Consider the following 144179-nt stretch of genomic DNA (forward strand, 5'->3'; position numbering starts at 1 on the left):
TGTGAGCAGGAAAGGGCAAAATACAAAGCTTTTTACCTGCTATGTTTTCCAGTACTCCTATTGTTTTACAACACTTGAAAATAAAGGCTATATTATTAAACAGTGTGGATTTTTTTCAGTTGACATCTATATTTTTACTGGTATACCAACTCTTTGAAGAGGTTATTTTGATTGAAAAGATTTTATCTGATTTTGTTTCATGTCAGTTTTTCAAAATTGTATTGACTTGTGTGGGCTGGAACTGCACTGCATGGGGGTTTTTCACTTTTCTCAACAGTAGTGTTACGAGGTAATTGTTTTACATAAATTAGAGGGAGTATCTTAAAGTAAAAGTATAGCTAAAGCAGCTCTCAAATGGAGATGCAACAGACAACTACCAAACAACTAAGGCCATGGCTAATTCACCCTCCTGCAAAGAGATTTGGAGACATGCAGACTAGAAAAGCCAACAAACCAAGAAATGGCTAATTTGCCATAAAATTAAATAAATGTTTTAAAAGTGGTCAAAACAGTAGTGATCACTAAATAAAGTATGCACAAGTGCAGTTAATGAAGAAAATATTCTTCACTTTAGCTTATATGGCTCTGGATACAGTTGCAACACTGGGAAAGCATTGCAGAGTTCTCTGTAAGTGAACAAAGAACCTTGTAACTTGCCTGATTCATAACAGAGAAAAAAACTTATAAAGTGACACCTATGCCTTCTAGACAATAAACAACCACACTTTGAGTTTTCTTCAGTGCTTCCCAACTCAGGAGCCCAGATAAACACCTTCTGCCACAAGATGTAAGACCTGGTATATGTTAATGTAAAATCAGAGCAAAAGCTGCTCTTGGGCGCAGATTAAAGAAAAAACAAGAACTAACAGTGCTTCCCAACTCAGAGAGACCAAGTAAACACCTTCTCCCACAAAATGTCTGATCCAAAAATTTCTTAATGTAAAAGCACATCAAAAGCAGCTCAAGAATAGATTAAACAACAAACAACTACCACATAACTAGGTCCCTGACTAATTCACTCTTCTGTAAAGAGATTTGGAAGCAAAGAGACTAGAAAAGTCAACAAACGGAGAAATGAATATTTTTCCACAAAATTAAATAAATGTTTTAAAATGCTCAAAAACAGTAGTGATCACTGTATAAAGCAAGCACAAGTGCAGTTAATCAAGAAAATATTCTTATCTGACAAAGTCTCTCTGTGTGCTTAATTATCAGAAGAATGAGAAGCAGAGTTGTCTTCTACTTGATAGCTCAATTTGTGTTGGACAGTGAAGTTTGTCCAAAGGTATGTTAATTGAAAGGGCAGACCATGAGTATGTTCCAAATCTGGCCAAGAAAAAGCAGCCAGTATATGTATTTGTAAACATGCAAACCTACCAGCAGAAGAGTTGATCATGATAACTTGTGGCAAATGGGCAAAGTATTACAAGTTGGAGATAGTATATTGTGGAAGATATTTATTCATTGTACACCAGGCAGAATAGACACAAATGTATTACATCAATCAAGGAATGTTGAGTGGCAGGTGTGAGATTCAAGCTGCTGTAGTCTTCAGAATTTTTTTTTCCTGGAGAATCAAAGTAATTTTTAATGTGGAACAGGCTAAGGGGGAAAGGAAATACAAACCTTTGTCAAACAAGACATGATTAACAAGGCAGAAGGAGACCCAGCTTCTCATTCTTCTGGTAATAAAGCACACAAAGATCCTTTGCAAGTGAAACCTGTTCCACTGTTCCAAAGAAAAATGTTTGAGAAACAGAGAAAAGCACAAACGTTGATGAGAAGACTTGGGACTACCCTGGAACTGAACCAGAAGCTGGAGTTGGAGATGATCATGAAGAAGGCCAGCAACATGGAAATTAGCAAATAAATGTGAAACTGAAAAGCATCAATCACATTTATAAAATATGTCTGTATAAGAAAAAGTGAAAAGAGTGGACTTTTGTTTACTTTGTTAAACATGTTGGAAACTGAAAGATATTTCCCTCACTTCATGTTATTAATGTTTTGAAGGATACTTAGGGGTTGGGAAAAAAGAAGGAAAAAGGTAACTAATAAGCAAAACAATTTCTGTTCTTAATAGTATTTCTATAAAACGTTTACCGATATAAATTGCATGTTTTATAGTAAAGCAGGTTTAGTTGTTCTTGCATGTGATAAAGATATTAAAGTAAATAGATGCATGTTTCTTTTTCTTCTTTTATAATATTAAAAATGTAGACTTAATGCAAAAAAAGAAAAAATGGTGGACAAAAGCAGGCAATAATTTTGAGTTCTTGATGTGGAGAATGGGGTGCAAAAGTACACATATCACAGTAAATGTAAAGCTGATATGTTTTATCTTACTTTTGCATAGCTGAATATCTGGATTAAGACTCTTGGCTTAATCTAATACATGTTTATAGTGGAAACTACTAAATAAGGGAACACTGAATATAATGAAAAGTTTTCCTTTAGCAGCAAATGTTTCATCTTGTCTTTGGAAGCCTGCAACTGAGGACAACATTTTTTATCTTACACGTCCAAGCTGATAATAGGGCAATAAAAAACAGAACACTGGTCTCTTCAAGGTTAAAAATTAATGTTTTCTGAAAGCATACAAGTGTTTATTTCAATCAGGGAGAGGAATAAAGATAAAAAAGAAGTGACACCAATTACTGTAAGTAGAATCACAAGCAATAACGTGTGTTAGCACAGATAACCTCAAGTTTTGTTTTTAAGGCTTGTGTTTGTCTATTTGGAACAATGGTTTCTGCTGAGTGGGTTAAACTTCATTATCTGAACATGTACATAGTTTTGTGTGTTTGTATCATGTTAACAGGTTATGGGACTGTTCTGGGGTGGGTATTTTTTGGGGGGTCAGTAGATAAAAAAATTGTAAAATGTGACATAGATTCCAATGTTAATGATAAAAAAACTGTATAAGGGTTACTCTGTCAAATATTAGTGGGAGCAATTAATCACAAAAGCTGGAAACAGACTTTTAAAAAAGCTGTCATAAATAATAAAGGGATAATGTCTTTTTATCACAATGGCAGCACTTCCCATATTATCTTGGAATGCGAATGGTCTCACTAGTATAGACAGAAAGGAAATCATATTTACTTATATCTAGAAATACAGATTGCAAATAACAATGCTACAGGAAAACATTTGGAAAGAACTCAGCCTGTGAATATGATAAAGGAACAATTTCAGGATGGATATTCAGCAGAATATCAGGGACAAAGGAAAAGAGCCATATCTCTCAACTGTCAAGATTTTTTTCAGAATGTCCAGATTTTTGCCTAATATTTTTATTTTGCTTATTATAAAATTTGTAGTTTTCTGGCAAATTACTGAAGTCACTAAATAATGACTGGCATTAGAGTTTATGACTTTATGTCCTTCAGAAAATGCATGCCAACATATATCCCTTTATTCCAGCAACTTTCTAAGTTTATGGGCAATATTTAAAAGCTGCCCCTATTTTTAGACCTTTCTCCCTCTATTGCTTTAGGCTTGCCCAGATTTCTTGCACAAAGAGGTTGAGAGGCATGAAAAGAAAAGTACTTATATTAATTACTAGAGGAGCTCCAACATTCATAGAAAAGGAAAAAAATAATAATGGCAAATTTATGGTAGTAAGGAGCTACTGGCAAGGGACGAGGATTATGGTGGCATGTATGCATATTAAGCCTAAAACTGCTATTTTTTTATTATTATTATAATAAGCCTAAAGGTTTGGGAGAAATAATCAGCTGTCAGCAGGGAATATTATTTATAGATGGGGAGTGGAATTTGATTTGCAACAATAAGGATGTATCTGGGGGTCTAGAAGGGAAAATATAACAAAACAAGTAGATTTCTGATGAAATTTCTGAACATATTTGGTATTGAAGGCATGAATTCAGTAGAATGTATTCAAACAATTTACATGTTATTCTTCAATATACAATAACTGATCTAGACTAGACAGAAATTATATTTCACAGGAAGGAGACACTTAATCAATAGTTTTCCTGCTCAAAAAGATTGCATCCTCCAGCTACAACCTTAACAGGATTTCTACACTAAACAGAGGTAAACCCAATATTGTCCACAGGCTGACCAAGCTGCTCAATCAAGTTCCCTCTCCTGCTAAAAAAGACTGCATCCTCCAGCTACAACCCTCACAGGATTCCTGCACTAAACAGAGCTAAAGTATGCTTGCCTAAGGATTCATTCCCTAACTGTTATATCCTGTTGTAAACAACATTAACCTGTGCATTTCTCTGTATAGTGTGTACACTGCCAAGGGTCTGAATTACATCATGGTGTCACCATCTCTCTACCTTTTATTTCCTTTCTACAAATTAATAGTATATTCTGCTTCCACTGCTCAACTTGCAACAACATTTAACACTATCTGCTTGTCTTCTCTTTATATTGTGTAGCAAGTCACTCTGTGCCTTAGATCCCTGTTTCTTCCCGATATTTGTCTTTTAACTCTTTTCTCTCCTTTACAACCCAGTCTAACCTGCCTGCCTTCCATCCTCAGTGCCTTTCTATCCCCTTCCTCTACTTGAACCTTCAATGTACTGAAGCTTTTTCCTTTCTTTTTACAACTATTGTGAAAGCTCTCCCTAAATGGTGCTGTAAATACATTTTTTTTATTTATCCTGGCTAGTACAGACTGCAGTGTAGCTGTAACATTACCTATACAGATTGTTTTTTTTCTTATTTTGATACTTCTGTGGTCCAGCCCCCCCATTTGCCCTTGCTCTGCTGGGTCTCACGTCACGACCCTATACTACCCCAAATACCACCCACCCGCCCACCCTGACTACTCCTAAACATAAATCCCATAACTCCACTACTTCAGACAAGCCAATCATATCCTAGTAGTACAACTTACACACCTAACCACTGGCAGTTGCACTGTTTTTTTTTCAAATGTCTCCCTCTAGTTCACATTTACTTTGCTACATTATTACTCATGTTACATTATTGCTAGTTCTACTACATCTTTCTTCACTCAAATCTACCCTATGTATAACAAAGCTAACAACCGTAACAATTTTCCTACCAACTCTGTCTGAAAGCTATTCAGAAATATCTCCCTATTTCTATCAAATAACTCCAATACTCCTCTCCAAAGTAACAATTCTCCCAACAATCATTTCTAATCATTATATCCCATTAATGCACTCTACCCACTCTGGTCTATTCTACATTGACAGTTCAATGAGAAAGCAACATCAATTTCTCCACTCTTCCATATTCTCAGTTTTATCCCTTTGCTGAGATATACACCCCAATACAAGTCCTACTTCCTCTACCCTTCCTATACTATCCATCTATTTTAATTCCTGTAAATCCCTACATATTGCAATGCTAAACTTACAAAGTATTTGAAAAACTATGGAACTTCTTGTCTGGATAGCTCTCAATAAACCTGAAATCATTGATGCCACTGAGTTTTGGCTCAAAACAAATATAACAGATTCCGAAATCATCCCACCAGGCTGCAATACAATAAGCATTGGTAGACTCCATAAAAATGGAGGTGGTGTAACAATCCTTTATCCTAACATCTGCAATATATTCCTATACATCATCCCACAATTTTCTAATCCCGAAATTCTGGTCTCCTTCCTAAAAATAAATAAGTAAAAAAATGTATGTATCATAGTCCTTTACATTCTCCCAGCAGTACACATGTGTAGTACACATCCTCAACATAGTTTTGTATTTCAGATCTTGCAAGTGGTAAATCCTAATAGAAGAGAAGGTGATCATATGAACACTTTGGAAACATTTGAACTTAGGTGGATTTTGAGATTAAAAGCTCATATACCACCTGGACTAAATACTATGATCAGCATTCGACCTGCCCTATTAGGTCTTGCATGAGCTATCACATTACAATACCCTTGTTGGCATGGTTCTTGTCCCGTTCTATATTTAGCCTATTATTAGCTATTTTTAACTATGATCTGGCTCCTTGTTTTTCGTTTGGATAATGTGTTTATTTCTTTGGATTTGTCACACACTCCATGAATATATTTTGCTACCTTGTAATATAACACCTCCTAAACACTTAAAGCGTTGAGATTTATTTACTGACACGTAGTGTTTTTAGAGATATATCCTATATGATTAGCTTATATACTTATTGGAAAAGTCTCTTTAGAACTATATCACCTTATTCAATGTAAGACTTGTGACGTGCTTTTAGAAATAAATATAATATAGATTATGAATCTTACATATTCTGCATTATTCTAATGGCGAGATCTAGTCTATATTTCAAACTTGAATTATTCTAGAAGAAAGAAAGAAAAAAAGAAAGAAGAAATAACATTCATGTTAATTAATTACATAAATAGGGAACTATTGAGATATATAAATATGTGGAATAAATTGAAACTTGTATAACATAATAACATCTTTTGTGATGTACAATTTTCTATAATTACCTCTACTGTGATGTTAGTAAATGGCTATATATAAGGGGTGATGGAACTTTCTTCTATCTCGTCTTTCATCTTGTTTTTAATCTGTTTCAGTTAATAAATTGTGTTAAAAATATACATCTTTAAAATAAATGTAAAGTTAAAATTTGCTATGTCATTGCCACCACAACGGAACTTTTTATATATGTATTTTATGTCCATATTTGTATTTGTTATATGACATATTTAATAATATCTTTAAAACATATATTATTTAAGAAATTAATTATGATAAATCTGAGTTGCCTAGAGACTGATGATTTTGTTAGACACAGAGATTAGTAGAATAGTGATGTATAACTCTTGTGCCTATATATGTATTTATCAGCTCTTCTAGCTTTTTAGTTTTAGCTTCGGCTTTTATTGGGTGAAATATAATTAATTTTTTGGTATGGACTTCTAGTGGAAGAATATTTTATGAATTCACAATATGTTATGTTTTTAATGTTATAGTGTCATATGGGCTATATAGTTCTATGACTGACATGAAAAACGGGAAAGCGTATATTTTGCTTTGTCTTTTCGTTGAATTTAAAATGCTATGTGCAATGACAAGCTACTTAAAAGGGATTTCTTCCCAAATATGGGCATAACTTCCTTGAGAACTATAAGTAGGAGTTTGATTATATCAATTATAGGCATAATGCATACTATTGACCCATATGAATATATATGATTTTATATAATGAAAATTATCTGTACTTCAAAAGTATTTTAACTTGTATATACAGGTTTTCATCACTGAATGTATGCACATCAGCATTATTTTGATAAACTATCTTAATTGCATTTGATTTATTTGCTAATTGATTGAATAATTGGAAATGTTTTCTTCACTATAAAAATAGCTGAAATTTTAGTAAAATTTGTAACCTGATGAAGCGCATCTTGTTGCGTGAAAGCGCTTGTTTTTATTAATAAAAAGATTTAAATTTTGCTCCTCGTGGTGGTTTCAAGCAAAAACTTGATCTTCAACATTCTCCCAGCAAAAACATACCAACACTGGAAGAAATACTATATTGGGTCTTTAGCACTACTAAAAATGAAACCATCATTCTGGGTGATGTAAACATTAACTGGTTAAATTTTTGTTCTAAATTTCCATCCTCAAGTATAAACCTATTTCATTTTCCTTAACTTATCACCTCTCCAACAAGATATAATAGTAGTACTAAACAGGGATACATCCTAGACTGGCGAGGTTTCTGTCCTCGCTAAAATTTCTTCAGCCAGTACTCTCCAAAATGCTATAAGGGACCTCATCCCAGCATTTGTTCATCAACCACTACCCACCCTCCATATGCAACATCATTACAAACATGTTAGGAAGCTTAGCAATTTTAACCACAGACATTCACCAATACAATAAAAAATAAAATAAAAATTGGACTAACTTAAAATATCTTCCTGTAGGTGATGCACTGGAGTACTTGAACACAACCTTTTTAGAAATATTCAACAGTCTTGCACTCCCCCTAGAGTAAAAAGGGTGAAAACCAACCAAGCTCCATGGCTAACCAGATCTAATAAGAACTAATACTAACTAGAGATAAAACATGGAAACAGTGGCAAAAACATAAAAAAAACAGATCTATTGAGATTCAACTGGCTCCAAAACCAAGTAAAAGACTTGTATCCAAAGACAAAAAACACCATTTAAAACTTCAAACAAACCATAAGCAGAGTCTCAAAAAAATTCTGGAGATCTATAGGATCACTTCTCAACTGTGGCACAAAAGCAATCCGTGTCTATACCCAGACAAAACACCAGAACAAATAGCCAGTCTATTCAAATCACACTTCATAAATTATATAGCTAACACCACTGCTTATTTTCCACAACTCCACTCTAGTACAAATTATACTGGATTAGCCGCACTGTCCCATCCCTCTCAGTCCCCCTCCTCTGCTATCAAATTTCCAGATGAATCAACAATGAATGCTTTACCCGCATTCTCACTTACTACATTCCCAATGTCTACTACAAAAAGGCTAGTTCTTAAGCTGAAACACAGCTCTACCACAGCAGACAAACTTCCCACTGAATATCTAAAACTTGCTGCATAAGCCATTGCCTACCCTGTTAGTATACTAATCAACAGCCCCATCCAAGAGTCATATGTCCCAAAACTTTGGAAAAGAGCTTTTATTCTATCCCTTCACAAGGGAGGCAACTTGACTGATATCTCAAACTACTGACCCATAGCCATTTTATCTCCTATCTCTAAGCTCCCTGAAAAATGCATACACATGCAACTCCTGCATTTTCTCCTTAAGAATCAAATATTATCATCTACTCAACGTGGATTCATGTCAGGTCATAGAATTACAACTGCCTTAATATCCTTCATGCTTACAGCCAATAAGGCCGGAGACTCAGGAAAAATCAAATCATATCCACCCTATTTCTTGATTTATCAAAACCCTTTGATACAGTATCTCACTTACTTCTTCTAACCCATATCTCAATTATTGGTCTAGCAACCCCTCTCTTCACTGGTTTTCTAGTTATTTATCAGACAGAGAGCAGGCAGTTAGATGGCAAAACTCTTTATCGTCATTTCACACCTGTATTGGTGTTCCCCAAGGCTCTACATTAGGGCCACTCCTGTTAAGTATCTTTAGTAATCATTTTCACTCTTCATTCAGTCAGGGATTTTTCATACAATATGCAGATGACTCTACCATTATATGTTCTGCAGACACTACATCAGGTCTACAACAAATTACTCAATTGGCATTTACTTCCATAGAAACCTCATTATACAATAACCATTTTTCTCTTAATCCCAACAAAACCAAACTTTATTCACCCCTGAGAAAAATACTTCCAGAAATAAATCTCGGTTCACTATACTTTCCCAGAGTAACACAAAACTTGAAGTAGTTAACCCACTAAATTGCTAGGCATAATAATTGAAAGCCTAAAATATGACCTGCACATACAACACAACATCAACAAAACACATCAAAACTATATATTCTTTACAGGTATAACATTTCCCTTCTCCTGCCTTTAAACAAGTACTTGCTATGACTTATTTGCTTCCTTCTCTTATCTATGGAGCCCCCTAGTTTAATACCCTCCTGTCCTCCTTAAAAACTAAATTCAAAACATGTTATAACAAGATCTCCAAGTTCACAACAAATGCTAGACATTCTACCCACCACTGCACATTCCTACATTCTCTGAACTAGATTAAACACCCACACTATCTCACCAATCTGCAATTAACTAGAGCTCGCAAAATAATGTTGAAACCCTCAGATTGCCCTACTCTAAGCTCTTTATTTACTCACTATCTTCCCAATAGAGTCATTAGATCTGAAAAACAGCATCTTTTGCAAGTCCACAAGCCCAGCCTACCTGCAGGCCAACTACTTTACTCTTGTGTTGTAGCCAGAGTTTGGAATGCCCTTCCATTAGTAATTTGTACCATTCAGAGTCATGCTTCTTTCAAAATGTTATTGCATGAACACCTCTCTACTAATTAGATATGTACTTGTACTAAACCTTCTCCCTTTATAACCTGACTGAAATCTTCCTCTCATATATATGCATATCTCAAATTTCTGTATCAATAAAGTGTCTTTAGATAATTTAACTACAATTACAAATATAATTTATTGCATACTATGCCCTTTTCACTTTATTTTAACTTTTTGTAATCTTAAGAATGCATTACTAATGTTTGTCTTTGCTTTTATTGTTTCATGTAAATGTTATATTGTCTGCATAATGTTATATTTTTGTGTAAATTTTCACATTGTTAATACTGCTAAATGTCCTATGTTTTATGGAGTTTATTTCCCCAGGCCTCCACTGAAAATGGGCGCTTATTGGCCCAGTGGGCCATCCCAGTAAACAAATGCTAATAAATAAATAAATAAAACATGTGCATTTATTTGTGACCTTTGACACATATGCAATAACTATTTCAGATCATGCACCAATAATTACCAAGATAAAAATGCAAAATAATGACGTAAAGATGAGACACAGTGACACTTCCCCCACCTGCATGTTATAAAAAAAAGAATGGGTAGTGGAAATTATTCAGAAGTTATTAGGGAAGACAGAAAGTACTACAGAAGCTATAGCTAGTGAATGGGACAAAAACAAAAGTGGAGTTTAAAAATAGGGTAGAAATAAAGAAAAGAGATATGATTAAGAAGTAACAAGAATAATTTAGAAGTGCTGACAAAGGTTAAAGTATTACTGAATGCAAGGAATCTCACAGAACAAGAAGTGGCACAGTAAGGGAGTAGCTGGATAATAAGCATGAGTTTAGAAACATTGCTGTTAAGCAACTGTATTTTGATAATAACTCCAGAGCATAAAAAAATTTGGCACAACAGCTTAGGCAACAGGAAGTAGAAAGGGTTGTTGCCAGACTTAGGGAGCCTACAACAAGAAAAAAATAACCAGAGATCCTGTAAAGGAATCAGAGATATTTTGGAAATTTTATGAATATTTCTATAAAGCCGAGAAGTGGGGAACTCAAGAAAAGCACAAATGTAAATATTTATGAAAGACTTAGATATACCAAGGTTAGATGTAGACGAGGCTTAACAATTAACAGTTAAGACAGGAGGAGATGAGATAAAATGGTGATGTATAGTCAGTCTGCAGGAAAGTCTCCAGGAATAGATGGTAATCCGGTAGAATTTTGGAAGTTAGGAGGGAAGACAGTGATAAAGCTCTGGAAGGTTTTGTTTAACAGTATTTTTATTTTTTTATTTTTTTTATTTTACATTTGTTGACCGGGCTAGTCCAACTGGATACATGTCCTTTTTCAGTGGAGGCCCGAGGAGAAAAGCTCCAAGTACACAAAACATTTAATATCACAAGTTTGTTAGATTTACAGTACAATAATGTATCACAATACATTATGAAAAATAAGATTGGTACATAGCACAATGGGAATTAATTATATTCAAATGATAAGAAGGAAAATACTAGAGAGGAGGTAGGGAAATTAAGGATAGAAGAGACATCATTCAGGATAAGACAAGACTTGTAAGGATAGTTGGGTAGGTGGGTTAGGTTGTGAAGCTAAAGAGTAAAGAGGACAGTGAGTAAAGCAGTTCTAAGAAATAGGTTTTAAATTAAAAGTATGAAGGAAAACAGGGTAGTACATAGGAAAAGCAAGAGAGGAGAGATTAGTCAGGGTTATTACAAGAACATAACCAGTGGTTGGAGAGGAAATGTTTAAGGTTAGATTTGAATAGAGGGAGAGATGTAATAGCTGTAAGGTCAGTAGGTAAGTGGTTCCATATTTTCCCAACAAAGTTAGAAAAGAGAGAGTCTCCTGCAGAGTTATAAGAGAAAGATGTTTGCATCTGCATTTTATTAGTAGAGCGTAACTTTTTTAGGTTGGAATATGGTGTTATGAGTGTGGAGAGAATTGGGGTGTTATTGGGTTGATGAAGGACTTTATGGGCAATAATAAGTTGGTTGAATTGTAAAAGGTGAGGTAACTCTAGCCAACCTAGTTGTTTAAGGTTCTGACAGTGATGTGTCCTATATGGTGAGTTAGTGGCAAACCTGGCAATGTTATTATATGATTTGGCTAGTTTCTTAAGATTGTTTTGAGACAAGTTGGTGTAAATGGGGGAGGCATATAATAGGGTAGAGATTAAGTGAGTTGTTGCAATTGTAGTTCTGGCTAGTGGAGTAAGAAATTGTTTGATTCTGTACAGGGATCCTAGTTTTTTGTTAGTAGATTGTATTGCAGTGTGTATGTGAGTGTTGAATTTTAATTGGTTATCTATTGTGATACCAAGAAGTTTGGTGGTAGTCTCAGGAGATATAATGGTACCATTATTAGATTTCAAGGTAAACTGAAGAGGGGGAGATGAGTGTGAGGGTGTAAAGAGTAATAATTTGTTTTTTTTTTGGGTTGAGGAGAAGACAATGGTTTAAGAACCATTTTTCTATAGCTGTGAATGATTTTTGCGTCAGAGAAAGAAGTTCAGTTTGGGAAGACGCTGAGCAAATGATTGTGGAGTCGTCAGCATATTGTATGCAGGTGGAGAAGGGAACAGAGAGATGTAGATCATTGATAAAAATGGAGAATAGTAGTGGACCTAAGATAGAGCCCTGTGGGACTCCTAGGGATGTAGGAAGAAGTTCAGAAAGATTATTCTGCCAGAGTACAGCTTGTTTTCGGTTATCCAGGTAGGATGTGAACCAGTTCAGGGCAGAATTATCGAGAGATAGGGACTTTAGAAGGTGAAGTAGAAGTTTATGGTTGACCATGTCGATGGCCTTAGAAAGGTCTACAAAGAGTGCTGACGACAGGGAGTTATTGTTGCGATTTTTGTTGATACAGTTGGTAAAGGAAAGAAGGGCAGTGGTAGTACTGTGGAAAGGGCGAAAGCCATGCTGACAGTTGGATAAGAGATTATGGTGGATAAGGTGGGAAATTAATTGTTTATGGATACATTTTTCCATAATTTTGGCCAGTGGAGATAGTAAAGCTATGGGACGGTAGTTTGAGTAATCAGCAGAATCACCTCCTTTGTGAATAGGAATAATATGTGAGATTTTCCAGATAGATGGAATAGTACTTTCTTTAATTGTTCTATTAATAAGTATAGAGATGGGGTAGGCAATAGCTGTGGCACCTAGTTGGAGGTATTCCCTGGTAAATTGTCAGCTGAGGGGTAGAAGGTTTAAGTTTTTGAAGTAAGGAAGAGATATAGGAGGTGGATATTGGTTCTAGGTGGAATGGAGGGGTGTGGGGTTGGTAGCGGGCAAGTTGGCAGTATCTGGATTTTGTTGATTAGCTAAATTTTGTACAGCTGAAGTAAAGAAAGTATTAAAAGCATTTGCTGTTTGTGTAGGGTCATTAGTGTTGGAGCCAAGTGGATGTGGTGTGTCTAGTTTACCTGGGGATATGAGCCTGTTAATAGAAGTCCAGAACTTCTGAGGTTGTTGAAGGGAAGATTTTTGTAGTTGGATGTAGAAGTTCTTTTTGTCCTGTAAGATAGCTTTTTTTGTTATGTTTCTTTGTTGCCTGAAATGTTGATGATCAGTTATGTGTTTCGAGGTGCGCCATTTTGCCCAGGATTTATTCCTGGATAGGATAAGTTTTTTAGTCTGGCTTGTGAGCCATACTGCTGGTTTATTTTTCACTCTGATGTTACGGATAGGGGCATGATGGTCAAGGATTGTAAGGAAGGTATTATTGAAATAGGATACTGCTTCATTTATTGGAAGGGACTTGAGAGGTTCCCAGTTACAGTGTTTAAGTTCATTTAGGAACAGTTCCTGGTCAAAGTGTTTTTTACTGCGTGCAGTTCTAACTGGGGGGGGAATATTAACATTTGTTTTATGTCTAATTATGTATATTAGAGAGTGGTCGCTAAGGTCATCAGGTAGGGTTCCTGTTATATAATTATCCTGTGGACGATTTGTTAGTATCCAGTCCAGGATACTTTCTTTGTTATTAGATTTGTTGATTCTAGTTCCAGAATTAATGAGTTGTGTAAAACCATGCAAGCTGATCAGAGACGATTGATTGGCATTATTGCATAGGTTCCAATCAGTGTTAATGTCTCCTAGTAGTAAGGTTTCTTGTGGGTAATTGAGGGAAAGACAACTTAGTAGGTCTTCTAAGTTATTTTGATTGTTACCTGGTGGGAGATAAGTGCAAATGATGTTAACTGATTTCTGGTTGTTTAGTTGTAGTTTTGAAATAATTATTTCTGCATTGTTATCAGAATGTAATTTATGGTTTATTTTGTTGATTTGTAATCCTGCTTTATAAAGTATTGCTACCCCCCCACCTTTTTTCTTAATGCGGTCCTGTCGAATGATATTGTAGCCCGGGGGAATAATTTCCGTATCTAGTATTGTTGGTTTAAGCCATGTTTCAGTTAAGCATAGGATGTCGAAATGGTGAACTTCTAGGAGAGCATGGACTTGAGTAATTTTGTTGCAGATACTACGAATATTAAGATGGGCAATTAAGAGTGATTTAGAGGATTGGGCTGATAAACAGGGGGTTGAATGAGACTGTTTACTGTTAGAATAGGATAAGTGAAACTTAGGGCCTGGGTTAGGATGAATGTCTCCATCTATTAGGGAGTGGAATAGAGTAAAAGTGTGATATTGGATAGTTTTAGAGTAATAGTTAAGTAACTTTCGATTGTTAAGAATAGAATATTTAATATGGGTAAGTCAATGGTATTTAGCTTGGGTGTAGCAGGGGTTGGAGGTGGAATTAGAGAAGCTTATGTGAGAGACAGGAAGAGATATAGTAGTACCTTTGGATGGGATGAACAGAGTGTTGAGAAGGGGATGTTCATAGAAAGTAAGGAAGTAGGTTGTGGTAAAAGAAGTCAGCAATGAGAATGCTAGTACATATTGGGATAGGTTAGGCATGATAAGAAGAGGTAGAAATAAGTATAGGTAGAGATGGGAGGAAAAAGGGGCTATTACCTGTGAGAAGGAGATGAGATAATAGGGGGCGGAGCTATATCTAGTGGATGTGGAGATATGAGAAAGGTGTGGCTAGTAGCAAGTAAGTGGTTGGTTGGAAAATAGAGGGGGAGTGGTTAAGAGGGTATAAAGGTAGACGTACTGGGGGCGGGTGGGAAATGGGGGCAGGGTAGGGGAGCGGAGTGAGCCCGAAGGGCGAACGGAGCGGGAAGATACCAGAAGGTGGAGTACAGCAGGAAACAATCAGTGAATGGGAAGAATTAACAGGTAAGTCAGTGGGTTAGAGAGATAGTGTGAGGTAGCTAATGTGTAGATATATAATATGTAGAAATACTGGTGTCTAAGGTAACAAGGTAAGGTAGGAGAGGGTAGGTTGAAAAGCAGATCTGGGTGAAGTTAGAGTTAAAGGACAAATGGGAGAGGATGAGGGATTCAAAAGATAAGCATATGAGTGGAGAAAAGAGGAGTAGCAGCAGAAGAAATGATAAGGGTGCCACCTTGTGGCCAGTTATGTAATTGCAGAGGACAGTCACCAGATCAGGGGGCTCGACACAGATGGGGAGAAGAGGATTAATTGTGATGTGCAGGCGAACAGAAAATGATTGAGGAATAAATATGTATAAGAAATAAATAGTGGTATATATGGGGGGTGGGGATTTGTTGGCTGCTGGTAGTTCAGGAGGGATGCTTAACTAAAGATACAAAAGTAAATATAGTCTTGTCAAATAAGGAAACAGGACATACTTAAAATATCTTATTAACTAGGTTTCACTGGGTGGTGAAGGGTATGACCACAGTAGGTGAAGTTCCGGAAATTCCAGGAGGTTGGTAGGCAGGAAAAACTTTGCTTCAGTTTATCAATTGACCTCTCTATTATAAGGTAAAGAGAGAGAGAGTGATAGTGAGTGAAATAGAGCAAGGACTGAAAGCAAAAATAGGTTACAATGTACCAAAAATCTTTAGTAACATCAGCGTTTCATTCTTGATACAAATCATTCAAGCAATAGGGCAGAGAAACACCTCAAGAACATATAATACTTAACAAAACAGATAGATTAATATAGATAGCTAAACATTCTTTTACACTATTATACTCACAAGTATAGGATAGAAACATAAAATCATTGTTGAAGTGAGAAGCTAGTAATAGTTGTCCACTAGTGTGACCAAACATCCCACATTGCCAAGTAAACTTATCAGAGGGGGCTCTAATTATAGTATTAGGAAGGCTAATTACAATGGATACCCACGTAGAATACACTAGAGTATCCAATATCTGTATATGAGAAGTACAACGGGATATCACTCCCAGCACCTGGCGTTGTACATAAATCAGTAAAGAATCCAGGTAGGACTCAACATATAACCCTAGTGGTAAAAGAAATAACTATTGTTTTTTCCAGCAATTAGGGATCAGAGATGGGACTCAGGTAATTCCAGAAGAGAATACTAGGTGTTACCAGATAATTTCAGATTTGAGGAGAAGGGGTTGACCGTTAAATCGAGTCACCAGAGCTCAGTATACTCAAATAGGGTATAGTTGGGGCTCTACGCTTAGGCAGCCACACTCGCGTGATACAAATCCAGCGATGTTATAAGTTTAGCACACCCCTATGCTGACGCTACTTGGGTCCATAAGGAATTAAAACGCTTGTTAGTAATAGTAAAAATTTCAGGGTCAGTTGAATGCGACAATGAGGAGATGCATTAAGCGCATAGCGTAACTAATAAACTGAAATAGTTTAAGAATCAGGTTAGGGTTCAACTTAATACTCACAGCAGAGTGTAATACGAGAACAGTACATTAGTATTAGGTAGCGTAAGCGTCTTGATAGTCTAAGGGAGTAGAGATGGAATTGTGAACTAAATAGATAATAAGAACGCAATTAGCTACGTTAGTATTAAATAAATGTATACACTATAACCCGCTATGGAAACTCAGCGTTCCATCAGTAGTTAAGGTGGGGATATGAGTTTAAGCCGCCAGACCCTTTTTAAAAGGAAAGGAAGTACCGACATCTTGAGAAAAAAGCTGGGGGTGGCTGTAATAGTTAAAAACAGTAAAGACCCATCAGACCCAGCTTCCTATAGGGCCATTTCAATTTTAAACCATGATTATAATGTGTTTATGTCTAATCATAGCTGAAAGAAGGGCCAAGGTTTTGCCAAAATTAATAGATCTGGATCAATTTGATTTTGTGGAGGGGGCAAACCACTGACAGCATCAACAGAGCAGATTTGATCCACAGAAAAGCAGAATGTGAGGAAATACTGCTGTTATTGGGAGGTCTTGATGCAGAGAAAGCATTCAGCAGAGTAAGCTGTGATTTTATGAGTAGAGCAATGGAAGCATTTGTATTTTCTGATGCAATATTAAGGTTAATTAGGAGAATATGGATCAGAGGCAAAAATAAAAGTGGAAGTGTTCCTCTCTCATAAAATTGTACCTGGACAGAGGAACCAGACAGGAGTGTCTTCTTACTCCTTGTTATTTGTGTTATATTTAGAACCACTGGCACAGAAAATAAGGAACTCAGAAATTCAAGTATATAATTTTGCATGGTATTCAATAAACGTTGGCTTTATTCACAGATGATATTATGTTGTACAAAACAGAACTAGAAAAGGACATCTCAGTGGTGTGGAACATTTTGAGACAGTTCAGGATTTTTTCATGAAATAAAATTAATGAAGATAAAACAAAGGCTACAGCTGTAAACTATGCACCCACACATGAATTGTCTTGGCAACACCTACATTTATGGAGACATGATAACGCAAAGTATTTAGGAGTATGGTTAAAAAGGATTCTGTTATGGCAGCTAAGGCTATATGGGAAGAAACTAAACAAAAGATAATACAAAAACTGAGAAACTGGAAGCTCTTGCCTATGGATAAGGATAGCAAGATACAAACAGTAAAAATGTTTTTACTTCCTTTAGTTTTATACACAGGTCAGGCATATTTTTATCAACCAGAGGAGAAGTTATGGCTAGTAATCAATAAACAGTTGAATGATTTTATCTAGGAGGAGAACAGAGCAAGAGTCAGGTGGGATAAGTTGACCCTTCTAATAGAACAAGGATTTAGGCTTACCTGGTTTGAATTAGAGTTACACTGTTAAGGCTGTTATACATAACACAATCAGAAAGCTACAAGTCAAAGTAGAAAGGGATGATGATGAAGCGCGGGGGGGGGGGGTAATTCAAGAAGTAATGAAAGAGTGGGATTTTGGGTGCAGATCCTTATAACAACAGCCATACAGAATGTTATATTCACAAATTAGCAGAAAGTAAATTAAGAACTATGTCAACATGGGAATGGAGAAAGGAGATTCTGCTAATTATGGGTATAGAGAATAGGCAAGAGGAAGCTGAAATTTATTGGAAGAAGTTGGCAATGGCACCAAGGTTATGCAAACAAAGAATTAGAGAGGGAAAGGTCATAGAATGGAAAGAGGCCAAGAAGTCATTTAGACTCCAGGCTAGAGACTGCCTTCCTATCAGGGACTGAAATCAGAGTACAACAAAAGAAAAAGGGATAGGGGAATCCTAAATGAAATACCTGCACTGGTTGAGTTTTTAGTTGAATCTAGAATAGAACTTGCTGTTAAAAGGGATAATTAGTAGGGCATATAAAATATTGTATGATAACTATGGGAATCAATTTGAGGAGGTCACTACATATTGGGAAGAGAGATTAGATAAGCAACTCACAAAGAAACAATGGGAGGACATAAGTATGGCTTCTAAATAAGCAACAAAATCTAGAAGATTTAGGATTTTTGCTTGGAAGTGTTTGCATAGGTACTTTTATAGCCCAAGCAAACTCCAAAGATTTTTTTCCTCAGGTAAATGGAAAATGTTGGAGGTGTAATGGGGAAGAAAGAGGTACCTGGAAGCATATGTTCTTGGCGTGTAATAAGTTTGCACACTAAAAAAATCCCTACAGAGTACTCTTTCAGGTATATTGGTTGAACAAATGAGTGTAACTACAGAAATTATTTTTTCAGCTGGGATACAAGATCTGAATTTCCTAGACATAGAAAGGCCTTAAGTTTAATTATGATGGCTACCAAACAAGCAATTTCTAGAAAATGGAAATCAAAGTCCAAACCAACCATACTTAAAGTAGTGAATATTGTAACAGAGGGAAAAGAACAGGAAGTGGGATCTCTAGAAAAGGGTATGAGTAAATTATATGGAAAATGGAAATTCTGGGAACAATACATGCAGAAAAATGGTTTAGAGGAGGAATAAGGATTAAGAGAATACAGGAACTGAACAGTTTATGTAATGTTGGTTTGATTATATTATATTATATTATATTATATTATATTATATTATATTATATTATATTATATTATATTATATTGAACAATATATGTGATGTATAGCCTTTATAAATTTGAACTTGTTAATACGGTTTGATTACTTTCATATAATTGTATATTTGCCTGTGTCACACATCGTTATTCAATAGAGAGAGTAAAAAAAAAAGATTTACCAGTTGCTTATGTCCATTAAAGACAGGTGCAGGATCAGGGGTGTATTTCTTATTTCCCATCCACTGTTACAGGAATCTCTTGAATAGAGTTAGGGAATAGCTCTATTTCACATGGATGGGAGGCATGGTCCAGAGAAGGGGAATTCTCTGGGACACATACCTGTCCCTCCTCCAAGTCCTATTTATTTCACAAGCAAAGTTTAAATCCCTAGATTGAGAGTTTCTGATGCTAATCATTTTGTGGATATGTAAAAGGTCCGTAAGAGTGGTATCCAAGGATGACTTGTATGCCAGGCATAGATCACCTCCCAAAAGTCTGTAGGAACTAGAGTATAGAGATTAGGCTTTGAGGTGATCTGCATAGGACATGCTGTTTATGCCCTGTATTCTTTTTGTGAGGACCCTCTGTGAGCATTCCAGATGTTGCATGTCCCTGGCCAGCTGCATACTGAAGGGGTCATTGTACTTGATGATGGGACTGATGAGAGCCAAATATAGTGGAATGATGACTTCCTTGGACCCAGATGCCATGCCTTTACTTATATGTTGACCAAAATAGAATGAATTCCTTACTTTTTTAAACACATGTTGGTTGAAGTCCCTAACTACGTTTTCCTACTCTTAGGATTGTGATATACATGAGGTAATTTCCTATGGTGGCTAACTCTCCAAAGGATACTATAATGCATTTCTTGGCATTGAGTTTTAAGCTGTGGCTTCCAGACACAGCTAAAGAAAGCCACAGTTGCCCTTTGCTTGGGAGTCTATCTTTCCCTCAAAAATGACTTTAATATAGTCACTTTACCCTCTTAGTTGATTGTTTATATTGATGAGAGTTTTTTATCATTCTGGGCATAGTACTTCTTATATTTAGCCTTAATGTTTTTTTTTTGTTTGTTTTTTTACAGCCTGTTTGTGTTTTGGTTCTGTCAGAAGGGTTGATTTTTTGAGTTAGCAGTCTCTATGGATTTGTTGACATGATTGCACAGGGTTGCTGTGAAGAATTCCACACAGGCAACTTTGTTTTCAGGGTTGGGGTGGGCTGAAATTTTGACAGGTTGCCACTTAATAGTAAGACGTTTGGCTTAGAATAGTTTATAAGTGTTATGGTATTAGCCAGCATCATATAACTGATTTATATTATGAAGGAGACAGCTTTATGGTCTGACATTACCAGACAGCATGCTACGCTTGGGGAGGGTATGCTTTCTCCTCTAGTGGGCCTATGGACTATCTGGTCCAAGGTATTTATGTTTGCAAAGTCCAGAAATCTCTGGGTCTGTAGATATGGAATAGTGTAAGCATCCCAGTTTACAGTAGGGCAGTTGAAGTCTCTTATGACTATAGCATTGAATGGAATGCTAAGAGTATTCAGTATGTCCAAGTACGACTTACGAGTTTCTTGGGTCATAGAGGGTAACCTGTATCTTGCAAGGATGTGATATGAGACTTTGCCTATGGAAATGTAGAAATGAAGAAGCTCAAGCACATCATCCTGTCTGACTAGACTTGAGGTGAGTTTGTTGTTGATGTAGATTGGGAGAGTTCCACATTTGGTCCCTGCCTGTGCAGTATCTGACCTAAATATGTGGAAGACACTGTAGCCCTACACAAGCAGAGTGCCCTCCATTGCTTTAAACCATGTCTCAGTAGCTGCATAGATGTTCACATTCTCCAGAGTGAGGAGAGCCTAGAGGGAGTGGAGTTTGTTGTTTAGGCTCCTGTAACTAAGCAGTAACACCTTTAGATTCCCTTGGGTTGGTTTTGGTATGTTGAAAGGTTTTTCAGTTTGGCATTGCATAAAAAAGGCACCATGGGGGAGGACAGTGTTTTAGCCAATATTCAAAAGCCTAGAAGGAAGAGGTGCAGACCATCCTTGGCAAAGCAATATGGTCTGTTGACCATATCCTTCCATGCTGAAAAATATTGTACCCCCTCAGAATGACACCCAAAACTAAGCCAATCATTGAAGTCAATCATCTTTTGTTCATATTGTGCCATTGTCCTTAGTGGCAGTAGAATGGGCAGAATGGTGCTCAATGCTAGGCACATGCAAGCCTTGGACATATAGTCCAAGAGTCCAGAATGTCTGTCTTCATATTGTCAAGGGAGATATGTCTTAGGTCATTTACAACTGTATGGACTATGACTAAGTCACACTGGTACTTGTGGTCTAATGACTTGAGTGTGTTTGCATGTGTGATTTGGCAGATCCTGTCCCCTGATAAACAACTGACTGTGATTTTCTCCTTATTCAGCATGTTGATTGGGCCATTTGTATGACTCACAATGAAATCTCTTATGACTAAAATATTGGATAGTGTGTTGGCTTGCTTATGGGCTTTGTAGAAGATGTTCCAAATGGTGTTGTTGCATATGCTGTGTTGGGTGTTGTTTTGGTTGAGTACTTTTCGGATTGCTGAGGACTGTTTTTTGTAGCATGAATGTTTAGGAGGTCTTTGGGTGTTTAGGAAGGTTGCTTTTAAGTGCCTCAGCATATGTTGGTCTATGTATTGGGTTAGTACTATGTGTGGTGGGTATAATGCTTATGTCACTGACAACGTAATTATTACTTTGACTGCTTTTTTGTGAGAATTGTGTCTCCAATGGCATTATGTAATTACATCTTTCACAAACTTTATCTGTTTCACTGAGGATAAGATGGTTGCCATTGAATGTGATACAATTCCTACATTATCTCAGGATGCCAATATCTATAAAGACAGTGAAAGAGAAATTAAAAAAGTACCTATCCATGGTGTCAAGTCTTTTTTGGTGAACTACAAAAGGGTGGTACAGCAGGGAATTAAGCAGGCTAACTTGGATGTTTGTGTGGCAGTGTTTCTCAACATGCAAACACACTGCTCTTTGAAACTAAATTTTCCAAATAAACTTCCCTTGTAATTTTACCTAGTACTCATCTGTACAAAGTGTCTGCATCTATACAAACCACTGATAAATACTGCTATGCAATGAGCAGCAGAATTTATAAACTCAAAGAAAAGTGACTAATCCAGCTAAAAAGCCCTCTGGCCAAGGAAATGATCTCACTTTAAGCTTCACTGTCTGTTTCTGATATCAGACAGACCAGTCTAACTTTTCATTGACACTAGAATTGCAGTCTTAGTCTTCTTAATGTAAAAACATACTTTAGTTAACCAAAAGTAAAAAGGTAAACTAGCTTCAAGAGGTTATTACAAGGATACCTCTCCACTGTCCAGATTTTTGCTGAAAGTCCAGATTTTTGTCTAATATTTTTAGTCTGTTCCTCATACAATTTGTGGTTCTGTGCAAATCATTGAGGATTTAAGTCAATAAATGACAGACATTGAGTTTTTAGACTTCATACACTTCAGAAAATGTGTACTAATGAAAAACCTGTCATTACAGCAACTTTCTAAGTTTATATGAGCAATATTTTAAATCTGTCCATATTTTTGGGCATTTGTCCCTGATTATTTTTGGCTTTGTCCAAGCTTCTTATGCTAAGAGGTTGAGAGGTATGATTTACAAGGCAATTCTAAGGTAGACAAGCAAACAATGAATGTGCTTTTAAAGCATACCAGCAGCAGCAGCTAGACCATGAAAAAGCAAATACACCTTACAATGATGACATGAAGAAAAATGTAATAAATTAAAAAATACAGCATCAGTCTTCAGAAATAATTTAGAAAGCTACAATATTTCATTTCTACCACTGTTGGTATACAGTGTACCCTTACCTGTATGTGACAGGTAGAGATGTGCAGCTTTTAAAACAGGCTTTCATTGAAGGCGCTCCCAACATTTTATACCTAAAAAGCTGGCATAAATTTCTCCCCACCAAAAGTGCTCTGCCAAACAGCTTGATTACATAAGCAGGTGAGCACTAAGTGGCATCCATCAACAAGCCTTTTCTTCTACCCAGGGTTATGCCATCCCTATGCTGTTAACAGCATAGGTGATGTTACACCTCTTTCATCTAGTCTAGCAGACTCTGGTGCACACTCCTTAGCCTCCGTGGAAGAAAAGGCCCCCAATACCCTGCAGATGCCACAAATGAGTTGTGCACCAACTCTGTGTGAATTCCAGCACTTGTAAGATTCTTGTGCCTATTGCCTTACATATCCTGGCAACAGTCAGTCCACATTAACCCTTATCCTATTGCCACAACAAACCAAGTTTCCTACCTCCTCTTGAACCAACCTTATTAGTGATTAGTGTCCTTGCCTAGACATTCTGTCATCCCAGTATCAATTGTGCTTTCTGCCTTTCCAACCTTTCCAGACAGATGGTGGTTTGCAGTTCTTAATGGCATATTATTTACGGGTCCTACAACTACTTTCCTACAACTTTCTAGAGATCACACTCACCTCGCACATCACACCAGCAGGCTAATAACAGACCCCCTGATATAGTATCCAGGAGCAGTCCACATTGCATGTTGACAACTAAGTCATTTCTCTCCCACTCCCAATTCATGAAATACATGCACTATAGTATTTTAGTCCTCTTGTGCCAGACCACACAGCCATGATCTACTACCTCCATTTTAAATAGGCTCATAATGATTCTGTTCAAGAACTGCAGAATATTAATACTGAATTGAGTATCTGCTAAACGTTACTTTGCCTAATACTAAGTCCAACTTTACCTTCAATCTGGACTCCTATAATTTCATATAGACCAACTAGATACCTTTCACCAGCTAATAATGATGTAGACCCTTGTTTGACAGAAGCACACCTTGTATTTTAAACCTTGTCTGATGCACATAAAGTAGAATGTTTGTAATCTGTAAATGTAGATGTGTTTTATAAACTGGTTTCTCAGATTAAGTATCAGAAACTAAAATACATGCTCATAACTGTACATGTTTACAGTTCAATATTTAAATTGCTCATATGAATATATAAATATATATATATATATAAATATATATATATATATATATATATATATATATATATATATATATATATGTGTGTGTATATATATATATATATATATATATATATATATATATATTTATATGGTTCCCCTTCAAACCATCAAATGGTCAAAACATCAAAGTTCAGATCATCGAGACCAGAACGTCGAGTTTTGAAACATCGAAGATTGGAAGGGAAAGAGTAAGGTAAGTAGAATTGGCAGAATGTCAGTGTTTATGCAGGGCAGCAAGGTGCCCTGCATACTGTGTGTGTGTGTTTGTGTGTGTGTGTGCCATGTGTGTGCTGGCATTGCAGATAGGGTATGGGAAATCTAAATGGAAGATTTCCCTTACCCCACTGTAGTGCGATCTCGGAGTTGAAATATTAAAGTAGGGGGTGTGTGGGGGACACAGCCGCACACATAGTTTTTAGAGGTTTTTTTTCTTTTTTTACGTTCCCTTTGAATCTTTGATGGTTTGAAACTTGATGTTCTGGTCTCGATGATCAGAATTTTGATGTTTCAAGCTTTCGATGATTCAAAGTGTAACTATAGATATATATATATATATATATATATATATATATATATATATGTGTGTGTGTGTGTGTGTGTGTGTGTGTGTATGTATGTGTGTGTGTGTGTGTGTGTGTGTGTGTGAGAGATGACCATCTTTTATTAAATAAAGAACAATAAATGTCCAAATCTACCTTGAGAGGTGACTATATAAAATAAATACATTTTTTGTCATTTAATTTAAACCAAAATGTAAAACCCAGGGAAATCCAAAATTTCCTCTAAAACAGTAGAGTGATTTGTGTTTTAAACTCCAGCAATGGAAAAGAATGAGATGATGTCCAGTGATAAATGAACAAGAAAAAAAACATAAAGACAATATATATTTGATGAAGCTAAAAAGGGAAAGACAATACTAAGCAGAAAGCAAAGAGAAACAATGGTTACAGGATTAGCAAAATAAATAAAGTTAATGGAAGACTACATTTCTGACATAGTGGCAGTAAAAAATGTGATATAAAGAGATCTATGACTTGAACACAAACATACCATGGTACACAGTCTATAAACAAGGTAGTACAGTAAATAGTAGGGAGAAGAGTAGCATTCACATAAAAAAGAGTATCATGCCAATATAGAAAATGAATAAACAAGGCTGGCAAGAGAGGACAGGAGGCATGATGGCTCACAATAGAAACTGGAAATGGCAGTGCAGTCTACACAGTGATTGTAAGCTGTCCCCTTCCTCATGGGAAAAAGAAGAGACTGGAAAACAATAGATGTTAAACATGCTTCACTGAAGGAGTGTTAACAGGAGCATCTTCATTATAGCTACACTAAAGAACAAGATCTTTCTTGATGCCTTTCAAGGGACAGGACTGAGTAAACTGCTAAGGGATGGCCTGTCAGACCTGTTATTGCAAGTGTGATGCCCATGCACTGGCACCGTAATCAAGGAGCCTCAATCCTCACCACTTGCACCAGTGAGGGGCATGCACATTGGGAAGGAAAACAGGCACACACACAGTAAAGTACAATTTCCTCTAAGAGCACACAGAGATCACAGTCAGTCTGGGGCTGGTTTCTCCCTTTCTCTCCAGATCCCCAACAAGACTCCCCACTGGCACAACTATAGGGTTCAGATCTCTGCTGAGTAATCGAGCCAAAACTCCAGTACCCTCTCTGTTCAACCAGTGCTTCTTGCCCCTGCCCAAGTAGCTGACACATACACACATTGAGATTTGTTTTATGTACAAACACACAGACACTCCTGGGGAAGGCTGGCACAGGTTCTCCAGCTATGCCCCTACTGCCAGGCCATAAGGTTGTAATCACTACCACCAACTACTCTTATCCACTACTAATAAGGCCCTTCCCAAAGGGTGACCAGTTTCACTGTGTAATATTACTGTTATCCAAACAGTAAGTGTAACACAGGGCTAAGGCTATTCTGGAGTGGCTTAGTACAGTATCACTAAATACATGCAAGTACTCTACAGCTTAAATTATCTCTACTCGGAAACAGCCACAGTTGAAAGGTTTAAAATTATTTAATAATAAATAATAAAAATACAAGACAATGCGTATTATTTCAGCACAAGGACATTATAGAGTTCAGAAATTACAGGAAAATGCTTTAAAATAATAGTGTAGAAAAGTCTGACATAACTATAGAAAACAGCTAGACTAATCTGAATATTTCTATATATCTCTAGGAGAAATCACTGTTTTAAATAAATATCTTATTTACAGAGCAAGCAAGTGCTGGTGAGTTGATGTTCTTCAGACAAAATCCAAAATGCTCTACTTTTTTCTGTCCTTAAATTGATAACACAGTACTGCTGAGTCATTTCAGATTACATCATTCTTAACAGTTCTGATTTAGTTTCCCAGGCTAACAGAAACTCAAAATTTACATTTCTTTTTGTAATTCTGCACCTACAGGAAGCCACAGCAATAAAAGACATTTTACATGTAAAACCTTAGTAATTATCTCTTAAATCAAGACAACAGAAAGAATTTCCATATCCAAACATCCTGTCTCCTAGCTGAAGATCAAACAGTCATACAATGCTTGACTTATCAGCTTTCTTCCAGCAGAGTGCACTGTGGTTATATTTTTAAGCTCAGTATAACATATAGTTCTCTTTACATTTGTAAACCAAGTCTGTGGATTATATTAATAGTTACAAATGACATAGAATTATCTACAAATTTCTAGCTAGCTAGGCTGGCTGCCTTCTCATATATCTCCCCCACTCATCCCACCCCTGGAGAATTCAAGCTAGTTTTTCAAGTGGCCCTTGAGAAAAGTTACTTGTGAGGGTTAGGTCTGAGTATACCTTACTCCATTCCCTGTCTTGAGAGCCCATCTGCGTTGACATTGTTACTCCCACTGCAGTGCTGCACTGACATATATGCTTGCAACCCTAGGCTCCATCTTAACAATTTGGCATTTTGCTGTCTGTCTTGATGTAACCATGTTAGGGCATTGTGATCTGTAACTACAGTGAATTTCCTTCCATACCGATAAGGCTAAAGTTTCTGCAGTGTCCACACTATGGTTAGACATTCCTTTTCTACAGCTGCATAACATTCCTCCCTGGGTTGGAACCTACAACTAAGATAAGCCACTAGGTGATCTTCTCCCTCTAAAGAAATCTGGCTAAGTATAGCCCTCACCCTATGGTTCAAAGCATCCACTTGCACAACAAATTATTTGCTGTAATCTGGACAGGCTAACACCGGGGGTCCTCCCAAAGCTTCTTTAATCTTCTGGAATGCCTGCTCACATGTTGTGGTCCACACTACCTTATCTGGTCTATTTGTCCTTGTCAGGTCTGTGAGGGGAGCAGCTCCCGTACTATAACTGGGGATGAACTTTTTGTAGTACCCTGCTGTCCCTAAGAATGCCCTCACCTACTGTTTGGTAACAGGTGCAGGCCATGGCTAAATGGCTTCCACTTTGGCAGGTTCTGGCCTGATCTTACCACTCCCCACTCTATGTCTGAGGTAGGAAACCTCTGCCATACTCACCTGACATTTGCTTGGCTTAATGGCCAATCCTGCCCTCTGTAGTTTGCCCAGAACCTCCCTGACATGCTGAAGGTGCTCTAAAGAAGGAATGGCTGCAGATGGTAATATCATCTAGGTAAGCAAGGAAGCAAGGGCAAACCCTCTTGATCCTGCTAGGATATGATCTACCAGCCTCTGGAAAGCCACTGGGGCATTTTTCATCCCAAAGGGGATTTTTGTGAACTCATACAAGCCAAAAGGAGTCACAAAGGCTGACCTCTCTCTAGCACTGGGAGTCAAGGGCACCTGCCAGTAACCCTTGGTAAGATCAATGGTGGTAACATACTTATCCCCACCAAACTGCTCTAGGGCTTCATCTGTCCTAGGCATGGGGTAAGCATCTGACTCTGTGTGACTATTTAATTTATTGTAGTCCACACAGAACCTGGTGCTGCCATACTTCTTTGGCACCAGCACTGCTGGGAAGGCCCAGAGAATGTTGGAGTCTTGAATTACCCCTAGTTCCAACATTTCCTGTATCTCCTCCCTCAGACCCTGTTTGACTCTCTTAGGCACCCTATAAGGGGCTTGCCTAATAGGCTTGTGGGGTCTTGTATCCACTTGGTGCTGCACCAAGTGGGTGCACCCTGCTTTCCCAGTGAATATGTCCCCAAATTCCTGTAACACTGCTCGGATTTCTTGAACCTGGTTAGGAGATAGCTGCCTGGACACTGCTAACCCTTCCACTGAGGTGTCAGTCCAAGCCTCACTGAGGAGATCAGTCACCAGATCTCCCTCAGACTCCTCCTGCAATCTACTGCAAATACTCAGCACAAGGGCTTCCCTATCATTATAAAGTTTCATCATGTTAACATGGTACAATTTGTGCTCCTGCCTCCTGCCTAGCAGTTCTACCATGTAGTTGACGTCACTGACCTTTCTTCCCACCTTGTAGGGTCCCTCCCAAGCTGCTTGCAGCTTGTTGTGTCAGACAGGAATGAGAACCATTACCTGCTGCCCTACAGCATGCTCTCTAGCTCGAGCATTCCTGTCATACTAGACCTTTTTCTGTTGTTCATAGGTTCATAGGTTCATACTAGGCTATCTGCCCTGGGGCAATTATAAGCCTAGCCCGATTCTGTATGGCTTACGCCACCACTTGATTTGAGTATACTGTGCCCTTTTTAAGGTTTAATTTACTGCGCCTCTGTCCAATAGTGACACGGGAGTAATCCCTGGGACAAACCTACGATCCCCCATCCACTTATCGAGATTCTTCTTGAAGAGATTCAGTGAGGTGCTTTGCCTCACATGAACTGGAATTCTATTCCAGAGCGAAGGGAGCCTCTGGGTTATGAACCTGTCCCTCCAGCAAGTTCTATTTATTTCTGTGCTGAGGTTCAAGTCTATCGAGTGTGTGGCTCTAAGGGATTTAGATTTACTGAGGAGGAGCATGTCCATTAATTCTGGATTTGACATAGCTTTATATGTCCGGCATAGATCGCCTCGAAGTAGATGGTATGCAACGGAGTAGAGCTGGAGTTTTTTTAACTGAGCAGCATATAGCATCTGTTTGAGACCCTTGATCCTCTTGGTGAGATACTTTTGGGGTCTTTCTAATTGCTGCAGGTGTCAGGTAAGGTACATCCCAAAAGGGGCATTGTATTCTATGATGGGCCTGATAAGGGATGAATAAAGGGGCACGATTACCTCTCTTGATCTAGATGTGAAACCCTTCGTGATGAGGTGGGCTATGTAGAAGGTCTTTCTAACCACTTTGGCAATGTGGTTTTCAAAGGAGAGATTGCTATCAACTTGGGTCCTCAGGTCCCTAATAACGTTCTCTGTACTTAATGGGTTTCCGCCTATGTGGTAATTTGTGGGCACATTGTTTTTGCCAAAGGGTATGACTATACATTTTTTGGCATTTAGCTTTAAACCATGGCGCTGGCACCAGTTATCTGTCTCTGTGAGACCTTTTTGAAGGATGTTTGTGTCAGCTGGAGAGTTGATTATGGTGCCCAGTTTGCAGTCATCTGCGAACTTGGTGAGCCATAGTCCTCCCACATTTGCCTGTACCTTGGAAAAGTATATACCGAACAAGAGTGGTCCCAGGACAGAACCCTGTGGGACGCCACTTGTGACCGGTTTTGAGTCTGACATGGCTCCAGCAACTCTCACTCTGTGGGTTCTGTCTTTGAGCCAGTTTGTGACCCATCTTGTGACATAGGCGTTTATATTTAAGCTGGGTAGCTTATCTATGATGCCCGAGTGGGGTATTGTGTCAAATGCCTTTGCAAGGTCCAGATAGGCTGTGTGGACTACCTTCCCTTCATCTATGGCTTTGGTGACTGTTTCAAAGAAGTCAACCAGGTTCAAAAGGCAGGATCTGCCCTTGACAAAGCCGAACTGGGTAGGATCTCGTGTCTGTAGGTCCCCAATGTCTTTGTTTATGAGCTCCATGATGATCCTCTCCATACCCTTGCAGACTAAGCTAGTCAGGCTTATGGGGCGATAGTTTCCAGGGCCGTAGAGGCTCCACCTTTGTGGAGTGGAACCACTGTTGCTGTAAGCCATTCTGTGGGCACATATCCTGTAGTGAGGTTGAGATTGTATAGCTGTTTTATTTGAGGGATTAGTTCCTCTTGTAGTTCATGTAGGACGCAACCTGGGACACCATCTGGTCCCATGGAAGCAGTGTTTTTTGCTTTGGAGAGGGCAGCCTTCACCTGAGCATCTGAGATGTTTGGGAGGCAGCCCTCTGCTGGGATAGATACTTGCTCTTTTGGCGGGGAGGGGGTAGAGAAGTTTGCACTGAACCTGTCTGCCAGGATATTGGCGATGTCTGTGGGTTCAGTGTATTTTTTGTCATTTAGAATCAACTCAGAACAAGTCTGGGAGTTGCATCCCAGGTTTCTAGCATAACTGAAAAAAGCCTTATGATTGTCTTTGGTGTCCTGTGCAATTTTTCTCTCGAAGCTGGCCTTGGAGGATTTTATGAGGGATCGTAATTTTTTGCTAGTACTGATCAGAGATGCCTTCCCTATTAGGGATTTTGCTCTATCATGTAGTAGCTTCCTCCTTCTGTTGTACAGTTTATTTATGGCAGGGGTCCACCAAACTGGATGCCTGCCTTTGGATGATTGGGTCTTGGTTTTGTTTGGGATAGCATGATCCATGCATTCCTGGAGATGTCCGTAGAATGCATTTATATAGGATTCTGCAGTTTGGGCTGTAGTTTCCACTGGCCCTGGGGCCTTGAAGGATTCCACTTCAGTTTTGAGAAGTGAGAAGTTCACTTTTGAGAAATTTTTCACTGTGGTTTTCTGGGCTGGGGGTGGGGTCGGGATGTGGACATCCAGTGAAATTAATTTATGGTCTGATCTTACCAATGAGGGATATACTTCTGGTGTGGAGCATAGAGTCCCCATGTTGGTAATGATCAGGTCTAGTATGTTGTCCCCTCTTGTGGGAGTGGTGACTAGTTGTTCCATAGCATTTGAGTTTATAATTTCCAGGAATCTTTGGGCTAAGGTGCTGGGGCTTGAGTAGTGCTCCCAGTCAATGTTTGGGTAGTTGAAGTCGCCCAATATAATGGTGTTCGGAGAGATCTTCATGTTCTCCAATGTTTTCAGGAAGGCCAAATGGGATTCCTGACTTTGAGAGGGTGGTCTGTAGGATGCTATAAACTGAAATGCAGTCTTGCCCACTGTTAGTTGCACATGGATGGTCTCCGATACTTTGTGCAATGCCACTAACCTGGAGGTGTGGATATCCTTGATAAATATGGAAACTCCCCCTCCTTTTGTGGTTCGGTCTGGGTTTTGGGGCCGAAAAGCATGATACGAGGTATAGCCTGGTAGTGCTGGGGTGCTCTCTGGAGCCTTGAACCAGGTTTCTGTCACTGCACAGATATCGATGTTCTCCATACTGAGGAGAGCTTTGAGTGTGTGCATCTTGAGGTTAAGACTTCTGGCATTTAGCAGCATTACCCTTAGTTTCTTGTTCCTTGTGCTGTCTATGAGGGTGGTTTTGACTTTTGAGCCTTGCCTAAAAAAGGAACTATGGGGGTGGCAAAAGCCTTTGCCAATATCCAAAAGCCCAGTGGTGACAGGTGCAAGCCGTCCCTAGCGAAGCAACGTGGCTTGTCGAGCATGTCATCCCAGGCTGACAGACACTGGATCCCCTTTGAATGACACCAAAATTTTAGCCAAGTGTTAAAATCGATCATTTTGTCTTTGTACTGTGGCATCATTCTAGGTGAGGGTAAGATGCTGCTCAAGGTCAGGGTCATAACAGCCTGGGCTACATGATCAGAGAGCTCCTCTATGTCTCTTTTCATGTAGTCCAGGGAGGTACGTCTCAGGTCATTCACACCAGCATGTACAATGACTGAGTCATATTTGTATTTGCTTTGGAGTGACCTGAGTGCTTGCGTTATGTGTCGGATCCTAGCACCTGACAGGCAGCTCACTGTGACCTTCTCTTTATTCAGCCTGGTGAGCGGGACGTCAGTGTGTCTGACAATAGAGTCACCTATAACAAGAGTATCAGGTGTGTTGTTCAGCCTTAAGGGCTGTGGCTGCTTGGCACACTGACTTAGTGGGTTATGTGTTGTGTGTGTTTTGTTTTGAGGTAGCGTTTGCTTGGATGTCTGCTTTGGAGGTCTCTGTTGCTTAGGTAGATTTTTATTTAGAGCCTCTGAGTATGTTTTTGTGTATTTATGTGTTTGGTTCGCTGATGTGGTGGGACTATGTGATACTGGAATTGTGTTGTGTGAGGTTACCTTCTCCTCCTGACTGGTTACACCAGTTTTGAGATGATAAAGCTCAGCCTCCAGTTTGGCTAAATAGTTGCATCTCTCACATATATTTGAACCTGTTTGGAGGAGGAGACGGTTGTCCGTGTACATGAGACAGTTGTAACATTGCCTCAAAATTCCCAGATTCACCAGCTGGACTGGAGAGGAAACCATTGACTGACCTTTGGACATGCTAGAGTAATATAGGGAAACTGAATTTAAGACGGACCAATAGAGGACAGGGTAATCGTAGAGAGTATAAGAGTAAGTAGTGCTTATGGTTTAATAGTGCTAACTTGTAGGATTACTTAATTGGACCAGTGAAGGGCCTTAGAATGAGAATATGGTGTTTAAATTGAGAGATAGAGCAGTACTAAGGGAAAAAGTGAAGAGCAGACTTTGTGGAGCCAGGAACAGTTTAAACCCAATTAGGCGGCGCTGCCAGTTGTTGCGCTATGCTCAAAAATGCGCAAAAACGCGCAAAAGAGGGTTTTAAGAGAGGAAGATGAAGGAGTTTTGGAATTGACCCAAAATGGCCAATAAAACTACAGTTTCAAGTCAGTAACCACTCCCACAGGGGCAGGCAGGCTGCTCAATGTTTTTTACTGCCGCTGATCAACAGAGAGACTTTCCTTTAGCCCAAGCAAAAAATGGCCTCACAGAAGCTTACAAACAGTTCAAGAACAGCAAGCCTGTAACTGAACTTTTTTAAATCTCAGAAAAGTGGGAAAAAAGCAAGATTTTTTTTTGTTTTTTTGTTTTTCAGAGATAGCAGAGGTTAACAAGTATCAGCAAGTTATAACAGTGCAGTAAATGACCCCACACAAGAGTGCTAGGCCAAAGACAGATAAAATGCAAGTTTTGAGAAAAAAACGATTTTAAAAATAATTGCAAACAGGAAATTCAGTAAACAGCTCTAGGTTGTGCTCTAAATACAGTTACTAATGCAGAAATCAAATTTAACAAGCCAGAAAATGCTCAAAATAGGCGGCTATGCAGAAAAACTTATCAAATAAACCGAGGAAAAATACTTAAAGTCTCAAAAGTGACTCCTTTCTTCTCTCAGCATTTTCTCCTCTTGGTGGGTGCTTCACCAACAGCCAACAAGCCTGAAAAGATGCCAAAACCACGAGGCAACCAGGTTTTAAGAGAGGAAGATGAAGTTGGGTTTCTGCCAGGTTCTTCTGGGCCAAGCCCATGAATTCCCTCAGCCTTGTCCAGAGGTTTAGGACATATACCACAACAGACTCCTGGTGGCATTCACACTCACCCTCCCACTCATCATAAATTAAATCTAGAGGTCCTCTCACCCTATGCCCATACAGCAATTCAAAGGGTGAAAAATCTGTGGATTCCTGTGGAACCTCTCTGTAAGCAAACAACAAATGGGGCAAATATTTGTCCCACTCCTTCTTAAACTGGTCTGCAAATGCCAGTAGCATGGACTTGATTGTAGAGTTTTACCTCTCAACAAGACCATTAATCTGGGGATGGTAGGGGTAGTCTTCTGGTGCCTCACCCCAAAGTATTTCCACAGACAAGCAAGCAGGTCTGACATGAAATTGGCATCTCTGTCAGTCAGTATTTCTTTTGGGAAACCTGCCCTGCTGAAAATCTCTAACAAAGCATTTGCCACCTTTTCCATTTCAATAGACAATAAAGCCACTGAATCAGGGTATCTTGTAGCATAATCTACTACCAGTAGGGTATACTTTTTACCTGTGGAACTTGGGGTACACGGAGACCCCACAATATCCATAGCTACCATCTGAAATGGCTACCCAATCACAGGCAAAGGCATCAAAGGAGCTCCCACCTTGTCTGCTGCCTTTCCTACCTTTTGGCACTGCTCACAGGTCCCATAGTACCCTGTTACATCTCTGGAAACTCCATGCCAATAGAAATTCTGCATAATATGTCTCTTTGTACATTTTATGCCCATATGACATGCAGATGGAATAGCATGGGCTATGGTTAGAAACACCAGATGGTAGGCTCTAGGCACTACCATCTTCTGCATTCTCTCACTTTCTAGCCCTCCCTCAGGGGTCCACTCTCTATACAGTAACCTTTTGTCCCAGTATGCAGATTCCCCCTTCCCTTGAGAATCAGGTGCCTCACTATTTACCTGCCTCAGGCCTTGTAATGTAGGGTCTGAGAGCTGAGCCTGTCTCAGCTCTGTCTTTGTAACCCTTCCCAGCTCCCCTTCCACAGAAAGTCTGGTATCCTCTGACAACAATGCCTCACTGTCAGTCTGGGTACTACTACTCACCTCTACCCTTGCAGTCACTCTGTCCAAGGGAACATCAGTACCCACAAGCAGTTGTGGCTCACCTTCAGTCTCACTGCTACAAGGTAGCACCTCTCCAGTCTTGGCTGCATGTGTGCAGTCTGTCTGCATCTCTCCCAGGCTACCAGACCCACATGCTTGTCTCCAAGCCTGACTGCATGTAACTGCATGAACACATAGTAATGCATTATCAAAATCATTCCTTATCATGACATCTGCAGGGATATCCTTGAAAACACCTACTTGCTGGCTTTCTTTTTCCATCCTCCCAGTCAAGGTGAAACCTAGCTAGTGGCAATTGAAATAGGGTCCCTCCTAAAGTTCTGACTGAAGTAGATTGCCTAGGCAGGTAGTGCTCCACTGTAACCATTGCAGGCTTCACAATGGTTATGTCAGAGGCTTTGTCTCTCTTAGCAATCATCTCTTTGTCATTCACTACAATAGGATATAACCTCTTGTGGTAGTTTGGTACCCTTGTTGTCCCAAGACAACCTACTGTTGGCATTTTGTCTTTCCCACTTACTGGCTCCCTCACCGTTTGTTCCCCACGTTACCTTCGTAGACATCTATATGCCACATGACCCCACTGGTTGCATTCAAAACATTTAACCCTAGGTCCTGGACATGTACCTGGTCTAGTGGCTTCCCCTCTACTGTCAGATTGTGTTGGGGTTGTCTGGGCTGCCCAACATGGGTTCTTTTAGACCCATGAGCAACACTGGGTGTCCCTTTCCTGTGCAGTGATGGCCTGCTTGCTAGGTATAGGTCTCCCTTCTTCCCTAACTCATCTTAAGTAGCACATTGTCTATCAGCTAACCAGATCCTCATGTCCTCAGGCAAAGTGCTAAGGGCTTGTTCCCTCACCAAAAGGTCTGCCAGCCCTTCAAGAGTGGTGACTTGACATCCACTCATCCACCTATGAAAATAAGTGCTCAGTTCAGCAACATATTCACACACACTTTCATCTGCCTTGTGTCTATGCTCATGAAACGTTTCCATATAAGTTTCTCTAACAAACAATTCTTTACAGCATTTTAGTTAAAACAGTTAATGTCAGATAATTTACAAAGTACATTTACAGCTTTACCATGGAGTAAGGGGGGTCAGGAACCATACCCAGAGCCTTTTGTCGACATCATACTGTTTACATACACTCTCAAACATATGAATGAAACTGTCACAATTATCCCCCTCTATAAACTGGGAAAGAAATTTACCGACCTTTTGTACTTCTGTGGTCCAGTTACTCCCTTCCACATTACCTCCATGACTCTGGCAAAGAGTCAGCATCTACTTTTTGTGTTACCTCTGCCTCTCCTTCTCCACAGCTTCTATTTCCAAATGCATGGCCTCCAACTCAAGTCTCTTTAGCTCCAGACAGATTTTTAATTCCTTTGCAGAAAGGTTGAGGCGCCCATTCTCTGAGTGTTGTACATCTCCATGGCCAGTCTGAGTGTCCTCCTGATTGCTGTTTTCTGATGCAGCTGTGAGCAAAGCTGCAGTCATGTCTGCCTTAGTCAGGTTTACATACACAAGTCCTTTATCCTGGCAAATCTCAGCCAGCTGGCTCCTGGTCAGCTTGCCATATTTCTCTTCTGACATGCTTGCCTGCTCTCCCTGACTAACTAAGCTAACAAAAGAAATAAAACAATTGTGATCTGAACTCTGAACATTCACTGCATATCTGATTTAGAGTACAAAAACACCTTCAGTGATCACTGTACACAAGCTGCAGGAATTCACTATCCACACTACTACAAGCCAATTAGTATGTGATGTGGCTAACTCACCACTATCAAACGATTAATATCACAGTAAGTCTGCGGCTGGTTTCTCCCTTTCTCTCCAGATCCCCAATAAGACTCCTCACTGGCACAGCTATAGGGTTCAGATATCAGCTGAGTAGTCAAGCCAAAACCTCCAGTACACTCTTTGTCCAACAAGTGCTTCATGTCCCTGCCCATGTAGCTGACACACACACACTTTGAGATTTGGTTTATAAACAAACACACAAACACTCCTGCGGAAGGCCTGCATAGGTTCTCCAGCTATGCCCACTCCTTCCAGGCTATAAGGTAGTAATCACTGCCATCAACTACTCATATCAGCTACTAATAAGGCCCTCCCCAAAGGGTGACCAATTTCACTGTGTAATATTACTGTTATCCAAATAGTAAGTGTAACACAGGGCTAAGGATATTATGGAGTGGCGTAGTACAGTATCACTAAGTACATGCAAGTACTCTAGAGCTTAAATTATCTCTACACAAAACAGCCACAGTTGAAAGGTTTAAAAATATTTAATAATAAGTAATAAAAACACAAGACAATACTTATTACTTCAACACAGTGACATTACAGAGTTCAGAAATCACAGGAAAAGGCTTTAAAATAATAGTGTAGAATAGTCTGACATAAATATAGAAAACAGCTAGACTAATCTGGCTATTTCTATCTACCTCTAAGAGAAATCACTGTTCTAAATAAATATCTTACTTACAGAGCAAGCAAGTGCTGGTGAGTTGATGTTCTTCAGACAAAATCCAAAATGCCCTACTTTATTTCTGTCCTTAAATTGATAACACACTACTGCTGACTCATTTCAGATTACATCATTCTTAACAGCTCTGGTTTAGTTTCCCAGGCTAACAGAAACTCAAAATGTGCATTTATTTTTGTAATTCTGCACCTGCAAGAAGCCACAGCAATAAAAGATATTTTACATGTAAAAACCTTAGTACTTATCTCTTAAATCAAAACAATAGAAATAATTTTCTGGCCCAGACATCCTGTCTCCGAGTTTGAGATCAAACAGTCATACAATGCTTGACTTATCAGCTTTCTTCCAGCAGAGTGCACTGTGGTTACATTTTCTGAAGCTCAGTGCAACATATAGTTTAATCATAATATATAGTTCTCTTTACATTTGTAAACCAAGCCTGTGGATTATATTAATATTTATAAATGACAAAATGACATAGAATTATCTACAAAATTCTATCTAGCTAGGCTGGCAGCCTTCACATCAAGTCTCAAGATTTTGAAAAAAAAAATAATCTGAATCCAAGAGAAAAAGACTATTTGGAGGTTCACCTCTAGACATGGAAAGGGTCTGTGCTGCCCTTACAACCCAGCTACGTATTTATACCAACTCCATGATTGCTGCATCTCAGACTAGGGGAATGCTCTTAGATACTGCAACTTACTGCATTCACTTCAGTTTTGCTACTCAATGGTTCACAGTTACTGCCGTCAGAAATTCAACAGGCATCTGGTACTGGAACCTACTTTTGAAAGAGCAATCATGGACCTGGTGTTCTCAAATGTATGTTAGGGTATGGCGGAATTAACATCAAAACTGGAGCTACACAACCATTTGGGAATAAATTAATACAGATGTGGAAAACCCACAGTTTAATTATAGAGTCCACTTATTTAACAGAAAGTGTTCTGGAATAGAAGAAGCATCTTTATGACATGACATAGTGGTTCAGAAAAGCTGTAGCACACAAATATGAATGTGATGAGGAAGAATAGTGCCGAAATATGAAAGCTGTTATCATGAAAGAATAAGGCCCAAACTGATAGATACTTTCAGTCAAGAAAAAACAAGAAAAATACCTTTCAAAAATGTATAAAGGAGAAGAAAAAGAGAAAGGGTGTTAGAGAATATTAAAATGGGTGCAGAAAGGCAGAAAAAGATGATGTATCATGGATGGAATTTCTTTCACAAGAGTGGAAACAAGGCAAAAGATGGAACCTATCAATGTATGATTAGGACACTAGCTGTTGAAACATCATGGAATCATTTCCATTTGTATACTTGGGGCACTGTCTGTGATAATTGGCACAGGTACTATTTGTATCCCACTGGTGCCAACCAAATATGTGACAAATAACATTTCATTATCACTAAAACGTGCTGATCTGTGGTACAGACAGGGTTTGAATTCCACCACTGCCAACCAAATATGCAAGGAATGGGTCCTGGCTGGCACCAAAGGGATTGTCTCTTGAGTCACCCCCAAGTACCCAGCAAGTTAAAGTATAAGAAAAAAAGTGCATGTAAGACTAACTTAATAATCAACAAATACAACATAAGTAGTTATTTTAACTTTATTAATCAACTCACAAAATACAACTGAGCCCCAACAACATTAAGGGGAAAATGCACTGCTGTCCTGGGTATGATCTTTCAGCATCCACTGTCAGATTATACTGTGCCTAAGTCACTCTTCAGAGCTGAGTCTTTGATATAGCATCCTAGAGCTCTTTCTTACCACTCTCTCACTGAATCACATTGCCTTACAGTGTTACAGTGTCCCTTTACCATAGCAAGTGTATTTTTTAAATTATTTTCACACACAAGCACCTATATACACACAATTTCCTGGGGAGGCTGGAAGAATTTTCAAATTTCCCACAATTTTCTTACTGATACAGTTATACTGCCAACACTCTAGATTTGGCCAGAGGCCTTCATTTGCCTGCTGCTCTTAACTTACACAAATACAAAATCAAACACCTTAATATTTTCCGTGGAAGTAGGCCCACAAATCCAGTTAAATAAAGAGACAGAGCCATATCTTGTTAACCAGTGATGAATGAAAACTCTCCTGTTATATAATTAAGTACAAAAATGCACATATAATAAAAACCTGTGAAAAGAAATTAAAGCGAATAAATAAACTTTTCTTAAGTAATAAGACAAACAGTGCAGTTATGGTGTTAATATGCAAAGGAATACGAAAGTGTAAGTTAGACAAAAACATCTAGTTCAACACACAGGAATATTTAAAGGGAGACATTGGCCAGGATTCAATAAACTCCATGCAGGAATGGTGTTATTCATACACAGAGTGAATGGTGTCTGTATCTCCATCACCCTCTCAGCAGTGCGCCTTACATATTAATGAAGGCGCACTACTGAGATGGAGCCGTGAACACAGATACTGAATGAGTGCAGGGGACATGTTGCAGTAGTGTTTACAGATCTGTAACATGCCCCCTGCACTGTCAAAGTGCTGTATGGCACTTTAGAATCCCTTCAGTGCCCGCAGACACTGAAAAGAGGATTTTGAATGTAATTTAATGTTGGGGGGGGGGTGTGACAGGAAGTGTAACACACCCCTGCACTATCAAAGTGCCGTATGGCACTTTAGAATCTCTTCAGTGTCTGTGGACACTGAAAAAGGATTGTTGAATGCAATGTAATGCAGGGTGTGTGTTACAGGAAATGTAACACACACCCTGCATTGTAAAAGTGACATATGGCACTTTCAAATAAAAAGTGTCCTCGGACACGCACCTCTGAACCTTTTAGAGCAAGAAATCTAGACAAAGGCAGTACTAAAAGTGGGGCAAAAGCCCAGAAATAGGGACAGTTTTTAAATATTGCTCTTACAAACTTAGAAAAGTTGATAGAATGACAGGTTTTGCATTACCATGGATTGTTATGAAGAGTATGTGGCTTGCAACTGACATGCTGATATTATATATATTGAGAGATATATATTTAAAATGGTTGTATGAGATTTGTTTTTTCCTTTATATGTGAAGTTTAAGCGTAGCTGACTGGAATTGCGCACCGTGGCACTTTGCTAAGCAGTGCTTAAACATCTTGTAAGAGCTATATACAAATTTATAAATCTTCAATGGTGAGTCAGCTTAGTGGTTAGAGTTCTGGCTTTGCTTGCAGTATTTCATGGTTCAAATACCAAGGCAGATGATTCAGTGTTTACATGGGAATGCATTGTGAAATTATTATTTTTTTGTTTAATGGTGTAGTAATTGACATTTGTTAACCAGGGTAGTGTAGCTGGTCAAAACTTCCAGTGTCAGTTGATATATGATGTGAAATCCCCCATGTAAAAACAAGTGTCCCATACAGTATAGTCACACCCCAAGGTAATGTAATGAAAGCACGTATGGGGACATCATGTAAAGTAAATTATATATAATTAATAATATGTCAGTAATGATTAATTAATATGCAATTCTTAAATATGTTTTTAAAATGAAAGCTGAGCAATGCTTAACAGTTCTTAACTCTGCTTAGCCGGTTTGAGCATTGCTTAGAAGCCCAGCTAAGTGGATTTGTGCACCACTAAGTAATGCTCAGCATTTGCCACTTTAAGTACTACTCAACTCAGCATAGAGGGTTTGCGCACTACTGAGCTTTGCTCAGCATTTTCAGAAATGGTCCAATGATGGCAAAGAGCAGGAAAAGGCCCTATTTAAACCACATATATGGGAATACAAGCAGAACACATTAGAGTTGGATCCCTGTAGGAGCTATGGCAGGTGCTGGTGAGGGCACAGAGCTGGGGCATTTTGGAGTCTAGGGTCATGGTTAGGTTCCTTAGAAAGAACCATGACAGCGGACTGATGCAAGGCCAGTACCAGGGCTCAGAATACAAGGCTGAGGCCTGGAACCATCTGGCAATTGAACTCACCAATGCCACTGGCATCCCCCACACTGGTGAGCAGATCCATCACTGTTATGATGATCTCAAATGGAGGAAGGGGGTTGTCTTTGCCCAATGGATCCAAGATGCTTGGGACAGGAATGCCCCAGAAGTTTGTAAGTATAGCAACTGATAATTTATCAAATTATTGTATGAATATCTGATAGACAGGTATGAATAATGGTGTGTTTTTCCCCACAACTGCAGAGGAAAGGGCTCATAATTTGGAAGCCCATGGAGGATGACTGGAGAGGCTGCACCAACAGTGTGGTGAGTACAGATATATCTTGCAATATGTATATAGTCCAATAAATAAGAAAGTGTAACTGTTTGTCACCATTAGGTATAGCGTGTACTGAGTGTACTGATTAAATAAAGTTTGTCAGACCAATATTGCTCTACATGATATGCAGTACTACTGAATGTAGAATCTCAACTGTAATAAACCACTGTGTCATGTTACTCAAAGATTTATACCACAGACTGCTGTGTTTAATCGGGTATGTTGTTGAAGAAATAGAATGTGTACAGCTGCTTCACAGCAAATATGGTTTTGACAGCATGTATTAACTGAGGTTGTTCCGATAACCAGCTGTTATGCAAAACTGTAGATTGTGGAGCTGTAGAACAAGATATAAATAAAATATGAAATATGTCCTGCACTAAGATCTGAACCTTGACTAAGTAATGTGTAATGTATTATAGTGTGTCCCCTGCAGCATTGCCTTGTGTTAATCTTTGCATTTCAGATCTTATTATTTCAAAGGATTAATACACACTACAATAACTATCTGTTATGCATGAATCTCAGGCATGTATGTTCAACTGTCACTACAGTCTTTAGTGACACTACACTTAGATTACAAGGTCAGACTGTCTAACCAAGTGAGTATTAGGCAGAAATCAGTCAAGCAAGCAGCAGTCCTCCAGTAGCTCACTGTGATGAGAAATAGCTATGTCATCAATTTTTGCACACACAGACCACAGTTGGAATAAAGGGAGTGGTACTAAGATGTGTGAATATTTGCACTCAAGTAATCTTGAATATTTATAGAAACAGTCAGGTAGTGTTAACAGATATGTTCTCCACAGGTCTTACAGGTAAAGAAATGTTTGCAGTAGCTGTATGAAGGCTATACTAATAAACTGTGTACAACTGTTCCAGTGTCCAACCCCATGCCTGCAAATGACAGCAGGATAGGTACATACACTATGCACTCTTCCCGATACATGTCTCTTAAGTGTCATGCTATCACAGCTACTGATCAATGCTGCCAATAACCTTGGACACAGATATGAATCCAGGAACAATATGCAAGTAGCGCACTCATACAACATCAGTGCAGGATACACCTTTTTCATCATATAAGTAACCCTGACATGTACGTGTTCCCTGTAGTCATGTACACAGAGTTGCCACAGTTTGCCCCATTGCATTCCAAGTTACAGTTTAACAGTTATGTATGGGCTACAGAAGCTATGGGCCTCAGGTAGATGTAAAGTGAGGGCAGACCTGTAGAGTATTGTGCAGTACTGTTGTGAAAAATAAAAGCCTATTCAGTTGTTAATGGACTTTTTTTCTCTCCCCCACCCCTTATCTGCATCAATAATTATTATTCATATACTACAAGTATATTGTTCTCAAAACCTAATGTTGTGACTTGCATTCTATTATAGTTCATATATTTAATTGGTTTCATATTAACATACCTTGTTCAAATAACATTGCTGGTGGCCTTTTGCCGTAAATGTAACTGGCATGCTGATACAATGCTGACTGTATTCCATTTATGCACGTGTTCTGTTTGCTATGCAATTATTTATTTTATTTTTATTTTATTCTACATTTGTTAACTGGGGGTGTCTGACTGAGCCAAAAAGGCCCTTTTTCAGCATAGGCCTGGGGAGAAAAGCTCCACACAGAAAAATTACAGAAACATTTAGATATTTAGACATGATCAGTATACACACAAATGAAAATAGACATGTTTTTACAGTGGTATGCAGCACATCAACAGTTACAGTAGAGAGAACAAACAAGAAAATATTCATTTAAAAATAAAGGTAATTAATAGATTTGTGGTGTACAGCTGAAATTTGGAACATAGGTAGAATACATACATAGTACACAGGTACAGTACATACAATGTACATTAGCCATTGTTTGTGAGTAAGAGTGAAAACTATTATCAAGTACTCTAAGTTTAGTATGTGCACCGTATCCACTTTCACTGCCCTGTGGAGCAGTCATGGCACTGCTGACTTTGCTTGAGATGTTGCCTAATGGGGTTTTTAAAGGATGGTTTGGACGATGTGTTTTTTATCCTAAAAGACAGAGTTCCATTTTTTAGCCACTGAACTATTATATAGTGTGTCTCCAAAGCTATTGTAGTTGTTGGCAACTTCTAGTAGTAGTTTGCTTGATGATCTAAGACGCCTTTTGGCTGAGTGATGTTGTACTAGGTTTTTGAGGGCAGGACACTTATTGAAGAGATAATAGAATGACCGAGGCAGAGCTGATTGTATGTTAGGAGGTTGGGCAGTTCAAGCCAGTGGAGCTGTCTCAAAGCAGTACAGTAATGATTTCTATATGAGCAATTTGCAGCAAAGCAGGCAATTCTGTTATAGCAGGCTTCCATTTTGCTTAGTTCAGTTTTGTTGAAATTAGTCAGAATGGGAGATGCATAGAGTAGGGTGGATAGAAGTTAGGAGCGAGCAATGGCTAATCTTGTGTTGTTGGTAAGAAATGGTTTGATACAGTAGAGTGATCCCAGTTTGGCATGTACTTTTTTAATAGTGAAGTTGAGATGACTATCAAATTTTAGGTGGGAGTCTATGGTTATTTCCAATAGCTTAGCCTGTGCCACTGGAGTGATTGGAGTAGCATTTGTGGAGTAGATGGTGAATTGACTGTTATCAGTGTTTTTGTTAGAATTGGTTATAATCATAAGCTGAGTTTTCTTTGGATTGAGGATAAGTTGGGCTTTGGTAAGGTAGTTTTCAGTGTCAGAGAATGCTAGTTGAGTTGTTTGCAGGAGGGTGGGAATATTTTGTGCAGCACAGATTAATGTAGTATCATCTGCATACTGAATGATAGATGCATGCTGTGTGGAGGTATGGAGGTCATTTGTGAAGATTCTGAATAGCAGTGGCCCTAAGATAGAACCCTGTGGGACTCCTATAGTTATGGACAGCTGAGGAGAGAGAGAATTTTTCCATTTCACAGCTTGGTACCTGTCAGTTAAGTAGCTTTGGAACCCAGTAAGAGTGGAATTTGATAGGTGTTATTGGTTTAGTTTGTTTAGCAGGATTTGGTGTGAGACTGTGTCAAATGCTTTGGAAATATCCAAAAAAAGCGTTGACACCTGCAGGCCTTTGTTTTTGAGATGGCTTACTGTGTCTGAGAAGCAGAGGAGAGCTGTAGTGGTACTAGGGCCAGGTCTGAAACCATGTTGAGTAGGTAACAGGATGTTACTGTCTAGGAGATATTTTAGCACCTGGGTATGGATGCATTTTTCTAGGATTTTGGCCAGGAGGGAAATTATAGCAATGGGTCTGTAGTTATTAAGTTCAGTGGAGGTCCTGCCTTTATGTATGGGTGTAACATAGGATGTTTTCCAGAGTCTGGGCACATAGTTTTCAACAACTGATCTGTTTATGAGAGTGGAGATTGGGATAGCAATAACATCTGCTGTGAGTTTCAAGAAATAGCTGGGGAGTAGGTTGGCTGCTGTTAATGAGGTTTTTAGTTTGGAGATCATGCTTTTGATTGAAGTGGTGGAAACTGTTTTGAGGGTAAAGCTTGTATTTGTGTTATTTGTGTTGGGGGGATAGTGAGGTTGGATCTGTCCTGTGATACTAAGGATAGAATTGAGTTCACAAAGTGGGAGCTGAATTGTGTTTCGATGGGAACTTTAGTGTCAGGGGTGGTTGGTTGGGGGGTAGCCTTTTGGGTGGGTTTTAGTAGTTAGTAGCTGGTTTACATTTTTCCAAAATTGTGGGGGGTTGTATTGGTATTTCATTTGTAATGTCATTTAGTATGATTTTTTTTGTCCAGCCTAATGCATTTTTTTTCCATGGTTGCACAGTTCTTGGTACTTAGGCTTTGTGTTTCTTTGTTTTTTTGATAGTAAAGCCAGGCAGTGTCTTTGGACTTGAGAATTTGTTTGGTTTCTTTACTGAGCCAGGGGTTTGTAGAGGTTCTAACCTTGATTTTGCACAATGGATTGACAGTGTCTAGTTGTTGTAGAAATGTTTTGTTGAAACATGCTACAGCCTGGTCAAGTGGGAGGGTTTTTAGGGGGTCCAGTCCCAGTTACAGAGTAAAGTATTGAAGACCTAAGGAGAGAAACTTTGTTGTGCTTCTAGTGGATTTATAGTTAGTGGTTTTGCATATGCTTGTTCTATTATGTATAAGGTATATTATGTTGTGGGCACTTAAGATGTCTGGGAGACTGCCTGTGTGGGGGTACAATGTGGGATTATTAGTTAGGACCCAGTCAAGGATGGATTCTCTTTTATCACATCTAATTGGAATTTGGACTAGCTGCTGGTAGCCATGGAGATTTATTAGATTACTTGGTGGTTCTGATATATAGGTGATCCAATCTAGGTTAAAATCCCCTAGAATAAGGATTTCTTGTGAGTATGTGGAAGAACACTAGGATAGCAAGTCTTCAAGGCTAGCAGGTGTATTACCAGCTGGAATATAGATCACAATTGTGATGATGACCTTTTTAGGGTGAAGATGAAGTTGTGAGATAAGTATGTCCCAATTATTGGAGGAGGGGTAGGAGTTTGGTATTTGACATAAAGTTAAGTTGGACTTATACAGTAAGGCAGTCCCACCCCCTTTATGAAGTGGTCGGTCTTGTCTAACGATATTGTAGCTGGTAGGGAGAACTTCTGAGTTAGTTATGTTTTTATTTAGCCAGGTGTCTGTTAAAGCAACTATGTCTGGGGAGTAGTGTGCTATTGTGGCTTGGAGTTCAGGTATTTTATTTTTGATACTTGTAATATTAATATTTAGCATTAAAAGATGTTTGGTTTTGTTACTGTTGTTGATTTGCCCAGGAATGAAGATAGTGGGGGTATTATGTTCTGACAATTGTGTTGGAGCAGTTTCTGTTGGAGAGGATGGATTTGGGCCTGGGTTGGGGTGGAAGTCCCTACTTATGGTGAGCCTGGTGTTAAAATGGTGGGACATATGTTGGAGTTTGGTGATGACTTTGAGAAATTATTTTTTTTTGGAGTAGGAATGAGAGCATATGTGTTTAGTTCTGAATTGGTCTGTTATTTAGTTCTTGAACAATTGTGAGCAGATATTATTATAAGGTGTCTGTATATGAGAGTGCATAATATAGTGCCGTGCTACTAAGTTTAGGGATATTGCTAGAGTGATAACTTGTGGAGTTATAAAGAATTATGAGAAGACAGACTAGACTTAGTTGTGTGATAGTCATGGTTATAAAGTTTAAGTTGGTTCTAGGTGGAGGTGTGGATAGGAATTATAGGGTTGCACTATATGTGGCAGGGTAAGTAGTGTGGGGTGATGTAATAATGCTTAGTGGGAATGACAGTGGTTGGGAGTATTGTGTGGTGGAGCAAGTAGGTGTGGTGTAATGTGATCTGACTTGAGGAGCTGTGATTGGTGGAGGGGATGTGAGGTTGAGCTGTGGGTATGGTTGCAATTATTATAAATGTATAGGTAGTGGGGGCGGGAAGCAATTGGGGGCAGGGCAGTAGAGCAGAGAGAGAGAGAGTCCAAGCATTAGCGAGGGTGAACGGAGCAGGGCAGAGCCCACCAAGAATAATGGGCAGCAAAAAGTGTTACTTTACAAATCTGAACACTTTTAACAAATTCCTGAGGTCTAATTGCTTACCAGCAAGCATAATTCAATTGCTGAAGAGCACTTGTGTCCTGGTGGAAGTCTAGTACTTTAAAGATGGCTCCATGCTCAACAAGATTCTAATATAGACTTAGTATTGGGGGAGGGGTAGCACAAGAGGTGTAAACCAGGTGAAATGCAAAGAAACCAGCCAAACCAGAGAGGCAATCAGTGGAAATCTATCAGTGAAGGCCTCAGAGGGGGTGAGTAATAATTCAAACTTTACCTGTAAAGTGAAAGAGAGAAGAGACAGCAAAGTTTATTAAAGTTGGGAGTGTGTCTTCACATTGACTTACCTATTGGTTGCCAGTTTGTGCACAGATTGGAGTAGGGAGATACATTAGCAATGAAGGGGAATGTGTGAAGATGCAAATAAACAGGTAGGGCTCAAGTGATACAAACTAAGGCAGAAAGCACTGAGAGGGCTGCTTGATGGTTAATTTAATCACAGAGATCTGAATTAAATGTATACTGTCTGTTGGACAGTTAGTATTACTGCACTAGCTGGGGGGGACACAAGGCTACAACAGTCAGTTTTATTAGCACTCTGAGAACTACTAAGTAACACTGCTAATGTTATACCTTCACTCTCATAATACTTACAAGTAGAATGCCTGTGTGGACTGACCCTGCTCTTGAGGCTCAAAATGTATATCCTTGTTTCGTTTTGCAGTACTGATTCCTTCTTAAACTGTATGGGTGGGGTGGAAGCTGCAGATTGCAGAGTTGCTTGAGTGTGCTCCTGCTCTTAAGGCTCAAAATGTATATCTTTGTTTAGTTATGCAGTACTGATTGTTTCAGTTCTATTGTTCTGGGTTAATTTGAACACCCACACATGCTGTTATAACTAAATGTGAAATGTTTTGTTCATGACTAACCAATACAGTCTGAAAAACCTCAACATCATAGCATCTGACCGTGACACTGGGCCCCATCACATCTGGGAACCAACCTGGAAATGCCTCTTCCGCTGGTCCTGCACTACCCTCAGGTGGAACCACCTCAGTGGGTGGGGTACATCTCCCCCCTGGGCACAGGCATGGAGAGGAACCAGTCACACGCAAAATGTTCTGAGGTATGGTGCTCAGGGTCATCCAGAGTTGGATATATGCCTGAGCCAGATAGAGGGCAAACTAGCATACCTCGAGGAGCAGCCTGCCCCTGTTGTACAGCCCCCAGCACAGCCTCCTTCGGGGCTGTGAAGGGGCAGTGGTGACTGCCCATGGGTGGGGGCCTCAGTCCCACTGTTTCCATCTGGGGGCACATGGGCCTCTGATTACCAATCACCCTCCCCATCCAAGGTGTTTACCCCCTCATGTGTCATACACCACCCCTGTCTGCTGTCTTGTCTGTCTGCAGAAGCAACCTCTCCTTCCCATCTTACCTCCACAAATGTACCTACAAGCTTTCCTCAACATCCTACTCTCACCTTAAAAAAAGGGGGGTATCTGTCCCCCCCAAAAAATCATATTCCATACATAGGTCTCTATTTCATCCCCATGTACACTGATGTAAATCAATTTATCCTTGAATTACACAACCAATGTATGGTGCCCACACCCCTCTCTGTGTGGTGTGAGGCTCTAAATTCCAAATTGTCCACATCATTCACAGCTATTGCTGCAGAAGAACTCGAGAGCAATGATCCTTTCCTACACCCATCTGCACATCGCTAGTTGGTTTACATAATGTTTCCCCCTGCTTTCCCCCATTTCACCACTTTCCTATCACCCTTTTTTCTTTTCTTTTTTTTGATATAGTGCAGGTTTAAGGGAATAAGTGGTGCTAAGCACCCTTGGCATTGCAGTGCATTGCGTAAACCCACACAAACCCACTTAAAACTGCTTTAATCACTCGGTCTCAATCAGCCCTTGTCCTGCCCAGCACGGGCAAGTCCCAAACCCAGGACCCCATGCACTATAGCCACAGTAATGTGGCACTACTCCAAATGAGCTATGGGAATTTCTATTGCTTTTGCAAACATATCATGCATTACAGTCATTACAGTCATTTAGCATTAGGGAAAAAAGACAAAGCTGAAGAGTCAAGAACACAAGATCTTCTGAACTACAGTCACAGCAACACACCACTACACCAAATTAGCTCCAGGAAATTATTGATGCACATACCTCTCAACCTCTTAGTGCAGGAAATCTGGATGAAGACTGACAAAATGGGGGACAAAGGCCCAACAATAGGCACATATTTTGCATAGTGCAATTATACATATAAGACAGTTGCTTGAGTAACATGGTTTGTTTTAACATACATTTTCTGAAGGATATGAAGTCTATAACTCAAAGCTCTGTCATTATTTAGTGCCATCAGACCTCACATTATCCCAGTTATTTGCCAGAAAACAACAAATATTCTGCAGAACAGATAAAAAATATGAGCACAAAATCCAGACATTCTGTGAAAATATGTGCAGTTGTTGTTGTAAATTTATCAGGCAGTACAGGGATATACCTTTAGGTTGAAAAACATCACTGCCAAATTATGAACACAGAACCATTTGAACTCCAATCAGGGCAACATACCAGTAGGCCAACTGACTTCTTGAGTACAGCAACTGAGTTTTATGAACAGATCCTGATAGCCAGTCATATAGTACTCCAACATATAGTGGCCAAAATGTCAGTGTACTTGGGCTCTGACACAGGCACAGAAACAGTGCACAAACAAATAAATGCTGCAAAGTGTCACATATGCCTGTACAGATTTCCACAGAATGTCCAGGGTTATGGCTCATATTTATGGCCTGTTCCTCATAACATTTGTGGTATTCCGCTAAATCACTGGGATGATATCAGGATGGAGGTCACTAAGTAATAATACACATTTGAGTATCAGACTTCAAATCCCTCAGAAAATGAATGCCAAAACAAACCCTGTTACTCCAGCAATTTTCTAAGGTTATGACACCAATATTTAAAATCTCTCCCTATTGGTGACCCTTTGTCCACACATTTTGTCCTGCTTTGTCCAGATTTCCTATGCTAAGAGGTTGAGAAATATGCAGTCATAGCATGCAAAATTGTGGACACAACACATCAGTCCAAATGGTGGACAGTATTTCTACCTACCCTCTATGATGCTGTAGCTCCCACACCTCCATAATGTCCCCCTCACAGGCCAGGAAAAAGAGCAAGGCCCACATGAAGGCCTTAATTATAGCACTGTGTTGCCATGACATTGGCTAATAGGAAGGCAACCCAGCTGTTCTGGATGCAATTAGCAAATAGGAGCAACAGATTGGTGCACAGGCCATCACCTGTTCATGAGCATTACCTACAAAAAGCAAGCTGCTGCCTGTGCTAAACAGGTCTGATACTTTCATCAGGAAGATGGACTAACTTTCACAACACCTTTTGTGGATTTATTCTAAACAAGGAGTACAGCACTATACCAGGTATGTCAAACAATTAAGTATGGAATGGAATGGAGATGGGGGATGCAGTCATGGGAAACAGGAATTTAAACAGTAGCTCTCAACAACACTTCCTGGACTGTTGTGTTGCTGTTAGTCTGCTGTCCAGCACTTATAGCCATCACTGATGGCTGTGTCTGCAGCCTACCTCTGAACTATACAGATTTTTGCAGAATGTCCTGATTTTTGCCTCTCAGTTCTCATCTGTTTGCATGAAATTGTGGTTTTCTGGTAAATTAGTAGTAAATCATGAAGGACTGAAGTTGAAAAATAATGACAGTTCAGTTCCAGTCTTCATACTCTACAGAAAAGTAATGCTAATGCAAAACCTGTTATTCCAACAACTTTCTAAGTTTGTAAGAGCAATGTCTAGAAACCGTCCCTATTTTTGGACCTTTCTCACACTTTTATTTATGGCTTTGTCCAGATTTCTTGCTCTAACAGGTTGAGAGGTATGGCCTGCAGTGACATAGATCACAGTTCTGGCCCCTGAGTCACCCCAGCAAGGGTCAGCTCACATGTGACGACTACTTGATTGTCTGTTGTACAATACTGACTGTGACACTGTCAACCTAGCTGTGATGTTGTAAATAATCATGTCATTTGTGTATAGTTATATTATACATATATGTGTCTTACAAGTGTAAGAGACCTATATATGTTATGTGGATATTAAACAACTGGTGCAGAAATATGTAGGTTGAACTGTATGTTATGTACTGAGCTCAAACGTTACAAATGTCCATAGATTTGCAGACTGACCACGTTTGCCTTATATTTTTACTCACTTACTACTACTTTTGTGTTTTGTCTGGCAAATCCATGGCAAATTATTAGAGAGAAGTCATAAACTAATAGCACACATGTGAATGTCAGATGTCATAACCTTCAGATAACTGATGCGAATCCAAAACCTAGTATTCTATTAACTATCTAAGTGTGTAAGAGCAATAGTTTTAAACTGCCACTATGTGTTGGCCGTTGTCTCTCCTTTATTTGTGCCTTTGTCCAGATGTCTTGCTCTAACAGGTTACTGGGATAGAACAGAAATGTATCTAAAGTAATACCTGTGCAAATTAATGTATTAATAGTAGAAGCAGGAAGCCTTGAACATACAGAGATAAGTTGCAAAATGTCAAGTAAATAAGCTGAACTTGTTTTATGAGTGTGTTATCCCAGTTTCAGTGCAGCAAGCAGACATAAATGTCTACAGCTAGAGGTTTTTGTATTGCCTTGAAACATAAATAATTACTAGGTTGAAAATAGATAGAAGTGCTTCACTGTCTTATGACTTCCAGTTCTAAAACAGACATCAGACAGATATTCTCTTCTGATGCTGAGATGCTAAAATGTATGTTAGTCGCTGTTAGCCTGGCCAGTGAAGGCAGGTGACAGACACTGATGTAATCTGAGCTAAGCCAGCATGAATGTTGATTATTACTCCCAGGCCTGTCTCGGAGACAGATCTTTGCATGTTGTATGTATGTGTGTATCTGATATTTTCCACTCATATTCATTTGCCTTGCTAATAGTAAGGAACTAGGGACATGTAAAACCATTTACATATAGATGGGAATATAGTATATATGTCTGATGTTTGTGTGGTCTGCATTGCTGTGAGTATCAGTCATCTCTGCATTTAATATTGATTTGAACCTCTGGATTAAACGTTTGATCACTTCTATTTTGCATCTCATTCTAGTATTACATTTGTTTAGTTTTAAGTTACTGTTCTGTTGGAGTTTTAAGAGTTCTTGGCTAGAGTGACTTAAAAAAGATTTCCAAAGAATCTGTTTGCAAACTGTGAATAGCATAATTTAAGTAGTTGGAGGAGCTGACTGACAGCATTGCTGTTTTAGTTAGAAATACCTGTAGTTAGCTGAAGTGTTTCTGTGTTCTGCATTGCTCTGAATATCAGTCATCTCTGCATGTAATGTTGATTTGAAGACCTTTATTTAAGGTTTGATCACTTCTATTTTGCATCTTATTCTAGTATTACATTTTTTTATATATTTTCTGTTATAAGTGTTTCCCCTCCCACTCACCCAGTCCTTGTTGTGTTCTTAAATTTGGTGGCTTGTGAGTTGCTATTCCCTACTATAAATCTAATTTTGGACACTCCTCCCAGTTCCATCCCATCAGCTTATTCTACTGAGTAGAGAGAGATCATTTGTGAAGGCCTCCCTCCCCCCACCTTGGTTTCCCAGACGTAAAGTATTCTGTTTCATCCCTTTCCACATAACCTAAATAAAAGGGATTTTACTATATTTGTGTTTCTTCATACTTTATTACTTTATATTGCTTTTGCTGCCTGTTCTCAAAAGTACTCAATTGCACTTAGTCTGCTGCATGTATTACTGCTTGTTAGTAGCCTGATTAAAATGTAACTGTCATTCTAAACCTTTTGGTTTAAGCACTTGGACTTCAGGCCAGTTGTTTTACAGTAAGATGGTTTGTGGTCTACACTTGTGTGGCAGGAGGAGTAGCTTACATCCTTGTAAGTTGAGCTTTGCTGGTTAAAGGCTTTTACTGTCTGTTATTCTAAAAGTGTCTTACTTCTGGTTGAAGCACTTGGGCTTCAGGCCAGTCATTTTACATGAATGAGGTTTGTGGTCTACACTCTTGTGGGAGGAGAGGGTAGATTCTGCCATTCTGACTGCGAAACTCTAGTTAAAGGAGTATTGTGCCTGCTTACTTCAACTGTTCCTTAAAAAAAATTGGTGTGTCTTGTTTGCTGTAGCATAAACTACATGCAGACCTGTTTAATCTAGCTTTGTTTGTAGAACTTGAGCAGTAATCTAAGCCATCATTTTTGGAGAGGCTTAACCTGCTCCCTAGTGGCAGGAGTGAGCAGTTAGAACTTCTCTGACTGAAGACTGCTGGAATAGGGCTCAATTTTGAGCTTTCTTGTTGGTTAATCACTGCATTTGTTTAAATCAATTTGCTCTTCTTTGTTGCTGTGATATTTTGTGTGTATCTGTTCTCCTGTGTTACATTGACCGACACAGACTTGAAATATCTTTATTATAGTCTGGTTACCTGTTTTGCTGTATTCAGATCTGTTTGTGTGATACCTGTGTTTGCTGCTATGCCATCTTGTGTTGGCCAGGGCCTGCCTGCATCTAGTGGGAGTAAGTGAACTGGTTAAAACTTGTCTGGCATAGGGTGTTGAGCTACAAACTCGGGGACAAGGGTTGGTTGCTCAGTTCCAGTGTTTCTAGTTTACCTTTGTTTTTGTGCTATTCAAACCCAGCATTTGTGTGGGTTTGTGCTTGCTTGTCCATTGTGCACTGCCACTGTGTTGTATTAACCCTTTGCGAGGTATCTCAGTTGCAATGTTTGTCCCTTACCAGCACACCTGTGTGAGTGAGGCCCTCGCCTGCAGTTACTGTATTGATTTTATCCAGCCATACTCACACTTATGGGTACTCTCCTCAGATAATACCCACACTACTATCCCTGATCTCTGTTCCACAGATAATGATAACCATGGATGGACAATCTCATGTAGTTTCTCCTGCAACTGTGGTTGATATGGGCATCCTGAGATGGTGTAGCAACTGCCTTATGTACACAGACCACCCTCTACTACTACCACCTAAGAACACAATATCTGAGAGATGCAATCGCATTAAGAACCTAGACTCCTTGCTGTCTCACTCAAAAGCCAGTACACGAATGTCAAACCATGATGCTTTGCCAGAGATGGCCTGCATCTGTCTCCCCTGGCCATCTCTGGCAAAGGCTCTGGTCTGCCCCATAGTGCCTTTTGTAGGCAAAGTCATGAGCACAATATTAGCAACATGTAAATGTAAGTTAAATGAAATGCAATGGTCATGCTGATAATTGCTAGATGTCGTAGCATGAAACTGCCCTCATTGCAAGCACTCCTTGCCCTGGGGGGTGCTGACATTTGTGCATTCCCTGAAACCTGGTTCAAAGGAGTGGAGAGCACCCCAACCTTACCAGGATACTCATCCTACCATACTTTCAGCCCCAAAATGAAGGGCTACAAAGGAAAAGGAGGTTGAGTTACAATATTAGTCAAAGACATACCCACCTCCAGGCTGGACAAATGGTATTACACACATGACACACACCAAGTGCAGTTAAGTGTCGGGAAAACACATATTCATATCATAGCTAGCTACAGACCCACAACCATGAAACAGGACATCCATCCACATATCTGGAGTTAGTTAAATCCATCAAGATTCAACCCTCTACCCTGAACCTGTGTGACTTTAACTACCCAAACATAGAGTGCAAGACCTATTCTAGGCTAAACATGAACCCCCAGAGATTCCTCGACTTTGTCAATGGCAATGCATTGCCTCTGGTGGTTGACACTCCTGGGAGAGGTGAAAATATATATACCACTGTAGCACTCCTACTGTATCATACTCCTTGGTAAGATCCGACCATAAAGCAATCACTTTTGAAGTCACCATCTCCCCTGACCCCGCCCCCCTTTGTCAGCGTCAAACAGAAAAACATTGCCAAAGCTGAATACAATCTCATCAGAGCAGGTATAAGCAGCTTCACAGCCACTATCCCTTCAGTTGGAACTTGAACTAATATCCAAGCCTACACCAACAAAATATATGAACACCTACATAGCTGTATGGACTCAGCAATACTTTACAGGACCAAATCATCTACCTCAAGGAAGAGTAAACCTGTCTGGTGGACAGCAGCAATAAACAAACAGTATAATAGAAGGAAAATATTGTTGTCTAGGGCCAAGAAGGAGCAGGTGACAATTTGGTGACAAGTTGGCAGCAATCACTTCCTTGTATGATCAAGCATATTTGGTCACTGGTGTAATCCTCTAAGGCTAACTTCGAGTCCAAATTGATCACATCCACCAAAGGCAATCACAAGGCCTTCTTCATATATGTCCTCAATCTCAAAGCCAACACTGAAATCTCCTCTGAACTGATGGTCAATAACACCACATACACAAACACCATGGATTTAGTCAACCTGCTGCCAGACAGGTTCAGGGAAATCTTCACCCCACCCCCCGTCACCCCTATCTGTACACCAGGACATCCCCAGCAACTGCCCCACTACCCTCATCACCATGAAGCATTTCTGTAATGCCTTCTCAAGGGCAAGTAATCAAGTTTCCATGGGACCCAATAACATCCCTGCCTGTATACTACATGAACTCAGGCATGAGCTCATAGCTCCATTACACACCCTATTCAACCACTGCCTGAGCACCAGCTACATCCCAGCTGAATGGAGGACTGCCAGTGTCATCCTTCTAGGCAGAGGTGGAACGTCCACTGACCCAGGCAATTATAGGGGCATCTGCCTAACTAAAAAATAACAACCAAAAAATAAAAACCAATATTTAAGAATAACAACAACAAAAAAGCAGGATCCAACACTCGTTTATTGGATAGTCTCTCTAGCGCCTTGGCTTTCGCCTTCTAGAAAAGCATCTGCCTAACTAGCCTGATCTGCAAGGCCATGAAATGCGTTATCATGGACCTAATAAACAAGGACATTGGCAGCATCAAAACACTTGACCCCACACAGTTTGTTTTTGTCAAAGGGAGGCCATACCTGTTAAACTAGGTCAAGTTCTTCAAAACATTCACGAAAGCCATGGACGAGGAAAGACAGTGCACAGTGCCTACCTTGACCTAGCCAAAGCCTTTGACACTATTCCTCACTTGGCCATAATGCATAAACCCTTCCAGCTAGGTTTCAGCCCATATGTTACCAGATGGGGAGCTAACTGGATTACTGATAGAACCCACTCAGTCAAAGTAGGGGAAGCAACCTCTAGTAGTAGACCTGTAATGACTGGTGTATCCCAAGGATCTCTCTTGGTGCTTCCATTGTCTGGCATATACTTTTCTGCAGTGCAAGCCAAAACCAGTGATCTGTGGCTGACCAAGTTTGCAGATAACTGCAAGCTGGGTGCTATCTTAAATTCCTCTACTGATGAGAACATCCTGCAAGAGGGCCTTACCCAAACTAATGACTAGTGTCATAACCATGGCCACCAACTGAATGCCAAGACATGCATCATTATCCCTTTTGGGGAAAATGCCATCGCCAGTACTTATGACATTGATAACAATGGGCAAAGGATGCAATCAGTCATGAGGGACTTGAGCATGCAGGTTGATAGCAATTTGACTTTTGACCCCCATGTTTCTTCCATTATGGCCCACCTCATAAAATAGGGTATGTCATCCAGGAACGAGGAGGACATAACATCCCTGTGCTAATGATGAGGACATAACATCCCTGTACTCCTTCCATATCAGACCCATTTTTGAGTACAATGCCCCCTTAGGCATGTACCCTGCCATCACATGTAGCAGTTGGAGAGATACAAAGGTTCCTGACAAGGAAAATGCAGGGTCTCAAACACCTATGCTATACAGATAAGCTATAACCCCTGACCCTCTACTCAGTCTCATACAGACTGCCCATAAGAGACCTGTGTCTGGCATACAAGGCCATTTCCAACCCAGCCTTGATGAAGTTGCTGCAAATCTGTATGACAAATTCCACTCATGTAACCCACACACAAGGCCTTAGCCTGGTCTCTGACATGAGTGGAACGTGTTTCCGGGATAGATTTGTGTCCCAAAATACACGACCATCTCTGGAATAGATTCCCTCTCCATGTCAAACAGACTACCTCTCTAGCCCTGTTTAAGAGAAACCTGGATGACTGGATGGGAAACAGAAAATACACCCCTGGCATCCCACCTTTGTCCCTGCTAGACAGGGGAAACAGGTGCTTACTTTGAAGGAACATGGGCAGAATCCCTGGCTAGGCTTATAAGGGCCTCTGGACCAATAGCCTGGTATCATCCTATGAACCTATGCACCTACTACCTTAGATGTTTGCTGTATTCATTTCAGACTGTCCTGCAATGTTGTCTTAATGTATTCCCTGTGAGTATGAACTCTGTAGTCACTGTATTGATTGTGTATTGTCTTGTTCCTTTATTAGTTATCATTAAATATAGCTGAATCTTGTAAGTGTGTCTGGTCTGTATAGAACTAAGTAAGCTCTTAAGTGTACTTGCAGATGTATTTGCTGAGACTGTATATCCCACTCCAATAGCCTTGGTCATGGTCACACTTACTATTTGGCTAATAGGCACATCACACAATAGGATTCATCACCCTTTGGTAAGGGCCTTACAGTAGCTGATAAACAGCTGGATTGTGGTAGCCAAAACTACCTGAAAGTGTGTCCAAAAGGGGCCCTAGCTAGTAAACCTATGTCAGCCTTTCCCAGCAGTGTGTGTGTGTGTGTGTGTGTGTGTGATTCATAAATCAAATCTGTGCATGTGTCAACTACATGATGCACTGGTTGGACAGAGAGGGGGATGGATGTTTTGGCTTGGCTACTCTGCTGAGATGTTAACTATATAGCTGTGCCAGTAGGAAGTCTAACTGGGGATCTGGAGAGAGAGGGGGAAACCAGTACCAGACTCCAGACTGACTGTGATCTCTGTGTGCTCTGAAGGGTAATTGTACTTTACTGTGTATGCACTTTTCATCCTCCCATTGTGTATGTCCCTCACTGGTGGTAGTGATGAGTATTGAGGCTCTTTGATTACTGGGCTAGTGCAGGGGCATCACACTGACAGTATATGATGGTGCTGGCATATCACACCATGTACCATTAGTGAGCCCCTGTCAGTCTGCCAATGTCATACAGGATTATTTTACAGATTGTCCTTGCCTCCTTGACTATTCCTGACATACTCTGGCTAGGTCAAAGTGTACTCCACACCTGTAACTGATTGCCTGACACCTATGGCTAGCATTTTTGATGGGAGTTTGGGACTGCTGGGGTATATATATAGGAATGCTTTTTGTGTATGTTTGTACTCCTTGAAGGCTGTGTTATAGCCAAGGTGCTTGAGAATCGAATAAAATAGTTTTGGCTTCAGTGTGGTGTAGGTTGTGTTTTAGCACAAATTTTACAAGTGTTTTTTCAGTCGTGGTGAGTCGTGGTGAGGTGGTGAGATGGCCAGTGATCCAGCAGTCAATATTCTACATATTTTTAGAGAGAATTTTTTGGATTCTTTGCAACGAATGTTAGACGGCTTACTGAGATCAAAGTCGGATCATGAGAGAGACCGGGGGAGAGACCGGAATGAAAGATTGATGGGCAGTGGTGAAGGGCTGCCCTCAGTGATATGAGAGAGATTGATCGAAGAAACAAGAAGCAAGTGCTCTCCTAATCCATTTGCCGATGTGGGTAAGCATTCCATAAACCTGTCATCTGAGGTAGCAGCTCTAATTGATAAACTGGAACAACTGTTAAACAAGGAAATAGCTGCTTATTATAATAAGACTAGCCTCCAGAGGTATCTGGACTTGGACATAACTCCGTGTGGGCTAAGAGCAATGAAATACCCATCTCTTCCATTTGATTTGTCTGCTATGGAAGATAAATTATTTAAACAGAGATGGGAAAAGGCAGCACATCTATGTTCCAGGGAATGGACTACTATTATGGTAGAATGAGACGAGGTAAAACTTTTAAATATAAAAAAAGATATTAACAATATTTGTAATAACTTAATGGCTAAATTAGAAAGGTCTCGTATTGAAACTTGTTTGCATGATATTCAAGAAAAGTTGTGTATCTTTGAAAAGAAGTTAATGGATCAAAAACTTAACAAAATTAAAAGAGATCTATGAGATTCTGAAAATGGGACTGCCTTTTTTAGACAGACCTATCACAAGTCACGCTCTAGGGTCCATTTCCAGGAAGGGGATGGGAGGGTGAGAAGTGAAACAAGAAGTGAGGTGTCTTCTAGTGACAATGGCAGATACGTTAGTGACTATGAAGATGAGAGAGAATACCCTCCCTTGCCTTTTGCTAATAACGGACAATACATGGAGGAAAAGTTTCATTCCCATGGGGGGACTAATGGTCAAAGAAAAATAAACGATCCAGAACATGAACCATATAGAAGGAATCAACAGCAACAATGGTGGATCAGCAAGAGAACCCGATGGTATTGACTGTTTTCATGTAAATACAGACTTAATCATTAATTTATTGGGTTCTAGTCTTAATGAACATTTGTATACTGTTTTAAATCATGGTTTGAAATTTGTGCCCACTGTGGTACCAAAATTGCATGAGTGCAGGATAGAACTGTTCAAAATAGTTTGGAAGTTGTATTTATGGCATTTCTTTAATGTTCAGCAAAAAGCACAGATGATGTTAATCAACAAAGTGTGTTTGAAAGTAGTAGTAATGATGAAAATACTTTTTGTAATGATTCTTTTGAGGCTTTTATTTCATGCAATAGTGAATTTAATGCTTATTGCTCTATAGATATATCAAATGTAAATAAAAAGAGTAAATTTATTCCACCATTTAGTCATGAAGGTATTAAAAGTTTCCACTCTATAGTGGAATATGAAATTGAGACATTATTTAATAAATTTAATACTGAAAATATTCACTACAATTTGACGAAGAGTGAATGGTTGGCTTTTGTTGAATTCTCTGAACAAAATGATTTGGCGGTTAAACCATCAGACAAAGGTAACAGTGGTGATGCATTATACACAGTATATGAAAATGTGTTTTGATTTATTGAAAGATGATATAGTTTATGAACTTGTAAATGTTAATAGAGTGGAAGAAGCAAAAAAGAATTATATACATTTGATACAGAAGGGTTTGAGATTGGGCTATTGGACTGAAGATGATGTGTTAAACTTACATGTGAAGATTCAGGAGAGGCATACTTTTATTGCTTACCTAAGTTTCACAAGAACTTGTTAGACCCTCCGGGGAAGCCAATAGTCTCAGCTAGTAACTGTTTCCTACATAATGTGGGGGTAATTCTTCATAAAGTCTTATTGAACGAGGTGATTTGCTTGCCTTCTTGCATCAAAGATTCATTTGATTTCCTGGATAAAATAAAAAATGTTAGGTGGTCAGAAGGAATGTACTGGATGAATCTAGATGTACAGAGTCTCTATACAAACATCAGGCATGAGTTGGGGATGGAAACTTTGAGAAGAAAAATGGGGGATAGTCCACTAGCCCATTATGTTATGGAGCTAGTAAAATTTAGCCTGGAAAATAATTATTTTTGTTTTGAAAACCAAATATACCACCAAATGCAGGGTACAGCATTGGGCTCCCCCTTCGCACCCGTGTATGCCAATATTTTTATGTGGATGTATGAAGAAGAGCATATTTATACTAAGATGTTTTAACAGAGATATGTGAAACTGTATTTTAGATTTATAGATGATTTGTTTTTCTTATGTGAGAGGGGAATTCAGTTTGTACAACAATTTATAGATGAAATACAACAGAATAGATGTAATATTAAATTTGATGGGTTATAATATGGGGAAGAGATATCATTTTTAGACAATAAGACTTGTAAGGAGACCTGGTAGAAGTGTAACTACTAGTGTTCTTAGAAAATTTAATGAAAGTAATCAGTTTTTAATGGGGACTAGTTGTCACCCTAAACACAGCATAGAATCACTTCCTTTTGGTGAGTTTTTAAGAATTTCAACATTGTGTACAGATAATGAGGTCTTTGAAAGAGAATTGGTAAATACTGGTGCTATGTTCAAAAATAGGAAGTATGATTTTAAAGTAATAGAAAGGGATATACTTCAAGTTCAAGATTTGAGATAAGGAAAAAAGAAAAAAATGGAGGGCAAATAGTGATAATATTATCCACAGAAATAGGAATAAGGACAGCTTGTTTGCAGTTATGAAATATAATATTTTAAGTGAAAATATAAAAAATGTTATTTTACATTAGTGGGACTATTTGAAAAGGTCTGATGAGTTAGAAGGAGTGATTAAGGACAGACGCCTTTTTTCATACCAGCGAGGCAGAAACCTGAAAGATTTGTTAGTTCACGGCAAATTTCAAAGACCTGGTATTAATATATTATATCAGTTAGGAAATATAGGTACTGTAGCTTGTAATAGATGTATAGGATGGAAATATACAGTGAAAACATTTTTAAAAATGAATGGTATTTATTTTAAAGTAATTGGGGAATATAATTCTCACACAGAAGGGGTGGTGTATGCAATAAAGTGTGCTTGTAACTTGTTCTATATAGGCCAAACTAAAAGGGCCTTTAAAATAAAATTGCTGGAACACTTGAGAGATATTAAGGCAGGAAAATTAGAGAGTCCGTTGGCTCAACATTTTAAAGCCTGTTATGGAGGGGACCCTGAAAGTTTAACAGCAACTGTTTTAGAACAACTACATGGGGTGAATGAGATAGATCTCAAAAATAAATTGTTGTATAAAGAGACATTATTTATTTTGAAATATAAGACCTTGAAACCAAATAGACTTAATATAGATTGTTGTTGGAAAAGTGTTATTTGATAAGCTTATTTTAAATTGGTTCATCAGTATATGTTTTAAGATGATGAATTTATGATGCAATTCTATAATTGCATAATTGTTTAATTGATGGGAGTTTGGGACTGCTGGGGTAAATATATATATATATATATATATATATATATATATATATATATATATATATATGAATATATATATATATATATATATATATATATATATATATATGAATGCTTTTTGTGTATGTTTGTACTCCTTCAAGGCTGTGCTATAGCCAAGGTGCTAGAGAATCAAATAAAATAGTTTTGGCTTCAGTGTGGTGTTGGTTGTGTTTTAACACAAATTTTATAGTCGTGGTGACCTATGGCTAGCATGTCTGGTGAGCCCCTGCAGCAGAACAGCAGGTTATAGGTAGTAGTAGTAGTGGGGGGATGCTGGCTCTGGCTCAGCAGTAGTGCATACATACTGAGCATCCAACGTACCATTACTGTGTCCTCAGGAGTCTGGCATGTCACAGACACATCCCCCAAATTCTGTGGACAATCATCACATGTTGTCCAACTTGTGTGCGGAAATACACACTTGTCTGGCAGGGTAGTCGACAACTCTCAGGCACATGTACCCATTCTGCCAAAATCTGGGTACTGCAGATGTCAGACACCTTTGAGTATGTCACCCTACACCACATATGCACCACTCACTGTTATTATGCACCTCAGATGTCCCTGGAATGTCCACATGCACCTGTAATAACACTCACCTATTTGCCAGATGTAGGCTGGATGACCTGGTACTGTAATGTTGCCCATAGTGGACACCCAGCAGTTGATGGCAGTGATATGTGTGGACACAAAACAACACAGTCTGTCACAGCAGTCATGCCATTTCTGGTAGTCCTGCTACCATTTCAGGTTACTAGGCTATGAGCTATGAGCAGCCATATGCTTAGGCCACAAGTTAGCCCATGTATATGCAAGGCAGTAGCTGATGTCCCCCTCCTACAGAAACACAGCTGGTATCCCAAGGATGTATGTGTTGTTAACCATCCATTTCACCAGGTTACACCTGCAAAGGTTTTTGTAGTTACCCTGCCTGATGTGGACATAGTGCCCATTCCTCTGCAGGATGACTGAGTGTGACACACATGTGAGCTGCCAACAAGGCCAGTCCAGGTCACTTACCAGGGTGTGTGTGTGTGTGTGTGTGTGTGTGTGTGTGTGTGTGTGTGTGCGTGTGTGTGTGTGTGTGTTAACACAGTGGAGCATGATCTGCACTAATGCAGCCAGCAGTCGAAGCAATGTGCAGACCGTGATTTCTTCAGATGCCACACTAAGGTCAGTCTTGAGGAATAGGTATGACACCGGGTAGAGCATTGTCCTTATAGCTTATAGGTGTACGGTAGATGTTTGATGGCCTGGTATTCCTTGGTGGGTGTCCCCAACTGCTTCATGTGCTTGTGTGATGTGAACGATGAATGGTGGAATATGCACATATCAGGATAAGGGAGGCAACGTATGTTGTAATGCCGATATGTTCATAATACTCACCTTCACATACTGTACTGATAGATGGCAGGGATATAATGTGGGTGTTAACGGTGGATAGTTCGAGCAAATGTGGATGTGTAGGGTCTGTACATGATGGTAGACAATGTATGCGGTCCTGTGATGTGTTCCCCTTTTCATGTCTTTCAAGTTGGATGTATCGTAGATGTCACCCACCATACATGGAGACCAAGACTGCGGCAATCTTGGATGCCCTGAGACTACATCACAGGGTACTGTTAGGGAGGAGCCGGAAGCACATGCAGCAAAGCAATGCCCTGTGAGCAGAACTGGTGAGGACCATCAACAACATTGGACACCATGGCAGGAGCTATGAACAGGTCCGACACTGTACCACTGACCTAATACACAACGCATGGCAAAGAGCAGCATCTGTGGTCATGGACCATGCTGACACTGGTGGAGGGCCTGGTACAGAAGCACCACTGACACCAACAGAGGAGTTCCTCGCCAACCTTGGTGCAGCCACTGCCTCCTAGGAACACATCACCATATATGTCGTGGAGGTGGATGGCACAGAGTTAACAGCTGAGGGGCATCCAGGTAAAGCCCCAGTAGTCATCACATTAATACTGTAGCATTCATAGTAGCAGTCTTTGCATACCTGGATGCATATGCCAGGTCAAACTGCATTTGTGGGTGGGGTTTTGTAATGCACACAAATGCACACTTATAAGTACAGTAATTTGGGTAGTATTACAACTTGTACTGTACATGTTCATAAATGCATATATTATCCTGTACCAATGCCACATGTGTGTATGTGTGTGTGTGTGTGTGTGTGTGTGTGTGTGTGTGTGTGTGTGTGTGTGTGTGTGTGTGCACGTGTGTGTGTGTGTGTGTGTGTGTGTGTGTGTGTGTGTGTGTGTGTGTGTGTGTGTGTGTGTGTGTGTGATGACAATACCTCTCCCTCACAACTACATAGGTCCCTCTGGTCTGGCTGGGGAACAGCAAGCTGAAGCCAGTGAGTGTGGAACTATCTTGTTGTGGCTCACCAATACCCTAGGCATGTTAAGAGCAGGCACTTTTCCATGCTAACAACTGTTACACTTAGCCATATTGCAATATGTGCATGTTCACTTGTGGTAGGGTTAACTGAGGTGCATAACTTTGGTCATCACTGGAGCATATTTGCAGGAGCTGTAACATATTGGCACATATATTTGCATAGCTGTTGCCACTGTGCTATACAGGGGTACATTAGTGTTGTGTACACGGGTGTACTGTGTGTTAAATAAGGGTCCATCACATACCACCACTACTCACATATCTCAGAGGTGTATAGTAGTAGCAAAATTAACTTGATGTAGCTGCACTGCATGTTTTTGAAGGCCTGTCCAGAGTGTGTCTGTTGTGCGCTGATTGTTTGTTGTACATGTCATCATTCAGAAGGTGTGGTCTTTTTAATGGCTTTGTGCCACCTCACCTGTGTGTGTGTGTGTGTGTGTGTGTGTGTGTGTGTGTATGTGTGTGTGTGTGTGTGTTTGTGTGTGGATCAGAAAACATTATAGTGCATGTAGTAATTTACATATATTGTCTTCCCCTCACAGGTGAACATGGAGGTTGGGGTCTCTCCCTCTCACAACCTGTTGTCAGGGTCTTATCAGACTCTGATGTTGATGGTGGTCATATTGAGGTACAGGTGGAGTTGTTGGGGGCTGAATCTTTGTCTGTGTTTGATATCCCACTTTCACCTGCAACATCCCTGCACACGGTCAGTATGCCCACACATACCCAATCCCCAGTAGCCACAGATAATGGACAGTCAGTGGGTGGTGGCATTGGACAAGCTGGTGTGGTAACTATGGCATTTCTCAGTGTAGTCACTAGCCATGGCCAGAGAGCTGGCATGCCCCACACAGGCAGATTGACAGGTGTGCTCAAAGCAGGACAGCTGCCCATCCAGTCTCTGTCAGAAGTGTCACAGCAGGTGTCACCTGATGCATCTTTTGGTCCATCACGGAGGAACAGAAACATTCTGAATGCTACACCAGACAGATGCTCAGGGTCATGAATGCAGCACTTTCTGCCATGCATGACAACCTCCACAGCATTGGTGATGCCGTACATCATTTTGCTGATGTTGTGGATAGACAGTGTGATGAGACATTGTCAGTGCTCAACCATGTAATGCCTGTGCTTGAACATGTGGTGGGAGTAGGGCATTGGACACATGTATGTGGGTCAGCTACAAGATCAGCTGAGAGCCCATATGGCCATACACATTCACACTCCCATAGTGGCAGTACCACCAGCACTACTGTCCACACCACAATTTAGCAGGCCATGGGCACATGGCCCTGGCCAGTCCCATCAGGAACATGGATCCAGCAGACAGCAGTCACCATCAGGGAGTAGTACTGCATTAGGCTTTGTGCCTGGTGGTGCCAGAACCAGTTCCCGTGTCCATGCCAGAGACGGTGAGCTGTACATCTTGCCATGTACAGTCCACGGCTGTCCAACATACCCCCGTGTAGGGCAACCACATGGCTTGACTGTGTGCATACAAACACTCACACATCAGTATCACCAGCAGGTCACCACCAGATACACACAGCTCCTCTCCATGGCCCAGTTGAACACTCCCCCGAGACACACACACACACACACACACACACACACACACACACACACACACACACACACACACACACACACATATATAATGTCAACTGTATAGCCCAGCCTAGGCCTCTGTCAACCCCACACCATACCCTGTGCATATGATGATACCTGTGCCACATCCTTGTTATCCATACCATCGAAGCAGGGACATGCTATTATGGGTCTGATGCGCAGGGTGAATATAGTACATTGTAATAATGTTATGCTGTATAAGGTGCTGTCTGCTGGCAATTGTCATGGGTACACATTGAAGTGTATGTACCTTTGTGCCATGATGCATTATTGCTGTTAGTACTGCTGACTGTTGTCTAACATACCTTATTCTGTGTCTTTTCCAGGTGTTTGTGTGTGTACAGCCTGCAGTGCTGATGACATTATCACAGGTGAGGATGGCAGAGTGGAAACACAGTGATCTTTTCATCGCCAAGGTATGGATGTATATGTACATGTTTAGCAGGGGTCTATGCATGAACAGTGTGTGAGTGACAATGGTGGCAGACAGTGTGACCTTGCATACATACCCCTTGACACAGCCAGCTAGTATTCATACATGTCAACTTGGTGTCATGTAGGACCACAGGTTCATAGATATAGAGGCAGTTACTAGAGTACTGGCCCTTGGTCCCTCACAAGCCTAGCCATTATGTTATCAACAACAGAATCACCCATCAGCACCTGTTGCCCCTGCCATTGTTGGACACTGGTTGAACTCCAGAGACAGATGTTTTTCTTTCCCATCCACTCAACCTTGATGCAGTTGATGAGAGTATGCATGGTAATGTGTTTGCCATGTTTTGGGAGTGAATTCCTGACACAGGGCAGCTTCTGTTAGCAAAACCTGAATCTCTAGCATGTGTGTCTGCTATCTCATATGCGAGTCAGGCCTCTTGTGCTGGTAATGTACTTGGAGTCATACTTTTGTACAAGGGCAGCTGTTGAAGGGCTGAGCACAACAATGCCATCTTGGTATGCCACAGACACCTGTGGACAACCTGACTGGTCACAATTAGGCCAGTAATGATTACAGGCTGTCTGCATGGAACAGGTGTTACATGGCTGACCTTTGTGGGTGTTAACATAGCCTTTACAGATTCTGCAGATGTCTGCATAGGTGCATAGCAGACTTGCCAGGCTGCTAATGTATTGTTTTACTGACTGAGGACTATTCAAAAGTAATGTCCACCTTTTGCTGGATGTGATCCCTTTACCTATGTGGTGAACCACATACAAGCAATTCTTGATGACTGCCAATACTTGTTGCCTGAATGCAACTATGTTGCCATCCTGGGTAACCAGGCCTGCCATCACAGTCTGTGTGTTTATGGGTTTGGTGCTGATGTGGGACATAGTGGGGACATGTACATGCTGTATGACATGCTGACACTGTTGTCTGCATACAACTTAATGTTAGGACCTTGAGAGCATTTAATACCCACTGTATGGCTCATTGCAGTGTGTTAGCAGTTTGTGGCTCAATGACAGAGTGCAAAATACTTACAGTTTACACAGCCGTAGGCTGTACCTACATATGTGGGTGGAGCCAATTTGCATTTATGCCTATATACTTGGGGGTTATTATGGGCACCAGGTAGTCACAGGGCCTTCACATGTATACATATTGCACACACATAGGTGACACAGAATGGCTTTGCGACATTACCAAATATGGGGTGTGGGACATGACTTGTAGTAACATGACAGCTGGCTAGACATACCAAGCCCATGGTAAGTGCAACACACAGGACTTCCTCTGGTTTGCTATGACACCTTCTTTGTGAGACATTACCTTAGCTTACACTATTTGTCCTAACATTGAGGTGGCTCTGCTATGCAATAACTGCTCTATGCAATCAGTGCAGGACTGTATGACATTTTGTTGGTCTACACTCTTAGGACCTCTTTACTGTTTCAATTGTTGTCACAGATCAAACCTTGCCAAACATGGACTGCAACCTGCAGGGTGATACAGATGCTGTCCGTACCTGTGACTTCTGCATATGTCTGCAGATTGTCTTGATGTTTGACACATGCTTTCATTCCATCTGTCATAAAATTATGGTTTTCTGGTGAACTGTAGGAAAATCACGGCAGACTTACATTGCAGATTGATGACAGATACTGTCATGTAATGACACAAACCCTTTGGAAAGTGCATTCAAATGCACAACTTGTTCTGGTATCTACTTTCCATGCATGTCACAGCAATATGTGAAGGTTGTGCTCAATGTTTGGTGCTTGTTCCATTTTTCCATATGGATTTAACCAGATGTCTTTCTGTGCAGGGTTGAGAGATATGCTGGTGGCCATAACACAGGTAGACAGCTGCAAGGAGATGTACATACATACATACACACACACACACACACACACACACACACACACACACACACACACACACACACACACACACACACACACACACACACACACACACACACAACCTGCCCTTGCTGATATCACAACCTCAACCTGCCTAGTTGTGCAAATGATACTGCTGTATACATAACACAAGCACCACACAGCTACTATAGTGCAGTGCCTGCCACTACTAATCAAGTGTGTGACAATTGCAGAGGCTGTTAGGATTGCCAATGATGGGTTCACAGGCCCTTAACATGGTATAGCCATCTGAAACACAGACACACAGCTACATGAGGTCATAGATTGAAACACACATGCACACAGAGTTGATACTTTCCCTATTAGATGACCTACCTCTCTAGTTATGTACAATACGACTGATATGAACATTGCATGCTCCACAGTGCCTTTGAGTTAGAAAATTTGTGACTGTGCTTGTAAGGTGGATGCCATCAAAAGGCTCTTTAAAGAAATGCCATGGGGAGGGGGCCAACAGACTTTAAAGTGGTATAACCAACAACCACAGGGAATATGCTTCACACACAATAGTATAGTTGACTGCACTGAGATTTAAACACCCCTACCTATCTACTTGTATGTACTATAATGTTGCTTATCTATCACACATATTACAATGCTTATAGGGCTGATAAGTTTCCAAAAGTACTTCTAAGGTGAATGACATCATCAGGCCTTGTAAAGTAGGACAATGGGAAGTGTACTGAGTGGAACAGGCCTCAAAATGGTATAACCAGCACACACACAGTACCATAGCTGCCAGTAGTGAGATTAGAACCCCTACTTATCTGTATTATAGCATCACACAATTATTGTACACACCATGGAGCTTATAGGGCTAAAGAGTGTCCAAAGGTACTTCTATGGTGAATGACATCAGCCCTTGTAAAGTAGGGCAATGGGAAGTTTAATGGTTTTCACCCACACGCACAGTACCACAGTTGTCAGCATTAAAGCCCCTATTTGTCTAGTCATTTGTACTACAGTGCTACACGGTTATTGCACGCACCATGGAGTTTCTTGGACTGAAAAGTGTCCAAAGGTACTTCTAAGTTGAATGATATCAGCAAGTCTTCTAAAATAGGGCAATGGAAAGTGTACTGGGTGGGAAAGGCCTCAAAATAATTTAACCTACAAACATAACCACTTACACATTTGCCAGGACTGAGATTAAAATCCTTACCTATATAGTCATTTGTACTCTAGTATAATACAGCTAAAGAGTGCCCAAAGGTACTTCTAAGGTGAATGACATCAGCAGGTCTTCTAAAGTAGGGCAATGGGAAGTGTACTAGTTGAGAAAGACCTCAAAGTACTTTAACCTACAAACACAACCACATTTGCCAGGACTGAGATTAGAAACTCTACCTATCTAGTAATTTGTACTACACTGTTAATCAGTTATTGCCTGTGCCACAGAGCTTGTGGGGTTGAAGAGTGTCCAAAGGTACTTATAAGGTGTATGACATCAGCAGATCTTGTAAAGTAGTGCAATCAGAAGTGTACTTGGTGGGAAAGGCCTCAAAATACTTTTTCCTACAAACACACACACACACACACACACACACACACACACACACACACACACACATACACACACACACGCTCACACGCGTGTGTGTGGGTAATGTGATATCACAACCCCTACCTCACTACTATTACACAATGGAGCTCAGCTTCATACTGGCACATGTGACTGGTTACAACTGGTATGCAGTTGTCTGAAGCCAGACATCACTCTATGCCTTTCAGGGTATCCCTGTCTATGACTCACTCTCTGTCAGTGCCTCCCTTTCTCTCTCTCTCTATCACTGTCTGTCTCTCTCTCTCTTCCCTATGTCTATGTGTGTGTATGCTTGAAATATTTCTATATGGTGCCCATATATATGTCTGTGTATCACAAGCAACAGATGCAGGTATATCACATACGGGCCACTACAGATAGTTGAGAATAGTCCTGTGTGATGGGTGTGGGTAGAGACAGTTAAGGTGTACATAGCTGTCTGTATGCAAAGACATATATGCACATTACAGTTATATAGTCTGATGTGGGTATAGACATGGGCTGTAGTTCTCTATGTGTGTTTAGACATGAATTCTCTAAGTATAGGAGCATGCCAAGTATGACCTTATATAGTAAGTGTGGGACTCCATCCAAGAGATAGATGTACTCCGGTCCGAGATTTTGTGTGCTACAGCCATACCTCTCAACCTGTTAGTGAAATAAATCTGAAGATAGCCTGCCAAACTGGAGGGAAAATGGCCCAAACAAAGGGAGATACTGTAAATATTGCTCTTATAAACTTATAACATTGCTAGAGTAACAGGGTTTGTTTTAGCAGACATTGTCTAACATATATGATGTCTGACACTGAAATATATTTTTCATTACTTACTGACAGAAATCCTCAGATTAGCACAGTGATTTAGCAGTGAAATACAAGATGTATGATGAACAGACCAAAATTATGAGCCAAACTATAAACATTCTCGCCCAATCTGGCCAGCTGAGAGATGTGGATATAGCCAACTGGCTAATGAAGCTGTGTAAGCAGTCCAGCACCTCGGTGATATACTGGCTGGGATCTCCTGATTGTGTGATATCCTTCTTAACTGAAAAGTCATATCCTGGTGTGGGTACATAGTGCATTGTACTGAGCAGAGATTTCCATAATATGTGTGGTATATTCTACATAGTACTGTGATTTCCTAGTATGTCAGTGGCTGAGCTGTATAGAGTAATGTAGTGAACCACTGACAGACATTTGTTTATAGGTTCATAGGTTGATATGAGGTTACTAGGCTATTGGCCCTGAAGCCCTTATAACCCTTGCAGTTCTGAGTGTAGCCCATGTTAAGACATGTCAGCACCCAGAGCCCCTTTCCAACAGAGACACAGGTGGAATCACAAGGCTGTATTTTCTGTTTCCCATGCACTTATACAGGGAGCACTTCACAAGGGGTATTGAGGTACTCGGCTTGATGTAGACAGGGAGTGTATTCCACAGATGGGGTAGTCTGTGGGGGAAGTATCTGTCACACCAACAAGCCCTACTGATATCACAGACCAAGTTGATGCTGTGCCTACAGGTTGATCGAGTAGGCCTTGACTTCCAGATGTGCAGCAGTCCCATCAAGGCAGGGTCTGGATTGCTATATATGCCAGACAGAGCTCACCTCTGAGGAGTCTGTACAGAACTGAGTAGAGGGACAGTGCTTTTAGCCTAACTGTGTAGGGTTGGTGTTTAAGGTTCTGGATTATCCCGGTGAGGAACCTCTGTGATCTCTCTGGTTTACCTACATATATGCGAGATGCACATGGGCGATCCCATGAAGGTCGAAAGGAGATTCCCAAAATGTCATATTGTCGAAAAAAAATGCTCCGAATTTGCAATGGGTGAATGCACATTGGTATTCGCTCATTGCAGATTCAGCATTTTGAGTGCAGATTGCACTATAGCGGGGATCGGGAAATGAACCCTTTCCCCAGTGTAGTGCGATATCAGAGTTAGTATATTAAAATAGTGGGGGTGTGGGGGGTGCTGGGGGCTTGCCCCCCTGAATTATGAGGTGTAGTGGAATTTGTAGTTTGAAAATCATCGAATATGGTTTTCTAGATTTTGATTTTTGAACTTCGGTGACGTTCGACGTTTAAATTTCACACTTTAGAGTTGCACAAAAGCACATTCCTAATTCTGATTTCCACATATATGAAGGTAAATCGTTCTCTCCAGCTGCTGCATGTGCTTTGTGAGGTACCTGCTAAAGGGGCATTGTACAAAATAATTGGCCTTATAATGGTAGAATACATAGATCTTATGACATCTTTGTCCCTGAATGAGATACCCATACTTTTGAGTTGGCCCATCTATGAAGCTTTCCGTACAATGGAAACATGGTGCTCAGAAGTCAGGTTGCTATCAACCTGGGTGGCCACATGCCTCACTACTGATTGTGTATGTAGGACATTGTTGTTAATGTGATAATATGTGGGGATGTCAATCTCCCCGAATGGGGATGATGATGCATTTTCAGGGATTCAGCTTGAGGCCATGTTTCTGGCAGCAGTCATCTGTTTTGCTGAGACCCTCTTGGAGGACATCCACATTACTTTGTAATTGATCTGCAAATGTGGTCAGCCATAGGCCATTGTTTTTGGCCTGCACTTCAAGGAAGTATATCCTGTATAACAGAGGCCCAAGACCGATCCCTGGGGTAGGCCACTCTTTATGGGTGTACTGCTTGAGTTGGCTACCCTCATTATGATTAGGTGAGTTCTATCAATAAGCCAGTTTGCTACCCATCTGGTAATACATTGATTGATGCCTAGTTGACAGGGTTTATCTACTATGGCCAAATGGGGAATAGTGTGCAAGGTTTCGGCCAAGTCAAGGTGGCTGGTGTGTACCATCTTTCCCTCGTCCATGGCTTTGGTGGCTGTCTTAGGAAAGTCAACCAGATTTAACTGAGATACCTCTCCTTGACAAAGGCAGACTGAGTGGGGTCGAGTATTTGGAATTTGCCAATGTCCCAGTTAATGAGGTCCATGATAATCCATTGCATGGCCTTGCAGATCAGGCTAGTTAGGCTGATGGGTCTTTAATTTCCTGGAGTGAGCACTCCACCTTTGTGTAAATGGATGACAGTGGTTGTCCACCACTAGGCTGGGACAATATGTAGCCTAGGATGTATGCAGTTCCCATGGAGGCTGTCTTCTTGCCTTTGAGAGGGCAGTGATGCTTTGTTCCCTAGTGATAAGGGTTGGGTGGGCAGGTACTGGGAATGTCTTGCTTTACTGATTGAGGGGGACAGAGTGGAGACATTTCCACTGAATCTGTCAGCCAGTAGATTGGCTATATCTACAGCATTTGTGCATGTGGTCTCCTTGAGCACCATTTCTGCACAGATCTGGGAGCTTCCTTTGAGAATGCAGACATATGTGACGAAGGCCTTATAATTGTCTGTCTTAGATGTGGACAATTTGGAATCAGTGTTGCCTTTAGAGGTTTTCACTGGTGCTCTTATTTGTTTGCTCAGGCTCAGGAGAGATTGCTTCCAATTGTGCACCTGCTCTTTCTTGGTCCTGGACTGCAATGTTATCCTTTTGTTATATAGTTCCTTTATTGCAGATGTTTCCAGACAGGTTTACTCTCCCTTGTAGAAAATGATGTTGTCCTGTCAAGTATTCCTGATTCCATGCATTTCTCTCTCTCTCTCTCTCTATATATATATATATATATATATATATATATATGCTGGTATAGTACTTCAGTGTACATTTTGACATTGGTGCCTGTTCCTCCAGTGGGGGAGGGGGCTGTAAAGCTGTTTATACCATCCCTCAGGTGGTTGTGATCAGCTTGGAAGAAGTTTTCATTTTACCATGGCTATAGGGGACTCAGGAGAGATTTTTTTGTGGGATCTTGCCAGGGAGGATGATACCGTAGGGGTGCTCCAGTGGTTAATCATGTTAGTTACTGCCAAGTCCAACATATGTATCACATCTTGTGGGAGTATCAAGTATCTGTCCTAAGGATTTTGCATTGATAAGATGGGGGAATTTCTGTGCATTTCTGTTCCGGCATGGTTCGTTTCTCCAATCTATGGTTGGGTAATTAAAGTCAGCCAGGATCAGGGTAAAGGCTTGAATCTTGATAGATTTGTAGAGGGCCAGATAGGTGGGGTGGGCATCCTGAGTCAAATATATTGGCCTGTAGCTACCTATAATTTGAATAGGGGTGTTGTCAATGGTTAACTGCACTTGGAGTGCCTCGTGTGTGTCAGACTGTTTGACCAGCCTGGAGGTGTGTGTCTGTTTAATATATATTTATACTCACCTCCTTTGGCTTTGCTGCACACATTTTGGGGTCTGGATGCATGATAGGATGAGTGAGCAGGTAAGGATGGGTTGTTCTCTGCAGCTGTGGCCCAAGTTTCTGTGAGTGCACAAATGTCAGTATCTTCCAGGGTTACGAATACTTGCAATGAGTGCATTTTCATGTTTAGACTCCTAGCATTTATAGGTTCATAGGTTCATAAGTAGGTACTAGGCTATCGGCCCAAGGGCCTATGTAAACCTAGACAACAAAGTTCCCTGGCTTACGCCACCCAAGAAAGTTATTTTCCTGTGCCACTGTCGAGCAGAGACACAGAAGTGATCCCTGGGGTTTATTTCCTATTTCCCATCCACTCATCAAGATTTTTTATAGGTTCATAGGTTCATAGGATCATACTAGGCTAACTGCCCTGAGGCATTTATAAGCCTAGCCCGAGTGTGTTTGGCTTTCGCCACCCTTAGATTTGAGTTTGCTGTGCCCTTTTTTAAGGTTAGTTTACTGTGCCTCTGTCTAGTAGTGACACAGAAGTAATCCCTGGGGTAAACCTACGATCTCCCATCCACTCATCAAGATTCCTCTTGATGAGAGTCAGTGATGTGCTCTGCCTAACATGGACTGGGATTCTATTCCAAAGCAAAGGGAGCCTTTGGGTTATGAATCTGTCCCTCCAGCAAGTTCTATGTATTTCTGTGCTGAGGTTCAAGTCCCTTGAACGCGTGGTTCTAAGGGATTTAGATTTTCTGAGGTGGAGCATGTCCATTAATTCTGGGTTGGACATAGCTTTGTATGTCAGGCATAGATCGCCTCGAATTAGGTGGTATGCGACTGAGTAAAGCTGGAGTTTCTTTAACCTGGCAGCATATGGCATCTGTTTGAGTCCCTTGATCCTCTTTGTGAGGTACTTTTGGGGTCTTTCTAGCTGCTGTAGGTGTCAGGTAAGGTACATGCCAAAAGGGGCATTGTATTCTATGATGGGCCTGATGAGGGATGAATAAAGGGGCACTATTACCTCCCTTGATCTAGACGTGAATCCTTTTGTGATAAGGTGGGCTATGTAGAAGGTTTTTCTAACCACTTTGGCAATGTGGTTGTCAAAGGAGAGATTGCTATCAACTTGGGTTCCCAGATCCCTAATTACTTATTCTGTATTTAATGGGTTACCACCTATGTGGTAATTGGTGGGCACTTTGTTTTTGCCAAAGGGTATGACTATACACTTCTTGGCATTTAGCTTTAGACCATGGCTCTGGCACCAGTTATCCATCTCTGTGTGACCTTTTTGAAGGATGTTCATGTCAGCTGGAGAGTCAATTATGGCACCCAGTTTGCAGTCATCTGCGAACTTGGTCAGCCATAGTCCTCCCGTGCTGGCCTGTACCTTGGAAAAGTATATGCCGAACAAGAGAGGTCCCAGGACCGAGCCTTGTGGGACACCACTTGTAACCGGTTTCGAGTCTGACATGACTCCGGCAATTCTGACTCTGTGGGTTCTGTCTTTGAAACACAGGAACAAACAAGAGCCAGCAAACGGTTCCCAAAGCTTTATTGAAGTAAATATAGTGTCAAAGACACTAACACTCTCTTGACAGAAACATGCCTCAAACTAGTTTCGGTAAAATACCTTCTTCAGTGAGGAAAAAATATCACAATTCCATTAAACAGACTCCATATATATATAGATGATTAGCCAATAAACAAATGGCTAACAATCAACTGAAAATTTTTTAAGTCATACAAATCCTGATTTAAAGACATGCACAACCATAAAACCTATCTTATAGATAGAAATACATAAATGCACTTACTGTGCATGAATAATACTATATCAACAAAAATATTATGTCAATAATAATAATATATAGCCAAGGTATGGTGTAAAATAACATATAAATATGTATAATATTTTATAAATGGTCATTTAAACCAGGTGGAAAAAGGGCTCCCAAATGTATAATCCAATATTTTTCTTTCTTACTTAGAACGCTCTGCCAGCCTGTCTGGTTAGATCTATTTCCCTGTACTTTATCAATAGCACAAAATATAAATTTGGCAGATGGATGCTTAATGGTATGTTGATATAAGGCGTTGCTAATTTTATGAATCCGAATGTCACTACGATGTTCTCCTATTCGGATTCTGAGGGACCGTGAGGTTTTACCAACATAGAAAGCCTGACAATGACATATAGCTAAATAAATCACCCAACATGTTGAACAATTAGCAAATATGCGTATATCAAATATCTTACTGGTATTGGCACTAGAAAATTCCTTAGTTTTATTGATACTTGTGCAGGAGGTGCAATGACCACAGGGGAAAGTCCCCAACAGCTCATCCCCAGTGATGGTAAGTTGTCTATGTGTTGCACCTCCACTATCCTGAGACAGTTAGCAACCCATCTTGTGACATAGAGGTTTATGTTTAAGCTGGATAGCTTATCTATGATGCCCAAATGGGGTATTGTGTCAAATGCCTTTGTGAGGTCCAGATAGGCTATGTGGACTACCTTCCCTTCATCTATGGCCTTGGTGACTGTTTTGAAGAAGTCAACCAGGTTCAAGAGGCAGGATCTGCCCTTGACAAAGCCGAGCTGAGTAGGATCCAGTGTCTGTAGGTCCCCAATGTCTTTGTTTATGAGTTCCATGATGATCCTCTCCATGGCCTTGCAGATAAGGCTAGTCAGACTTATGGGGCGATAGTTACCAGGGTCCATTGAGGCACCACCTTTGTGGAGTGGGACTACTGTTGCTGTATGCCATTCTTTGGGTACATATCCCGTAGTGTGGCTGAGATTGTACAGCAGTTTTACATAAGGGTTTAGTTCTTCTTGGAGTTCATGTAGAACGCAACCCGGGACACCGTCTGGTCCCATTGAAGCAGTGTTTTTTGCCTTGGAGAGGGTGGCCTTCACCTGAGCATCTGAGATGTTAGGGAGGCTACGCTCTACTGGGATAGATATTTGCTCTTTAGGGGGGAAGGGGGGGAGTTTGCACTGAACCTGTCTGCCAGGATGTTGGCAATGTCTGTGGGTTCAGTGTATTTTTTGTCATTTAGAATCAACTCTGAGCATATCTGGGAGTTGCATCCCAGGTTCCTAACATAGCTAAAGAAAGCCTTGTGGTTGTCTTTAGTGTCCTGTGCAATTTTTCTCTCGAAGCTGGCCTTGGAGGATTTTATGAGGGATCATCATTTTTTGCTAGTACTGATCAGAGATGCCTTCCCTTTTAGGGATGTTGCTCTATCATGTAGTAGCTTCCTCCTTCTGTTGTACAACTTATTTATGGCTGGGGTCCACCAGACTGGATGCCTGCCTTTGGACGCTTGGGTCTTGGTTTTGTTTGGGATAGCATGATCCATGCATTCCTAGAGGTGTCCATAGAAGGCATTTATATAGGATTCTGTGGTTTGGGCCATAGTTTCCACTGGCCCTAGGGCCTTGAAGGATTCCACCTCAGATGTGAGAAGTGTGAAGTTTGCTTTTGAGAAGTTTTTCACTGTGGTTTTCTGGGCTGGGGGTGGGGTCGGGTTGTGGATAGCCAGTGAAATTAATTTATGGCCTGATCTTACCAATGCGGGGAATACTTCTGGTGTGGAGTATAGGGTCCCCATGTTTGTGATGATCAGGTCAAGTATGTTTTCCCATCTTGTGGGAGTTTTGACTAGTTGTTCCATAGCATTTGAGTTTATAAATTCCAGAAACCTTTGGGCTAGGGTGTTGGGGCTTGAGTAATGCTCCCAGTCAATGTTTGGGTAGTTGATGTCACCCAATATAATGGTGTTTGGAGAGATCTTCATGTTCTCCAATGTTTTCAGGAAAGCCGAGTGGGATTCCTGATTTTGGGATGGTGGTCTGTAGCATGCTATAAACTGAAAGGCAGTTTTGCCCACTGTTAGTTGCACATGGATGGTTTCTAATGCTTCGTGCAACATCACTAACCTGGAGGTGTGGGTATCCTTGATAAATATGGATACTCCTCCTTTTGTGGTTCGATCCGAGTTTTGGGGCCAAAAAGCATGGTATGAGGTATAACCTGGTAGTGCTGGGGTGCTCTCTGGAGCCTTGAACCAGGTTTCTGTCACTGCACAGATATCGATGTTCTCCATACTGAGGAGAGATTCGAGTGTGTGCATTTTGAGGTTCAGACTTCTGGCGTTTAGCAGCATTACCCTTAGTTTCTTGTTCTTTGTGTTTTCTAAGGAGGTGGGTTTATCTTTTGAGCCTTGCCTAAAAAAGGCAATATGGGGGTGGCAAGAGCCTTTGCCAGTATCCGAAAGCCCAGGGGTGACAGGTGCAAGCCATCCCTTGCAAAGCAACATGGCTTGTCAAGCATGTCATCCCAGGCTGACAGGCACTGGATCCCCTTTGAATGACACCAAAATTTTAGCCAATTGTTAAAGTTGATCATTTTGTCTTTATACTGCGGCATCATTCTAGGTGCTAATGAAGAACTTTGCTTGACATAGATGGGTAGCCTGTTCCAGAGTATGGGAAGTCTCTGGGAAAGGAATCTATCCCTCCAGCATGTCCTGTTTAGCAGCCTGACCCTTAATTTGCATTTTGTTGAGAGTTTCATGTTGGTAGTATCAACCTCATGACTTTCCCTAAGACAATCACTATGGGAGAGACAAGGGTCTTTGCCAGAAGCCTGAAGCCCAAGTGAGACAGATGCAGGCCATCTCTAGCAAAGCAGTGTGGTCTGTCGATCATATCTTCCCTGGCTGTCAGGCACTGGATCCCCCTGAGATGACACCAGAAAGTCAGCCACTTGTTCATGTCAATCATTTTCTGTTTGTATTGCGCCATCATTCTGGGTGACAGTAGAATGCTGCTTAAGCCTAGAAACATACCTGCATAGGACACATATTCAGCATGCTCAATCATATCTGTCTTCCTATAGTCCAGGGAGTTACTTCTGAAGCTGTTGACACCAACATGGACTGGGACAAACTCATAACAGTACCTGTTATGGAGAAACCTCAATGCATGTGTGATATGGCGCGTGATGGAACCTGACAAACAAGTAACCATTACTGTCTCCTTACATCTGTGTGTCTCACAATGGAGTCTCCTATAAATAATATGTTGGGTTTATGGCTGGGCCTTAGTTGTTGCCTGGCAGTGGTGTGTGGACTATGCATGGTATGTGGTGTGGAGGTTTGTGGAGTTCTCATATGTTTTTGGCTCTGAGGTGTCCTTTGTTGGGTTTGTATTTGTTGAGGAGATCCACATATGTGGGCGTGTGTTGTGTAGTTGTGGGTGATGTTTACTGACTACATACACTGCAGGGAACCTATGTTGCTGTACAATTTGTTCTGGTGTATGCATTCTCCATTTGTCTGGCCACTGGTTCCCCTTCCCCTTATATGTTCTCTTTGTCCTTTTGTAGTGTAGTCACAGGCCTTGCCCACAGTTGCTGCTGTTATGTATTTGTATTTCTGGTGTGAGTGGGGTAGAAGTCATAACATCACACACAGAGTTATGAACTTCACACCTCCCAGTGTACCTGTTCATGGGATCATAGGTAATTACTAGGCTACTGGCTCTGGGGCCCTTACAAGCCTTGCCCAGAGTATATCCTCAGAAATGAAACCACAATCAGCAGCTGTCAGCCCTCTCAATGAAGGACACAGGTGGCACCCCTGGGACAGATTTCTGGTTGCCCATCCACTGATCAAGGTTGCACTTGAATAGGGTCAGCGATTTCCTTTGTTTGACATGTATGGGGAGTGTATTCCAGAGATGTGTCAGCCTCTGGGAGACAGACCTGTCTCTCCAGGAAGGTTTGTTAATGTCACATATTAGATTTAAGACTTTTGATGAGGTACTACACGAGGAGCTAGACATACAGATATGGAGCATCTCTACAAGAGCAGGGTCTGAGATTGCCTTATAGGTGAGACACAGGTCACCTTGGAGCAATCTGTGTGATACAGAGTAGACTGATACTGATTTGAGCCTGTCCACATAGGACAGGTGTTGTAGGCAATGGATTTTGTTTGTGAGTTATTTCTGTGGCCTCTCCAGTTGGTGCAGTTGTTTGGAGAAGTACATACCAAATGGGGCATTGTACTCAATTATTGGCCCAATGAGGGAAGAGTACAGTGAGGTAATAATCTCCTTGTTTCTGAATGCAATCCCTTTACTTATAAAATGACCCAAGTAAAAGCCTTTTCTGACCACTGCCGCTACATGATGGTCAAATGTGAGATTGTTGTCAACTTGTGCACCCAGGTGTCTCAGCACAGGTTGTGTGCTTAGGGGTTTGCCGCTAATGTGGTAATTAGTAGGGTCTGTGTTTTTGATGAATGGTATGCTAATACATTTTTTTGCATTTAACTTAAGGCCATGACTTTGGCACCAGTCATTCATTGCTGTGAGACCCTCTTGAACTATGTCAACATTATCTGGGGAGTCAATGACAGCACCCAAGTTACAGTCATCCATAAACTTGGTCAGCCATAGGCCTCTTGTCTTTTCTTGGACCTCTGAGAAGTGTGTGAGAAACAATCAGCCTGTCCCTGGTGGAGTATGGCCTCCCTTAAAAGGAAGGTATAAATAACACTAGGAAATACTCATATTATGCAGTTATGGGAAGAAGTTGTTCGGCTGGGCTGAGCCAAGTGATCAGTCCTTAGTGAATCGGTGGCTGCCGTGGGGGTCCTGACCTCAGGGGGACTCTCTGGTACAGACAAAAAGACAGTACACCTAGATTGTCCAGTAGCTACCTGTAAAAATAAACCATAAATTGTACAGACAAAGCCTCTGTGGAGGTACTGACAGACTGGATGTCCATGAATCCTTTCCAAGTGCTGGTTGTGCCAGTTAAGCTGAATCCCTGGGTATCAGAGTCCCTGGGTAGCAATGTTCTGCCTGGTGAAGCAGATCTGGTCTAGAAGTAGTCAAGGTGGAACAAGGCAAAAAATCAGTGTGAAGACAAGAATCTTCTTCAGACAAAACTCAGTATACAAAAAAACAGAAGACAAAATCAGTGGACAAAAACAAGCAGACACTTCTTTTCTCTTTTCTGAAGGTGTTCTTTATTCAAGCCAGCCAAAGCATTGTTCCAGTGAATGAAATCAACATGCACTTACATTTCTATTTATACACCAAAATGAGGGGGTGTCCAAGGGGCCCAATCGTCTTGGGGGTGTGACCTTTACTGTGATTGGAAGAACCTGTGTGGGTCTGACCAGCTTACATCACCACCTTATTTTGTGTGTCTTACAGATTTTAACAAACCATCAAATCTGTTTCTGTTGATTTCATGGTTACAAATTAAAAGTTCCATTGATGTGGTTTTCTTTAAAGGACATCTCTGAGAAGTAGATAGCAAACCATAGGTTCCCAGGACAGATCCCTGGGGGACACCACTAGTGACAGGTCTGCTATCAGAGGTAGTGGCACTTATTTTGACCTTGTGGGTCCTATCAGTGAGCCAGTTGGGCACACAGATGATTACATAGGGATTTACACCAAGTTCTGTTAGCTTTTTGAGGATGCCCAAGTGGAGGATTGTGTCAAAGACTTTGGCCAAGTCAAGGTAAGCTGTATGTACTGACTTTCCCTCATCCAGTCCCTTGGTGACACTCTCAAAGATGTCAGCCAGGTTCAATAGGCAAGATCTGCCATTGATGAATCTGAACTGGGTTGGGTTAACTGCTTGGAGATTGTCTAAGCCCTTGTTTATGATATGCATAATAATACACTCCATGGACTTACAGATCAGACTTGTCAAGCTAATGGGGCGATAGTTCCCAGGGTCAGTAGTGGCACCAGCTTTGTGCAAAGGGATGACAATGGCAGTTCTCCACTCTGCTGGAATGAGGCCTGTACTTTGGATATGGTTGAGCAAGGTGCTCAATGGCAAGACTACTTCTTACTGGAGATGTTGCAGACTACAGCCTGGGATACTATCTGGTCCCATGGCAGCTGCGTTGTTTGGCTTGGATAGGTACTTTAACACTTGAACTACGGAGGTGTGAGGTGCGGGGCAAGTTTCAGGTATGTGGAATGTGCCTTTGGGCTGGGACAGGGGGGGTGATGTTTGTGGTGTTCCTATCTGCTAGCAGGTTGGCTAAGTCTACAGGATCAGTGTAAGTGGCACCGTTATGATGTAATTCAGAACAAACCAGGTGTTAGCCATGGAGGTTTCTGACATAACTGAAAAAGGCTTTGTGGTTAGCCTTTGTTTCAGAGGCTACTTTTGATTCATAATTGGCTTTGGAGGAGTTCACTAGTGATCTACTTTGCTAGTTGAGGCTAAGGAGGGAGTTTTTCCAATTGGGGATTTGTACCTTTTTACCCTTGGACAACAGTTGCTTCCTTTTGTTGTAAAGCCTGTTGATAGACGATGTCCACCACATAGGTTTGTGTTTCTGTGAGAAGCAGGTTTTAGTTCTGTTGAGGATGCCTGAGTCCATGCAGTTGTACAGGTACTTGTATACTGCACTGGCATACTGTTCAGCATATTTGCCTGCATCCTCTGAGGAGGTAGTGGTGTGTAGCTTCTGATACCCTCCCTTAGAAGGTTGTGTTCAGGTTTTAAGATGTAGAGGTCAAAAGAACAGAACCTGTTTAGCAGGTTGTCCATCATTGCACCCCTACATCTGCTCTGCTCCTCAGATAGTTTGTGTTACAATGTTATTATAAGGCTACTTGTAATCCATACCTATCAAACCGTCACAGACTGACATCTGTACAGTTCCATATATAACAGTCAGACACAGGCCCACACATGGGCACAGGGTGTTAATATTGATCTGCCAAACGTAGACAGTTTGGAGAATGGTTTGGTATTAGCTTGCTTTTTCTTATACGTATGATGCCTGCTTCTCCACTGTCTGCCATTGATGTTTTCACATCAAACTTCATTGTTTTGCAAGTAGTTTGGCAGGCAAAGGCAATGTTATGGCAAGCAGAACAGATATACAAGGCATACTTGCGGTCCTTCTGTAACACTCTGTCATTCCAAGAGTATGGCTGGTGCCCAGTGACTTGTTGTCAGTACTGACACAGTAAGAAGGCAGCCATTTATAACCTGGCACTACAATAACTTTCAAAGACCTGCTTTCCTACTAGGCACTGTGTAGATTACTCCGAGCTGTATACTGTCCTGATGTGTGGACCCTGTCATTGAATTGCCCATATTTCCTGCAGTACCGGATATTAACATCTTCTGGACAGTGTGTACTACTCTCACCATAGGTGTAGCTGACATGCAACATAGTTTGCAAGGGCAATCCTGAAACATGGACCCTGTCAACCACAGTATTTTACTTAGACCACTAAGCCACAACAGCCAACAGGAAGTGCTGGCTACTTCCTGACAGTATCAACCATGTAGATACATAGTTCATTGACCCATGCATATTGTGAACATGCTACAAGTCAGCAAGTTGATTGTGACAGACCTGGGAATGTGTGCTCTGCTGCTATTACCATGCAAACATGAATGTTCCTGCATTGCTATGGGAAGACTGGTTTGTTGGGGGAGGGGGGCATACCATCTCAACTGTACACAATTCCACAGACTATCCAGATGTTTGCTTTGCATTTTGGTTCCATTTAGCATAGTATTGTGCTTGTTTTAGAAAATACTGGCATTGCCTGTGAGGACCTTGGCAATGGTGAGGGGCTGTGTCACCCTTCCCTGTGCTGTTCCTGCCACAGCTGTTTCCACAGGATCATATTGTGTCACATGACAGATACTATAAACATGTGTGCACATGTGGCTGGAGAATACTGCAGGGCTCCATCAGGTATGTCAAGGCAGTGGAATTGTGACTTAAGCAGCCCAAACACATGCTCTATGATGTTTCTAGTTAGTCCGTGTGCCTTATTATGATGTTCTTGTGTGTGTGTGTGTGTGTGTGTGTGTGTGTGTGTGTGTGTGTGTGTGTGTGTGTGTGTGTGTGTGTGTGTGTGCGTGTGTGTGTGTGTGTGTGTGTGTGTGTGTGTGTGTGCGTGTGTGTGTGTGTGTGTGTGTGTGTGTGTGTGTGCGTGTGTGTGTGTGTGTGTGTGTGTGCATTTGTGATGAGTGACATCATCCATGGTTCCAGTGCATAGCCAGCATTCCCCATAAGATGGACATTTGGGATGTCCCCCCTGGAAAATGCCTGGTACAGCTGTGAGGTGTGCCAGATGTGGGAGACGTGATAACTGGCAGGGCTGCCAGCACACACATTGATGAAAATGCTCTGGGCATTGCACATGACCTGGCAGTTGATGGAGTGATAGTCCTTGCTGTTGATGTAGACTCTACTTTCCTCACCAGATGGTGCTTTGATGTGGACATGGGTGCAGTCTATGGCACCTAGTACCTCTGTGTAGTTTGCTACATGGTGGAAAAGATGCATATTGCTGGTCCTCTCCTCAGGGGTGCTGGGGAAATAAAAGTGCTCACTGGCATGTCTTACCATGACATCCAGAAACTGGTGGAGTACCCTGGATGCAGATGCCTGTGATATCCCCATGATGTCCCCAGTAGGTCTTTGGAAAGTACCTGTAGCTAGTATTCTTAAGGCTGCATGTACCTTTGTTTCGACTAGGATGAGTTCCCTTCTGTTGGCTCTGGGTCTGAAGTGAGGGCGGCAGAGCTCTTTGAGTTGCTGAAGTATGCCCCTGTCCACCCTGTACCACTCTACAATATCCAGCTCATGTAGCCCCTGAAAGGTTACCCTGGGTCTGAACACTCTTCTCCTTAGTCTGGGCTGGTTGTCAGCATCATCTTCATCACCAGCCTCATTCTGCAGCACATGGAGATGTAGCAAAGCTGCAGCAGCCCCTATCATTTTGTCAGTTAAAATTCCCAAGTGTATACTCCAATGGTGCTGAGTATGTGGCAAACTCAGATTGCAGGGTGTCTGCATACTTTATACTGGTCTGTTGCACATGCTGCCTGTGTGATTGGCTGTCTATGATACATTCCACCTGCCAGCTATATTACTGAGGGCTTTGAATGGGTCACTTTGAGTGCCAGAGGCCTTATTAGTCATTTCTAGTTGATTGCCTTTAGTCTGCTATTTTTTTTTTAAATTTTTGTCGCATTTCCTCCCCTTTTAAACCTCACAGTGGGCAGCACAAACTGTTTCAGCTAGTGTAAACATTGCTGAATAGAAAGTACCCTTACCTGCACATGAACATGCTCAGCATTTCTCAAACCAGCTAAGCAGAGTAAGACACACCCCCTTACTTAGCTGTGCTTAGCTGACTGCAAACAGAATCCACAGAGCTCCAGTGTGCTTACACTAAGCATGACACATCCCCTTTTCATGTTAGCTGCTTCTTCTGCCTACACCACCGCATTATAGCCCCTACATTGTTAGGTACCCACAGACACAGTGTCCCATTTTGCTATTCAGTAAATGGAGCTCATTTACATACCCCTACTTGTTTGTACCTTAGTTATAAATTACACCAGAGCCTATGTCCTTATCAACCACTGTTACCTGCCATTGTTATGAGTCTGCATGCTGACCAATATAATGGAAAAATTAAAGTTTCACATTTATTGCCTTTTTCATATTTTTTAAATTTTTTCCACCATTCAATGTTTGTGCGCCACTGTGCTTTGCTTAAATTGCCCATATCTGACAAAAAAAAAGAATGGGATTTTTATGCTTTTGAAACATTTTTCCATGAAAATGGCCATAGTTTTGGCCATTGGCATGCCTAATGTACATAATACATGCTTTAGTTGTAGTTGTCATGGCCCCATTTTTATTTTTGCACTCCTGTACATGGTTAGTATACATTTCTAAAGCAGACACGGCTCCTACAGGGAAGCCCGTCTGCTTTCTGGATCAAAAATTCACCACATTTGCATGGTTTTCACCAGCAAATGAGATGATTTGCATTATTCCATTGCCTCCATGCTGGAATAGTGCTGGGAGGCTTGTGCATGCCCCCAGCCTTGTTTTGTGTATCACACAGGCTCTGAACTCCATGTTCGAGCCATGTCACTATGCTTACATTAGCTCCATGTAAGCTTTATTGAATTACCCACATTATCTAAGCTAACTACACACATCTGTCTGTGACTTACAAGTACTGAACCCATTACACTTATTAGTATCCAGAAGATAACAGGCAACAATGGCAAACTTACTGGGAAGTGGCCACCACAATATATCCCATGCAAAGACAAGAAAGAAATAAGACCAGAGTAAAATATTTATAAACATGTCAGGTCACCCTTTCTTTTGGTCCCCAGAAACTTGCATACTTTCCGTTTGCCTAAAATCATTATAACAGCTTATTTCTTAATTATATTTCTTCCCAGTAGGAAAAGTGACTAATCAAATCTTGCCGTGTGTAAAGAACAAGAGATTAATTGCAGAAACCAGAAAGGTTGTAGGTGTGGAGGTGGTGGAATTACAGGACCTAGACTGTCTTCACCCTCCCACAGTGGGCTTTCCACTAGAAGTGAAAGAGGATTATCTATGAAAATGGCAATGCCCACAATGTGTGACCTCACAGGGACATCTGCAACATACATATTCCTTATAATGTCTTTCAAAAAAGCTGCCTAAATGAATTAGGCCTTTTCTTAGATTATCACATAGATGACATACTATACCCAGTCAACTCTCCTATGGCTGTGTTGGCCTCCACCTATGCCTTTAGGATGGCCCTGCAAATATGCTCTGTGGTGGCTGAAGGAATTGTTAAGACTGTAATATACTGTAATTAACTGGAAACAACTGAAATGAGACTGGAATGAATTGCTTTATCTGTTAATCACTCACACATGTGCTTAATATTTGTCAGTCTCTCCTTTATGGGCCAAGTCTTCTAATATTTTCAGAATAAAATCTGCACATGCTGTAGTTCAGTTAAGAAAGCTTTATTATGTAGAGTGGAGGTAGATGTTAACAATATCCAAATGCTGTCTCCAATAACAGTGTTGATAAATGCAACAGTGCTGATAAATATATCCAAAGTTTCTACATGTATATTCTGATTCTTCTGAATAATATAATCTGAAACAGTCTTTTCCCTCTTGAAGAGTATCATTAATGTAGGATAGCTGACCTAACTTCAGTACTCAGGCTTGAGTGTCTGTACTGCAAAATCCTTTTGTATATTAGTCTAAAAACTAATTTAACTGACTCAACTGACTGTGTTTGAAGTATTTCCTAATAACACCAATGCCCTGGTTTTCAAGCCTTGTCTTGCATGTGCCTCACAGTGCCTAACTGTCTATTCTTTATCTGGCATTCTATTGCAAGTACACATATCTTTCATTTGAGAAAGAGACATTCTGTAGCTTTTCTTTGAGAACTGTTATTTTTGTACATCTCATGCTAAGCCAGTAAGATTATATTTTTCCTTCTGCTGAAATGTCTTTCCCTGAAACTGCATGCATAAATGAAACACAATTCTGGCTCTATATCTTTAGGACTATTTTACTATTTATTATGCCTTATGCCTAACAATTACTTTTAAGTGAGAAACCACAATCTAACAGCTCCCACTGAGGTTCCTGATAAAAGTTTACAGGGTCCCTCTTTTGTAGTTACCTCATATCTGTATTACTAGCTACTGTAATCTGGTTTGACTATATGAGCTTTATGCCACTTCACTTATAATCTGCAGATGTGTCCTGATAAGATAGTCATGTCCTTTATGGTCTCAAAGTTACTATTAGCTAATATCTCCACAACTTGGTTAATTTACATAATTCCCAAATAGCTTTAATAGATCCATATGCAGGAAATATACTTGCTCCAGTGATTACCCCATTACCTATATCCATAGTCTTTAAGTCTAAGTTCTGATGTATGCATGATGTATTTAAAACCTGCACATTATTCTGAAAATCAGTGTCTATTATTTCTCTGGTTTCTAAACCAATTGGGACAGGTAATTCCTTTAACCCTGCTATTTTGGAGACAACATGAAGAAAATGCCATACATATTCTTAAATTGTCTCTCTGTGTCTTCAGTCAAGTTAGACAGAGTACAAACTGTTAGGTCTGCCTATTTTTTCTCTATCTCTGTATGCTGTAATGGTAAAATTGCACTGTTTGTTGCCTGTGATTTGTACCTTATAAACTGGTGTCTTATTGTACTATGATGTATCTCTCTTACAACAAATAAAATATTTGCCTGTTGTCCACAGATTTAAATCCTCAAACATTGTTCTGTTTAGTCCATTCCCTTTTTCATTATATAGCCTATCAAGCACGATGGCTATTTTCTGAAGACTAACGGAAACCAGCACTAGAGGGATACTTTTACCACTGGTCTTGAAGCATAATTAGCTATACTATATTAACCTGCTTCTGTAAAGTTTCAACTAGATTTGTTAATAATTCTATTTACCTTTTTAATTTCTATGTGCTGTAATAGATGTCTGCCTTCTAAATTTGTGTCTTAGATATCCTGTAAATATTTATGCACTATAATAGTTTACTAAAACCTATGCTTTCTGTATTTCAGATCTATACCTTTGCATACTCTGTCGGTGTCCTTTTAACTTTCTATCTAATGTACAATAATTGTGTAAAGTGCACAGTAATCTGTACATTAATTAACAAATTAAGTGAGGCCTGTTATGCCTTTAGTATATTAAATAACCTTTACTTCCCATTCTTTAGATAACTTATTTTAATAAGTCTGTTACAAATAATTCTGAGACTTTACCTTTAAAACTAATGACTGCATAATGTGAAGTGTGATGTTTGAATGTTTTATTCTGAAATTTGACTGAAATGTACTATACTGAACTTATAATGGAATATGAATGTCACATTCTGTGTCTTGACTGAAATTTACATTAGAGTGATACATGTTTACACTGAACATCTAAAATAGCTGGGTATATTCTGGAAACTAACTAAACTAACTAAACTTAATACTAAAGGAATATCTTTTGTCAGTATTACCTGAACACAGATAAAACCATAACTGAAATCTGTAAATATTATCTTCTGGAAACTAAACTATCAGTACCCTTTTTCTGTCACTATTGTCTGAACATATATAAAACCATAAACTAAAAACTAGTACTGTTATACAACTGTCTGAAAACATGACAAAATTTACATACTTGCATTAGCAAGCATTTACATAAATGCACATTTGTTGTTCGTAGGATCATAGGTTTATAGATGTGTACTAGGCTAATGGCCCTGGAGCCTTTACAAGCCTAGCCCATAGGATTACTCTGGCATCATGCCACCCAAACTTAGTTCCCAGTGCCTCTGTCAAGCAAAGCTACTGGAGTGATCCCCGGGGTGAATTTTCTATTTACCATCTACTCATCAAGATTTCTCTTGAAGAGGACCAGTGAGGCGCTCTGCTTCACATGTATGGGAAGTCTATTCCATAGCATGGGCAGTCTCTGGGTTATGAACCTGTCCCTCCAGCTTGTTCTGTTAATTGTGGTAATGAGGTTGAGGTCTCTGGTGCATGTAGTGTGGAGGAATTGGGATTTCTTTAGATATAGCGCTGGGTCAGACATGGCTTAAGTCAAGCAGAGATCACCTCTAAGTCTTTCTGTACACAGATTTTCTGTACATAGTAAACTTGTGCACCACAGCTCTTGCGAAGTTTAGGCCTTACTTTGCATTGTCCCAGTCACTGCTGAGGTACTGGAGGCTGTTTTCAAGTGTCTTTTTCTTTGTACCTTTTTTTGCTTAGGCCTTCCAAACCTCCCCTTTTCCATCTCTTGTACAAGTTTAGGTGACTGATAGTCTTGACTGTATTTAAAACTAAACTGAACAATCAATCCGGAAATTATTTAGCAATATCTGCAAAGCACAAATAATAACAGTATTGAGTCCTTAAAATAACATTTGCAGCTTTAATAGTTATAAACTGATAGCATTGTTTATTACCATGACTTTATTTACATTTTTTCTACATGAAATAAACATTTACTGCTAATAAACTCTTGTAAGTCTGTAAGCAAACCGATAATGTACTATGATGAACTAAACCATTGTAACTAATAAATACATCGCTTGTTGCCCTGATTTTATCTATATTTTTCTGCATGAAATAAATGTAATTCTTGTAAGTCTGTAAGTAAACTGATAATGTATTATAGTGAACTAAACCAGTGTTGCTAATAAATACATTGCTTGTTGCCCTGACTTTATTTACATTTTCTGCATGAAATAAACATAATACTTGTAAGTTTGTAACTGAACAGATAATGTGCTACAGCAAAATGGAAAGGCTGTAACTTTATTATTAAATCAAATAGAAACCTCAGTGACATTGTTTTTTCCCTCTCATAACCTCAAATGAAACTAAAGTAATAATCTAACACTGTACTAATATTTCAACATTTCTTGCATTTCTACACCTCTATAAAATTAATCTTAACTGTTGAACTTTCTACGTTTACTTTGTGACCCTCTGGTCATAACATAGCCTTTTGTGTATAAATCTCCACCCACTGACTTGACATAGCTGTTCCTGTAGCTGACATCATTTAATTGTTTCAGTACTACTAAATGCTGCATAGATTTCTCATTACTGTCTACAATTTTATTGGATAAATAGTAAGAATCGTAACTGCATAAACTGTCAATAAGAATATTAAACTGATCTTTACCATGCTGTTTTATGGCATACAGTACTGAGTTGGCCTGTAACCTGATGCTCTTTGTAAACTACAATTTCTGCATGAAATATGAACTGATCTGATTCTGGAAGTTTACTTGTATGTCCTTTATAGAAGTATGTGAAATTTTGTCATATAGTATACACATTTATTTTTAGAGTTGAACTGATCTAATTCTGGAAGTTTACTTGTCTGCCCTTTATATGTATAATATAGGAGATGAAGCTGTGGCTTTAATAAGACATAATATTTATGTTTATAATGCACTCTTTTCTTGCATGGGATCTGAACTTTTGACTGTACTGTGATTTCTAAAATGTAGCACTGACTATAAATTAGCATTTTGTAAACTAGCAAAACATCATTTAATATCTGTGAATGTTTTTTGTCTCTGTTTGTATCAAGATATTATTTATGCATAATGATATTTTACTACCATAATAGAAAGGTCTTAGCAATGTCTGCTAAACAAAATAATAACACAAAAAATGAATATGCCAAATCTGTAACTGTAAACCCTTTATTCTGAAAATTAATTTGATTGCCATTTATGGTATACCCTACACAACATAAATGCGTACCCTTACCCTTTTATCTCACTGGCCACTCCCAATATATCTTTCTGAGCACTTCGGCTGTGTCAGTTGAACTGAAATTTATTTTATCTTTAACCTATAACTCTGCATGTTCCTGTCATAACCAATTTTTCAAATTCTGTACATTTGTACAATGTGCTGCATGCAAATTCTTACAACTGTCATTTGTGTGTACTACTGTACATTCTGTAGCATTTTTATTTTTCCATAAAATGTTGTTACTGAAGTCTAAAACAACATATAACTTTGACTACATGTCCGTACTTCATACAGAACTGTTACACTTTGAACAGGTAGCTGCTGTAATCTTTGACTCTTTAAATCCTGTCAAAACTGCATTTGTGTCCCCCAGTAGAGGTAAATTTGTAATTGAAAGTGATTTGTCTATATTAATCAGTACATTATTCCTGATTTCTTTTCTGTAAACAATGAAATATTGCCATTTCTTTTGACCTTAAGCTATGACAGTTAAATAATCTGGTTTGGTGCTGGACTGCCACACCCTTTATAAATAAGCTGAAAATCCTTTTTATAGAACTAACAGTACTAACTTGAGCTATGGTGTGCTTTTCTTCTTTATTTTGCCCTGAAACACTAGTAATAGCATTGACCTGAAGTAAGGTATGCATTTCTTCTCTACTTTGTTCTGAAATCTGTATTTCATTTATTTTGGGGTTTACTTTATCAGACTGATCAAAATCTGCATTCTGATCCCTCTTATCCCCCCTTTTGAAACCAGTACACTAGAATTTATTACATTCTGAGCGTCTGTATTTGAAATTATGTGAACTTGAGACATCATAAATGTTTTCTTTTTATTTGATCTGGAAATCTGCATGTTACGTAACTGACTGTTTACATCTGTATTTACAATACTGATACTTAACTCTGTACTTTGAATTATATGTAAACTTGAATGTATTACATTCTGCACATCTGTATTCAAATAATGTGAACTTGAGGCATTGCAAATGTTTGCTTTATGGTTGGTCGTGAAATCTGCAGGTTACGTACAATGACTGTGCTGACATCTGTATGTGCAATACTGTGACTTAATACTGTATTTTGAATTACATGTGCTGTATTATTTACACTGATTTCTGAATACAGTAAGCAAGACTTTGTGTTATTTAAGTCTGAAACCATACTGATAGAACCTGACTCATTCCATGAATCATGAGGCAATGTCACTATTGCAGTGTGCTTCTGTGATTTAACCCTTTTGCATCTGGAAAGATATAACATTCCTGAACTAATAACCTTTAAATTCAAATGAACATTTCTGGAACACAGTTTGTTAGACTGCTTTACCAATTTTTAACTTTAAACCAAACATTTACAGGTGTCTTTACTGTAGGAGCATTGTTTGACATTTAATTGATGTATTTACACTTTTCTGATGATTATAAATCATCACATAACTTTATGATTAACGTGGCCTGTCATCTACAGCTTTTTAAACTTTTTCTTGCTTCTTGGCTATGTGCTGTCACACTGGATACTTGAAAGTTTGTGAAGATGGTGGAGTATGTTGCTGTTAACTGGATAATGTTTTATGTTCTGAAGGAACACTGCTGAAGTTTGTAGATTTTCTGAAGTAGATATTCTGCAGTCTGTCATTGTTCTTTGAGGCTTTTCATGAAGTAGTGTTTTGAATAAACACTGGTGGTCTGCAATCTAACAACACAGTTACTGTATGTTGTCTGCTCTGGCTGTTTTCTATATGAAGTTTATATCTGGAATATCAGAGGTGTCTCACTGAAATGTCTGCTCTTTAAGGAGTAATTGTATTGTTGTTGGCATTGGCCTTATTCTGTAAGGAGTTGACAGTTTTCCATATGGAAAAATATTGGTGTGCTGCTGAAAAGTCTGTTATAAAACTCTTCTGCTATAATTAGACTGGAAAAATGTGTTACTGTCAAACACTGCTTTTACTTTGCCCTGAAGTCAGTTCTGTAGAATACATGTAGACTGACTGTTGGTAAGGTTGTTATGGGGTTTTCGGACTTACTTTTAACTGTTGTTCTCTCCCATCAATAATAGGCTTGCCATCGAAAGAGTTGATAAGACTGTAATATACTGTAATTAACTGGAAACAACTAAAATGAGACTGGGATGAATGTCTTTATCTGTTAATTATCTACACTTGTGCTGAATACTTGTCAGTCTCTCCTTTATAGGCCAAGTCGTCTTGTACTTTTCAGAATGAATTATGCACATGCTGTAGTTCAGTTAAGAAAGTTTTATTATGTACAGCGGAGGTAGATGTTAACAATATTTAAATACTGTGTCCAATAACAGTACTGATAAATATAACAGTGCTGATAAGTAAATATATCCAAAGTTTCTACATGTATATTCTGATTCTCCTGAATAATATAAACCGAAACAGTCTTTTCCTCCTGAACAGTATCATTAATGCTGGATATGTGACATGACTTTTGTACGCAGGTTTGAGTGTCTGTGCTGCAAAGATCTTTTGAATATTAGTTCAAAAACCAACTTAACTGACTCAATTGACCATGTCTGAAGTATTTTCTAATAATACCAAAATCCTGTAATGTTTTACATGCCTCTTTAGCCTTGGTTTTCAAGCCTTGTCTTGTATGTGCCCCACAGTGCCTAGCTATTTTTTATCTAGCATTCCATTGCATGTACACATATCTTTCCTTTGAGAAAGGAACATTCTGTAGCTTTCCCTTGAGAACTGGTATTTCTGCACATCTCATGCTTAGACAGCAAGATTATCATGTCCCTTCTACTGAACTGCCTTTCCCTGAAACTGCATGCAGAAATGAAATACAAGCCTGACTTTATATTTTTAGCCCTATTTTACTATTTATTCTGCCTTTTGCTTAACCACTACTTTTAAGTGAAAAGCCTCAATATAACAGTGGCCGTGAAGAAATCCAGTTGAAGTGTGAGACAGGACTTAGTGGTGCTGGCCATCAGTGCATTGACACCTACTTCCCTCCCCATATTGAAGGCAGATGCCAGCAATCAAGGATATCTCTGCTGCAGTGGAAGAGGGTGCTGTGCAGATATATTACCCAAATCCTGTCTTTCCATGACATACTGAGAAAGGAAAGGAGCAGTGTCCAAGAAAAGGGGAGGTGATATATTTGTTGCAGTTGCCATGCCTAGCACTAGCACCATGACCATAGACTGTACCAATATGTGTCAGTCATCATCATTGAGCTCAGACAATTCTATGACAATAGGCAAGCCAGTATCCAACATAGAGGACTCTGATACCAACACATCTATAAAATTGCATAAATAAACCCAGGTGCATTAATGTATCCTTCTGAAATACCAGCATCCCAGGGTTACACAGCTTTAAAAAAGAGAGTGATGTGAAATCTCTCAGTTACATACCCTCTACAGACTGATATTGCTGCTGAAGTACCAAAGAACCTGCAATAACAAAACAACCATACTCATAATGTTTGGAGTCTTATTCAGTCAGGTTGCACTGCTAGGTAATAATTACCTAGCACATTGCCAATTGATACTTTGGGTGCTAAGTGAAGTTCATCACTGGGGTTGAATCTTTCATCAGGTATGAGATTCCTGTCATCCTCCCCCCACACAATAGTGTTGCCAGGAATGCCTTTGTGTGAATTACTATTGACACTTTGTTATTTGCATGAGCAATAATGTTAATGGTCCTATGCCATACCAAGTTATGAATGTGATTATGGCCACTGAATTTGTTGACCTGTTCAAAAAAGTCTTACCAGAAATGCTGACGAAAGGCCCCACCATTCTTATTGGCAAGGGTCATCTGCTGATCATGTTAATTGAATACTTTTAATACCACATTACTCTCTGCCTGGAATAACTTCTTCCCCTTCCTGTCATTTTCAGGCATTTTTCCCTATAAATATAAGGATACACACGTGTAAGGTGTCAGCATGTTATACCCCTCCTGTCCACATCTCAGTACCTCACAACTCAGTCCACTGTAATCATGGACTGAGTTAAAGTTCACCCATACAAGGCATGTATCACCTGTACAGGTGCCTGACATCTAGCAGCAATCAGAATAACATTGTATATGTGTCCCTATCACACATAAATAGCAGTGTTTTCCTGGAAAGGTGTTCTTGCTGTAGCATGGACATAGATGAAACACATCAAGTATGGTGGAAGTTATGAGCCTACAGCATCACAAGTTGGGTGCCAGCATAACTATGGATGGGCAGAAATGTGTTCCCCTATATCCTGTTTGTTACTGTAACTGTTGCAGTGCTACATGATCTAGCAATGCATCTGAATTCCATTTTTAATGACACCCATCCTACAGATGTAATGCGCAGTTAATGAAAACACATCCATATATGCACAATGACAGATGTAAGACCCCTGGACTTTGCACGTGTGCACTGCAAAAGTAGGCAGTAGCCTAATGCAGGCCATCTGACAGCATGTCATTGACAGACCCTACTATACCCCACAATAGTGTTTGCTGCATGTACCTTTCAGTACAGTACCCCCACACACATACACAACTCAGGCACACAGCACATTGCATGTGTATTAATAGTCATTCCACATATGTGACCTAGGCTTAATGATCAGCTATTCCAAAGACAGTTACAGGGACAGAGAAGGAAAATGTGTTTGCCCTAAATGCTTGCTGAGAAATAGCAGACCACCCCAGTCAGGTATAACAGTTAATTCCCCCAATTCTACCCACAACCACTGAGTATCATAATATTTGAATGGAAGAGGAAAATCAACCCACCAGTGAAGGGCATCACATCATGTCATACAAGCTTTTGTACTGCACATTCAAAAGCAATCACACTCCTTGGAAGCACAGGTTAAACTAGTTAGTCCCCCTCACTAACATCAACCTAGAATGCTATATAGAAAGGTACTCATCACTCAAACATCTATGAAGCAACCTTGAGGCAGTGCCTGTCCTCTTCTGAGCCCTTGCTCCCCTTCTGTACTCATGGCACAGCAGATACTGTTGACTGTAAAGTACACAATACACATAAGAACAAAGGAAAGTCAACATTGGTACACCTCACCCTAATATATTTAACCACAGTATAAATTAAAATAAAAAAATTATAAAGTTGCACTAACAGCAGATGTATAAGGACTCTAGTGTAAAACTCTAGCACTTCATAGCATGTTAGCACTCCTTGGCTGTGTCCATCTCCCCCATTTAGCAATCAGTTGTTGTTAATCCAAACACCATGCACCAAGATACTCTAAGTAACTCAGCAATCACCAGAGATATTCAGCTGATGTACAAAAGTAGTTTACTAATCTGCAGACAGGCATTACCCTCTTTTAACTTATTTGAAAGTCTAAAGCAAAATCTCCTGCATAAAAAGACACTCTGAGTTTGCTAACAGCAGCACATTCCATAGCTCAATAATCACAGTAATGGCTACAACTGTATTTATCGAGCAACTTTGTAGCTCATAGTATGACCTTTAAGCCAATGAGCCAAATTCAAATCAGTGTCCCTGAATCATATTTTTATTGCACTACAATCCTGCCCCTAGATCACGCTTGTCTATGAGGCTTGTCCTAGATTGTGAACTCACATAAGGCCCTTCAAAGGGCATTGTTCATGCAAGGAAAGGGTTGCTGACCTCAGCTGGCACATGGATAAATGTAGCTTAACATTATGGCCCATAGAAATGCTAAATAGCAACACTGGAAGCAAATCTAGGCAATGTAAATTTAATTTCTCTATTTTTTTTTTTGTTTCTAATACCATGACAGGAATGGACCCTATTCATAAGTCAAAGTATGATTAAAGTTTGTTTCTGTCTTTGATGTTAGCCAAAAATGCTCTTCACAGCACCTGCAATGTGTCCAAAACTGACTTTTTCTGCAATTCATATGGAATTACGTGTATCGGTAGCATATCTAAATAAGACTATAAATTATTTTTATGGGACCCATTGCCCAGCTACTATTGGAACTGTCTAGATATCTTTCTTCTACATTGCCCTCATTTCTACCTGCAGATCCTGGTATTTTAAGATTTTGTGTCTTTGCCAATAAGACACTATAATCACTGGGTGTAGCAATTTCAATGATCAATGCTACTTTTGACTTCTTTTCTTGGACTACTATATCTGGTTTTCTCACACCTACTTTTTCAACTGTTGGTAATAGGTGATCCCATGTGATATAATCTTCATCGTTCTCTGTAATTCTTTGTGGTTTGTGTTTCCAGTGCTTCTCAGCTACTTCAGTATTGTGATATTTGTACATTCCCAGTGCAAAAGTCTTACCGCATTATTATGCCTTTCAGTGTACAGGTCCACTGCCACTAATGTATCACACCCAGAAAAAAATGTGTGACTGTTTCCAGTTCTTTTTTAAAGAAGCTATATATGTCTGTTTCTCTCACATGCTCATGTAAACCAATGCATATGTAGTCCATGATCCTGGGCAGCAAATATTTCAATACTAAACTATTATTATAAAGTGTTCATGTCTATAATGGCTAAAAGAATGCCAAAGTAATGCCAAAATTGATAGATATGGATCAATGTGGTTTTGTGGAGGGGAGACAAACATTTGACAACATTAACAGAACACTGATGAACCAGAGGGAAGCACAATGGAAGAAAATAGCATTGTTGTTGGTGAGTCTTGATGCAGAGAAAGCATTTTGACAGAGTAAGCTGGGACTTGCAGAGCAATGGAAGCATTTGTATTTCCTGAAAAAAATTGTAAGGTTGATTAGGAGAATATATGAGGGATCAGAGGCAAACATTAAAGTGGGCGGGGTCCTCTCTGATAATTTCTGCTTGAGTAGAGGAACCAGGCAGGGGTGTCCTCTTTCCCTTTGTTATTTGCATTATATTTAAAACCATTGACAAAGAAAATAGGGGATTTAGAAATTCAAGGATATAATTGGTATGGTAGTCAAAAAAGCTAGCTCTATTTGCAAATGATATTACTTTATACCTGATAAATCCAAAATAAGACATTACAGCATTATACAACATTTTGCAACAGTTTCAAATCTTTTCAGGATACAAAATTAATGAAGCTAAAACAAAGGCAACAATAGTAAGTTATGTATCCACATATGAATTGGTTCAGCAATATCCATATTTATGGGGACATGATAAAATGAAGTATTTAAGAGTATGGATTAAAAATTATTTTGGTGTGGCAGCTAAGGATATGTGGGAAGAGACTAAACAAAACATAATACAAAAACTAAGAAAATGGAAGCTTTGTTATATGGATATGGATAGTAAAACACAAGCAGTTAAAATGTTTTTAGTCCCATTAGTTTATACACAGGTCAGGCATATTTTTATCAACCAGAGGAGAAGTTGTGGCTAGCGATTAATAAAGAATCAAAGGACTTTATTTGGGAGGGAAAGACAGCAAGAGTCAAGTGGGATAAGCTGATTCCTCTAGTGGAACAGGATGGATTGGGATTACCCAATATGAAAAGGTATTTCAGAGCTACAGAGTTAAGGCTCCTATACATAACATAAGCACTAAACTATAATTCAAAGTGTAAAGGGATGATGATAAAATGGGGGGGGGGGGGTCTTAAGAAACAAGGTGAGACTGAGATTTTGGATACAGACCATTAAGGAGAATGACAATAATAATACAGAATATTATGTCTACAGAAAGTATCCTAAGAACTAAGCCACCACAGAATAGAGAAAAGAGATTCTACCAATAGTGGTGGCTGCAGTTAGGAATAGGCAAGTATGGCTGGAATTTATTGGAGAAAACTTGCCAAGAAACCAAGGTATTAGGAGCAAATAACTAGAGAGGGAAAGATGACAAAATGAGAAGACACTAAAAATGTATTTGGACTGCAGGTTAGAGATTTCCTTTCCTATCAAGGATTGATAACAGAGTACAGGTAAAGAGAAAGCAATAGGGGATCCTAAATGAAAGGCCAGCACTGGTACAGTTTTTAGTAGAATCTAGTACAGAATCTGGCATTAAAACAGGAATAATTAGTAAAGCATATAAAATATTGCATGATAATGATAAGAATCAATCAGAGTAGGTTAGAAAGGATTAGGAAGAGAGACTGGATAAGCAATTAACAAATAAACAATGGAAGGATATATGTATGTCTCCCAAATATGCAACAAAATATAGAAGATGTAGGATTTTTGCCTGGAAATATTTACATAGGTACTTCTATACCCTAAGTAGACTCCAAAGAATTTTTCCTCAGGTAGACAACAAATGTTGGAGGTGTGACAGGGAAGAAAGAGGTAATTGGGAGCATATTTTCTGGGAGTGCGGTGAGTTGGTGGACTTTAAGGATTCCCTGCAGAATACACTGTTGGAGGTGTCGAGTGGGCAGATTGGTGTGAAGAGGGAGATGATTTTTCTGAGCTATGATACAGAATTAAAGTTGCCTAGACATGGTAAAGCTTTGCTGTGTCTAATTATGGAAGCTGACAGAAAAAGCAATTGCTAGAAAATTGAAATCAAAATCTAAGCCAACTATATTAGAAGTAGTGAATATAGTAACAGAGATAAAACATATGTAACTGAGATCAGGGTGGGAGCAAACTACATAGGAAAACTGAGAATTATGGGAAAGATACATACAGGGGAGGAATGCGGTTTAAAATAAGGCAGAACTTAAATGTAATGTTTGATTGAAAATGATGGGGTCAATTCTAAGTGATGTATAACATTTGCAACAGGGAGTGTGTCAGAAAGGTTTGTAATGTAAAATGCTTGCACCTAGGATTGTGTTGGTGTGGATTGTTTTCATTTATATAAATGTATGATTGCCTATGTTGTAAGTGATAGTTTAATAAAGATTTTTTTTGTTTTTAAAAAAAAATGGGTGGGAATTGAATAATGTATGTAATGTTGCTTAGGTTATATGATATATGGCAATATATGTGAAGTATAATGTTTGTATATGTGAACTTGTTAATACAGTTTGATTGCTTTTATATAAATGTAAATGTGCCTGTGTCACAAGTGACAAACCCAGAGTCATATAGACCCTCAAGTCTACTTTCATGTTGTGCAAAATAATGGAGAAGGTAATATTGGATAAGTTAGTGTCAGAATTGACTAGATGGGGCTTAAAATTGTATATCAGCATGCATATGTTAAAAACAGATCCATTACCACCTGTAACATGATGTTCTATAACAATATAATAAAAGCTACAAATGAAAAATTGTGCGATGATATAATTTATATAGATTTAACTTCTGCATTTGACAGGGTCATACACAAAACACTTATCAATAAATTAGAATAACTAGGTATCAATGTACTCTTGATAAAATGGATAGCTACAAGGCATACAAATAGGACATAGCAAGTATCATACACCAATTGGACAGGTGAAATTCTTGGTTACAATCAGGGTGTCCCACAGGGCTCCGTCCTAGGCCCTTACTTGTTTAGATTGTATCTTTCAGATCTAACTTTTTCATCTCAGGTATTCTGCAGTATATATGCAGATAACCTGAAATTAGGTAAACTGATCACATTACAGATAAGGCATGTCTGCAAAATAACTTGACTAAATTCACCATTTGGGCACAGGAGAATAATATCCTGATAAATACAACAAAAACTAAGCATATGAGATTTGGAAGACATAAATCAGAATGTGAATATTTAATACAGCACACGGTTATTGAAACTGTAGATTCATTTAAGGCCCTGGGTATATGGATAGATCCAGCTCTGAGTTTTCCTAGTCATATCAACCAATTGGTTAATGACAGTTATAGAACTATATGTTGTATAAAAAAAGATTTATAAAGTCTAGGAAATCAGAAACGGTGAAGTCATTGTTTATTAGTTACATTAGACCCAAGCTTCAGTATGGAATAAACAATAAGGAAACCTTATAAGAAAGCAAGCATGAGTAAACTGGAAAGCGTACAGCAGAAATATACCAAGGGCATCCACGGATGTTAAAATTTAAGTTTTTATGAAATACTAAAATATCTGAACTTGTACAGTGACTCTTATAGATATCTAAAGGGAGACCTAATTTAGGTGTATAGGGCATTTAGAGACAACTACCTCTGGGAATGTTTGGGGTTATAAAAAAATAGTAAAGGATCATCAGACAACCTATGCAGAAGACTCTGTAGGAGTGAGAAGTGTACTAACTGGTTCACTGAGACAGCAGCTGATGAATGGAACAGACTACCAAATTACATTAAAGCAAGTACTAGTTTAGATATTTTTAAGAACAGCCTGGACACTTTTTATGAGAACTAGTGTTTTTGTATACGATCTTACGATCTAGTTCTCAGAACCTAATAAGCGTTATCAGACACAAAAATGATGCTGGCAAATCTCTCTTTGCCTGCACTATTGCCAAAATCTGGAACTCACTACCTAGCCAAATAACCTCTGCTACCTCCACTATTCAATTTAAGAAACTCCTGAGAACCCACTTCTCAAACAATTGACCTTGTTCATGCTACTCCCAAGGTTAATTTGCAACAATATCATGCTCAAGGATTCTACTAAAGGTCCCCTAATTCCTTTCACTGTAAAGCTTAATAATCACTAGTTATTTCTGTAACAAAATTTTGAGAGTACTCATAATTTAGAAAGAAGAAAAAACATTTTTTTCTTGTGTGTTTATAGTTAATATTCTATATAAACCACTATTACTAGAATGCTGTATGCTGACTTTACTAAAGGAATTGTTAATCTTTACATAACTTATGTTTCTGTGGAACCTATATCTCTGTATGATATTCTTCTGTAATTTCTTTATGGCATGCTATTGGAGCTTTTCTCCCCAGGCCTCTGCTGAAAATGGATATGTGTCCAGTCGGAATTTCCCGGTTAAATGTAAAATAAAATAAATAAAATATATTGGCATGCTAGAAGAGCATTAATGCCAGTGCTTGAAGTATTTGCATGTATGTATGTATAATTGTATCCTTGCTGTGGGTGACTGCTTAGTGCCCTGCTATATATTGTAGCCCTGTTGTGATAGTACCACACACATTACTGCATTATGTCTACTTTTTTGCGCTCTGATACTGTGCAACCATTTTGACAACATTTTGTCTAATGAGTTATGCACCTCCTATAATCTTGTGACATTTTGCCTATCATATTAACCACCATGTGAAATCACAGTGATGCTTGTGTCTATGCCATCTGAATTATTGTATAGAGATACTTACACTGGCTGCATAGATCAACACATTGTAATACTCCTGTGTGTTGTTTAAGGCATTCTTATGTTGTAGATGCTTCAAATACTTTTTTGTGCTGAAACATCCCTGCCTACTCTTCTCCATATCCTTTTAATACTTTACAGGATTGTGATATACTGTATTGAACTACATACCTCTCATCCTCCAAGCATTAAAAATGACAGCACTGGCATTCAAAAATTATAGCTATCTGTCAGAAAGAAGAAATCTTTATTGTTTTTGATAATAGAGGTTTTCAGCTAGAAGGGCGTATATAATTAATGTGGCTCCCTGTTAAAATGCCTGCACTTGAAACATCAAGTGCAATAACATCGAATGTTGACACAGCAAAAAAGTCAAAAAATCTAGGAGAAATGCAAATCTTTAACATTCCTTTTCTCCTTTAAACTTCTTCTTTTGCAGGGGGGAAGCTCCTCCCCCCGATCTTTTGCATACCAAGTCTGAGATCGCCATATTTTGGAAAAAAGGGAATACTCCAAGTAATGGTAATCTTGGACTTGGCATGTGTAAATCCATTTTTAAGCAATTCTCTCTTCATATTATGGGACTTCTGACATTTCAAACATAATTTTATGCAGACATAATTTAGTTATTTAATAATGTGTATTCCCTTAAATAGGTCTAACCTTATGAGTGGCGTTAGTAAATCTTGGGGGTGCAAACCTAAATCTGTGGGCAAAAATTGTAGTACTATGCATAAATCACAGTAGCTGAGAGGTAGTTTAGCTGTACAGGGTTATACTGCTTTGAGCTATACTGAGTAGATCTGCATTGTATAGTAACATATTGCAGTGTATGGTGCTATATTTCACTCTGAGCTGCTATGTTTTGCACTGTCCTGCAACAATTTCCACTGTCCCTTTGTATATCATACAGCTACTGCATTTTATTTTATTATACTGTGCTACACTGTTTTTGCTACCCATATTGTAGACAGATTTAATTCTGCTGCAGTGAGCACAGCTGTACTGAGGTGTATTATATTACGCTATACTGACTAGTACTGTATTGTTCAGTATCATGTTGCATTGTATTGCCATATTGTACAGAGTTGAAATGTTTTGTGGTGTCCTGTAACTCTTTCACTGTCCTCTTATATGTCAGACAGCTATCATATTTATTATACTATATTATACTGTACTGCATTACTTCACTCTCACTTTATATACCATATAGCTATCCTCTCCCTCGAAATAAACCAGAGTTCATCAAATTCTGTAACACTGCATAACGTATGCCATCTTGCATCACTAGATCAGCTATGGGTCCTAATTCTGACTCTGCCTCATTTGTTACTAGCCTTCTAGCACCCAGCATCCTCAGGCAGTATATAATATGGCACAGGCATACTGACAGCAATTTGCTATTACCATATAATTAGTTCACCTGTTAGAGTTGCAAATGCATATCACAAATGGAGGCAAATCTTTTTCACACAAACTGGATTCCAATACACTTACTGTTGCCATATCTACACACACTGAAAAATACACATGAAGCCTTCGTACGTTGAGGTGCTCCAAAAATCACTTCCAAAACCAGAAAGATTTCCTAGACGCAACACTCCCCATATAGCATTTTTTTCACCACTACTACAGACAAGAGTCACATGAGTAGTCTGCCCATGTCCTTCAGGCAACAAGAGCAGTCCACTCACCATGGTAATGTACTTGTTGGAGGTGACTCAGCTGTTCCACACACAAATGCACCAGTCAAGGATGAGTAAAGTGAGGGTAACAGTCAGATGCCTCTTAGATGTCAGACTCTGCCATATCACCAACGTTGTCAAGTCCCTTCACCTCAGTTACAAACATAATGTGACCAGTATTCATATAAGTATGAATGACTTGTGATACTCCCTTTTCAACTATATGAAGAGGGGGTAAGACAGAACTCTCTGATTATGTTACTAAGGCTTGAAAGAAACTAGTCTTGAGCAGTATCCCACCATCACTAAAAACGATGCCACAATACAAAGAAAAGATGATCAACTTTAATAATTATGACTGACTTCAATAATTGGCTTTGTTATTGATGACATTTTGTGAGGTTCAAGTATGTGTCAGCCTGGAGAGAGAGGAAAGACAGCCCATCTGTTTCACCAAGGATGGTCAGCATCAAAAGTACCAGTTCTAGATTAATTATCCCAAAGAATGTCCTCAAACGCTTTCATATCCAGGTATCAGTAGACAAGGCCTCATACTGCATACTGGCCATTCATAAAACCCTGCCCATGACACCCAAGAATCATGAAGTACATCTTAAAAAACTGCATTCTCTCCCAGTTAAGCTGTTAAACCAAATACTATCTTTCTATGGGATGTTTTTCAGAAATTATTGAATTGTAGCACTTGTGTTTTACAACAAATGTGTATTTTTCATGCATGGCTTGATTCTATCTGCTTCCCCAGTGATAGGCCACTTACATTACTTATACGTTTTTCCTGGGGATTTTAAATAACATTCCATAAATTAGTACATCCATATCTCTACAAATAAATGTGAACAAAGTTTGAATGACTTTTCATTACAACCCCCATTGATCAAATAATGCCATCTTCCACTACAGGCACCAACATAATTGAGGCTGTCCTCATAAACAGAGTACCTGTTTATTTCTTGTCTATTGTCATACCATCAATGATTAGATCTGATCATCGGTATGTGTTATTCTCCACAGAATCCTAGAATATGTCAACAACCAACTCCTCTGTCTTTAAAGACTTGTCTAAGCCAATCTCCTTGCACTCAGTAAAGGCATGAGATGGTTCAGTGGTCCCCGCCCTTAAATGATGCCATAGCAAACACTGTTGCATATAGCCAAAAGTCTATATTCCCATCTCAGATCTTACTAAGAGTATCATGTTTCTGTTCACAACCAATACAATGTCAAGTTTAGAAACAAGATCCTGTGATAGAAATCATAGAAACAATGACTATAATAAAAGGAAAAAGCTTATATCTCCAAAGAATAAAACAATTTGAAATAAATATTGCTACGTTAGCAATGTATAACCACAAAACAATACAATTATGTAAAGAACCTCAAAAATGATACCCAACATTGCACCAAGGGTAATCTATACCTGATCTACAAAGCTTGTCCTTCTTGATCTACTACAGTCCGCAAGATTGGTAGCAACACAAATATAAGATCAGTGGATCTATATTACAAAATAAAGTAGACTTGCTGCCATGACAGTAACATCATCAGTAACCCATCTCCGTAACAGACTGACATGCTTTTTTTTTTCTTTTCTGTAAAGCAAACCTTTTCCACCATTGCCTTCAAGTTTAAGTTAGATGAATGGCTGGGAAACCATAAGTTTACCCCAGACATAGCCTCCCATTCTCTTTGAAAAGGGAGAATAACTAGTGCATACTAATGGATTTATAGTGGCTAGACTTTTAAAGACTTAACAGGTCTATACCCTAGTAGCAGGAAATACTGCAACTGAATGTAAACTATTTACAGAGCATTTAACAGACTGAACTACTGAGTAAAGAAATAGTGCTTCTAACATGAGCTTTAAAAATCAGCAGAGCAGGAAACTGAGAAGAGAATTTAACTGCAGATTTATCTATTATCTATGGACTGCATTCTTCTCTGATCTGAACTTAATTTGTGGTAAATAAACACAAGTTTCAAACTTGAATGATTATTTTGCTATAAACAAATCTACTACATTATAGCAGAGAAGAACAAGTCTTGATCCAGAGTGTACCAAAACTAATATCATATAAATAATATTCTAAATAGTATGAGAAATGGTGTGTTTAAAATTATGTCTTGCAGACATTGCTGTGCAGAAAATGTTGAGTGTTATTTTAACAGAGATGAAGCAAGTCTCTGTATTTGGTAGACAGGTTATTTTAAAGAGATGCATGTCTCTGTATTAGGTAGATAGGCTCTTTTTAAAAAATATGCTGGTAACAAGCAATTATCTGGTTAGTTTATGTATAAAAAAGGAGGGCTACAGCCCTGGAAATCAGATAAGTTGGCCGCTCATGGCACAAGGAGTTTAGTGCTTAAAACAGTGGTTCTGGGAAGTGTGCTGTGGAACAATGGAGACAACCTGAAGGAGCTTAAGACAGGTGGGATATATTCTACTGAATTTGCCTGAGTTTATTTTGCTGCTAAACCTGAAATGGTATGACAGATTGCAGACTCTGTGCGCCTTAAATAAATGCTTGCCTCAATGAGCTATTATTTGCCTTTGTTAGTAATAAAAATCCATTATTTTATGGACATGGTGTGTCTGCTGGCTTTTTTTGACCCCACATTTTTGAGTGCAGTAGTCAAAAATAGCACTCAGTTTTCTGTACCAACAAGGATCCTGAATTTACTGTCACTGTCAGAAATCTGAGCACATTTTTCTCAGGTGCAGAGATAGCATTATTGATCTCATCTGTGTGTGTGTGTGTGTGTGTGTGTGTGTGTGTGTGTGTGTGTGTGTGTGTGTGTGTGTGTGTGTGTGTGTGTGTGCAGAACATCTGTATGATGCCAGGATAACTGCAGTAGAACAATTATTGCAAAGTATTGGAGTTGCAGCAGAGGAGATGGTTGCCAGCTCTGTGGCCAGGGTGAAAACAGTTTCATCAATTGGGCAACTGTCCGCTTCAGAAGACTTCAAGGCATACCTCACTGCCTTCCAACAGTATGCCTACCAGGAAGGATGGGACTGGTGTGACTGAAATAGAATCTGCTCACCTCAGCCAACTGGCAAACTGTTAAAAGGCGTACATGGACAAATTAAAAGATTCAATTTCAATACTAAGATAAAGTTAAAATAGCACTAATATCTTGAGCTGATGTTACCTTTTTTAAACACAAGCTCAAATGTTTTTATAGCTCAATATTTTCGTATATGAAAAGGTCAGATTTCAGGTATATGTTTTAAAGCATGAACTGACTGATGGTCAATATTCTAAAAATAAAATGACAGTAATGTTAGCCAGTTATACACTCTAAAAGGCCTTGCCTGTTTCAAATTGACCTTAAGGGCAGAGGTTTTTTTTCTTTTTTTGTAATGGTGGAAAGATTTTTTTATGCAAGGAAACCTTTTTTTAGAACTAATTAGTCAAAACCTATGTTAAAAGCTCTGCCAAATCCTGTTAAAAAAGTATGAACTGTAGATATGCTGTTTCAAATGTGCAAAAAATGTGTAATATGTCTAGAATTTGTACCACTAATATGGATATTGTTCTACCTGTAAAAAGTATAACAAGTTAAAACCATGCGGCTAATGATGTTAAACATATGTAGTGTGCTAAATTTGTGTCAGAATAGTCGAGTCAACTTTCAGCTTCTGCAAAATTAAGTGTAATGTTTTAACTGATAGCATGGAGCTGCAAGGACTTTCTGAAACTAGCAGCATAGTTATACTTGCAAATGTATAGTACATTTGTCAAAATAAAAAGCAGTTGAATAGTCTGCACTCATGAAGATAAGAGTAAGTATCCTATTATTCAAGCAGAGATATAAACCATGTTTGGAAAAGTAGTTTATTTCTGTTGCTGTAGTCCCCAGTTTACTTCATAACATAATAGGGAAATTCTTTCCTCACTTTAAAGGTTTGTGGAGCCAATGGGAGAAAGTGAATGCATAGTGTAAAAAAGCCCTACGAGTGCAAATAGTTTGCTAAGGATACAAAAATAAAAAGCTCTTACACCATTTAATAATATATGCCATCATATACTTATGGCAAAGCAGCCTGCAAGAGTGGAACCAGTAGAAGGAAGAGTTACACAATGAAATACTACAACCTGAAAGAGTTAAAAAGCAGAGAGTAGAAACTATGGCCATTGGCATGCAAAAATGTTTCAAAAGCATAAAAATATATATTTTTGGCAGATATGGGCCATTTAAGTAGAGCACAGCAGCGTGCAAACATGGGATAGGAGAAATAATAAAAAAAATATGAAAAAAGCAATAAATGTGAGACTTTAATTGTATTATTATACTGGCCAGCATGGAGACTCATAACAATGACAGGTAACAGTAGTTGCTAGGGATATAGGCTCTGGTGTAGTGTTGTAACTAGGGTATAAGCAAGTAGAGGTATGTAAATGAGCTAAGTTTATTAAACAGCAAAATGGGACACCGTGTCTATGGGTACCTAACCATGTAGGGGCTATAATGTGGTGGTGTAGGCAGAAGAAGCAGCTGACATGAAAAGGGTGTGTGTCATGCTTGGTGTAAGCACACTGGAGCTCTGTAGCTTCTGTTTGCACTCAGTTAAGCACAGGTAAGCAAGGGGTTGTGTCTGACTCTGGTTAGCTATGCTTAGCTGGTTTGAGACATGGTGAGCATGTTCATGTGCAGGGAATGGCCCTTTCTATTCAGCAACATTTACACTAGCTGAAACATTTTGAGTGATGTGCTGTGGGGCTTAAAATGGGAGGAAATGGGGAAAAAAATTAAGAGGAAATAGCAGACTAAAGGCAATCAACTAGAAATGACTAATATGGCCTCTGCCACTCACAGTGACCCATTCAAAGCCCTCAAGTAATATAGCTGGCAGGTGGAATGTATCATAGTCAGCCAATCACACAGGTAGCATCTACAGTGCACCAGTATAGTTTATTTATTTATTTGCAGTTTGATTACCGGGGAAGTCCACTAGGCCAAACTGACCCATTTTCAGTGGAGGCCCGGGGAGAAAAGCTCCAAGATGCATTATACAATTTAGATACAACTTATAGTTATTATTAAAGATAATATTATGTAGAATAGTTACTCATAAATGCATTCAATATCATGCATAGTTAACAAATTCATTAAGCTTGAAGGTAGGGATCATACAGTTTCATTTGAGGAAAACAGATGTGTGTTAGGTGTGGAAACAGTTTACATAGAAACCTTTTAAGAAAATGTAAATACGCTTTACATACACACATCAACAGTAGAATGCTATTTATAATATTTACAAGGTTGGGCTGTGTGAGGGTAGCTGTAGGAGTTGTTGAGAGCTTAGGGAGAAGCTATAGAAATCGTTGAGAGCTTATATAGGCTCATAGGAAGATAACTATGAGAGTTGTAGAGCTTGGGAACCAGAGAGAGAACCCCCATTGATTAGGTTGGGTGAAGGCAGGTACATTTCCATTTAGTGGACAGGTGTTTGAGTATTTGGGATTTGAAGTTTTCTGAGTTTGGTATGCTTCTTAGTGTGGAGGGAAGGGAATTCCATTTTTTGCATAGTGAGAAAGATAGGAGAAGTTGGCCAGCAGGACATTTAGGTTTATGGATAGTAATTAAGTTCTGATTTTCAGATCTGATAATGTATGCAAACACCCTGCAGTCTGATTTTCCCACATACTTAGCACCATTGGAGTACACAAATGGGAATTTTAACTAACAAAATAATAGGGGCTGCTGATGGTTTGCTACATTTGTACATGCTATAGAATGAGGGTGGTGATGAGGATGATGCTGACAACCAGTCCAGCCTGAGGAGAAGAGTGTTCAGACCCAGGGTAACCTTTCAAGGGCTACATGAGCTGGAGATACTAGAGGGCTACAGGGTGGACAAGGACATACTTCAGCAACTCACCAAGCTCTGCTGCCCTCACCTCAGACACAGAGCCAACAGAGGGGAACCCATCCCAGTCAAAATAAAGGTATGTGTAGCCTTAAGAATACTAGCTGCAGGTAATTTCCAAAGACCTACTGGGGACATCATGGGGGTCTCACAGGCATCTGCATCCAGGGTACTCCACCAGTTCCTGGATGTCATGTTATTTCCCCAGCACCCCTAAGGAGATGACCAGCAATCTGCACCTTTTCCATTATGTAGCAAACTACCCAGAGGTACTGGGTGCCATAGACTGCACCCATGTCCACATCAAAGCACCACCCGGTGAAGAGGGTAGAGTCTATGTCAACCACAAGGGCTATCACTCTACCAACTGCCAAGTTGTGTGCAATGCCCAGGGCATTATCATCAATGTGTGTGCTGGCAGCCCTGGCAGTTATCATGACTCCCACATTTGGCATGCCTCACAGCTGTATCAGGCATTTGCCAGGGGTGACATCCCATATGTCCATCTTGTGGGAAATGCTGGCTATGCACTGGAACCATGGATGATGACAACCATCAGAAATGCACAAACACACACACACACATGCACACACACACACACACACACACACACACACACTGAAGAATGCAATAATGAGGCACACATACACAATCTAGAAACATTGTAGAGCGTGTGTTTGGGCTTCTCAAGTCACAGTTCCGCTGCCTTGACATAGCTGGTGGAGCCCTGCAGTACTCTCCAGCCACACATGTACACATGTTCGTAGTATCTGCCATGCTACACAATATGGTCCTGTGGAAACAGCTGTGGCAGGAACAGCACAGGGAAGGGGAACACAGACCCCCACTATTGCCAAGGTTCCCACAGATACAGGGGGACTCGGAGGAGGAACCCCCTGAGCCTGTCCCTATAGACAGACATAGACATGCCCACTATACCCTGGCCTTGGCAAAGAGGCAACACATAGCACATACACAAACACCCTAAGGGACCCAGGGACTGACACCTCTCTCAGACTCGCACACACAGTAAAAAGGATGCCACACACATCACACTACCTGTACCTTACCATGTATAGGCTATGTACTGCGTGCATCCAACAGAGTCAGCCTTAAAGCACTGTCCTCACAACTGATGCAGGCTCAAGGTAAGTCACTCTTCTTAACAACAAATTAATGCTGTATTACATTGTGCTAGCATATTTATGGTATCTCTGTATGTATGGAAGGGAATGGAGTGCCCTACAGGAATAGCAGCAGACAACTGACAGCTATGTAGGACAACAGGAAAAGTCCATCAAATGCTGGCTTACCCAGCATATGCAGTAGTCCCCTAGGTGACAAAACTCCCTGCAGTATATGTGGGGGACTAACAAACTGTGGGGTCATAGGTCATATGTATGGATGTCAATGTTGGAGTCCCATACACACCTCTCAGCCTCTCACAGCAAGTCAGCTGTACAAAGCCAGAAAGAAATGTGTGGCGAAAGCCCAAAAATAGGGAAAATGATGCAACAGTCCACTTAAAAACATACACAGTGCGATCACAGCAGGCCTTGCAGTTATCTTAAGTCTCCGAAGGGTAAGAAGTCTGAAACTCAAATGTCTGTCATAACTGTCTAACCTTTGGTCTCTAGTGATATGCCAGTATTCCCCAAGTCAAGCACAATACTATGCTAAATGGAACCAAAATGTAAAGCAAACATCTGGAAAGTCTGTATGCCCCCCTCCCCCAACACACCTGTCTTCCCATAGCAATGCAGGAACATTCATGTTTATAGGGTAATAGCAGCAGAGCACACATTCCCAGGTCTGTCACAATCAACTCGTTAACTTGTAGCATGTCCACAATATGTATGGGTCAATGAGCTATGTATATGCATGGTTGATACTGTCAGGAATTAGCCAGCACTTACTGTTGGCTGTTGTGGCTTAGTGGTTTAAGTACAGTACTGTGGTTGACAGGGTCCATGTTTCAAGACTGTCCGTGCAAACTATGTTGCATATCAGCTACACCTATGGTAGGAATAATACACACCATCCAGACATCAATATCCATTACTGCAGGAAAGCTGGAAAATTCAAGGCCACACATCTTGACAGTACACAGCTCAGAGTAACCTTAAGTCAGTGTAGTGCCAGGTTATAAATGGCTGCCTCCTTACTGTGTCAGTACTGACAACAAGTCACTGGGCACCAGCCATACCCCTGGAAAGACTGAGTGTCACAGAAGGACTACAGGTATGCCTCGTATATTTGTTATGCATGTCATAACATTGCATTTACCTGCCAAACTACTTGCAAAACAATAAAGGTTGGTGTGAAAACATCAATGGCAGACAGTGGAGAAGCAGACTTCATACCCATAAGAAAAAGCAAGCTAATACCAAATCATTCTCCAAACTGTCTACGTTTGGCGAGCAATATTAACACCCTGTGCCCATGTGTGGGCCTGTGTCTGACTATTATATATAGGCCTGTCCAGATGTCAGTTTGTGATGGTTTGACAGCTATGGCTGATATGTAGCCTTATAATAACATTGCAACACAAACTGTCTGAGGACCAGATCAGATGTAGGGTTGCAATGATGGACAAAATGCTAAACAGGTTCTGTTCTTCTGACTTCTACATCTCAAAAACTGACCACAACCTTCTAAGGGAGGGTATCAGTAGCTACAGACCACCACCCCCCTCAGAGGATGCAGACAAATATGCTGAACAGTATGCCAGTGCAGTATACAAGTACCTGTACAACTGCATGGACTCAGCCATTCCCAACAGAACTAAAACCCACTTCTCAAAGAAACACAAGCCTATCTGGTGGACATCCTCTATCAATAGGCTTTACAACAAAAGGAAGCAACTGTTGTCCAAGGGTAAAAAGGCACAAATCTCCAACTGGAAAAACTCTCTCCTTAGCATCAACAAGCAAAGTAGATCACTAGTGAAATCCTCCAAAGCCAGTTATGAATCGAAAGTAGCCTCTGAAACAAAGGCTAACCACAAAGCCTTTTCCAGTTACGTCAGAAACCTCATGACTAACACCAGGTTTGTTCTGCATTACATCTTAACGGTGCCACTTACACTGATCCTGTTGACTTAGCCAACCTGCTAGCAGATAGGTTCAGCACAAACATCACCCCCCCTGTCCCCACTCAAAGGCACATCCCACATACCTGATACTTGCCCTACACCTCACATCTCCATAGATCGAGTGTTAAAGTCCCTAGCCAAGCCAAACAACACAGCTGCCATGGAACCTGATAGTATCCCAGGCTGTAGTCTGCAATATCTCCAGTAGGAACTAGCCTCATCATTGAGCACCCTACTCAACCATAGCCTAAGTACAGGCCTCATTCCAGCAGAGTGGAGAACTGCCGTTGTCATCACTTTGCACAAAGGTGGTGCCACTACTGACCTTGGGAACTATTGCCACATTAGCTTGACAAGTCTAATCTGTAAGGCCATGGAGCATATTATTATGCACATCATAAACAAGGGCACATCATATGCACATCATAAACAACCAGTTTGGATTTGTCAATGGCAGATCTTGTCTGTTGAACCTGGTTGATATCTTTGAGACTGTCACCAAGGCACTGGATGAGGGAAAGACAATACACACAGCTTACCTTGACTTGGCCAAAGCCTTTGACACAACCCCCCACTCAGGCATCCTTGAAAAGCTAAGACAACTTGGTGTAAATCTCTATGTCATCATGTGTGTGCCCAACTGGCTCACTGATAGGACCCACAAGGTCAAAATAGGTTTTTCTACCTCTGATAGCAGACTTTTCACTAATGGTGTCCCCCATGGATCTGTCCTGGGAGCATATTGTTTGCAATCTACTTCTCAGAGGTCCAGGAAAAGACAAAAGGCCTGCGGCTGCCCACGTTTGTCGATGACTGTAACTTGGGTGCTGTCATTGACCCCCTCAAATGATGTTAACATAGTTCAAGAGGGTCTCACAGCAACAAATGACTGGTGCCAAAGTCATGGCCTTAAGTAAAATGCAAAAATGTTATTAGCATACCATTCATCAAAAACACAACCCCTACTGATTACCACATTAGTGACAACCCCCTAATCACACAAGCTGTACTGAGAGACCTGGGTACACAAGCTGACAACAATCTCACATTTGATCATCATGTAGTGGCAGTGGTCAGAAAAGGCTTTTACTTGGGTCATCTCATAAGTAAAGAGATTGCATCCAGAATCAAGGAGGCTATTACCTCTCTGTACTCCCACTCATTAGGCCAATAATTGAGTACAATGCCCCATTTGGCATGTACCTCTCCAAACACCAGCACCAACTGGAAAAGCCACATAAATACCTCACAAACAGAATCCATGGCCTACAACATCTGTCCTATGTGGACAGGCTCAAATCAGTATCACTCTACTCTGCATCATACAGATTGCTCCAAGGTGACCTGTGTCTCACCTATAAGGCAATCTCAGACCCTGCTCTAGTAGAGATGCTCCATATCTGTACGTCTAACTCCTTGCATAGTACCCCATCAAAAGTTTTAAATCTAATATGTGATATTAACAAACCCTCCTGGAGAGACAGGTTTGTCTCCCAGAGGCTGATCTGTCTCTGGAATACACTCCCCATACACATCAAACAAAGTACATCACTCATCTCTTCAAGTGCAACCTTGATCAGTGGATGGGCAACCAAAAATCTGTCCCAGAGGTGCCAACTGTGTCCCTCATTGAGGAGGCTGACAGCTGCTGATTGTGGTTTCTTTTCTGTGGATATACTCTGGGCTAGGCTTGTAAGGGGCCCAGAGCCAGTAGCCTAGTAATCACCTATGAGCCCATGAACAGGTGCACTCAGAGGTGTGAAGTCCACAACCCTATGTGATATTATGACTTCTACCCCACTCACACCAGAAATACAAATACATAACAGCAGCAACTGTGGACAAAGTCTGTGACTGCACTACAGAAGGACAAAGAGACACATATAAGGGGAAGAAGAAGTACTGGCCAGACAAATGAAGAATGTGCACACCAGAACAAATTGTGCAGTAACAGGTTTCCTGCAGTGTCTGCAGTCAGTAAACATCACCCACAGCTACACAACACATGCCCACATATGTGGAGCTCCTCAACAAATACAAACCCAAATAATGGACACCTCAGAGCCAAAAGCACATGAGAACTCCACAAACCTCCACACCACATACCATGCATAGTCCAAACAGCACTGTCAGGCAACCACTAAGGCCCAACCATAAACCCAACGTGTTACTTATAGGGGGCTCCATTGTGAGATATACAGATGTGCCTCTCACCAGACTACATAAGGAGACAGTAACGGTTACTTATTTGTCAGGTTCCAACACTCACCATAGCACACATGCACTGAAGTGTCTTCACAACAGTTACTATTATGAGTCTGTTCCAGTCCATGTTGTTGTGAATGACTTCAGACATACATCCCTGGACTACAGGAAGACAGACCTGATTAAGCATGCTGAATATGTGTCCCATGCAGGTATGTCCATAGGCTGAAGCAGCATTCTGCTGTCAGCCAGAATGATGCCTCAATGCAAACAAAAAATGATTGACATTAACAAGTGGCCAATTTTCTGGTGTTGTTCCAGGGGGATCCAGTGCCTGACAGCCTGGGAAGATATGATCGACAGATCACGCTGCTTTGCTAGACATGGCCTGCATCTGTCTCACTTGGGCTTCAGGCTTCTGGCAAAGGCACTTGCCTCCCCCATAGTGGCTGTTTTAAGGAAAGTCATGAGGTTTATCCTATCAACACGAAACTCTCAACAAAAAGCAAATTAAAGGTCATGCTGCTAAATGCTAGGAGTCTAAACATGAAAATGCACTCATTGCAAACATTTGTAACCCTGGAAGATGCTGACATTTGTGCACTCACAGAAACTTGGGCCACAGCTGCAGAGAGCAACCCATCCTTACCTGGTCTCTCATCCTATCACACAGCCAGACCCCAAAATGTGGGCAACAAAGCCAAAGGAGGTGCAGTATAAATATATATTAAACAGACACACACCTCCAGACTGGTCAAACAGTCTGACACACATGAGACACTTAAGTGCAGTTAACCATTGACAAGACCCCTATTCAAATTATAGGTAGCTACAGGCCAACATATTTGACTCAGGATGCCCACCCCACCTATCTGACCCTCTACAAATCTATCAAGATTCAACGCTTTACCCTGATCCTGGCTGACTTTAATTACCCAACCATAGACTGGAGAAAACAACCATGCCAGAACAGAAATGCATAGAAATTCCCTCAACTTATCAATGCTAAATCCGTAGAACAGCTACTTGATACCCCCACAAGATGTGATACATATGTTGGACTTGGCAGTAACTAAAATGATTAACCACTGCAGCACCCCTACGGTATCATCCTCCCTGGCAAGATCCCACAAAAAAGCGATCATGTTCGATATCACCATCTCTCATGAGGCCCCTGTAGACATGGTAAAATGAAAATGTCTCCCAAGCTGATCACAACCACCTGAGGGATGGTATAAACAGCTTACAGCCCCCTCCCCCACTGGAGGAAAAGGCACCAATGTTCATATGTACATTGGAGTACTATACTAGCATATATATATATATATATATATAAATATATATATATATATATATATATATATATATATATATATATATATGTGTGTGTGTGTGTGTGTGTGTGTATAGATGCATGGAAGCATGGAATCAGGAATACTTGACAGGGCAACATCATCCTCTACAAGGGAGAGTAAACCTGTCTGGAAACATCTGCAATAAAGGAACACTATAACAAAAGGATAACATTGCTGTCCAGGACCAAGAAGGAGCAGGTGCACAATTGGAAGGAATCTCTGCTTAGCCTGAACAAACAAATAAGAGCACTAGTGAAATCCTCTAAAGGCAACTCCAACTCCAAATTGCCCACATCTAAGACAGACAATCATAAGGCCTTCTTCACATATGTCTGCATTCTCAAAGGAAGCTCCCAGATCTGTGCAGAACTGGCAGTCAAAAACACCACATACACAAATGCTGTAGATATAGCCAATCTACTTGCTGACAGATTCAGTGGAAATGTCTCCCTTCTGTCCCCCCATCAGTAAAGCAGGACATCTCCAGTACCTGTACACCCAATATTTAAAACTAGGGAACATGGTATTGCTGCCCTCTCAAAGGCAAAAAGACAGCCTCCATGGGACCTGAATACATCCCAGGCTGTATCCTACATGAACTCAGGCATGTACTGGCAGTACCATTAGGCACCCTACTCAACCAAAGACTGAATACCAGCTTTGTCCCAGCTGAATGGAGGACAGCCACCATCATCCCTTTACACAAAGGCAGAGTGCTCACCAATCCAGGAAATTAAAGACCCATCAGCCTGACTAGCCTGATCTGCAAGGCCATGCAATAGATTATCATGGACCTCATTAAAAGGGACATTGGCAATCTCCAAATACCCGACCCCACACAGTCTGCCTTTATCAAGGTGAGGTATGTCAGTTAAATGTAGTTGACTTTCCTGAGACAGCCACCAAAGCCATGGACGAGGGAAAGATGGTGCACACTGGTCACCTTGACTTGGCTAAAGCCTTACACACCATTCCCAACTTGGCCATAGTAGACAAACTCTGTCAACTAGGCATCAATCCATTTACCAAATGGGTAGTAAACTGGCTCATTGATAGAACTCTCCTAATCATATTAGGGGTAGCCAATTCAAGCAATACACTCATAATGAGCAGCATACCCAAGGGATCTGTCTTGCAGCCTCTGTTATATGGGGTATACTTCCCTGAGGTGCAGGCCAAAACCACTGGCTTATGGCTGACCGAGTTTGCAGATGACTGCAAGCTGGGAACAGTCATCAATTCCCAAAGTGATGTGGACATCCTCTAAGAGGGTCTCACCAAAACAAATGACTGCTGCCAGAAACATGGCCTCAAGCTGAATGCCTGAAAATGTATCATAATCCCCTTCAGAGAGACCAATGTCCCCACATATTATTACATTAACAACAACGTCCTACATACACAATCAGTAATGAGGCATGTGGCCACCCAGGTTGATAGCAACCTGACTTCTGAGCACTATGTTGCTTCCGTTGCACAGAAAGCTTCAAAGATGAGCCAACTGAAAAGTAAGGGTATCTCATCCAGGGACAAAGCGGTCATAAGATCTATGTATTTTACCCTTATAAGGCCAATTATTTTGTACAATGCCCCCTTTAGCATGTACCTCACAAAGCACATGCAGCAGCTGGAGAGACCACAGAGGTTCCTCACCAGGAGAATCCAAGACCTCAAACACCTACCATACACAGATAAGCTAATATCACTGTCCCTCTTTTCAGTTCCATACAGCAATTCAGATCCTGCCTTGATTGGGCTGCTGCATATCTGGAAGTCAAGGCTCACTCAATCAATCTGTAGGCACAGCATCAACCTGGTCTGTGATATAAATAGGGCTTGTTGGTGTGGCAGATATGTGTCCCACAGACTCCCCCATCTGTGGAATACACTCTCTGTCCACATCAAGCCAAGTACCTCAATACCCCTTGTGAAGTGCTCCCTGTATAAGTGGATGGGAAACAGAAACTACAGTCCTGTGATTCCACCTGTGTCCCTGCTGGACAGGGGCTCTGAGTGCTGACATGTCTTAACATGGGCTACACTATCATCTGTGACAGTTATAAGGGCTTCAGGGCCAATAGCCTAGTAACCTCATATCAACCTATGAACCTATAAACAAATGTATGTCAGTGGTTCACCATATTATTCTATACTGCTCTGCCACTGACATACCAAGACATCACAGTGCTATGTAGAATATACCAGACATATTATGGAAATCTCTACTCAGTACAATGTACTCTGTACCCACACAAGGATATGACTTTTCAGTTAAGAAGGATACCACAGAACCAGGAGATCTCCAGTCAGTATATCACTGAGGTGCTGGACTGCTTACACAGCTTCATCAGCCAATTGGCTGTAGCCACACCTCTCATCTGGCCAGATTTGGTGAGAATGTCTATAATTTGGCTCATAGTTTTGGTCTATTCATCATACATCTTACATTTCTCTGGTAAATCACTGTGATAATCTGAGGATTTCTGTCAGTAAGTAATGACACAATACATTTCAGTGTCAGACGTCATATATGTCAGAAAATGTCTGCTAAAACAAATCCTGTTACTCTAGCAACTTTCTAAGTTTATAATAGCAATATTTACACTCTCTACCTATGGTTGGGCCATTGTCCTCCCATTTTGGCAGGCTATCTCCAGATTTCTTGCACTAACAGGTTGAGAGGTATGGCTGTAGCACACAAAAGCCCAGACCGGAGTACATCTATTTCTGGAATTGAGTTCCACTCTTACTATAGAAGGTCATACCGGACATGCTCCTACACCTAGAGAATTACAGCCCATGTCCAAAACCACATCAGACTATATAACTGTATTATGCATGTATTTCTTTGCATACAGACAGCTATGTACACTTTAACTGTCTCTACCCACATCTATCACACAGGATTACCCTCATCTATCTGTAGGTGGTCCACATGTGATATATCTGCAGACATATATATGAGCAACATATAAAATATTTCAAGCATACGTACACATAGACATGGGAAGGAAAGAGACAAACAGTGATAGAGAGAGAGAAACAGGGAGACACAGACATAGAGTGAGTCATAGACATGGATACCCTGAAAGGCATGGACTGATGTTCTGCTGCAGTCAATTGCATACCAGTTGTAACCAGTCACATGTGCCAGTATGAAGGTGAGCTCCATTGTGCAATAGTAATGAGGTTGAGGTTGTAATATCACATCACGTGTGTGTGTGTGTGTGTGTGTGTGTGTGTGTGTGTGTGTGTGTGTGTGTGTGTTTGTAGGTTAAAGTATTTTGAGGCCTTTCTCACCCAATACACTTCCCATTGCCCTACTTTAGAACACCTGCTGATGTCATTCACCTTAGAAGTACTTTTGGACATTCTTTAGCCCTATAAGCTCTGTGGCGCATGCAATAACTGTGTAACATTGTAATACAAATAACTAGATAGGTAGGGGTTCTAGTCCCAGTCCTGGCAACTGTCTTTGCAGTTGAAAGTATGTTGAGGCCTTTCCCACCCAGTATACTTCCCATTAGACCTGCTGATGTCATTAACCTTAGAAGTACCTTTGGACACTCTTCAGCCCAGGTGTAACATCATAGTATCAATAACTAGATAGGTAAGGGTTCTAATGACAGGCCTGGCAAGTGTTTGAGTTTGTAGGTTGAAGTATTTTGAGACCTTTCACACCCAATACACTTCCCATTGCCCTACTTTAGAAGACCTTTTGATGTCATTCACCTTAGAAGTACCTTTGGACACTCTTCAGCCCTATAAGTTCAGTGGTGTGTGCAATAACTGTGTAACACTATAGTATGTGTGGGAGAGAACCATATCCTGTGTGTGTGTGTGTGTGTGTGTGTGTGTGTGTGTGTGTGTGTGTGTGTGTGTGTGTGTGTGTGTGTGTGTGTGTGTGTGTGTGTGTGTGTGTATGTGTGTGTATGTATGTATTGGCCATACGATTTTTAGACCTGTTCCACCCATTACACTTCCCATTACCCTACTTTACAAGGGCTGCTGATGCTGATGTCATTCATCTCAGAAGTACCTTTGGATACTCTTCAGCCCTGAAGCTCTGTGGCATGTGCAATAACTGCATAACACTGTAGTATAAATAACTAGATTAATAGGTGTTCTAATCTCAATACTGACAAGTGTGTGTGTGTGTGTGTGTGTGTGTGTGTGTGTGTGTGTGTGTGTGTGTGTGTGTGTGTGTGTGTGTGTGTGTTGGTTATACCATTTTGAGGGCTGTTCCACCCAGTACACTTCTCATTGCCCTACTTTACAAGGCCTGCTGATGTCATTTGCCTTAGAAGTACCTTTGGACCTGCATGACTTCTATAAGCACTGTGGCACATGTGATAATTAGGCAGCACTATAGTACATACAAGTAAATAGGTAGGTGTTTTAACCTCAACACAACCAACTACACTAATCTGTGTGTTTGTGTGTGAAGCATATTTCCTGTGTCTGTTGGTTATACCATTTTAAGGCCTGTTGATCCCCTCTCCATGGCATTTCTTTAAAGAGCCTGGTGATGAAATCTATCTTACAAGCACAGTCACACATTTTCTAACACAAGCACACTGTGGCGAATGCAATAGTCATATCAGTCTGTATTGTACATAACTAGAGAGGTAGGTCATCTAATCAGAAAAGTGTCAACTCTGTGTGCATGTGTGTTTAAATGCATGACCCTAGGCAACTATGTGTCTGTGTTTCAGATGGCTATACCATGTTAAGGGCCTGAGAACCCACCACTGGCAATCCTAACAGCCCCTGCAATTGTCACCCACTTGAATAGTAGTGGCAGACACTGCAGCACTATAGTATCTCTGTGATGTTTGTGTTATGTATACAACAGTATCGTTTGTACAACTAGGCAGGTTGAGGTTTTGCTATCAGCAATGGCAGGTCATGACTGTGTGTGTGTGTGTGTGCGTGTGTGCGTGTGTGCGTGTGTGTGTGTGTGTGTGTGTGTGTGTGTGTGTGTGTACATCCTCTAGCAGCAGTCTACCTGTGTTATGGCCACCAGCATACCTCTCAACCCTGCACAAAAAGACATCTGGTTAAATACATGGGGAAAAATGGGGTAAACACCACACATTGAGCACAATCTTCACATATTGCTGTAATATGCATGGAAAGTAGATACCAGATCAGGTTGTGCATTTGCATGCACTTTCCAAATTGTATGTGTCATTACATGACCATATCTGTCATCAATCAGCAATGTTAGTCTGTCATGATTTTCCCACAGTTAGCCAGAAAACTACAATATTATGACAGATGGAAAGAAAGTATGTGTCAAACATCAGGATAATCTGCAGTCATATGCAGAGGTCATACGTATGGGCACCATCTGTTCCACCCTTCAGGTTACAGTCCATGTTTGGCAAGGTGTGACCTGTGACAACAACTGAAATAGTAAAGAGATCCCAAGAGTGTAGGACAACAAAAATGTAATACAGTCCTGTACTGATTGCATAGAGCAGTTATTGCACATCAGAAGTACCTCATTGTTATGAAAAATAGTGTAAGCTAAAGTAATGTCACACAAAGTAGGTGTCATAGTAGCTAACCAGAGGAAGTCCTGTATGTTGCACTTGCCATGGGCATGGTATGTCTTGCCAACTGTCATGTTACTACAAGACATGTCCCACACTCCACATTTGATAATGTTGCAAAGCCATTCTATGTCACCTATGTGTGTGCAATATGTATACATACCTATGACTACCTGGTGCCCCCAATAACCCACAAGTATATAGGCATGAATGCTAATTGGCTCCACCCACATATGTAGGTACAGCCTAAGGCTGTGTGAACTGTAAGTATTTTGCACTCTGTCATTGAGCCACAAACTGCTGTTAACACACTGTGATGAGCCATACAAGGGATATGGAATGTCCTCAAGGTACTAGCCACAAGCTGTATGCAGACAACAGTGTCAGCATGCCATACAGCACGTACATGACCCACTATGTCCCACATCAGTACCAACCCCCATAAACACACAGAGTGCGATGACAGACCTGGGTACCCAGGATGGCAACATAGTTGTGTTCAGGCAACAAGTACTGGTAGTCATCAGAAATTGCTTGTATGTGGTTCACCACATAAGTGAAGGGACCACGTCCAGCCAAAAGGTGGACATTACCTCTGAGTAGTCCACAGTCAGTAAAACAATATATTAGCAGCATGGCCAGTCTCCCATGTACCTAATGCAGACATCTGCAGAATCTGTAAAAGCTATGTTAACACCCACAAAGGTCAGCCATGTCCCTCAACCCCTGTTCCATGCAGACAGCCTGTAATCAGTACTGGCCCAGTGGCTATCAGTCAGGTTGTCCACAGATGTCTGTGGCATGCCAAGATGGCAGTGTTGGCTCAGCCCTTCAACAGCTGCCCCATGTACAAGAGTATGACTCCATGTGCATTACCAGCATGAGAGGTCTTACTCACATATAAGATAGCAGACATATATGCTGGAGAGTCAGGTTTGGCTAACAGAGGCTGCCCTGTGGCAGGAATACACTCCCCAAACATGTCAAGCATACTACCATGCATAACCTCATCAAATGAATCAAGGTTGAGTGGATGGGAAAGAAAACGTTATGTCCCTGGGGTTTAACCAGTGTCCAACAATGGCAGGGGTAACAGGTGCTGACGGGTGAGTCTGTTGGGGATAACGTAATGGCTAGGCTTGTGAGGGACCCAGAGCCAGTACTCTAGTAACCTCCTCTGTATCTATGAACCTGTGGTCCTACAGAACACCCAGGTGGCATGTATGAACGCTAGATGGCTGTATCAAGGGGTATGTATGCAAGATCACACTGTCTGTCCCCATTGTCACTCACACACTGTTGCACGTATACACCCCTGGTAAACATGTACATATACAGCCATACTTTGGAATTGAAAAGATCACTGTGTTTCCACTCCACCATGCTCACCTGCAGTAGTGTCATCAGTACTGCAGGCTGTACACACACAGACACCTGGTACAGACACAGAATAAAGTATGTAAGACAACAGTCAAGTCAGCAGTAGTAATAGTAATAATGCATCATGGCAGAAAGGTACATACACTTCGATGTGTACCCATGACAATTGCCAGCAGACAGCAGCTTACACAGCATAAAATTACTACAGTGTACTATATTCTGGGGGGTGTTCGAGTGGGCCATAGAGAGGAGCTGTGTGTATCTGTCAGTGACCTGCCTGTGATACTGATGTGTGAGTGTTTGTATGCACACAGTCAGTCCATGTGGTTGCCCTACACGGGGGGTATGTTGGACAGCTGTGGACTGTACATGGCAGGATATACAGCTCACCTTCTCCGGCCATGGACATGTGAACTGGTTCTGCCAGGAGTGTCACTGGCACCACCAGGCACAAGACCAAATGCAGTACTGCTCCCTGATGGTGACTGCTGTCTGCTAGATCTGTGTCCATGACAGGACTGGCCAGGACCACTAGCCCATGGCCTGCTACGTTGTGGTGTGGACAGCACCCTCCCTTCAGTAGTGCTGATGATACTGCCACTATAGGAGTGTGAATGTGCATGGCCATGTGGGCTCTCAGCTGATCTTGTTGCTAACCTATGTCCTCATGTTCGACAACATACACCCTACACATGCTCAAGCACAAACATTGCATGGTTGAGCAATGACAATGTCTCACCCTCCCATCTATCCACGACATCAGCAAAATGATGTACAGCATCACCAATGCCGTGGAGGTCATCATGCATGACAAGAAGTGCTGCATTCATGACCATGAGCATCTGTCTGGTGTAGCATTCAGAATGTGCCTGTGCCTCCGTGATGGACCAAAACATGCGTCAGGTGACACCTGCTGTGACACCTCTGACAGGGGCAGGATGGCCAGCAGACCTCCTTCAAGCACCCCTGTCAATCTGCCTGTGTGGAGCCTTGCCAGGTATCTAGCTATGGCTAGTGTCTACACTGACAGTTACCATAGTCACCACACCAGCCTGCCTGATGCCACCACCCTCTGACTGTCCATTATCTGTGGTTGCTGGGGACTTGGTATGTGTAGACATACTGACTGAGTTTGGGAACATTGTGGGTGAAAGTGGGATATCAACCAGTGGCACAGATTCCACCCTCACCAAACCTACATGTACATGACCACCATCATCATCAGAGTCCCTGACATCAGGTTGTGAGGGAGAGAGACCCCAACCTCCATGTTCACCTGTGAGGGGAAGACAATATATGTAAATTACTACTAGCATTATAATGTTTGCTGATACACACACACACACACACACACACACACACACACACACACACACACACACACACACACACACATGCACACACATACAGGTGAGGTGGCACAAGGCCATTATACAGCCTACACTTTCTGAGTGATGACATGCATAACACACAATCAAACCACAACAGACACACTCCGGATAGGGTGTCAACAGCATGCAGTGCAGCTACATCCAGTTAATGTTATTACTATATACAGCTCTGAGATATGTGAGGAGTGGTGGTATGTGATGGACCTTAACCTAACACACAGTGCACCCGAGTACACAATACCCTGTATAGCACAGTGGAAACAGCTATACAAACATATGTGCCAATATATTACAGCTCCTGTGAATAGGCTCTTGTGATGACAAATGTGATGCACCACAGTTAACCCCACAGCAAGTGAACATGCACATATTACAATATGGCTAAGTGTAACAGTTGTGTGCATGAAAAAGTGTCTGCCCTTAACATGCCTAGGGTATTGGTGAGCCACAACAAGACAGTTCCACACTCACTGGTTTCAGCTTGCTGTTCCCCAGTCAGACTAGAGGGACCTATGTAGTTGTGGTGGACAGGTATTGTCAACACACACACATGACACATTGGTACAGGATAATATGTGCATTTATGAACATGTACAGTACAAGCTGTTATACTACTGAAATTACTGACATTTACACAAGGTGTGCACTTGTGTGCATTACAAAACCCCACCCACAAATGCAGTTTGACCTGACATATGCACCCAGGTATGCAAAAGCTGCCACTATGAATGCTACAATATTGACATGATGACCACTGGGGCCTTACCTGGATGCTCCTTGGATGTTGTCTCTGTGCCACCCACCTCCTAAACATATGTGGTAATGTTTTCCTGATAGGTGGTGGCTGCACCAAGGTTAGCAAGGAACTCCTCTGTAGTTGTCAGTGTTGCTTCCATAGCAGACTCTCTACCAGTGCCAGCACAGTTCCTGGCCACAGCTACAGCCCTTTGCCATGCATTGTGCATTAGGTCTGTGACATGATGTCAGACCTGTTCATAACTTCTGCTGTGGTGTCCAATGTTGCTGACGGTCCCCACCAGTTCTACCCACAGGGCATTGTGTTGCAGCATGTGCTGCTGGCTCCTCCCCAACAGTACCCTGTGATGTAGTCTCAGGGCATCAAGATCGCCACAGTCTTGGCCTCCATGTATGATGGGTGATGTCTACAATACATCCCACCTGAAAGACATGAACAGGGGAACACATCACAAGACCACATACATTGGCTACCATTGTGCACAGACCCTGCACATCCACATTTGCTAGCACTATCCACCGCTAGCACCCACATTATACCCCTGCCATCTATCAGTACAGTATGTGTATGAGTACTGTGAACATATCAGCATTACAGAATGTGTTGTCTCCCTTTATCCTGATGTGTCATGTTCCCCCCACTGAGGACCATTAATGTGCATAATCCACCATTCATCATGCACATCACACAGCACATGCAGCAGCTGGGAACATTACAGAGGTTCCCCACCAGGGAATACCAGGCCATCAAACATCTACCATATACTATAGGCTATAAGGCCAACCCTCTACCTGGTGTCATACATACTCCTCAGGGGTGACCTCACTGTGGCATGCAAGGAAATCACAGTCTCCACATTGCTGGGATTGCTGGCTGCATGATTGCAAGTCATGCTCCACTGTGTTAAAACACACACACACACACACACACACACACACACACACACACACACACACACACACACACACACACACACACACACACACACATGCACACACATACAGGTGAGGTGGCACAAGGCCATTATACAGCCTACAATTTCTGAGTGATGACATGCATAACACACAATCAAACCACAACAGACACACTCCAGATAGGGTGTCAACAGCATGCAGTGCAGCTACATCCAGTTAATGTTGTTACTATATACAGCTCTGAGATATGTGAGGAGTGGTGGTATGTGATGGACCTTAACCTAACACACAGTGCACCCGAGTACACAATACCCTGTATAGCACAGTGGAAACAGCTATACAAACATATGTGCCAATATATTACAGCTCCTGTGAATAGGCTCTTGTGATGACAAATGTGATGCACCACAGTTAACCCCACAGCAAGTGAACATGCACATATTACAATATGGCTAAGTGTAACAGTTGTGTGCATGAAAAAGTGTCTGCCCTTAATATGCCTAGGGTATTGGTGAACCACAACAAGACAGTTCCACACTCACTGGTTTCAGCTTGCTGTTCCCCAGTCAGACTAGAGGGACCTATGTAGTTGTGGTGGACAGGTATTGTCAGCACACACACATGACACATTGGTACAGGATAATATGTGCATTTATGAACATGTACAGTACAAGCTGTTATACTACTGAAATTACTGACATTTACACAAGGTGTGCACTTGTGTGCATTACAAAACCCCACCCACAAATGCAGTTTGACCTGACATATGCACCCAGGTATGCAAAAGCTGCCACTATGAATGCTACAGTATTGACATGATGACCACTGGGGCCTTACCTGGATGCTCCGTGGATGTTGTCTCTGTGCCACCCACCTCCACAACATATGTGGTAATGTTTTCCTGATAGGTGGTGGCTGCACCAAGGTTAGCAAGGAACTCCTCTGTAGTTGTCAGTGTTGCTTCCATAGCAGACTCTCTACCAGTGCCAGCACAGTTCCTGGCCACAGCTACAGCCCTTTGCCATGCATTGTGCATTAGGTCTGTGACATGGTGTCAGACCTGTTCATAGCTTCTGCTGTGGTGTCCAATGTTGCTGACAATCCCCACCAGTTCTACCCACAGGGCATTGTGTTGCAGCATGTGCTGCTGGTGGCTCCTCCCCAACAGTACCCTGTGATGTAGTCTCAGGGCATCAAGATTGCCACAGTCTTGGCCTCCATGTATGATGGGTGATGTCTACAATACATCCCACCTGAAAGACATGAACAGGGGAACACATCACAAGACCACATACATTGGCTACCATTGTGCACATACCCTGCACATCCACATTTGCTAGCACTATCCACCGCTAGCACCCACATTATACCCCTGCCATCTATCAGTACAGTATGTGTATGAGTATTGCGAACATATCAGCATTACAGCATGTGTTGCATCCCTTTATCCTGATGCGTCATGTTCCCCCCACTGAGGACGATTAATGTGCATAATCCATCATTCATCATGCACACAGCACATGCAGCAGCTGGGAACATTACAGTGGTTCCCCACCAGGGAATATCAGGCCATCAAACATCTACCATACACTATAGGCTATAAGGCCAACCCTCTACCTGGTGTCATACATACTCCTCAGGGGTGATCTCACTGTGGCATGCAAGGAAATCACAGTCTCCACATTGCTGGGACTGCTGGCTGCATGATTGCAAGTCATGCTCCACTGTGTTAAAACACACACACACACACACACACACACACACACACACACACACCTTCAACCTGATAATTGATCTGGACTGGCTTCGTTGGCAGCTCACATGTGTTCACACACAATCATCCTGCAGTCGAATGCGCACCATGTCCACATCAGGCAGGGTAGCTACCAAAACCTTTGCAGGCGTAACCTGGTGAAATGGATGGTTAACAGCACATACACCCTTGGGATATCACCTGTGTGCCCATTGGATGGGGACATCAGCTGATGCCTTGCATACACATCGGCTAACTTGTGGCCTATGCATGTGGCTGCTCATGGCTCATAGCCTAGTAATCTGAGATGGTAGCAGGTCTATCAGAACTGACCTGACTGCTGTGACAGACTGTGTTGTTATGTGTCCACACACATCACTGCCATTGATTGCTGGGTATCCTCTATGGGCATGTTTCAATGCCAGGTCATCCAGCCTATATCCAGCAAATTGGTGAGTGGTACTACAGGTGCATGTGGACATTCCAGGAACATCTGAGTTACACAATAACAGAAAGCAGTGAATATGTGGTGTAGGGTGACCTACTCAAAGGTGTCTGACATCTGCAGTACAAAGATGTTTGCAAAATGGGTCCATGTGCCTGATAGTTGTAGACTACCTGCTGGACGAATGTGTATTTCTGGAAACAAGTTGGACAACATGTGATGGTTGTCCACAGAGTTTGGGGGATGTGTCTGTGACATGCCAGACTCCTGGGGACACAATAATGGTACATGAATATCTGGTACTGTATTAATTCCCTCATGCTGGATGCTCAGTATGCATGCACTGCTGCTGAGCCAGAGCCAGCATCCTCCCACTACTACTACCTATAACCTGTTCTCTTGCTACAGGGGCTCACCAGGTATGCTAGCCATAGGTTTCATGCAATCTGATACAGGTGTGGAGTACACATTGAACTAGCCAGAATATGTCAGGAATGGTCAGGAAGACCTGGAAAATCTGTGAAATAATCCTGTATGACATTGGCAAATTGATGGGGGCTTAATAATGGTACATTATGTGATATGCCAGCTGAATCTACCATTATGTAGTGTCAATTTGATGCCCCTGCACTGGCCCAGTAATTAAGGAGCCTCAATACTCACCACTACCACCAGTGAGGGATGTACACAATGGGAGGATGACAAGTACACATACAGCAAAGTACAGTTAGCCTTCAGAGCACACAGAGATCACAGTCAGTCTGGTGCTGTTTTCCCCCTCTCTCTCCAGATCCCCAATAAGGCTTCACACTAGAACAGCTATACAGTTAACATCTCAGCAGCACAGCCAAGCCAGAACATCCATCACTCTCTCTGTCTGACCAGTGCATTGTGTCCCTGGCCATGTAACTGACACACACACTTTGAGATTTGATTTATGAATCACACACACACACACACACACACACACACACACACACACACACACACACACACACACACACACACACACACACACACTCCTGGGAAAGGTCAGCATAGGTTTACTAACTAGGGCCCCTTTTGGATACACTTACAGGTAGTCCTGACTGCCACAATCCAGCTGTTTATCAGCTGCTGTAAGGCCTTTACCAAAGGGTGATGAATCCTACTGTGTGATGTGCCTATTAGCCAAATGGTAAGTGTGACCAAGACCAAAACTATTGGAGTGGGCTATGCAGTGTCACCAAATACATATGCAAGTACTCTAAGAGCTTACTTAGTTCTATACAGACCAGACACACTTACAAGGATTAACTATATTTAATGATAACTTGTAAAGGAACAAGACAATGCACAATCATTACAGTGACTACAGAGTTCAGACTCACAGGGAATATGTTAAGACAACATTCCAGGATAGTCTGAAATAAATACAGCAAGCATCTAAGGTAATAGGTGCAATGGGTCTTAGGATGATGCTAGGCTATTGGGCCAGAGGCCCTTATAAGCCTAGCCAGGGATTCTGCCCATGTTCCTTCAAAGTTAGCACCTGTTTCTCCTGTTGAGCAGGGATACAGGTGCGATGCCAGGGTTGTACTATCTGTTTCCCATCCAGTTGTCCAGGTTCTCTTAAACAGGGCTAGAGAGGAACTCTGCTTGACATAGAGAGGAAGCCTATTCCACAGATGGTCAGGTACTTTGGGACACAAATCTATCCTGGCAACATGTTCCATCCATGTCACAGACCAGGTTAAGTCCTTGTTTGTGGGTTGCACGAGTGTAGTATGACATACAGATTTTCAGCAGCTCCATCGAGGCTGGGTCAGAAATGGTATTGTATGCCAGACACAGCTCTCCTCTGGGCAGTCTGTACAAGACTGTGTAAAGGGACAGGGCTTATAGCCTATCTGTATGACATAGGTGTTTGAGACCCTGCATTTTCCAGGTCAGGAACCTCTGTGGTGTCTCCAACTGCTACATGTGCTTGGCAGGGTACATGACTAAGGGGGCATTGTACTCATAAATTGGTCTGATAATGGAGGAGTACAGGGATATTATGCCCTCCTCATTCCTGGATGACATACCCTTTTTTATGAGGTGGGCCATGTACAAAGCCTTCTGTACAATGGCGTCAATGAGTGGGTCAAATGTCAGGTTGCTATCAACCTGGGTGCCAAGTCCCTCATGACTGATTACATGCTTTGTACATTGTTATCAATATCATAAGTAGTGGGGATGACATTTTCCCCAAAGGGGATAATGATGATTATCTTGGCATTCAGTTGGTGACCGTGCTACTGGCACCAGTCATTAGTTTTGGTAAGGCCCTCTTGCTGGATGTTCACATCAGTAGGGGAATTAAAGACAGCACCCAGCTTGCAGTCATCTGCAAACTTGGTCAGCCACAAACCACTGGTTTTGACTTGCACCGCAGAAAAGTATACGCCAAACAATGGAGGCACCAAGAGATATCCTTGGGGTACACCAGTCATTAAAAGTCTACTACTAGAGGTTGCTGCCTCTATTTTGACTGAGTGGGTTCTATACATTATCCAGTTAGCTGCCCATCTGGTAACATATGGGCTGAAACCTATCTGGGAGGGTTTATGTATCATGGCCAAGTGCGGAATACTGTCAAAGGCTTTGGCTAGGTCAAGGTAGGCACTGTGCCCTGTCTTCCCCTTGTCCATGGCTTTGGTGACTGTTTTGAAGAACTCAATTTAGTTTAACAGGTATGATCTCCCTTTGACAAAATCAAACTGTGTGGGGTCAAGTGTTTTAAGGTTGCCAATGTCCTTGTTTATTAGGTCCATTATAGCACATTCCATGGCCTTACAGATCAGGCTAGTGAGGCAGATGCATTTATAATTGCCTGGGTCAGTGGATGCTCACCTTTGCATAGATGGATAACAGTGGCTATCCTACATTCAGCTGGGATGAAGCTGGTGCTCAGGCAGTGGTTGAATAGTGTGTGTAATGTAGCTATGAGCTCATGCCTGAGTTCTTGTAGGATACAGGCAGGGATGTTATCGTGTCCCATGGAGACTTAATTGCTTGCCTTTGAGAGGACATTAAGGACTTGCTCCATGGTGATGAGGGTAGTAGGGAAGGTGGGGATGTCCTGTTATATGGATGGGGGCGACAGGCGGGTGAAGGTTTCATTGAACCTGTCTGGCACCAGGTTGGCCATATCTATGGCGTTTGTGTATGTGGTGTTATTGACCACCAGTTCAGAGCAGATTTGGGTGCTCGCTTTGAGATTGCAGACATATGTGAAGAAGGCCTTGTGAATGCTATTGGTGGATGTGGCCAATTTGGACTTGAAGTTATCCTTAGAGGATTACACCAGTGACCAAATATGCTTGTTCATACAAAGGAGTGATTGCTGCCAACTTGTCACCTGCTCCTTCACGGCCCTGGACAACAATATTTTCCTTCTATTATGATGTTTGTTTATTGCTGCTGTCCACCATCCAGGTTTAATCTTCCTTGAGGTAGATGATTTGGTCCTGTCAAGTATTGCTGAATCCATACAGCTATGTAGATGCTCATATATTTTACTGGTATAGGCCTGGACATTAGTTTAAGTTCCAACTAAAGAGAGAGTGGCTGAGAAGCTGCTTACACCTACTCTGAGGAGATTGTATTCAGCTTTGGAAATGTTTTTCTGTTTGACCCTGACAAGGCGGTGGTCAGGGGTGATAGTGACTTCAAAAGTGATCATTTTATGGTCGGATCTTACCAAGGAGGGTGACACAGTAGGAGTGCTACAGTGGCTACTCATGTTCTTTACGACCAGATACAGGATATTTTCACCTCTCGTAGGAGTGTCGACCACCAGAGGCAATTAATTGCCATTGACAAAGTCAAGAAATCTCTGGGGGGGTTCATGTTTGGGCTAGAATAGGTCTTGCGCTCTATGTTTGGGTAGTTAAAGTCACACAGGTTCAGGGTAGAAGGTTCCATCTTGATGGATTTAACTACACCCAGATAGGTGGAGTGGGTGTCCTGCATCATGGTTGTGGGTCTGTAGCTAGCTATGATATGAATATGTGTTTTGCTGACACTTAACTGCACTTGGTGTGTATGTCTATAATACCATTTGACCAGCCTGGAGATATGTATGTATTTGATAAATATTGTAACTCAACCTCCTTTGCCTTTGTAGCCCTACATTTGGGGTCTGAAAGTACTGTAAGATGAGTAACCTGGTAAGGTTGGGGAGCTCTCCACAACTTTGAACCAGGTTTCAGGGATTGCACATATGTCAACACCCTCCAGCAGAAGGAATGCTTGCAATGAGGGCAGTTTAATGCTAAGACTCCTAGAATTTAGCAGCATGACTATTACATTTCATTTAACTTACTTGTTCATGTTGCTAATATTATGCTCATGACTTTTCTTACAAAAGGCACTAGACCCTTTGCCAGAGATGGCCAGGGGAGACAGATAAAGGCCATCTGTGGCAAAGCATCATGGTCTGTCATTCGTGTACTGGCTTTTGAGGGAGATAGCAAGGAGCCTACATTCTTAATGTGATTGCATCTCTCAGATATTATGTTCTTAGGTGGTAGTAGTAGAGGGTGGTCTCTGTACATAAGACAGTGTTACACTGTCTCAGGATGCCCATATCAACCACAGTAGCAGGAGAAACTACAGGAGATTGTCCGTCCATGGTTATCATTATCTGTGGAACAGATGTCAGGGATAGTAGAGTGGATCCTATCTGAGAAGAGTACCCATAGGTGTGAGTATGGCTGGATAAAATCAATACAGTAGCCAAAGGTGAGTGCCTCACTCACACAGAAGTGCTGGTAAGGGACAAACATTGCAAATAAGATACCTCACAAAGGGTCAATACAGCACAGTGGCAGTGCGCAATGGACAAAAAAGCACAAACCCACACAAATGCTGAGTTTGAATAGCACAAAAACATAGGAAAAGCTAGAAACCACATTTGCCCGGTTTTGCGTGCTGGGCAGCACCGGTTAGCCAGGGTATAACTATTCCCGGCTCCACAAAGTCTCTTCTTCAATTTTTCCCTTGGAACTAGACAAACTTTCAACTTAAGCACTCAAGCCATTCATTTCTCCAGCCAAACTGGAGGCTAAGCTCTCTCAACCCAAGACTGTATCAGACAGTCAAGAGGAGAAGGGAAATACTGGCATCACACCACCAGTCTCACATAGACCCATTAAACCAGCACTGGCAAAAACACACATAAATACATGAAAATATACTTGGAGGTCCTAACTTAGAATCTGCAAAAGCAAGAGAAACCTCCAAAGCAGACATCCAAGCAACCTCCACCCCCCCCAACACAAACCATGAAACACATACTTCACAAAACCAGTGTGCCACACAATCACAGCCCTTAAGACAAAATAACATACCCAACATACTAGTAATAGGTGATTCTATGGTCAGGCATACTGATGTCTCACACATTAGGCTGAATAAGAGAAGGTTACTGTTAGCTGCCTGTCGGGTGCTAAGATCTGCCACATAACACAAGCACTCAGGTCATTCCAGAACAAGTACAAATACGACTCTGTCATGGTCCATGTTGGTGTGAATGACCTGAGCTGTACCTCCCTGTCCATGGACTACATGAAAAGACACATGGAAGAGCTCTCTGATCATGTAGCCCAGGCTGGTATGACCCTGACCCTGAGTAGCATCCTGCCCTCACCAAGAATGATACAATGGTATAAAGAAAAAATTATCAATTTCAACAATTGGCTAAGTTTCTGGTGTCATTCAAAGGGGATCCAGTGTCTGTCCACCTGGGATGACATGCTCAACAAGCCACACTGCTTTGCCAGAAACGGCTTGCACCTGTCACCTTTAGGCATTCGAATACTGGCCAAAGCTCTTGCCACCCCCATAGTGCCTTTTTTTAGGCAAGGCTCAAAAGACAAACCCACTGCCGTAAATAGCACAAGTAACAAAAATCTGAGGGCAATGCTACTCAATGCCAGAAGTCTAAACCTCAAAATGCACCCACTTGAGGCACTCCTCAGTATGGAGAAAATTGATATGTGTGCAGTAACAGAAAACTGGTTTAAGGCTCCAGAGAGTACCCCAGTACTACCAGGCTACAACACATACCATAAATTTTGGTCACAGAACCCGGACCGAAATACAAAAGGTGAGGGAGTATCCATATTCATCAAGGATACTCACACCTCCAGGTTAGTGGCACAGCACAATGCTTCAGAGATTATCCATGTGCAACTAACAATGAGAAAAACTGCAATTCAAATTGTAGCTTGCTACAGATCACCCACCATGTCCCAGGACCCCCATTCTGTGTTTCTGGAAATACTGGGAAACATAAAGGTCCTACCAAACACTCTAATATTGGGTGATTTCAACTACCCAAACATTAACTGAGAGAACTACTCAAGTACTAACTCCCTTGCCCAACATGTCTTAGAATTTATAAACTCAAACACCCTGGATAAACTGGTCAATACTCCCACCAGAGGTGACAACATATTGGACCTGGTCATCACCAACATAGATGACCGGTGTTCCATACCGGAGGTCAACCCCTCGCTGGTTAGATATGACCTTAAACAAATCACTTTGGATATTCACATTCTGCCCCCACCCCCGGACAAGGAAACCACCGTGAAAAACTTTTCAAAAGCAAACTTTACGTTACTTAAGACCGAGGTGAAAAGTTTCAAAGCCCCCATGCTAAAGGATAACTCTGTCCAAGCTGCAAAATCCTTTACTAATGAATTCTACGAACACTTACAAGAATGCATGGAGCATGCTATCCCAAGCAAAACCAAGACTCACTCCTGTAAGAAAAGGAAACCAGTCTGGTGGAACCCTGCCATAAACAAGCTATAAAATAGAAGGAGGAAACTAGTACAGAAAAGAGTAAAATCCAAAGAAGGGAAGACATCCCTGAACAGTATCAGCAAGAACCTATGATCCCTCATAAAATTGTCTAAGGTGAGCTTCAAAAGAAAAGTTGCCAAGGACTCCAAAGATAACCACAAGGCATTCTTTAGCTATGTCAAGAATCTAAGTGGCAATGCTCAGATCTGCTCAGAGTTAATGCAGAATGGCACAAAATACACTGAACCAACCGATATTGCCAACATCCTGGCAGACAGGTTCAGTGCAAACTTCACCCCCCTCTCACCACCAAAAGGGCCCATAACCATACCTGAAGCTTATAGATCCCCTGAATTCACAGACACTCAGGTTAAAACAGCCCTCTCCAAAGCCAAAAACACAGCATCAGTGGGACTGGACAGTGTCCCAGGCTGCATCCTACATGAGCTCAAAGACAAATTAACCCCTCACCTAAACACACTGTTCAAACTCAGCCTCTTCACAAGTTATGTGTCCATAGAGTGGTGTATAACAACGTTATTCCACTCCACAAAGGTGGAGCCACAAGAGACCCCGGGAACTATCGACCTATAAGCCTGACTAGCTTGGTCTGCAAGGCTGTGGAGTGCATCATCATGGAACTCATTAACAGAGACATTGGGAACATCCACACACTGGACCCTACCCAGTCCGGCTTTGTTAAGGGCAGATCATGCCTACTTAACCTGGTGAACTTCTTTGAGACAGTTACCAAGGCTATAGACGAGGGAAAGGTGGTACACACAGCATACCTACACCTCGCAAAGGCCTTCAACACCATTCCCCATTCTGGTATTATAGACAAGCTCTGCAGCCTGAACATAAGCCCCTATGTCACAAGATGGGTTGCCAATTGGCTCACGGATACAACCCACATGGTGAGAGTTGTGGGAGCTAGGTCTGACTCTAAACCATTTACAAGTGGCATTCCCCAGGGCACAGTCCTAGGACCTTTCCTGTTTGTCATATACTTTTCAGAGGTACAGGCAAGCACAGGAGGACTATGGCTGACCAATTTCACAGATGACTGCAAACTAGCAGCTATAATTGACTCTCTGGCTGACACAGACATCCTCCAAAGGGGTCTCATTGAGATGGATACCTGGTGTCAAAACCATGACCACAAGCTAAATGTCAAAAAGTGCATAGTCAACCCCTTTGGAAAAAACAAAGTACACACAAACTACCACATAGGTGGTAGCCCCCTAAATACAGAAAACGTAATACGGGATCTGGGGAGCCAAGTAGATAGTAATCTCTCCTTTGATAATCACATTGCCAAAGTAGTTAGAAAATCCTTCTATGTGGCCCACCTAATCACAAAAGGGTTTGCATTCAGATCAAAAGAGGTCATTTTGCCCCTTTACTCATCACTCATCAGACCCATCATAGAGTACAATGCCCCATTTGGGATGTACCTTACAAGATACCTGCAACAGTTGGAAAGACCACAGAAGTACCTCACCAAGAGGATCACTGGCCTCAAACAGATGCCCTATGCAGCTCGACTGAAGAAACTCCAGCTGTACTCGGTTGCATACTGCCTACTCAGAGGTGATCTCTGCCTGACAAACAAGGCCATGTCCAACCCAGAATTGATGGACATGCTCTACCTAAAGAAAACCTTATCCCCTCGAGCCCAATGCTCTAGGGATCTAAACCTCAAAACAACAATAAATAGGACGTGCTGGAGGGATAGATTCCTGTCCCAGAGACTACCCATGCTTTGAAACAAGATTCCAATCTACATTAGGCAGAGCTCCTTGCTAACACTCTTCAAGAAAAACATTGACGAGTGGATGGGAAACAGAAAGTTTACCCCAAGGATCACTTCAGTGGCTGTGCTGGACAGAGGCACAGGGAACTAATCTAAGGAGGTGGCGAACACATTCTGGATAGTCTTATAAATGCAATAGGGCAGATATCCTAGTACCTACCTATGAACCTATGAACCTATGAACACTGGAACTGACCAGCCAACCTTTGTCCCTGAGTTTGTAGCTCAACACCCTATGCCAGACACATTCTAACCAGTTCACTTACTCTCAGTAAGTGCAGACAGGCCCTGGCCAACACAAGATGGCATAGCAGCCAATACAGGAATCACACAAATAGATATGAATGCAGTGAAACAGGCAACCAGACTATGCTAAACATATTTCAAGTCTGTGTAGGTCAATGTAACACAGGAGAGCAGATACACACAAAAATATTGCAGTAGCAAATGAGAGCAAACTGATTTAAAAATGCAGCAATTAACCAACAAAAAAGCTCAAAACTGAGCCTTGTTCCAGCAGTCTTCAGTCAGACAAGTGCTAATTGCATACTCCTGCCACTAGGGTGCAGGATAAGCCTCTCCAAAAAAAGATGGTCTAGATTACTGCTCAAGTTCTACAAACAAATCTAGATTCAGCAGGTCTGCATGTAGTTTATGCTACAGAAAACAAGGCGCACCAATTTCATTAAGGAACAGTTGAAATAAGCAGGCACAATATTCCTTTAACTAGCAAGTTGCAGCTCAGAAGGACAAAACCTACCCTCTCCTCCCCACAAGACTGTAGACCACAAACCTCATTCATGTAAAATTACTGGCCTGAAGCCCAAGTGCTTCAACCAGAAGTAAGACACTTTTATAATAACAGACAGTAAAAGCCTTCAAGCAGCAAAGCCCAACTTACAAGGATGTAAGCCACCCCTCCTGCCACAAGAGTGCAGACCACAAACCATCTTTCTGTAAAACAACTGTCCTGAGCCCCAAGTGCTTAAATGAAAAGGCTTAGAATGACAGTTATATTTTAATCAGGCTACTAACAAGCAGTAATCCATGCAGCAGACTAAGTGCAATTGAGTACTTGTAAGAACAGGCAGCAAAAACAATATAAAGTAATAAAGTATGAAGAAGCACAAATACAGTAAAATCAATTTTTATTTAGGTTAAGTGGAAAGGGATGAAACACAATAATTTAAGTTTAGGAAGCCAAGATGGGGGGCCCTTCCCAATTGATCACTCTCTACTCAGTATAATAAGCTGATGTGATGGGTCTGGGAGGAGTGTCCAAAATTAGATTTATAATAGGGTTGGGCAACTCAGAAGCCACCAAATTTAAGAACACAACAAGGACTGGGTGAGTGGGAGGGGAATCACTTATCAATCCAACAGAACAGAAAACATAAAAAAAAACAAATGTAATACTAGAATAAGATACAAAATAGAAGTGATCAAACTTTTAATAAAGGTCTTCAAATAAAAATTACATGCAGAGATGACTGATATTCATAGCAATGCAGAACACACAAACACTTCATCTAACTACAGGTATTTCTAGCTAAAACAGCAATGCTGTCTGTCAACTCCTCCAACTACTTAAATGATGCTATTCACAGTTTGCAAACATATTCTTTGGTAACCTTTTTTAAGTGACCCTAGCCAAAAACTCTAAAAACTCCAACAGAACAGTAACTTAAAACTAAACAAATGTAATACTAGAATGAGAAGCAAAATAGAAGTGATCAAACATTAAATCAAGAGCTTCAAATCCACTAAATGCAGAGATGACTGATACTCAAGAGCAATGCAGACCACACAAACATCAAACATATATATTATATTCCCATCTATATCTAAACATGACCCTAAGTCCTTACTATGCAAAGGTCTTTCTCCTAGACAGGTCTGGAAGTAATAATCAACATTCATACTGGCTTAGCTCAGATTACATCAGTGTTTGTTACCTGCCTTCACTGGCAAGGCTAACAGCAACGAACATACATTTTTGCATCTCTGCATCAAAAGAGAATGTCTGTTTGATGTTTGTGTAGAACTGGAAGTCATAACACTGTTAAGCATGTCTACATTTTTCAACCTAGTAATTATTTATGTTTCATGGCAATACAAAAATCATCTAGTTGTAGACATTTATGTCTGCTTGCTGCACTGAAACTGGGATAGCACATTCATAAAACAAGTTCATCTTATTTACTTGACATTTTGCAACTTATGTCTGTATGTTCGAGGCTTCCAGCTTCTATTATTAATACAGTCATTTGCAGAGGTAATACATTATATACATTTATGTTCTATGCCAGTAACCTGTTAGAGCAACACATCTGTACAAAGTCACAAATAAAGGGGGGCAAAGGTCAACACATAGTGGCACTTTATACATATTGCTCTTACACAATTAATTAATAGAATATTAGGTTTTGGATTCTCATGAGTTATTTAAAAGTTACGACATCTGACATTCACGTGTGCTGTTAGTTTATGACTTCTCCCTTTAATCATTTGCCATGGATTTGCCAGACAAAACACAAATGCAGGAGTAAGTGAGTAAAAATATAAGACAAACATGGTCAGTCTACAAAACTATGGACAATTGTAATATATGAGCTCAGTACATAATGTACAGTTCAACCCACACAGTTCTGCGCCAGTTATTTAATATCCACATAACATATATAGGTTTATTACACTTGTAAGACATGCATATGTATGATATAACTATACACAAATGACATGATTATTTACAACATTACAGATAGCTGGGCTGGAAGTGTCACAGTCAGTATTTTACAACAGACAATCCAGTAGTAGTCATATGTGAGCTGACCCTTGCTGGGGTGACTCAGGGGTCAGAGCTGTGATCTATTTCACTGCAGGCCATATCGCTCAACCTGTTAGAGCAAGAAATCTGGACAAAGCCATAAATAAAAGTGTGACAAAGGCCAAAAAATAGGGACAGTTTCTAAATATTGTTCTTATAAACTTAGAAAGTTGTTGGAATAACAGGTTTTGCATTAGCATGACTTTTGTGTAGAGTATGAAGACTGGAACTGAACTATCTGTCATTATTTTCAAACTTCAGTCCTTCATGATTTGCCACTGATTTATCAGAAAACCACAATTTCATGTAAAACAGACCAAAACTGTTAGGTTAGACAAAAATTAAGACATTCTGCAAAAGTCTGTACAGTTCAGAGGTATGCTGCAGACATAGCCATCAGGGATGGCTGTAGGTGCTGGACAGCAGACTAACAGCAACATGACAGTCCAGGAAGTGTTGTTAAGAGCTACTGTTTAAATTCCTGTTTCCCATAACTGCATCCCGCTATCTGCATTCCATTACATACTTAATGTTTTGACATACCTGGTATAGTGCTGTACTCCTTTTCAGAATACATCCACAAAATGTATTGTGAAAAGTCACAGTCTGTCTTCCTGATGAAAGTATCAGACCTGTTTAGCATAGACAGCAACTTGCTTTATGTAGGTAATGCTCATGAACAGGTGATTGCCTGTGCACCAATTTGTTGCTCCCATTTGCTAATTGCATCCAGAACAGCTGGGTTGCCTTCCCATTAGGCAATGCCATGACAACACAGTGCTGTAATTAAGGCCTTCAAGTGTTCCTCCCCCCTTTTCCTGGCCTGTGAAGAGGACATTATGGAGGTGTGGGAGCTACAGCATCATAGAGGGTAGATGGAAATACTGTCCACTGTTTGGATTGATGTGTTGTGTTCATAGTTTTACATGCTATGTCTGCATACTTCTCAACCTCGTAGCACAGAAAATGTGGACAAAGCACAACAAAATGTGTGGACAAAGGGTAGAAAATCAGGAGAGATTTTAAATATTGGTGTCATAACCTTAGAAAATTGCTAGTGTAACAGGGCTTGTTTTGACATTCATTTTCTGAGGGATTTGAAGTCTGACACTCAAATGTGCAATATTATTTAGTGACTTCCATACCAATACCATCCCAGTGATTTAGGAGAATACCACAAATGTTATGAGGAACAGACCATAAATATGAACCATAACCCTAGACATTCTGTGGAAATCTGTACAGTCACATGTTACACTTTGCAGCATTTATTTATCTGTGTACTGGTTCTGTGTCTGTGGCTGAGACCCAAGTACACTGTGATTTTGGCCACTATATGTTGTAGTACTGTGTGACTGGCTATCAGGATCTGTTCATAAAACTCAGTTACTGTACTCAAGAGGTCAGTTGACCTACTGGCATGTTGCCCTGACTGCAGTTCAAATGGTTCTGCATTCATAATTTGGCAGTGATGTTTTTCACCCTAAAGGTATATCCCTGTACTGCCTGATAAATTTACAAATGCATCAGCATACCAAAAACTGTACATATTTTCACAGAATGTCCGGATTTTATGCTCAGATTTTTGGCCTGTTCCTCTGAATATTTGTTGTTTTCTGGCAAATAACTGGGATAATCTAAGGTCTGATGGCACTAAATAATGACAGAGCTTTGAGGTATAGACTTCAAATCCTTCAGAAAATGTATGTCAAAACAAGCCATGTTACTTTAGCAACTTTCTTATATGTATAAATGCACTATGTAAAATATGTGCCTTTTGTTGGGCCTTTGTCCCCCATTTTGTCAGTCTTGATCCAGATTTCTTGCACTATGAAATTGAGAGGTATGTGCATCAATAATTTTCTAGAGTTGATTTGGTGTAGTGGAGTGTTGCCGTGACTGTGGTTCAGAAGGTCCTGTGTTCATGACTCTTCACCTTCATCGTTTTTCCCTAATGTTAAATGACTGTAATGCATGATATGTTTGAAAAAGAATCATAAGCTCCCACAGCTAATTTGGTATAGTGGTACAGTATTCTGACTCTAGTGCAGAGGATCCTGGGTTCAAGATTTGGCAGTGGTATCTTTTTTTTCCTGAATGCTAAATGACTGTAATGCATGATATGTTTGGAAAAGCATTACAAATTCTCACAGCTAATTTGATATAGTAGCACTTTGCTCTGACTGTAGTGCACAGGGTCATTGGTTCAAGACTTAGTAGTGATTTTTTTCCCTAATGTTAAATGACTGTAACGCATGATATGTGTGAAAAATCATTATAAATTCCCACAGCTCATTTGGTGTAGTGGTACATTGCTGTGGCTATAGTGCACAGGGTCCTGGGTTCAAGACCCACCAGTGCTGTTTACTTTGTTAATGGGCAGAACAGAGGCTGATTGAGACAGAGTGATTAAAACGGGTTTGCATGGGTTTGTGTGATGGGCTGCGATGCCAAGCAGAGCTTAGTCCCACTTAAACCCGTGCTATTTCCAAAAAAAAAGAAAAGAAAAAAGGAGTGATAGGAAAGTGGTGAAATGGGAGCAAGCAGGGAGAAAAACATTATGAAAGGTAGCTAGGGATGTGCAGGATGAGTGTAGAAAAGGACAACAGCTCTCCATTGCTTCTGCAGTAACGGCTGTGAATGATGTGGACAATTTGAAATTTAGAACCTCACACCATACATGGAGGAATGTGGGTGACATACATTGGTTGAGTAATTCAAGGTTAAATTGATTGACCTCAGTGTACATGGGGGCAAAATGGACACCTATGTATGGGACATGATCTTTTGGGGGGACAGATGCCCCCCTTTTTTCTTTTTTTAAGGTGAGAGTGGGATGTTTGGAAAAGGTTGTAGATACATTTGGGGAGGTAGGTCGGGTAGGAGAGGTTGCTTTTGCAGACAAACAAGACAGCAGACAGGGGTGGTGTATGACACATTAGGGGGTAAACACCTTGGATGGAAAGGGTGGTTGGGAATTGGTGGCCCATGTGCCCCCAGATGGAATCAGAAGAACTGAGGTGCCCACAGATGCCCAAAGGTGGCTGTGCTGGGCACTGGACAACAGCGGCAGGCTTACCGTTGTGGTGTGCCAGTCTGCCCTTGATCTGGCTCAGGCATACATCCAACTCTGTCTGGATGACCCTGCACATCATACCTCAGAAATCTTTGTGATGACTGGTTCTTTGCTGCACACATGCCCAGGGGGTATCGGACCCCATCCTCTGAGGTGGTTCCACCCGAGTGTGGTGCAGGACCAGCGGAGAAGGCAGTTCAAGATTGGGTCCCAGACATGCTGGGGTCCGGTGCCACTGCCAGATGAGGCAGGACAGTTGGATCCACTGGAATCTGCTTTCCCAAACATGCTATGGTGTTGAGGTTTTTCAAAACGTATTGGTTAGTCATTAACAAAGC

Source organism: Protopterus annectens, chromosome 11.part0 (genome assembly GCF_019279795.1).
Source record: "Protopterus annectens isolate FY-2018-M chromosome 11.part0, PAN1.0, whole genome shotgun sequence".
NCBI classification, from domain to species: domain Eukaryota; kingdom Metazoa; phylum Chordata; order Ceratodontiformes; family Protopteridae; genus Protopterus; species Protopterus annectens.